The sequence below is a fragment of the Melanerpes formicivorus genome, unplaced genomic scaffold (genome assembly GCF_026170545.1).
Source record: "Melanerpes formicivorus ecotype bairdi unplaced genomic scaffold, bMelFor1.0.p_v2 SCAF_116, whole genome shotgun sequence".
NCBI lineage: Eukaryota > Metazoa > Chordata > Aves > Piciformes > Picidae > Melanerpes > Melanerpes formicivorus.
Window position 1 is genome coordinate 463418 of NW_027142468.1, and position 135498 is coordinate 598915.

Consider the following 135498-nt stretch of genomic DNA (forward strand, 5'->3'; position numbering starts at 1 on the left):
GCTCTCTCCAACTCCCTGAAGGGAGGTTGTAGCCAGGTGGGGGTTGGTCTCTTTTCCCAGGCACCCAGCAGCAGAACAAGAGGACACAGTCTCAAGCTGTGCCAGGGGAGGTTTAGGCTGGAGGTTAGGAAGAAGTTCTTCATAGAGAGAGAGATTGGCCCTTGGGATGTGCTGCCCAGGGAGGTGGTGGAGTCCCCATCCCTGGAGGTGTTCAGGAGGGGATTGGATGTGGCACTTGGTGCCATGGTCTAGTCATGAGGTCTGTGGTGCCAGGTTGGACTTGATGATCCTTGAGGTCTCTTCCAACCTTGGTGATACTGTGAGCCTGTGATACTCTGATGCTGTGATACTGTGAAGTTTCTCAATGTCCTTCTTAAACTGAGGGGCCCAGAACTGGACACAGGACTCAAGGTGTGGCCTAAGCAGTGCTGAGCACAGGGCACAATGACCTCCCTGCTCCTGCTGGCCACACTGTTCCTGATGCAGGCCAGGATGCCATTGGCCCTCTTGGCCACTTGGGCACACAGCAGACTCAGGTTCAGCTCCTGTCCACCAGTACCCCCAGGTCCCTCTCTGCCTGTCTGCACTCCAGCCACTCTGTCCCCAGCCTGTAGCTCATTAGAGAACATTTCTGGTCCCTGACAAAGCAGTAAAAGCTCTTATTACCAAAACTGCCCAGGGATTCTTTCTTTTCTCACATAGCTCTGCTTTCATTTGGGGAAACTGGAGGACAAGGTTAGTAGATTGACTTTTGTTCAGCTAAGTGCCATAAATTGGACCTGAGTGCTCCTGTATGGCTGGTTTCCATCACTGCAGACACTGAAGGCTTTTGAGGAGGCATGGGGGTGCACTAGAAGAGCATCAAGCACTCAGGTCCTAATAAATCTGGGGAAAAAGTTTTGTTTCCACCTCAGCTTCTCTGTTCTGTGGTCTGACAGTGCCTCCATCCAGGGCAACATGAAGACTTTGAAGCAGGCAGAATGTTTTAGGCTAGCTTGGGTCATTAAGCATGCATTCCAGACACCAGTGGCACGTTAGCACTTGGGGTCAACACCTGCTGATGGCATCAGGATGTTTGCATCTCCTCTGAGCCCTCCATAGTCATGGCTTAGAGACAGTGTGTTGGATTGGACGGGCTTCTTCTGGTGTTCATAGAAACACAGAATCAGCCAGGCTGGAAAAGACTTCAGAGATCATCAAGTCCAACCTGTCACCACAGGCCTCATGACTAGACCATGGCACCAAGTGCCACATCCAATCCCCTCTTGAACACCTCCAGGGATGGGGACTCCACCACCTCCCTGGGCAGCACATCCCAATGGTGAATGACTCTCTTAGTGAAGAACTTTCTCCTCACCTCCAGCCTAAACCTCCCCTGGCACAGCTTGAGACTGTGTCCTCTTGTTCTGCTGCTGGGTGCCTGGGAAAAGAGACCAACCCCCACCTGGCTACAACCTCCCTTCAGGGAGTTAGAGAGAGCAAGGAGGTCTCCCCTGAGCCTCCTCTTCTCCAGGCTAAACTACATTCTTGTAGTAAGATCCCCATTGCCCATCTATGGTGTAGGCTAGATGATGTATGCCTTCAAGGACCACAGATGAAGGTAAACCCCAGGAAAATGCTCCCTTCCCTCCTTCCTATGAACCCCCAAATGCACAAAGCCTCTTCTTAATTCTTGCTGCATTTCCTTTTCACTTGTCAGCACTTGCCAGAGGGTTTCAGACTTTCACATGAATTTACCAAACTATAGAGCAGCCACCTGCTGTCCTCCTGGGTCACACTTTGGTTGGTGACTGTATGCTGGGGGTTTGCTTCCTGTGGCTTGAGGCTTGCTTCTTTGGGGCTTGGGGTTTCCTTCCTTTCGACTGGGGGTTTACAGAACCAAGGGCAAGGTCCTGCAGCTGGCTCAGGGCAATCCCAGGCACTGCTAGAGGCTGGGCAGGGACTGGCTGGAGAGCAGCCCTGAAGAAAAGGCCTTGGGGGTGCTGGGGGAGGAGAAGCTCAAGAGGAGCCAGCAGGGAGCACTTGCAGCCCAGAGAGCCAAGCAGAGCCTGGGCTGCAGCAAGAGAAGTGTGGCCAGCAGGGCCAGGCAGGGGATTCTGCCCCTCTGCTCCACTCTGCTGAGACCACAGCTGCAGCTCTGGGGCCAGTGCTGGAGCCTCTGTGCCAGGAAGGCTCTGGAGGTGCTGGAAGGTGTCCAGAGAAGGGCCACGAGGAGGAGCAGAGGGCTGGAGCTGCTCTGCTGTGAGGACAGACTGAGGGAGTTGGGGTTGTGCAGGCTGGAGAGAAGGCTCTGAGGAGACCTCATTGTGGCCTTGCAGGATCTGCAGGGGGCTGCAAGAAAGCTGGGGAGGGACTTTTGAGGGTGTCAGGGAGGGATAGGACTGGGGGGGATGGAGCAGAACTAGAAGTGGGGAGATTGAGACTGGCTGTGAGGAAGAAGTTGTTGGCCATGAGGGTGGTGAGAGCCTGGCCCAGGTTGCCCAGGGAGGTGGTGGAAGCCTCCTGCCTGGAGGTGTTTGCAGCCAGGCTGGAGGTGGCTGTGAGCAACCTGCTGTAGTGTGAGGTGTCCCTGCCCATGGCAGGGGGGTTGGAACTGGCTGAGCCTTGAGGTCCCTTCCAGCCCTGACACTTCTGTGATTCCTTCCTTTGGGCTGGGTTATTTTTGTTTGTGGTTTTCTCTCAGGTGGTCCTGCTCTGAGCCTCTCTAGAGGCCTATGCAGTCTTTATTGAGGCTGATGGAGCCTCTCTATTGACAGTGGCTGCCTCTTTAGAGGCCTATGGACCCTTTGGTGAGCCCTTGGTAGTCTCTGTGGAGGCCCAGGGAACCTCTCTATTGACCATTGGAGCCTCTCTACAGGCCTATGCAGCCTCTACAGAAGCCTATGGTGCCTCTGTAGAGCCCCTGGGAGCCTCTCCTGTGGCCTGAGGAGCCCATATGGAGCCAAAGGGAGCCTCTGTAGAGCCCCTGGGAGCCTCTCTAGAAGCCTATGGAGCCTCTCTAGACTCTCATGCAGACACTCTATCCCCCTGGGAGCCTCTCTCTAGACCTTGGGAGCCTCTCTTGTGGCCTAAGGAGCCCACAGTGAGCCCATGGGAGCGTCTCTAGAGCCCGTGGGAGCCTCTCTAGAGCCCTAGGAAAGAGCGGTTCAGGAGAAGGTTGGAGCCTGGAGCGGGGCCCAGCTGGGCACTCCTGCCCCCGAGCAGGCACTGCTTGGAGCTTGCCCTGCATCAAGCTGGGAAGGTAAAGAAAGGAAGATGAAAAATGGAAGACTGAAAAGCTTGGGGTCTAGGATCTGCCTTGAGAAGCTGGGGACCACCTCTCAAGCCTTGCTTGTCACACAAGCCCACAGCCTGGTTCCTGCTCAGTGCTGCAGCAGCAATCCTCAGCAGATGCTCCAAGGACTCTGTTCACAGCCTGCCCTCAGGCTCCAGGCTCAAGAAGGTCTAAGAATTGCCTGGAGGCTTTGTGTGCCAGAGTTCAGTTGAGTGACTCTCACTCCTGCTCCTGAAGAGCTTCTGCCCTTGCCAGAACATAAGGACAGCTCTGAGTCAAGAAGCAAAGAGCAGCCCAGAGCAGAACACCTTGTGAGGCCCAGCTGGCACCAAGCAGGATGGCTGAGCTGCAGAGCCAACCACCTGTGCCTTTGTGCCAGGGGTACCTGAGCACTGCCTGCAGCTGCTGGCACTGCCCCTGCTGAACTGCCAGAGCAGGCCAGGAGGGAAAGAGAGCTCCTAAGAAAATGGCAGCTGCAAAGAATGTCCTGCTTGACAGACAAGCAGCTAGGGGAAAAGCTGGCCAGGAGCTCAGAGAATCACAGACTGCTAGGGGCTGGCAGGGACCTCTGGAGAGCAGCCAGTGCAGCAGCAGCCAGAGCAGCAGCAGCCAGAGCAGGTCCCACAGGAATGCAGCCAGCTGGCTTTGGAAAGGCTCCAGAGAAAGAGACTCCACCACCTCTCTGGGCAGCCTGCTCCAGGCCTCCAGCACCCTCACCCCAAACAAGTGTCTCCTCCTGTGGAGGTGGCAGCTCCTGTGCTCCAATTGGTGCCTCCTCTTCCCTGGCCTAGCCCTGGGCACCACTGAGAAGAGCCTGGCACCTCCAGCTGACTCCCAGCCCTCAGATATGGATAGACAGTGAGCAGGTCCCCTCTCAGCCTTCTCCTTGCCAGACTAAAGAGCTCTCAGTCTTTCTTCAGCACAGAGATGGTCCAGTCCCCTCCTCATCCTCCTAGCTCTCTGCTGGGCTCTGTGGCAGTTTGAGGCTGCTTGCCTTGAAGAACTGCAAAGCTCCAGCAGCTAGAAAGGTCCAGGAGGTGTCCCACAAAGTGTCACCTCTGGATTCCATGCCCAGGAGTCCTGCCCCCCTGGAACACTGCCTGCAAAGCTCCTTTCTTCCCTTTTCCCTTCCTCTCTCCTCCTGGGAAGATGTGCAGGTTCTTAGCTGAGGCCTGCTCAGCATTGGTGCTTCTGCCAAGCAGGCCTGGAGCAGCTGAACTGGGGCCTGGAGCTGCCAGGCTGAATCTTGTGCTGCGGCACAAGCGGTGGGGGAAGGGAGGGGAGAGAGGCAGTGGCAGGGAGGGGGCCGTGGAAGCCTGGGGGTGGGTGGCCTGGTAGAGAGAGAGGTCTGTGTGAAGCTTTGGCTTCAGGAGCTTCTGTGTGGAGCCCAGAGCAGGGATTTCTGTCTATTTGCTCTGCACTACAGCCCTGGAGCAGTGGAGTTTGTGAGCAGCCTCTCCAGTGCAACTTCCCCATCCTATCCCCTCCTCTCTGGCAGCCCAAGCCCTTCTCTTGCCCCTTGTGCAGCAACAGAGCAAGCTGCCTGCTCCTGAAAGCACCCCAGGCTCTCTCCAGCAGATCCCTGTCCCTCCTGACCTGGGCAGAGGCAAACCCACACCTGGGAACAAAACTCCCTGAGCAGTGCTGCTGGCTTGGCTCAGGCCCCGAGGCCTGGCAGCACAGGAACAAGGGCACTCCTGAGCCACACAGGAGGAGGTTGCTAAGAGGATGTCTGGGGGGGCTGCACAGCTGCCTCCAGAGGAAGTCAGCCTTGGCTCAGAGCAGTTGAAGTGCAACCCAGTTGTAAAAACACCAGAGGGGGAAAAGCAGCCAGGCAGAAACTGCTGGGAAAGTCTGCCCTGGAGTCAGCTCTCCTGCTCCAGGCACCAGGGCATGGCAGTGATCACCGCTCCCTTGGCAGCTGAGAGCTGGCCCAGCAGCAGCCTTTAGCAGGCCAGGCTTACCTAGCTTGTGTCCAAGGGAAAACTAAGCCCATGGCTGCTCCCCCTTAAGCCCAGGAGGGGCAGGAAGAAGCCAAAGGAACCCTGCCTGCTGTGGGCACTTGGGAAACAAAGCCAGAGAGCCAAAGAGAAACCCCTGTGGAAAGAGAGCAGGAGAAAGCTGGAAGGCAGCTGAAGGCAGAGCTGAGAGAACACAGCCCAGGCAGTGCCAGCTGAATACCTCTTGGCAGGATGTCCTGGGTGGACAGGACTAGGCCCAAAACAGGTTTCAGTCAGAGCCCCAAGAAGCTGGGGGAGACAGACCAAAGGAAAGATGTCCCAGCACAAAGCTAGCCAAAGCTGTTTGGCAGGGATCCTGACCACTCAGCGCTGTGCTGATGCCCAGCAGGGGATGGGCTAAGTTTCCAATCGCTTCTCTGCCAGGGCTCAGTTGTGTTTCACAGCAGCAGTTCAACAGAGAGGTTCTTCAGTCACCCGGCCCCTGTTTGCCTTTGCCTCTGGCTCCTCTTCAGCCAGCCAGGTGTGTGCCACTCGCCCATCCCCCTGCACCAGCATCCCCCACCTGTACTCCAGTTTCACTTTCAGTGTCAGGCACCGTGCTTGGGTCCTATTTGTACTGTTCCTTGGCTTTACAGCATTATACCCAGCACAGAGTTCTGGGTGATAAACTTTCCTGCCCGCTGCTCCCAACCCCAGGTCTGGGCCTGACTCACAATCTCCGGCCTGAATATTGCTTCACAGTGTCACAGGATCACCAAGGTTGGAAGAGACCTCAAGGATCATCCAGTCCAGCCTGTCACCACAGACCCCATGACTAGACCATGGCACCAAGTGCCACATCCAATCCCCTCTTACTATGGTAGAGCCAAACACTCCATGGTTGGAAACTCATCCTGTACCTCCTGCTACTGCACCTAACACCATTCTTGGTCTGGAGAGACAAATCCTGTGCAGACATGGAACTCCAGAGAGGATTGAGTCAGACAACAGAACTCACTTCAAAAACAATCTTGTGAAGAACTGGGCCACAGAGCAGGCATGGAGTGGATATTCCACATCCCCTACTCTGCACCAGCTGCAGGGAAGATTGAGCACTACAATAGTTTGCTGAAGACCACTCTGGGAGAAACATCTAGCAGCAGCAACCTGGCTGGTAAATAGCAGAGGCTCAGTGAATGGAGCTGGACCTGCACACTCAGGTTTGTCCCGAAAGGTAGAAGGTGATAGAGTTCCTGTTGTTAGAGAAAAGGATCTGTTAGGCAAAACTCTTTGGATATTTTCTCCTTCAGGAGAGGCCAAACCTGTCTAAGGGGTGGTTTCTGCTGAAGGTCCTGGTCACACTTACTGGGTAATGCAAGAGAATGGAGAAATTCAGTGCATTCCCCAAAGAAATCCAACTTTAGCTGAGAGAGTTTCAATTCAGAGTGCTGTACAGATACAACCTTGTGCCCAAAGGAGTAATCCATGAGGCATCTACGGAGCACGAACCCTAAGAGCCCTGAGAGCCCTGAGTCACCTGAGAGTCCCTGCTCCTTTTCTTTGCTGCAATGCAGAGAGACAAACTGTTTTCTGTTTTCTTGGTGCCTGGTTTCTGGACTCCTGAATCATCTCCATCGGAAAGTATCCAGAATGGACTGTGAACTTTATTTACTCATTGTAGCTGTTGTTTTAGATGAGATGGATAGTATTAGCAGCCACTGGAATTGTTTAGAAGGGGTGGAGCTCAGTGTGGTGAAGGCACATTATGCCCAGAATTATGCCCAGATACTGAAACCTGTCCCAGCATGCGGACAAGTTCCCTCTCCTTTCATGAGGGGAACAAAGGCCGAGGCAGCACAGCCCACCGCACACACCCATGGCAGGGGATGCTGGTGCTAATACCAAGTATGGCATCATTCTAGCTTCATGCTTCCTGTAGGCTGCAGCCGATTGTTTACGGCATGCCCATTGGCCAAGTCTAGCCGCAAGAAACCTGTAAGTATTACCCCAACTTGTAAATACGTTGCCCTCTTTCACTTTGCTCTCTCTCCTTGCTCCAGCCTAACCTCATGCCATAGCCTTGCTCTTAAGCCTGCATCCAGGCAGGCCTGTTGAGCCTTGGCCCTGAGAGTATCTCCAGAGGAGTGACATACGCTGAGCGCCTGAGAAGCTACAGCCTTGTATTACCAGTCTCACAGGCCGGAAGACCCTGCCATGTCTTCAAGAGGACTGGACCCCTGAGGGTAAGATCTGCCCAGTTGCCAGGGAAGAGACTAGCCGAGTCCAGCAGTCCAAACATCTGCCTCAGCCTTAAGCAGCAGACTAACAAGCTGCACAACCCTGGGTGTCAGCTCAGCAAGCAGGACCAGTGCTTCATCGCATGCCTGCATGATGCCACTGTTGTGGGAGAGAAGAGGAGTCCATGCCCTGTGCTCCAAAGCTGGGACCACTCCGATAGGGTCCCGTCCACACCTTCGAGCCAAGCAAAGGGGAAGTCGCTGCTTCATGCAGCCGCACTTCCTCCCCAGGGCTGTCCACGCCGGCCCCGAAGGTCGTTGCCACAGGGCCGACCCCATCCTGGGACCAGCCCTGCCGGCCCTGCCAGGCCGATCCCACAGGACCGCTCCCTGCCATCTGAAGGGAGCCGCCACAGTCCTGCCAAGGGAACCTGCCTGCCAGCTAGCCTCCATTCCATCTCTTCTCTGCTGCCGTGGGAGGGAGAAGGCTGCCCCCCACTGTCACCATCTGGACCAGTCAGGAGCCAGCCCGGTGACAGCAGACTGCTACAACAAAGGACACAGTGAATCTTCCCCCGTGCTTTCCACTTACTCATTAACATTTGGTTCAAAGCACCCGCGTCTAGCAAAGTCACCTCTGATGCATTGTAATGTCTCTCTATATAGTTAAGCAGCTGCCAATGTCCCATCAACCCGCCATCTGGTGGACAAGCAGTGGAATTGCACCCTTCTTTAGATTCATAGAAATTAACTCTGTAAATATTCCAATGGAGTCCAAATGATAAATACTAAACCACTTCTGGGATGTATTGCACAGCTGTGCACTAGAATATGTACATCAAATAGTGGTTATTAATTATTTTAATAATCAATACAATTAATATTTCTGTGTTTCATATTAATTAATAACCTCTTCATCACACTCTGAGCCAGTGACAACAGCGCTGAGGAAAATGTGCACCTCACGGCTGCTGCTCTCCAAGACAGTGTGAGCTGGTTCTGCCTCTGGCTCCAGCACCTGCAAAGAGAAGAGAAGAGTCACTGAGCAGGGCCCTGAGTGCCAGGCTGAGCAGGGAGCCTCCAACAGCAGCCACACAGAGGGGCTAGGAAGGACATTCCCATGGCTCATCCCATGAAGACGGCAGCAGGAGACCCTTCTGCTGTAGGCTGTGTGTCACCTGCTGACCAGAGCCAGCAGCGCCAGCACTGCAAGCACACACGTGGGAACTGCCACTGGGTACCAGTGCCTGACCTTGCTTTTCCTGGCCCCTATAAACCTAGCGGCCTGCAGTTTCCCTCCTGGAGGCTGTGGGTGGAGAACCCCAAGAATGAACAGCTCCGGAAACTCTTTTTAGGACAAAGGACTTTCCGGAGAGATGTCTGGTGTGGGGCAGCCACCACACTGCTGGGGGCTGGGAAGGGGCATTCGGGGCTGGGAGTGAACTCATTTGGAAAGTCTCTGACTGCTCTGCCTCTGCTAGGCAAAACGATTTGGGTTCCAGGTCTTGCAGTGGTTCAGCAGCTGGGGCAGAGCCATCACCCAAGAGAAGTGTGTTGGGCAAGGAAAGTCAAAGCAGAAGCTGCTGCTGAGATCCCCACAGCCAACAGCAGAGGGTGTTGGAGTTGGAAAAGACCTGGATGATTGTCGAGTCCAACCATCAGCCCTGCTCTCCAGACCCTTGGCCAGCTTTGCTGCCTTGCTCAGTGCAGAGAACGCTCAAAGCTCAGCCCCAGGGTGCTGGGGGGCTCTGCAGCACACACAGCAGAGTGCTGCTACTGCTGCTCTGCAGCCAAAACAAGAAGCAGGGGATTCAACTCCTTGGGAGTTCAAAGGCACTGAATCTAAACCAGATCTGAACTCCAGGGAATGGAGATCTGCTCAGTGCTGACCAACAGCTCAAGTGGGGGGCAGGAGGTTGGGGGGCAAGAGGATGAGGCCAGACTCTTTTCTCAGTCATGCCCAGTGACAGGACAAGAAGCAAGGGGCACAAACTGGAGCCCAGGAGGTTCCATCTGACCAGGAGGAGAAGATTCTTTGCTGTGAGGGTGCTGGAGGCCTGGAGCAGGCTGCCCAGAGAGGCTGTGGAGTCTCCTTCTCTGCAGAGATCTCAACCCCCCCTGGTTATTGTGATCCTGGGCAAGCTGCTGGGGGTGTCCCTGCTTTAGCAGGGCGTTGAGACTGGATGACCTCCAGAGGTCCCTTCCAACCCCCACCATGCTGTGCAAGTGGGTTCAAAACTGTGAGCTCCCATCCAACACAGACTGCAACACTTCAGCTCTTGGTTTAGGGTTGGCCTCTCTTGTCCAAGAGACTTCCCCATCTTGTCTGAGCCCTCAGATCCCTCAGCAGCATCCTTTCCTCTAACACATCCTGCTGGTTCCCATTCAGGGACGGATTCACTGTCAGGAGGAGCAGCTCAGCCAGCAGAGATGGAGATCTGCTGCCATCAGCAGACCTTCCTGTGGCAGCTCAGGGAGCTTTTGCTGCTGTGCTTCTCACCTTCTTCTTGACAGGCCAGGTGGCACCTGGGGCCCTTGTGGTATCCACCCACTTGATGGCCTGCAGGCTGTCATCCCAGTCAGGGACCTCCTCTGGTGGCAGCTGGAAGGAGATCCTGGACACCTGACACTTCACTGGGTGCTTTTTAAAGGTGACCTCAACTTCTGATTGCAAGGTCACTGTGATGTCCTTCACACAGCCAGCATGGAGGTGTCCCACCTAGGGAGAAGCAGAGAGCCAAGACCAACCTGGGATCACTGGCAAGGGATCACAGGCTGTGGGCGTGGGGAGCAGCTGTGCCAGCAACACCTCTGTGAGGAGAGGCTGAGAGCCTGGGGAAGAGCAGCCTGAGAGACAATCTCTCAAAGCTTATCAAGAGCTAGAAGGTGGGGCACAAGAGGATGGGGCCAGACTCCTCTCAGTGGTGCCCAGGGACAGGGCAAGGGGCACAAACTGGAACCAAGGAGGTTCCATCTGAGCCAGAGGAGAAAATTCCTTGCTGTGAGGGTGCTGGAGCCCTGGAGCAGGCTGCCCAAAGAGGTTGTGGAGTCTCCTTCTCTGCAGAGATTCAAACACACCCCCCCGGCCATTGTGATCCTGGGCAAGCTGCTGTGGGTGCCCTGCTTTGGCAGGGGGGTTGCACTAGATGACTCCCAGAGGTCCCTTCCAACTCCCACCATGCTGGGATTGTGTCAAACTGCATCTTACTGAGGATTTATCTGGGTTTTGATGGAGAAGAACACCACCAAAAGATGCCATGTCCCACAACACGGAGCTCTTCTGGCCCCAGCAAAGCCAGGGATGGCATCTCCTAGGTGGCACTGAAAGGGGTTCTCACTGCTCCATGGTGGCTCCCAGACAGCTGCCAGGCAGGGTCTGAGCAGCAGGGAAAAGCAGAGACAACCAAGCTCACCTGGGGGCAGAAGTGGAAGGGAGGCTCAGGCAGCCACTGGAAGCGCAGGGCCTGCCCCCTGCTGCGGTTGGCGATGGTGAAGGTCACGGTGCAGGGGGTGCCAACGGGACAGAACCCAAACTGGATGTGATCCCCTGGGTCAGCTGTTGGCAATGAGAGAGAGAGCTCTCAGCATGAGGGGAGAGCCCTCTGCCCCCCACAGACACACAGGACTCCAGCTCTACCTTCTCCAAGCCTTCCTTCCCCTGGGACATGCAGCCCAGGACATGTCTGGGCCTGGGCTGAGATCACAGCGCCAGCTCACCTCCAGATCTGCACCCTCCAGCACCCCCAAGTCCTTCTCTGCAGGGCTGCTCTGGGCCCAGCATGGACCCCTGAGGGACACCAGTCTCCATCTGGACATTGAGCTGTTGATCACTATCCTCTGGCTGTGACTATCCAACCAATTCCTTAGCCACCAAGCAGTCCACCCAGAGAGGACACAAATGATCAGATGTGCTCTTCACAGCACCCCATGGGCTGGCAGACCTCCTTTTAGAGCTCCTCAATCAAAAGCTGCTTCCTTTGAGCCCTCCCTGCTGGCCTGCAAACTTCTCCCTTGACAGGGCACCTGCCCTGGGGCTCCCAAGCAAGGCTGCTCTGCAGGCTACAAAAGGTGACAGCAGCTGGCTGCTAAATCTGGGCCAGCCCTGTGCTGCCACAAGGTGTGCCCAGCCCTGGAGGTTCCTTGCTACACCCTGGCAGCCTCTCCTCTTACCCTCCAGGCTGTCCTCCTCCAGGCTGCTCTCAGGGAGCTTCTGCTCCTCCCTGTCTGCCACTAGTCCCTGCATGTTGTCCAGGGTGAAGTCATCTTCATAGCCTTCCCCCAGCAGCCTGATGGTGGTCTCAGAGGGGTTGTCCAGCACGGACAGGTGGAGCTTCCCTTCCAGGCGTTGGGCCAGGGTGGGCTTGAAAACCACCTCAAACTCTGCTGTCTGCCCACGCTGCAGGAGCAGGGAAGCAGTGTGGGGCTTCCTCTCTGCACAGAGATGGACACCAGGGACAGGTGAGGCACTGCAAACATTTCCATGCTCCAGAAAAGGAACAGGAGCTTGAAAACCAGCTGTCTCTAAGCACAGCCTGGCTCACCAGTGCTTCCAGACCCTCCTCCCATGGTCACAAAGCTGTGACACTACCAGGGCCATCCCTGTTAGTTGTCTTAAGCTCAGCTCAGTGCTCAGCCCTGGCTCAAACTGCAGCCAGATAGCTCCTGCCTTAAGCAGAGCTGAGTCAGAGTGCTTTGGGCTTTTGCTGCCTGGCTGTGAGCTCAGGGGCAGCCTCCCTTCAGGCTGGGGACTCCCCATATGCAGCACAGACCTCAGATGCTCCACTGAAGTGGTGTTACCCCCCCCAGGACTCAACCCACCACCTCCATAAGAATGGAAAAGCTTCCTAGAGCTTGCCAGGTAGAAATCAACCCTGCAAAGAGTCCATGTGCAAAAGCCCCAGAGAGCCCCAGGACACAAGCTCTGGCCAACAGCTGCTTGCTGCTTGGCCAAGCCAGCAGCAGGACACAAGTTTTCCCTCTGTGAGTGACCACATTTCATGGGGGATGAATTCACCTTCCCCAGCAGAGTCCTTCATGCCCACAGCTTGGTAGAGGCATTTGGTGCTGGGCCTGGCTTTCAAGAAGAAAACTCCCTCTTCATCCAGCAGGTCCAGCAGCACCTGGGAAAAGAGCAGGACCAGACTGGGGTGGGCACAGCATGGCCCAGGGCCTGAGCCCACACTGCTGCTGTTCCACCACGGGCAGCCCAGCACGCTGCCCCCCTTCCAACACAGCTCTGAGCACAAGGCTGGAGCGAAACCAGCCCAAAGCCAGGCATCCAGAGACACTGGGAGGGGATGGAAACAGAAGCAGGCAGGACAGGAAGGCTCCAGCCTGACTCTCTGAGTTGTGTTTCCCTGAGAAGGTCCCAAAATCCCCTTTCCCAGAGGAACTCCCTTCCTGGCAAGCAGAAGTCAGCCAGGGGCTTCCAGCAGACTTTCTGAGGCCCCTTCCCAGGCTGTTCCCTGAGGCAGGGAAAACACAAAGCCCAGGGCTGGCTCAAGGCTGGCAAGGACAGCAGCAGAGCTTGCAAAGGAGGTGGAGGCAAAAGTGAAGGGCTGCTGAGGCACGAGCCTCTGCCCACTGCTTTGCCACAGCAGAAGCTCAGGAGGTCGTCCTCCTGCCACAGAGGGGCTCTGAGCACAAGCCAAGGCTTTCCTTTGGGCTCCAAGGGCACCTGCAGAGCAGTGGGGCCCCTGCCCACCCTCACCGGCTGCGCTGGGCCCTCTCCTGCCCAGCAGCAGCCTTGTTCCCAGAGCAGAGCTCCCTCAGCAGCTGCTCACCTGGGCAGGGACAGGGCCAGAGTTCTGCAGGACCAGGGGCAGCTTCTCCCAGGCCCCCAGCAGGAGCCTCCTGAAGAGCAGCAGGGGGTTCCCTCTCCTGTCCTTCAGCGCCGGGCGCAGGACCCTCACCTCCGGCAGCTTCCCCTCGCCGCTGATCTCAAAGCTCAGGCTCTGTGCTCTCACTGCTGCAGGGCTGCAGGAGAGGGGCAGCAGAGCCACTGCTCACTTGGCAAGCAGTGGAGCCAGGGCCACCTGCTGCATTTCCCCTGCCTGGGGCTCCTGGCCCCCAGGACACAGCTCCCCCTTGCCCCTCTCCACCCAGTCCCATCCAAGAGGAATCTGCTCTGCAGAGCCAGAGCCTCCCAGAGCACCAGTTCAAACCATTCCACTCAGAGGAGCCCTGCAGGGCAGCAGAGACATGAGGAGGTGACAGAGGCCATGGGGCAGGTTCCCTGGCTGTGCTGAGGTGAGACAGAAGCAAGGAGCATGAGCAGAGCATGGAAAAGTCTCCAAGGCAGAAGGGGCAAATCAGTGACCCCAGCAGGGAAGGTGATCTCCACAGAGGCTCACAGCAGGAATTGCTCCTTAGGGCAGCAGACTGATGGATCCAGTCCCAGCTCAGCTACTAAAGGGCTGGGCAAGGGCAAGGCAGGCCCAGGACACACACAGGGCCTAGGGCAGAAGAGCTGGGGTCTTTTAGAGGGGATCCAATGGCTCCTTTAGCATCAAAGATCTTCATGCACCCCAGGAGATCCACCAGATCACCTCCTGAGCACAGGAACAAGGAGGCAACAAGGGCAGCTGGCTCAGGGCATGGAAACAATCCTCTGTCCTTGGCATTCTCCAGCTCAGCTGAAGCTGCACACAGCTCCATTGCTTCCTGATTCATCCACTCCCTGTTGGCTCCTTGGCATCAGAGAATCCTGGAATGCTTTGGCTTGGAAGGGACCTTGAAAGCTCATCCAGTCCAAGCCCCCTGCAGGCAGCAGGGCCCTTGGCAACTCCAGCAGTTTGCTCAGAGCCCCAGCCAACTTGACCTGGCATGGTTCCAAGCATGGGGCATTCCCCACCTCTCTGGGCACCCTGGGCCAGTGTCAGTGTCCCACTGCCCTCACAGGCACTGCTGCAGGCTACAGCAGGGCACTGACTCCCCGGCTCTGCTGGATCTCGCAGCTACAGCTTCTGAGTTCTCTGCAGCATCTCTGTCAGCAGGAGAGGCTGAGAGCCCTGGGGCTGCTGAGCCTGGAGAAGAGCAGCCCCAGAGGGGATCCTGGAGGTGAGGGTGCTGGAGCCCTGGAGCAGGCTGCCCAGAGAGCTTGGGGAGTCTTCTCTGCAGAGATTCCACAGTCCCCTGGCCATGGGGATCCTGGGCAAGCTGCTGTGGGTGCCCTGCTCAGGCAGGGGGTGGGGCTGGATGATCCCTAGAGCTCCCTTCCAAGCCCCTCCCTGCTGGGATGCTGTAACGCTGAGTACTCTACCCCAGGCTACTCAAAGAGCTAGAAGCTCTCAGGAAGGTCCCCTCTCAAGCTCTCCTGAGGTGAGTTACCTTGTGTGGACATCGAGGGAGGCCTCAAAAGTGCAATGGTAGCTCTTCACCTTCCGTGGAGTGAAGGTGACCGTGGCAAAGGCCTGGGAGCAGCTGGGCACGGACAGCCGGACAGGATCCACCTCAAACACCTGGCCAGAGTGGCTCCTCAGCTTGGGGAAGCCCAGAGAAGGCTGTTAGGAGGAAACTTTTCTCCATGTGCTGCTGTCTCACCCATACAAGGATCATGAGGAACAGCCCCAGACAGTGTGGCCCCCTTCTGGCTTCCCTAGACAGGCTCCATCTGTCTCGGGGGGGAATCCAAAGCAGTGCTGCCCCAGGGGGCTGCCATCAAGCCCAGGAGTGCAAAGCTTGCTTTCAGCGCTGCTCAGACCTCCAGCACACATGGGAAGTGGGGACTGCATGGAGAACCCTGCAAAGAACCTGCCCCTGGCCTTTAAAGAGAAGGGGCAAAGAGCAGGGAGCCTAAGGAAAGCAGAGAATGGCTTTGGTTGGAAGAGACCTTTAGGATCATCAAGTCCAACTCTAAGCCCAGCACTGCCAGGTCACCACCAAACCATGGCCCTCAGCACCACAGCTCCACAGCTCTGAAATCCCTCTAGAGATGGGGCTCCACCTCTGCCCTGGGCAGCCTGGGCCAGGCCTTGACAACCCTCAAGGGAAAGAAATTGCTCCTCATGTCCAACCTAACCCTCCCCTGGCACAACCTGAGGCCATGTCCTCTTGTCCTAGCACTTATTCCTTTTGAGAGGAGACCAAGCCCACCCCAAAAGGGTCTGCTTGGAGCCCTGGCTCAAAGCTGAGGAAAAGCTCCTCCTCTGCCTGTGCTTCCAAGAGATGTTCAGAAGGGCTCAGGTCTCACTCCAAAGCCCCAGGGGCCTGGAGCTAAAACCTTGCCTGAGACACACTGAATGCAGCCCAGCTCTCACCTGCCCTGAGCTGCACTAGGCTGGGCAAAAGGAAGCAAGGAAGCTGGAGAACAAGGCAGATGCCACACAGCCTTCAGAGACTCCCCAAGGCCTCCTGTTCTTACCTTGCTGGGGCTGGGTTTGATGGAGAGGAGCACATGGCAGGGGATTCTGTTCACATTGCAGATCTTGAAGCGTGCCGTGGCCTGCTGCCCAACCAGGACGTTGGTGAAGATGAACTTGTTCTCATCTGTGAGGAACACCCCCTGCTGCTCCTGCACTGTCTGGAGGACCTGGCAGAGGTTGCTGCTGCTGCAGATCTGATGCCCCTCAAAGATGGCCTCAAGGTCATCAGCCACGAATGCTGTGAGCAGAGCAGAGGGAGGGCTGAGGATGGAGAATCCTTCCTGCTGACCTGCCCTGCCCCTGCTGGCCTCTGAGAAGCTCTTTCTGCCCAGGGAGCTGCAAACCCCAGCCTTGGGTGGGGGAGCTGCCTGTGAGGATGGAGCTCAGGCACCCTCAGTCTGAAAGGGTTTCTTTTGATCCTTCCATGCATCCCTCCCAGCCTCTCCCACTGGTGGGCTTGGCAAGAACCTCTGAGGATTGGCAGAGAGATGCAACGTCAGGCTCAGGCTGTCTGCTCTGTCCCAGGACTGAGGCTGGGTGCCGAGCAGCAGCAGCCTGGCCACAGGAACCCGTGGGCAGCACTCACCTGGAAGGCAGGACTCGGCCAGCAGGGTGTAGGGGATGCCAAGAGGGTTGTCCCTGGGGTCTCTGTTGCTGATGTCGATGAGCAGCTGCTCCTGGCACGGCCCTGGCAGCTCCGCAGCACAATCTACTGTCACCAGCTGCTGCTCCCCAGGAAGGATGGAGCCAAAGGCAGGGGACACTGTGAACATGCCCAGGGTGAGGCGAGCCTGCAGAAAGAGTCCCAGCAGAGGCTGATGGCAAACAGCCTCACTCTGAGCATCCCAGCAAGGAGGACCCTGGGCCTTGGCCTCCAGCTGGGCCCAGGGCAGGCAGGGATGACACCATGGCCCAGAGCACAACCCAGGATGAGAGGAACAAGCTAAGGAGATGTGCAGGCCTAGCCTGAGTGGCTTAGAGAAAGGAGTTGGGCTGTAAAGGGTGAAGGTGGGAGCTGGGGTCCTTCAGCCTCCAATGTGAAACAAGAGAGCAGAGAGAACTGTGAGAAACCATCAGAGAGGAGAGCAGACTGGGCAGAGGGCAAGGCAAGGTCATCTCCTGTCCCTGGACTGGGAGTTCAGCAGGGACACTCCACAGCTGTGGCACTCACAGCCTTATTTTGGCCAGCAGCTCCCAGGTACAGATCCCTTCCCCTTGGCCCCACAGCTCCAGGGCTGAGCAAGAGCACAGCATTGAGCAGCTCCTTCCTCTGCTCATGGCTGGCAGAGGATGGGTCTCCCCCATGCAGCCCCTGTCCCATGCCGTGGGCACAAGCCCCCAGCCTGGGCACAGCAGGGGAAGAGCCTGTCCTGGGGAGCAGGAGCCACCCACCTTCACGGAGGGCTTGGTTTCCTTTGGCAGCAAGGGCTTGCTCTGCTTGGCTGCAGCAGACCTTCCACTGGAGCTCCCCTGCTTGTGGGAGTCGGAGAACTTCCTTTGATGTGCACCCAGAGGAGAGAGCAGAGAACATCCCTCAGGCTGAGCTCCTCCTGCCCTTCTCCACAGCCAAACCTTCCTCCCCAGGGAAGAAAGTCCTCCTGCTCTTCACAGCCCCCTGCACCACCTGTGGCTGTAGCTGATGGGCAGATGGGCTCCAGCAGCAGCTGCATGAGGATGAGCAGGAGGATTCTCTGGCATCTCTCTCCTCCCTGCTCACAAGCCAACTGCACAGGCAGACAATAACCCAGGGCTCACAGAACATGGACTTGTTTAGTTGGGAGAGACCTTTAAGGTCAGCAAGGCCAAGACTGACCCCAGCACTACAGGTCACCACTAAGCCATGGCCCTCAGCACCACACCTCACAGAGTCACAGAGGTGTTGGGGCTGGAACAGACCAAGCACCACATCTAAACGACCTTCAAACACACCCAGGCTTGGTGACTCCACCACCTCCCTGGGCAGCACATTCCTGTCCTGACCACTCTTGCTGGGACACAGTTTTTCCTAATGCCCAGTCTGAACCTACCCAGTCACAGCTTGAGGCTATTCCCTCTTTCCCTGTCACTAATTACCTGTGAGAGGAGACCAGCACCAACCTCTCCACAGCTCTGAAACCCCTCCAGGAGCAGGCACTCCACCACTGCCCTGGGCAGTCTGGGCCAGGCCCTGACAAGCCTCAAGGGGAAGAAATTGTTCTTCATGTGCAGCCTAACCCTCCCCTGGCACAACTTGAGGCTGTGTCCTCTTGTCCTAGCAGTTGTTCCTTGGGAGAAAAGACTAACCTCACCTGGCTCCAGCCTCCCTTCAGGGAGTTGTAGAGAGCCAGAAGGGCTTCCCTCAGCCTCCTCTTCTCCAGGCTAAACAATGCTAGGTGCCTCAGCTGCTCCTCACAGCCCATGTGCTCCAGACCCTTCCCCAGCTTTGTTGTCCTTCCCTGGCCACCTTCCTGCACCTCAATGCTCTTGGAGTAAGGGGCCCAAACCTGGCCCCAGGACTCACAGTGCAGCCTGCTTGTGTGTCCTGGCTGCCTGCCACACGCCAGCCCTGCTGTGGGGCCTCCTCCAGCAGGAAGGTTGCTGCAGGCCTTCTCACCTTTTCTTTGTGGGCTCAGCTGCAGCCTGCTCTGCTCTGCAGATGAGGAACTGGAAGGGCAGGAGGCCTCTGTTCTGCAGCAGGAAGCTGCAGGCCCTCCTGGTGCCGCTGGCCATGGCCCCGCAGTCGAGCAGCGCCGCAGGGCTGATGCTGTACTGGCTGAAGACAGCTCTGGCTGAGAGCCTCACTGGGATGCTGGCAATGGGCTCCCCTCCTGCCCTCAGCTTGGGCTCCAGCACCTGCAACCAGGGCAGGCCTTGGTAAATCCAGCAGAGCCCAACCTCTGGCTCTGACCTGTGGCCACAGCCCAGGTGCCCATCAGCTCATCCCCCTGCTCTGAAGTCCTTCTCCAGAACTGCATTTTCAGCCCCTCTTAGAATCATGGAATGGGTTGGCTTGGAGGAGTCATTGCTTCCATTTTCCTGCAGTCAGCAGGAACACCTGAGGGCAGAGCAGGTGCTTCAGAGCTCCAAACAACCTGACCTGCAGTGCTTCCAGTGATGGGGCAATGACCACCTCCCTGGCCAAGCTGGGCCAGGCTGGCACCACCCTCAGTGTCAGACATTTCTTCCTCCTATCCAGGCTGAATCTTCCTCTTTTAGTTTCAAACCATCACCCCTTGTCCTGTCCCAGCAGGCCCTGATCCAAAGTCTGTCCCCAGCTTTTGGATTGGCCCCCTCCAGCACTGGAAGGGCCAGAGCTGGCTTCTGAAAGCCTTTGCTGTGTGCAAATAACAGAAGGTTCCCCAGCTAAAGCTTGCTTTCCAGCACAGCCATGTCCTCCTGACCCCCTCAGCCCAGCTGTGCTCACCCTGCCTGCCCCAGGCAGCTCACCTGGCACAGCAGGATGGCTTTGTCCTCAATGCTGATCTCCCTCTGGGGGTGGAAGAGCAGCTGGACACGGACAGGACGCTCAGAGGCAGGCAGCAGGCCCTGCTGGGGCTGCACAGTGAGGTGGGAGGCCAGGTCACGGCTTCCGGGGTCTGTGGGGCGCAGCCTGAACCTGGGGAGGGAAGGAGAAGAAGATCTCTGCAGTGAACAGCCCAGGGGCCAGCAGCACAGCCAGGACCTGGCATGGGACCAGTAAAAACCAACCAAAGAATTCTGCTGTGCTTAGGAGCCCCAGGCCCTGGCAGAGCCAGGCAGTGCTGAGTGCTGGCAGCTCCCCTCCACCCCCAGCGTTTTCATTCCTCCTCTAAAGAGTCTCCTGAAGAGAAAGGACTTAGCCCTGGAAGGACAGCAACAGAGCTCAGCAGGGACTGGCCTCAACTTCAGGGGCACAAAATCCCAGACCCCCAGCATGGGAGGGTTTGGAAAGGACCTCTGGGGATCATCTGGTGCAAGGCCCCTGCTAAAGTAGGGCACCCCCAGCAGCTTGCCCAGGAGCACAAGGGCCAGGGGGGGTTGGAATCTCTGCAGAGAAGGAGACTCCACAACCTCTCTGGGCAGCCTGCTCCAGGCCTCCAGCACCCTCACAGCAAAGTTTCTCCTCCTGCTCAGATGGAACTTCCTGGGTTCCAGTTTGTGCCCACTGCCCCTTGGCCTGTCCCTGGACACCACTGTCAGGAGTCTGGCTCCAACCTCTTGCCTGCCACAGGTCCTTTATCTGCTGCTGAGCATTGCTCAGCTCCCCTCTGGGGCTGCTCTTCTCTAGGCTCAGCAGCCCCAGGGCTCTCAGCCTTTGCTCCTCACAGAGCTGCTCCAGGCCCCTCAGCACCTTTCTAGTTTCTGCTGGACTCTCTCCAGTGGTTCCCTCTTGCACTGAGGAGCCCAGAGCTGGAGCCAGGACTCCAGAGGTGGTCTCCCTAGGGCAGAGGACAGGCAGAGGAGAATGTCCCCTGACCTGCTGGCCACACTCTTCTTACTGCACCCCAGAGCCCAGGGGCTCTCCTTGTGGTGCCTGCTGAGCTGTGCAGAACTGCTGGGCTTGGGCTGGATTCTCCATGGCAATGGAGCCTGGAGCTCAGGACAGTCCCAGTGGTCACACACACCATGAGGCAGCCAGCATGGGAACAGCTTCTAGCCACAGGAGCAGACTGCAGGCCTGGGCAGGTGCTGGCCCCAGGCACTCCCAGAGCAGGCAGCTGGACCAACCTGTATGCAAGCTTGCACTGCCCTTGGTTCCTCAGGGTCAGCACTTGCTTGGCACTCCCCAGGACCTCCAGGACTCCAAAGTTCACACAGCCATCTGCACCTGCAGGACACCCCCAGAGCGAGGGAAGGGATGGGGAGGATGCTGGAGCTGCTGCAGGCTGCACCCAGTCAGGAGACAGAGACTGGGAGAGCTCAGGTGGGACAAAGCTCTGCTCAGCAAGTCTCCAGCCTTGCAAGGTTTCTCTGCCTGCTTTGCTGCCCTTTGCTCTTCTTACTCAGAGAGGATCTGTAGGGCTTAGCAGCCAAGGAGCTCAGCCTCTACCTCCTTGCTTCCAAGCACAGATCAACCACTTGATGTGCTGTACTGAGCCTTCAGGAACTGCCAGCTGCTTGTTCCCACCCCTGGTGTTTCAAAGGGGCACACTTCAAGGTGTGAGAGAGGCAAGGCACTGTGTGACCTGACAGTGCTTTACTCCACACAGCTGGCAAGAGACCTGTGCCATGGATCCATGCCAGGCCTGCATTGCTGTCCCACCCCATCCCATCCCACCCAATCCCATCCCATCCCATCCCACCCCATCCCATCCCACCCCATCCCACCCCATCCCACCCCATCCCCCACTTGCCCCAGCAGTGCAATGCAGCTGAACTCCTTTGCTCTGGGGCCAGCCACTGACCTTCAGGCAGGGTGATGTTCAGAGCAACTTCGTAGGCCTCAGCCACAACTTCAATGTTCTCCACCTGAACAACACCCTGGACATTCTCTGCATCTGAAACCTGAGGCAGCAAGAAGCAAACCCTAAAGTCATTCTCCTCAGTGTTCCTGCTAAACAAGAGGAGTCCTTGTCTCTAGCAGCTGTCTTTACCCAGCCTGGGAGGCAGTGTGATGTACAAACACCCACAAGAGTCCTGAGGTGTCCCAGAGCAGGTGGCAATGACAGCCAACTCTCTCTTAGCAGGCAGCAGCCTCACTGCAATGCAGCCTCTAAACCCCAGGGAACAAAGCCTTAATAGCCAGAGGAGGAGACTCCACAACCTCTCTGGGCAACCTGCTCCAGGGCTCCAGCACCCTCACACCAAAGATGTTGGAGCCTCCTGGCTTCCAGTTCCTGCCTCTTCCCCCTTGTTCTGTGCTGGCACCACTGCCTGGCTCCATCTCCTTGCCCCCCACCCTCAGCTCTTGCTCAGCACTGAGGTATTCCTAAGCAGCATCCTTCAGTGAGGGTCCCTTGGTGCTAAGGGCCCAGACAATGTGGGCTCAAAGGAATCTCCTCAGGGCTCATCCTTTGGCCCTCTTTGCCTTCAGACACAGCCTCCATCCCCCAGGGCCCACAGCACTCTGCCCAGCTCTGCCAGGCAGGGCCCTGTCCCCTCACCTCCAAGCGGAGCTTCTTCTCCACGCCGAGAGCCTTGGTGCTCCTGAAGCACAGCTGCACGGCCAGCTCCGAGCGGGGCCCGACCGTGCCCTGCCTCTGCGACACCGAGAAGCCCTCGCCGAGGCTCTCCAGCCCGCTGAGCCTCCAGGCCACCGGCAGGGGGCAGCTGTTCCGCAGCAGCAGGCTCCTGCTGTGCTCGCTGCGGAGACACCAAGGCTCAGTGCCAGCTGCTGAGGGGCACAGCGGCAGCCCTGCCGCTGGCAGCAGCCCTCCCCATGGGGCTGAAACCACCCTGCAGGTTTTGCTCTTTGCCACAAGCCTGAGAGGGGAGGCCCCTAGGGAGAGCTTGGTGGCAGAAGGGGATCCAACAGCAGGCAGAGCCAGAGCCAGAGCCACTCTCTCTGCACCAGCAGAGGAGAAGCAAATGCATCAGGGCACCCACTGCTGGGGGGCTAGAGCTGGGGACTGTCATGGGACATCCCAGCCAGCAAGGAACGGTGAGCAAGAGGCTGGCAAGTGCTGGGAGCAAGAGGGCTGCTGGCCCAGCCTCCAAGCTGAGGAAAGGGAAGCTGCAGCAGAGCCACCCCCAGCAGAGTGCCCCTGGCCTGACTGACCTGTGCAGAAGCACCCTGTTGAAATGCAGCTGCTTGGGGCTGACCCCCAGCTTCACCTGCACCCCTTGGCAGCACAGGTGGAAGACCACTGGCTCTGGGTTGCCCTTGATGCAGCAGATGAGGCTGTCTTCCACCAGGCCAGGTGAAGTGGGGTATGCCCAGATGCTCAGCTCCTGGCCCCAGCCCCACAAAGAGAAGCACAGAAGAACATTCAGTGATCAGGAGGGGCAGCTCCTGGGCTCTGCTGCTGCTCCCTGTCCCACCTGCCTGTCTCCTACCTGCTTCTCCTTAGGTCCCAGCTGCATGCTGGCAGGCTCCAAGAGGAAGGTGCCCCCACTGCCACCCCGCTCAAAGGAGAAGTGCACCTCTGCCTCCCAGGGGCTGACATTGCAGATGGAGAGCTGCTCGCAGTTGTCATCCTGCAGCACAGCCTTGGACCTGGCCACAGAAAGGGCAAAGGCTGCAGGGGAGCTCTGTCAAGCAGCCTGAGAGAAAGGCTCATGTGGGACACCTTGCATGCTGCCTGTGTTCATTCCCTGCTTCCTTGGATGCCCAGCCCACACTTGGTGTCTCCATCCCAGAGGTGTGCACAGGCCACTTCAAGAGGCCTTCGACAAACCAGGACCTCAAAGGTGCCTGGCAAAACAGAAGCACAGCAGGCACCTGGATTCCTCCCCTCCTCTGCTGGCTTTCCCTCCCTGCAGGCTTCCCAGGAAAGTGTGGCAAGAGCTCAGCTTCTCTCTTCCAAAGCAGCCAGGAGACTGCCTGGGCCCAGCTCCTGGGTGAGCCTGAGGCTGAGGGCGGGAAAGCAAAAGGATTCCTTCCCAAGAGGAATCCCAGAGTTAACAAACACCTCCTGGTTCAGGTGTGGGACAGAGGTTGGTGGGAAAAGGTCAAAAAAAGGCAATGCCTCAGCCTGGCCAAATCCTCTTTTGGTTTTTAAACTCTACTGATTTAACCTCCCTGGGGTGTCAGAATGCCACCAGCTCTCCAGAGCTCCCCTGCAGATAAACCTCCATTCCTAATGCTGAAAGAAGAGGGAAGTGAAAAACAGAAAGATGCCAGCAGCTACAGGGACATTATTTTAAGGCCAGACTCTATCCAGCAGTGAGGATCAGGAAAATGGAAATCCCATTTGCCCTGCCCTGCAGGTGCTTGTCCCCCAACAGCAGCTCCAACCATCAAGTCTTGCTGACACTGCAGATTTCACGGAGGGTTTCCAGTCCCTCAGCAGAAAAACTTCCTTTGCTCCTTCAGGCTGACCCACAGAGCTCCCAGCACTTGAAACAAACAGCACAAAGCTGCTGAAGCTGAGATGGGGGCTGACAAGTGACCCCAAGCTGCTTTCAGGCCGCAAGCAGCACCTGGCTCTGGCCACCAAAGCCCCCAGGGGGCAGGAAGATCAGCTCCATCCCCCCCAGCACTCCTGTGCCTGCTAGGTGCTCAAGTTGCCACAGCTGTGCTCCTTCCAAGCCACCAAACTCCCAGCTCTCTGCCCGGGCCTGCCCTGAATCGTGCCCCTGGGTGCATGTTCCTGGAAGCACAAGGTCCTGCAAGCAGCACAGCTGGGGGCTGGGCAGCACCTACCTGTCTCTTGCCTTGGCACACAGCAGCGGCCCGAAGTGGAACATCCCCGTGCTCAGGACATACTGCTTGGAGATGATGGCATCAGCTGCCTTGCTCTGCCTGCAGCGAGGAAACACCTCCCTGGCACAGAGAGAAGGAAGAGTTGGGAGATTCTCTGAGCACAAAACCTGCTCCCAAAGGCTGAACTCTTAGTGCTGGCCGAGGCACAGCACCGCTGCCCAGCTCCAAGCACGGCAAGAGATGCTGGGGGGCTCAGGCAGGTCCCAGGGGCACAAGGGGCAGAGTCTCAGCTCTGAGCTCAGGGGCAGCAGAGCGGGACGGCCCCAGGGGCCAGCCTTACCGTGGCTCCTGGCTGATGCTGGGGTACAGGCAGGTGCCCCTGCAGTGCAGCTGGTAGGGGCGCTTGGTGCCCAGCAGCTCGAAGTGCAGCCTCTGCTCAAAGCTGCCCAGCAGCGCGGAGCTGAAGTGGACCTGCAGCACCACCTGGCCCTGGGCAGGCACTACCCAGCGGTAGCTGCTGAGCCTGGCAGGGAAAGAGGAACCTTCAGGCACTGCTGAGGAGCAAAGGAGAGCAGGAGGAGCCATGGTGGAGCTGGGGTGGGAAACCTCCTTGGCAAGCTGGCCCTGAAGCAGAGGGATCCCTCCTCCCTCACAGCTCACCTGGCACAGCTCTCTGGGGGGGGCAGGGTGTCCACGTGCCTTTGGTCCCCCTCAGAGGAACGGCTGGGGGGTCCTGTGGCTGGTCCCTGGAGATCTCTCCTGCCACAGCCAGAGCTCTGCTTTCCCCTCACAGCCTCCTGGCTGCTGCTGCCTTTCTCCCTTCTCCAATGGCCTCTGGCTGGGGTGCCCTGCTCCTCTGAGGTCTTCACCCCAAAGGGAGAGAGCAAAGGGAAAGACAGCTGAGACCTGCCCTGAGAGCCAGCACTGCAGGGGAGCTCTCAGCAGAGCAGAGCACAGCACAGGGGCAAAAGCCTCTCCTTTGACCTGCTGCCCACATTGCTGGGGATCAGCCCAGGATAGGGCTTTCAGCACTCAGTGCCAGCTCCTCTCCATCTTTGCACCTCCCAGCTGAAGGTTTGAGGGGCAGAGCAGGCTTTGCTGCTGAGGCTTTGCCTCTCCTCTCAGACTGGCCCTGTGTTTCAAGCAGAGCTCTTTCTTCTGGACAGCCAGAAGGGATCTCTGCAGGCTTGGGCCCTGTCACATCTTCACTGCCCTGCCACTCTCACCCTTTTCCATCCCACCTGCCCCTTTGCCCCCATCCAGCCTGGTCCCTGTCCTGGCACCTTCACTGTGGGCACAGTGGGGACATCCACAACACTTTCAGGAGCCTCCTCCTCTTCTGGCCCTGTGGCAGCTGCTGGCAGGAGCACAAAGTGCTGGAGGACTTCTGCAGGCACCTCCCGCTTGGCTGGGCAGTGAACCACAGAGTAGACAGCAGGGGGAGGAATGGGGGGCCCTGAGGGACCCAGGCCCAGCTCATCCAGCACCTAAAGCAGAAGAGCAAACCTTGGTCATGCTCCTGTGGCCTCTATCCTCACACCTCCTGAAAGACACTGAGCTGTTAGGGAGCTCTGATTGACTGAGGTGGAGCACAGCCCTTGCTCTGCCCAGGGTGGGGAGCAGGCTCCAGAGCAGGGCCAGGACTACAGGTGGCACCTGCAGAGGAATCTCTGCCCCAAGTGACTCAGCTGAAGGGAGCAAAGCCCAGGGGCTGCCCTGGCACCCCCTTTCTCCCCAGACTGGCAGAGCAGCTGACAGGCAGGAGGCCTGCACAGAGAGCACTCCCTCTGCCCCCAGCCAAAGCACAAGGCTGCTGAGGGACAGCAGCAGCAGCCTGGAGAAGGCTCTGTGCCCTTGGCACCCGCTGGGACACAAGGCCCCAGGGCCCCCACGGGGCAGGCTCAGCACCTGAGCATTGTGGGGCCCTACCTGCTCTGCCCCTGGCAGCTTCCTGCTCTCCAGGATGGTGCTCAGCACATCTGCAGAGCTCAGCACCTCGATGTCCAAGCAGGGCACGCCGACTTCTTGGCCACTGGCTGACCCTGCTGCACCTCCCCCTTCCAGCTGAGACAACTTGGGGGCCTCAGGAGGCTTCAGTTTCTCCAGGAGCTCTTTCTCCTGCCTCTCCTGACGCTCCTTCTTTTTAGCCTTCTGCCTTCTGGGCCTGGATAAATGCTGCTGATGATCTTCTGCTTGCTGCTGAGCTTCCTGCTTTGAAGGGGACAGCAGGACACCCTGCACCCTGTCCCAGCATGACAAAACACGTGCCACATCTTTCTGTGATGCCTCATAGGCCTTAAAGCTCAGGGCCAAGTTCTTGCTGTCAGCCTGGCCTTGCTCTTGGGCTTCTAGCTCTGAGCAGGTGTCTGCCGGGGCAAGCTTGCTCTGCTTCTTCTCATCTTCCTTGCCAGCTGCAGCAGAGTCTGGGCCCTCCTTGGCAGAGCCCTTCTTGCCTGCCTGCTCACTGACACTCAGCTGCTTGGTGCTGCTGCTGGATGTGTTGATGCTCTGGGCAGGAGGAGCAGGAGAAAGCCATCAGCATTTCAAAGCAGGACTCAAATGCTGCAGGACACTGATGATCTTTACAACAGCAGCCCAGGCATCATCTGTGCCAGGTGCTCTACAAGTCCCAGGCCAGAACACAGCTGGTACCCAGGTGAGCTCAACTGAAACCAAAGCCCTCAGTGCCAGACCCACAAGCAGTCAGCAACATAGGAGCTGCCCCAAGCCCAGCAGGAAACTCCAGAGCCCTCCTTCCTCCTGAGCACTCCTTGGGGCTCGTTTCTGGGGATGCTGAGTACCCCTGACTCTTTAGGAAGCCTGGCTGCTCACAAACACCTGGGTCCTGCTGCTCTCTCCTGCCAGGCAGGCAGGAGCAGACCCCACTTCCCAGGCAGGCCCTGGCTCAGAGCTGCAGGGCACAAGCAGGGTGGGGAGGAATGCTGGACCAAAGCCACCCAGGACTTCCCAGGGCATGTCTGGAGTTGTGTGGAGCCAGGACTCCAAGGCAGCCTGATCCCAAAAGAGCAGCTCACCCCCAGAGCTGTGGCAAAGCCCCTGGTGAAGCAGCAGCACCATCAGGCACCAGCTGTTGTTTCCCAGCACAGCCCCAGCCAGGAGCAGGCTGCCCAGCACGGCCTGGGGCTGCTGCATTCTCAACAGGGCTGCAGCTCAGCGGGAAGATCCCCAGGGCTCTTGCTCACACAGCCACCCACCTCCCTGACCAGAGGCTGCCTTTTCTGCTCTTTCTTGCTCTGCTTCCACTTCCTCAGCTCCTCTGCCTCCTTCCAGTGCTGCAGCTCCTGCTGCTGCTCCTCAAGCTCTTCAGCCAGCCGCTGCAGCGCCCTGCAGCAAGGCAAAAGGAAAACAGCTCTGAGAGTCCCCACCAGAGCCCTGGGCTCCTGCACTTCAGCCACTGACCCTGAGCCCATGCAGAGCCCTTACAACCTCTCCAGGGATCTCCCTCAAGCTGGGGAGGCTGGGAACATTCCAAGGGAGGAAAGGGGGGAGGGGGTCTGCAAGGCCAGCCCCAGTGAGGCTTTGCTGTTGGAAGGGCTAAATCCTGCTGCTGCTCCAGTAAGGTCCCCCCAGGCACTGGCCAAAGGCTGCTCCACCATCACTCCACACTGATGCCTGAAGCTCTCTCTTGATTTCCCCGAGTAAAGCAGCTGACCAAGCACTTACACCTAGTTCTCCCTGCACCAGTGCTCAGAATCAGAGACTCACAGAATCCCTTTGGATGGAAGACATCTTTCAGATCATCAAGTCCAACCAGGAGCCCAGCACTGCCAGCTGCCCACTAACCCATGCTCCTCAGCACCACCCCCACAGGGGTTTGGCAGTCTCTCCAGGGGACTCCACTACTGCCCTGAGCAGCCTGGCCAGGCCTTGATAACCCTTTTGTGGTGAAGAAACTCTTCCTCATGTCCAACCTAAACCTCCCCAATGCAGCTTGAGGCCATTTCCTCTTGTCCTATCGCTTGGTCCTTGGGAGAAGAGACCAAACCCTGCCCCTGGCTCCAACCTCTTTTCAGGGAGCTGTAGAGAGCCAGCAGGTCTCCCCTCAGCCTCCTCTTCTCCAGGCTAAGCAATGCCAGCTCCCTAAGCTGCTCCTCACCAGCCCTGTTCTCCAGAGCCTTCCCCACCTTCATTGCCCTTCTCTGGACACACTCCAGCCCTTCAGTGTCCTTCCAAAACTGAATCTAGGCTTGGAGCTATGGCCTCCCCAGTGCCCAGGACAGGGGGACAATCCCTTCCCTGCTCCTGCTGACCACACTATTGCTGATCCCACCCAAGATGCTCACTGATGCCAACTCTGCTCAGCTTGTCCAGCCCTTCTCCATGGGCATGGCCTGCTCCTTATGGAGGACAGCCACAGCAGCCAGAAAACAAAGGCTGCAGCAGCTCCCCTCCTGCAAAACAGGCTCTGAACAAACAGGATTCCTGCTGGAAGCCAGCTGGGACTGTGGGAAACCTGTGCTGTCTGTCCTGGGAGATGTGCCTCACACAGACCCACACCACAGCCCCTCTGCTGAGGTGAGGAAGGGCTGAAGGGGATGGGAATTAACATCATGAAATTAGAGACCCTCAGAAGCATAAGGGCAAGGCCAGCACAGAGCCCAGCTGCCTGCAGCAGGCTCTGAGCCCGAGGCCTCAGCACTAGCAGCAGGAGGAGATGTTCTCAGCTCCCTGCAGGAAGGTCTCTCCTCTGCTGGCAGCCAGGCAGGGGGAAGGCAGCATCCCTGTGCCGCTCGGCAGGGACACTTTTGGCCTCTTCTCTGGAACCTCCCCAAGCCCAACCAAGGGCCCCAGAGCAGGGACACCTTGCAGGGACACTGTGCTGGGCAGCTCCCCACAGAAGGCTTACAGACCTCTGCCTCCTCTCCCTCTGGAGCTGTCGGATCCTGCTCTCCAGCTGAGCTTTCTGCTCTTCCGTGAGGGCATCAAACTCCTCCTCCCCCAGCTCCCAGAGCTCTGCTTCCTCCCTCCTGGCCGCTTCTTCCCGCTGCCGGCCTTCAGCAGGCACCAGAGGAGAGACAGAGCAGAGCTGTGCTGGGGGAGCTGCGAGGAGCCACAGCTCTGGCCCAGCCCTGCCAGGAGCCAGCAGGGAGCTCACAGCCCTGCTCCCAGCTCCAAAGAACCCCCAAACCAGCACCAGTCTGGCACAGAGGCATGGTGCATAGCCGGCTGCTGCTCAGACATTGAGCCCCAGCAGCTTGCACCTGGGCCCAAGCTTCAGTGCTGGAGACTGAGAGAAGTCTCCCAGCCTCAGCTCTGCTGTGTTCTAAGCAACAGTGAGCTGCACCAAGGCAGGAAGTCGAAGGCTTCCTGAAACTACCTCTCACCAGCTCTGCTGGTGAACCAGACACATGTGGACAGGGCTGAGGGCTCTGGAGAGAAGCCTTGGGAGGCAGGGAGATGAGGATTCTCACCTTCCTGCTCCTCTGCAGCTGCCTGCCTGGCTTGCCAAGAGGCAAAATCCTGCAGCAGGTTGACAAAATAGATGCGAGGTTGGTTTCCAACAGCTTTGAGCAGGCAGAGGAGAGCAGACACTGTGCTGCCTGCAAAGAGGCTCTGCAGGCCATCAAACACCACTCCCTGGGAGCAGTCCCTCAGCTGTGAAGAAAGGCCAAGAGAAAATCAGCTGTGCCATGCTGCAGCTCTGGGCCACTCAGTGACAAAGGTCACCAAGCAGCTGTGCCAAGCTCTGAGCTGTCCCCACGGCCCTGCCAGCTGCTGGCATCTGCAGCTTCCCCCAAGGAGCCCAGGACCCCTCCAACAGCAGGACTCCTCCTGCTCTCCCAGTTGTGCCTCTCCAGCAGGAAGGTGTCCTTTGCCCCCTGGCCACGCACCTGCAGCCTTTCAGAGAGGATGGCCACCAGCAGCTCTTCGGGCAGCACGCAGCTCACCGGGCCCAGCTCTGCCACCGTGCTGCCGCTGGGGCTCAGCCAGGGCTGCGCAGGAGGGGCAGAGATGAGAGGAGAGCCGGAGGAGCCCTGCAGTGTTGAACAGCACCACACTGAACATCACCACAACATAAACCCCCTTGGCACCCCCTGGGCAATCCCAGCTGCTGGCCTTGGAGCTGAGCTCTCTCCCTAGCAAGGGACTGAAAGGAAAGCGCAGGCCAGCGGCTCCGGGGGACAACCCTGCAGAGCACAGCCCTGGAGCAGCAGCCCCCAGCGCTGGCACCAGCACACAGCACAGGAAGGACAAGCAGCTGACCAGGCCTCCTGGACTAGCCTGATCTTCAGCTGCCCAGGGCAGGGGGGGTGTCCCCATCCCCGAGGGACTGAAAAGCCAGAAAGATGTGGTGCTGAGGGACACGGTGTAGTGGTGACCTGGCAGTGCTGGGTCAGTAGCTGGATTTGATCATCTTGGAGTCCTATCCCGACCAAAACAGCTCAAAGCTCACAGAAAGTTCCCTGGCATCAGCCAGGGCAGGCCATGCCTCACCTGGGAGCCTGAGGACTCCGTCGGAAGCTGTCTCTCAGCAGAAGCCTGCCCCTTGCCGGCCGCAGCTCTGGGCTGGCCTCGGGAGCTGAGGGGCTGCTGCCTGCCGTTGTCCACAGAGCTCCGGGGCCTGGCCTTGGTGCTGCGCCGCCGCCAGAGGGCAGCAGCTGCCCTCACACCTGCGGAGGGCCCAGAAGGCTCAGGGGGCTGCTGGGAGGAGCACACCAGCACCTTCCACCCCAGTGGGCACCCTGGCAGGGACACTGCACTCGCTGTTCTCCAGAAGCAGCTCCTTCCCTGCTCTCCTCTTCCTGTGGCAGGACAGACCAACCTGGCACTGCAGTTACGAGCCAGAGAGGTTTGGATGCCTTGCCCCACCTCCACTGTCCATCTCCACGGGAGACAACCCTGCCAGGGACCCAGACCCTTCTTCCTTCCACCAGCTTTCAACCCAGGCAGGTTCAAAGCTGAGCAATGCCAAGGTAGCCCAAGCAGAGGCAAGCTGTGGCCTCAGCCAGCAGAGCCTGGGCTACCCACTGCCCCATAAAGGCTCTGCCAAGAGCTTGGACTCAGGTGGAAAACAACTCAGTGTGCAGGAGCTGCAGGAGCTGACAGCACCCCCAGGGAAACCGCGGGAGAAAAGAGCTCAGCTACAGCATGGCTCTCATCTCAGACTCCTCTGGGAGCTCCTGCCCTTCCTCTTGGCCTTGTGAAGCCACAAAGTCAGTCACCTCATGCCTAAGGAGCCACTTCAGAGGGCTGTGCCTGCTGAAAGCAGGCAGAAGTTCTGCCTGATGGCCAGGAGGGACAGGGTGGAGATTGCACGCAGGCAAGGGAAAAGCTCTGAGAAAGATGCTGGGGGCTTCCCCACCCCTAGCAAAGGAAGCTGTGCAGAGAAGGGCAGGGCAGGGCAGGCAGAGTGCCCTTGCATGAGTCCTTCGGCTGGCGTCTGAGTCCCCAGGACTGCTCTCTGCAAGGGCTCTGCCCTGCTCTGTGCTGCACCCCTGCTCCTCAAGAGCCCCCGGGGCTGTGCCACTGCTCTGGAGCCAGCAGAAGCAGGAAGCCCCGGGGGCTGCAGCAGCGCTGCTCCGGGCCCAGCCTGTCTCCTTACGGCCATCCTGTGCCTGCTGGAGGCTCTGCTGGCTGCCGGCGCTGCACAGCTCCCGGGCTCGCCGCCCTGCCGCGCTGCTCCCGGCCGCCACGGCCTCGCTCACCACAGCGTCCAGGGACAGGCAGGCGGCGCCGTAGTGCTTGGCCAGGGCGGCCGCTGCCGACGTCTTGCCTGCAGAGAGAGGGAGGCTGCTTGGGGACCCCTGCGGCCGCAGGGCTTGCCGGGGACAGGCTCTGCGAGCTCCCCAAACAGAGGAGGACTTCATCCCTCCCTTAGGGAGCCACTTCAAGCCTGGGCCTGGGGCGCTGCTCTGAGCCCTGTGCCACCACCACTCAGACCATCCCCTGGCCTGTGCCGCTTGGCGTTGCCTCAGGCAGCAGCTGGGCACAGTTTAGGGCTCGGGCCGGGCTCGGCACTGCTCCACAGGCAACAGGGACACCAGGCACCGTGCTGCCATGCAGCAAGGGGCACATGGTCACCCTCCTGGGGGGAACCAGAGCCCAGCTGCATGGACACCAGATGAGCCACACCACTGGCACCAGCTGCTGAGGGCCTGGGACCACCCCAGCAGAGCTGTGCCTCCCCCTGCATCGCTTCAACTGCTCAACCCAGCACCGTGCTCCACCAGGACATGCCTCTCCTGCTTCCCCCCTCCTCACAGCCAAGAGCTCCAGCTCAGGTACCTGCCAGGGGTGCCCCATGGATGATGAGCACGATCCCTTTGCGCTGTGGGGCTCCTTCAGCGACGCTGAGGTACCGGGCGAGGGCCCTACGGACTGGGCTGGCCTCCAGTTCTTCTGTGGCCTCCTTGATGCTGGTGGAGCTTGGCTGATGCTCAGCTGTGCAGAAATGGGTAGAGGAGTCAGCCTCCTGCCTACCTGTGATCCTCACCATCCCCTCCAGCCCCTCAGATCCTGGCAGAGGAGACTCTGCTCAAACCAATGTCACATCCATGGACTTCCTTTCAGCTTGTGCAGATCAGGCTCTGCCCTTGATGCTGCTGAACATGCCCATAAGTAAATGGGGTGGCAGAAAGAGGAAAGCAGAGCATGCAGCAACACCTAAAAGGACTGAGAGAAATCTCCTTCCATCAACTGTCTACATGGTCCTCATGGGAGCTTGGTCCCAGGTCCTGCTGAGTAAGGAGGGCACAGGCAGAAAGGGGCATCTGACAGAGCCCCAAGGGAGAGGCTCCACCTGGGTGCTTTAGAAATGTCACTGCAGTAGATGTGGCTTGGCTCTGAATTCACCAGAACAGCCCTTAGGAGGTCACCCAGAGCACCTCAGCTTGCAGTGCCAGGGAGGAGAGCAAAGGCGCTGAGCTGCCCAGGACAGCTTCACCATCAGCCTGACCCCAGCAGCTCCCGGGGCAAAGATGTTCCTTTGGGGAAGCTGAGGAAAACTCCCAGACCTCTGCCTTGGCCCTGGCCCTCCTGCAAGGGGACATTTTGAGTTCTTCCCCAGACAGGGCAGACAGAAGCTTGCTTTGCTTGCTCTCATGGCTGTCACAAGTGTCACCCTGGACCTGCTCCACCAAGCTAGGGAGTGAGGAGAGCTCAGGGGAAGGGGGCTGGGCTCCCTGCTGAGCCTCCACTCGAGACAACCAACGTCAAACCTTCAGCCTTGTCCTGGGCTGTTGGGTCTTGAGGATTGGACCTGGCCTGCTCATCCTGCAGCCTCTTCTGGCCCTGACAGCCCTCTAGCAGCTCTGGAGGCAGCTGCTCCCCTGGGGCACGTGGAGGCAGCAGCAAGGTCCTGCGGCAGTCGTAGTCTTGCAGCTGCCGCAGGATCTGTGCATGGGAAAGGGAAACCACTCGTGGGAGGCACTGCTGGAGCTCCAGCACAGGAGCTCCAGCACAGGAGCAGCTCCCCAGCCAAGCCATCTTCTCCCTCGGGCCTCCCTCCCAACACCAGGGACTAGCCAAGCCCCTCCACAGCCTGCCAGCAGAGGAGCTAACCCTGCAACACCACCAGGCTTTGCCCTGGCTTCTGTCTCCAGCTCCCTGGCACGAGGCTGGGAATGCTGCAGTGCCCTGAAGCTCCAGGAACGTGGCCTTGGGGACCAGACTTTGTCTCTTACCTGCTCCTCAGCAAGGTACTGCTGGTCAAACTCCAAGGAGTAAAACTCGATGGGGAACTCACAAGGGTTCTTCACCACCACTGTGCCCTGTGCCCCGGGGCTGGATGGCAGCACTGGCCCCAGCTCCAGCACTTCAGGCTGGAACTCCAGGCGTGGCTCCAACCCACTGCCCGAGACCAGCAGCTGGAGGTGCTGGCTGCTCTGGCAAATGTTGATCTTCAGCTGGCTCAGGTAGGGCTTCTGAAAAGAGAAAAGTGCAGAAGCTCCTCCATGAAGTGCCAGGTGGCAGGGCCTCAAATTCACCCCATGCCCCAAGGCCAGGGATGGTAGCAGCACCTCTGAGGGGAATGGAGAACAGAAAAGAGGACAAGGAGGGATGGTTTGGAACTGAAAAAGGGAGATGCAGACCCCAAGGAAAGGAGATGTTTTGGAAGCTGAATGCTGAGCCTCTGGCCCAGGCTGCCCAAAGAGGTGGGAGATGCCCATCCCTGGAGCCCTCCCTGGGACAGTGCAGTGCTTAGCAGAAAGATCCACAGGGTTATCCTGCCCAGTGCCCTGGCACTGCTGTGTTGGGCAAAGAGCAGCCGAAGAAGAGGGGCAGAGGAGCCAGACAGGAGGGAGGGGAGTGTCCTCTGCTCAGTGTTTGGCTCTCCAAGCCCCCTCTGCAGAGGCTCCAGCAGGGGAAGCTGAGCTTGCAGAAAGCTGCATGTCGAGGAAGAGCTCAGTTCCTGCTCCCTGCCTGGGCTCTCCTTCCCACACTGCCCTGCCAGACCTCCTGGGGCTGACATCCACCCAGCTCACCTCTTCCACGGGGGAAAATCTAACTTGCAGGTTGCACCACTGCCCAGGGTCCAGGACTCCAGCTGAGGGAAGCACCTCAAAGACAGAGGCCTTGGGCTTCAGCTCCTGCAGCAGCTTCTGACGCCTGCTGGCTGGCAAAGCTTTGTCCACCTGAGCACAAAACCAGGGGGGTGAGGTCTCCTTGCTCTGGCAGGACACAGCTGGCTGCCTGCAGTGCTGGCACTCGTGGGGTAGGAGCACACATCCAAACCAGATGTGGCCAGCACTGGCCTAGAACTGGTGGCAAAATGTGGAGGCAGGAGAGGCAGCTGGGGAGGGTGCTCCTCAGAAGAGGAGCAAGGGGTGAAGATGGCAGAAAGTGAAGCACCAGCTGGTGAACAGGCCCAGGGGCTGCAGCTTTGCTCTGCACCCTCCAAAGCCTCCTCAGCCCAGCTGGAGCCCAAGCGTTCGAGCAGCCAGAGGAGCAGAGAGGACAAGAGAGGAGAAAGAAAGGCAGCCAAGAGGCTCCAAGTCACACCCTGTCTGTGCTTTACCTTCTGAGCAGGCTCCTCCCTGCTGAGGAACCACTGACAGGGCAGTGGGAGCTGATTGTAGAGCCGGATGGTCTCTTCCTGGCACTGCCCACACTGGACAGCAGAGAACTCCAGCCTGGCCCTGGAGAGGCTGAGGGAGGGCACAGCCACCTTGGCACGGAGGAGGACACGACATGTGGGTCCTCCTGCAACCTAGTGAGGGACAGAGCATCCAGGTGAGATCCCAGCCTGCCAGCTGCCCCAAAAGGCAGTGTGGGCACAGGGAGGGGGGGAAGCAGAGGGCACCTTGATGGGCAGCAGTGCCTCCACCTCGCCCTGCGGCAGGGTGGCACTTTGGGGCTCCAAGCACACAGTGAAGGTTCTGCTCTGGGAGCAGGGCAGCTGCTTCACGAGCCCCAGGTCCACGCTGAAGCCTTCAACAGATGGAAAGGAAGCAGCTGAGGCACAGGGGACATGAGATGGCTCACAAGCACCTTAAGTGTCCTGGCTAGCAGCTCTGGGAAGGATCTTTTGCACCTCCAGAAAAGCTGCTGCTCCTTCTCCCTTGGCAAAAGCTTTGCACAGCCAGAGCCCAGGAGCCACAGGGGAAAGGAAAACATTGCAGCTGAGGAGCTCCAGCAAGTGCAGGGAAGGACACTCAGAGCTCTTCAAAGAACTCCCATGCCATGGTGCTCCCTACAAGCAGCTGGGAGGAGACCTCTGAGCACCCTTTCTGCACAGCAAGGCAGCGATTGGTGGTGCTGCAGCCTTGCCTCAGGGCTGATGCCAGAAGCTGTTGGGATACCCCCAGGGGAGGCTGAACACAAGCCCCAGGACCTCGTGAGCCTCACACCAAGCAGCTCAGCACCACCAAGGCTCCAGCTCCTTGCAACACAAGGCCAGAGAGTGCACAGAGAAGCTCAGCTGCTGCTGCTGGCAGCCAAGTGCAGAAGGTGCTGAGAGGTGCCCAAGGTGCTCACCCACCCAGCCCCTGCAGGGCAGACTTAGGGCAGCCACAGGCAGGCCAGGCCCCTGGGCACTGCTGGCCAGGAGAGCTCAGGCTCTAAAGCAGCAGGTCCCAAGGAGGACAAAGCTTTACAAACAAGTGCTCCAAGAGAACTCCCCATGGCCAGGGGCTCAGGCTGAGCTGTCCCAGGCAGGCCACAGGAAGGGTCCCCAGCACTGCCTACCTGTGCCACGCAGGAGCTGCCCACAGACTTGGAAGGACACAGGGAAGTGCCCCGGGTTGGTGACCTTCACGCTGCGCCTGTGGATGCCACCCAGAGCCACGCAGCCAAAGTCCAGGATGTGCTCAGGCAGCTCAGCTCTGCAGGGAGGAGGGAGGGCACTCCTGAACCCACAGCCTGGCCACGTTGCCACAGGATGGGAGGTGCAAATCCACTGGGAAAACTCAGCTCAAGCTGCTGACACCCAACACCTGAGCAGCCGGGGACAAGACTCTGGCCGGTGCCAGGGGAGGCAGGGCCCAGGTTCTAGCAGCTCCCAGGGGCACCTTCAAACACAGCTGGTTCCCAAGGGACACTGCCCACAGCTCCTGTGCCACTGCAGAGAAGCCCCCTGCAGCTCCACTGCTCTCAGTGCAACTGCTGAGCCTGGCCTGCAGCCCAAGCCTGGAACTGCTTCAGGGCCTTGTCAGATTTGAGCCCCAGGAAACCTTCACCCAGCTCTGTCCCCAGAGCCCCAGGGACCACAGCCACCAGCACCTGCAAGACCCATGGGCAGGTCCTGTCCAGAGCCATCCCACTGTTCTGCAGAGCATCTTCTGCCTGGGCTGGAGCCTGCTGCAGCTGCTCCTCAGCATGAAGCAGCAGAAGGAAGGACCAAGCGACCTAGGAGAGCCCTGCAGTCCCCCCAGCCCCCAAGCCCCCAGCTGAGACTTTGCCAAGCTGCTCTGGGGCCAAGTGTGGTCTGGTGGGAAAAAAAGGAGGCCAGTTCTGAGCTGCTTCTTTCAGAGCTGCTCAGCAGGAATGCTGTCTGTGCTGTCTGGAAGGGCCTGATGCTCTGCACTGGCTCCATGAAGAGAGCCCAGCATCTGTGGGCAGCTGAGCACCCCCAAAGCTCAGGGAAGTGAGGACACTCAGCTGCTCCCAGGCAGCACGGCACAGCTCTCAGGAGCAAAGCCTTTGTGCTGCCCACAGCTGTGCCCAGCTCTGCAGAGCCCAGCAGCTCTCAGCAGCAGGGCTGCACTGCTGGCTGTCACCCCCAGAGCACCTGCAGGTGGCTGTGGAGGTCTCTACTCACTTGAGAAGCCTGCGGCGAGCCTGCAGCCTAAAGGCAGCTTCCTCTGGGGCACTGCAGGCCACAGCTTCCTGCTGCTCCAGGATGTGCTCCTTGAGCAGGATGTCCTCCAGCTGCATCTGCAGCCCAGTGTCCAGCTGAGGCAGGGAAAGACAGGGGCTGCTTAGCCAAGGTCCTTCCCAGGGCATGGGCTTGGCTCTGAAAGAGGATCCCATCCTGCTCTTCTCGAGGGGGTGATGGAGTCCTCTTGTCTCACTGCTCAGTGCCTGGGACACCTCCAGCTCTCTTGGGCAGCACCTTCTCTCCAGAGCTACCAGCTCCAGCACCCTCACCTGCCCAGACACTGCCTTCAAAGCTATGCCAGACACAGATGGACAAGCCAGGAACTTCTCAGAGCTCCAGGGATTTGCCTGCCCACAGGGAGTGCCGAAGCAAGCTGGACAAAAGCCCTCTGGAGCAGGAGACCAGGAGAGAGCTGCTGCCTCTTGCAGATGAGAGCTGAGCACAGTCCCAGGGCCAGCCCAGGCTGCTGCTCTCAAGCTCTGCAAACCTGGCAGGGCTTGGCCTGGGAGGAACAAACAGCCCAGGGATGGGGCCCCATCAATTCACCCCCATGAGCATGGCCTGCAGGATCTCAGCCAGCTGCCAGGAAGCTCCTCCAGCTCCAGCAGGGACAACCTCCAGGGCTGGACAGCCCCTGGGGCAGCACTCAGCTGATGAGAGTCATGGCTGAGTGTGGGCAGGGAGGTCCCACCTGCTAGCAGGGCCCCAAGAAGCCTGTTGTGGGGTACAAGGGGATGCAGTGACACAAGGGGGAGAGGCTGGCTCCTGCCACACAGGGCAGCAGCTGTTCTCACCGTGGCAGCCAAGTCATCTGGGGTTGGTTCTGTGGCTGCAGCCTCCCCCAGGACAACTTCTCCATCTCTCTCACTGTCCTTGGCCATCTTTTCTTTCACCTTCCTGAAGGCCTTCTCATATTTCTCATTTCCTGAAGGCAGAAACCCCCCAGAGTGCAGTGTGGGCATCTGAGCTGGGCAGCCCCCTCCCCACACCACCTCTCCCAGAAACACTCCTCCAGCAGCTCAGGGCACAGCATTGGAAGAGACCTCGAGGATCATCCAGCCCAACCTGTCACCACAGAGCTCATGGCCAGACCATGGCACCAAGTGCCACATCCAACCCCCTCCTGAACACCTCCAGGGGTGGGGACTGCACCACCTCCCCAGGCAGCACATCCCAATGACCAATGACTCTCTCAGTGAAGAACCTTCTCCCCACCCCCAGCCTAAACCTCCCCTGGCACAGCTTGAGACTGTGTCCTCTTGTTCTGGTGCTGGGTTCCTGGGAGGAGAGACCAACCCCTTCCTGGCTACAGCCACCCTTTAGGTAGCTGTAGAGGGCAATGAGGTCACCCCTGAGCCTCCTCTTCTCCAGGCTAAACAACCCCAGCTCCCTCAGCCTCTCCTCACAGGGCTGTGCTCAAGGCCTCTCCCCAGCCTTGTTGCCCTTCTCTGGACACCTTTCAAGTCTCTCAATGTCCTTCTTGAACTGAGGGGCCCAGAACTGGACACAGGACTCCAGGTGTGGCCTAAGCAATGCAGAGCACAGGGGCACAATGACCTCCCTGCTCCTGCTGACCACACCACTCCTAATGCAGGCCAGGATGCCCTTGGCCTTCCTGGCCACCTGGGCACACTGCTGGCTCATGTTCAGGCAGCTGTCAGTCAGCACCCCCAGGTCCCTCTCTGCCTGGCTGCTCTCAGCCACTCTGAGCCCAGCCTGGAGCTCTGCCTGGGGCTGCCGTGGCCAAAGTGCAGCACCCGGCAGTGGGAGCTGCTCCTCCTGCCTGCATGCTGAGCTTCAGCCCTGCCCAGCTTCCTCCCCCAGAGGAGCAGCTCAGCCCCAGCCAGCTGGTGCAAACCCAGCTCTGCAGGGTGGCTCCTGGGACAGAGCCCACAGGGACTTGCAGAGCCTGGGGAAGCCACCAGTGCTGCTCTGACAGCCTTGGGGGTAGGCCCTGGGGGAAAGCCCAGGGGAGCATCCTGAGGAGCAGCCAGGCAGTGCTCACCTTGGATGTTCCTGGGCAGGTGCAGGCAGAGCCTGGGAAAGCTTCCCTCTCCTTTCAGGCAGACTTCTTGCGGCTCCAGGTGACCCACTTGGAGCTGGAAAGCCTTGCAGAAGGCCCCAGGCGCTTCTGGCAGGTAAGAGACTTTCAGCACCTGCTGCTGGCCGGCTCCAAGGCTACCCTGCAGGGAGGGAATGCACCAAAGAGGCTTTGATGGAGGGGGTGATGCTCAGCCAGGTTCTCCTCTAGAAGACAGCAGACAGCAGCACCTTCTAGCTGTCTGCTTTCCAAGAGCTTGTCTCCTGCCCCAGGCTGCCAGGTCCCCTCCAGAGTGCCAGCGTGGGGAGAGCTGGAAAGGACCTCTGGAGGTCATCACTCCAACTGCCCTGCTAAAGCAGGGCACCCCCAGCAGCTTGCCCAAGAGCAGCATGGCCAGGGGGAGCTGGAATCCCTCCAGAGCAGGAGGAGGCCTTCCCTCAGCACAGCCTGGCCTTTGCTCAGCACCAGCACAGCTCTGCTGCTCCCAGGCTTTGCCTTCAGCCAGCAGGAGCCAGGCCTGACCAAGCAAAGCTCCAGCAGCAGTGCTGGGCAAGGCAAGGGAAGTGCCCCTGCCCTCTGCAGGGCCAGCAGCTCCTCTCACAGCACCTCAGTGGTGGCCACTAGGCTCCTCAGCTCAAAAGGGACAGGGACCTACTGGAAAGAGTCCAAGGGAGACTACACACATGCTGAGGGCCTGCAGCATCTTTGTGAGGCTCAGAGGCTGAGACTCCTGGGGCTGTTGAGCCTGGAGAAGAGCAGCCCCAGAGAGGGCCTCTGCTCAAAGCTCAGCAAGAGCTAAAGGGCTTGTGGGGGACAAGAGGATGGGGCTGGACTCTTGTCAGTGGTGCCCACTGACAGGACAAGAGGCAAGGGGCATCAGCTGGAACCCAGGGAGTTCCATCTGGCCAGGAGGAGAAAATTCTCTGCTGTGAGGGTGCTGGAGGCCTGGAGCAGGCTGCCCAGAGAAGTTGTGGAGTCTAATGGAGAGATTCCAACCCCCCCTGGGCACGCTGCTGGGGGTGCCCTGCTGGAAGGAGGAGGTTGGGCTGGATGACCCCCAGAGGCCCCTTGCAAACCACCCCCCCTCCTGGGATCCTGGGAGTGCAGGTGGGTGTCCAGGGCTCTGAGCCCCACCTGGGACTCCCACCAAACCTCCTGCCTGTGCAGTTCAACTCAGGGTGCAGGAGCCTGCCCTGGCTCATGCTGAGCTCCAGAGAAAGGCCACAAGGAGGAGCAGAGGGCTGGAGCTGCTCTGCTATGAGGACAGACTGAGAGAGTTGGGCTTGTGCAGGCTGGAGAGGAGAAGGCTCCCAGGAGACCTTCTGGTGGCCTTCAGGTCTCTGCAGGCAGCTCCAAGAAAGCTGGGGAGGGACTTTGGAGGGTGTCAGGGAGGGACAGGACTGGGGGGGTGGAGCAAAACTAGACAGGGGGAGATTCAGGTTGGGTGTTAGGAAGAAGTTCTTCCCCATGAGGGTGGTGAGAGCCTGGCACAGGCTGCCCAGGGAGGTGGTGGCAGCCTCCTGCCTGGAGGTGTTTGCAGCCAGGCTGGAGGTGGCTGTGAGCAACCTGCTGTGGTGTGAGGTGTCCCTGCCCATGGCAGGGGGGTTGGAACTGGCTGAGCCTTGAGCTCCCTCCCAAGCCTGACAATCCTGTGATTCTGTGAGCTGCAAACACATCTCTGGCCACACAGCAGCAGAGCCTAGGACAAGATCTAGAACAGAAAGTGTCACTGGGGCTTCCAGAAGTGTCTCTGGCTTCCAGAAGAGCTGTCCCAGGCCAGAGCAAAAGGAAGCAGATCCAGAGGCACCTGGCTCTGGGTGACAGGACACATCTGCAGCCTTCCTCAGCTGCCCACTGCACACAGGGCTGCACTTGCAGGTCCCTGCTCCCCTTCAGGCTGCAGGGAGGAGCTGAGGAGTGGGCCAGGACCTGCCCCCTGAGCCCCCACTCCAGCACAGGACACAGCCAGAGCCAGCCCAGCCCCACTGCCAGCACCATCCACGCTGCCACAGCAGCACCAAGCAGAGCTGTGCCTTCAGAAGCTGGCAGGAAGAGGGCATGAGCCTGGCACCTCTTGCAGGAGGCAGGCAGGAGGAAAGATGGAAGCCATTTGGCTTCCTTTGCCCATGGCACCAAGGGCCTGAGAGAGGAATGCTGCTCCAGCCCAGAGACATCCACCCAAGGCTCAGGAGCTGAGGTCACAGAATCCTGGAAGGCTTTGGCTGGGAAGGGACCTTTCAAGGTCACAGAATCACAGGGCTTGGAAGGGACCTCTGGAGATCATCCAGTCCAACCCCCCTGTCAGAGCAGGGTCACCTAGAGCAGCTTGCACAGGAGTGCAGCCAGGAGGCTTTGGAATGGCTCCAGAGGAGACTCCACAGCCTCTCTGGGCAGCCTGCCCCAGTGCCCCACTGCCCTCAACACACAGAAGTTCCTCCTGCTGTCAGATGGAACTTGGCTGTTGCAGTGTGTGCCCATTGCCCCTTGTCCTCTCCCTGGGCACCACTGACAAAGCCTTGGCCAGAGCCCCCTGGGTCCCCTTGAAGGCTTCAGAAGCACTGAGGGGATCTGCCCTCTGTCTTGTCTTCTCCAGGCTACAAAGCCCCAAGCCCCTCAGCCTTTCTTCACCAGACAGATGTTCCAGTCCCCTCAGAGCCCTTGGCTGGACCCTCTCAAGCAGCTCCCTCAGGTCCTGACCAGCTCCTGCCCCCTGGGGACCACCACTCACTACAGAAGCTCCAGCCAGCCTCTGTGCCAGCAGCTCCTTCAGGCCTGCAGTGAGCAGGGACAGCTGCAGCTAGGGCAGGCTGCTGGGATGCTGCAAACTCCTCTCTGCACTGCTCCAGCCCTGCTCAGCCCTGGCCCCCTCACTGCCCCCCCCAGCTGCTGCAGAGGAGCAGAGCTGGAGGGGTGAAGGAGCAGGGAAGGGCTGCTCCAGCTCCTGGCACAGGAGCTTCATGGCCAGGCAAGAGCCAGGCAGTCTCCTGGGCAGCCCTGGCAGGGGCAGGCAGGGCAGTTCCTGTCTGCTCCCACAGGAGGTGACCCAGGACAAGAGCAAATGCTCTCAGGCTGTGCCAGGGGAGGGGGAGGTTGGGCATCAGGCACAATTTCTTCCCCACAAGGGCTGTGAAGGCCTGGCCCAGGCTGCCCAGGGCAGCAGGCAGTCCCCAGCCCCGGAGGCACTGAAAAGCTGTGGAGATGTGGTGCCAAGGGCCAGGGTTTGGGGCTGGCCTGGCAGTGCTGAGCTCCCAGCTGGCCTTGAGGATCTGAAAGGGCTCTTCCAAGCCCAAGGATCCTGTGATTGCATCCCCTCAGCAGAGACAGCTCCCAGCCCTGCCTGCTGCTGGGACAGTTCCCTCCTGCTCTTCTCTTTCTCCCCGGTTTTCCCCTCCAAGCCCAGCCAGGGCAGGCTGGCACAGGGCCAGGGTCAGGCCCTTGTGCTGCCCCCATCCTCACCGTGCTGGGCACCACCAGGGGCACAGCGGGCAGGGGGCTGCGGGCAGTGCCCGTGCCAGGGCTCAGCACCACGAAGGGGAAGGGCAGCTTCCCACAGTTCTGCAGGGTCAGCTCCACCTCTGTGACCACGTCCCACAGCTGCAGAGAGGAGAGAGGAGTGGGCAGTTAGAGACAGGCCTGGCACTGGGCATCTCCTGCAGCTGGCACTGGGGAAGGAGCCAAGGGAGGCAGTGCAGCAGAGCAGCAGAGCAGAGCTGGACACTTGGCTCCCAGCTTCACCTGGGCACCCCCAGCCCCAAGGGACCTCTTGGCCCTGCACAGCAGCTGAGCTTTGGGGCACCCTGCAGAGGCACAGCACCAAGCACCCAGAGATCAGGCATGGAAGCAGAGAGGAGCTGAGCTCTCTGCACCTGGAGGGGGCCTCAAAGCCTTGGCTGCAGCAAAGCAGCTGGCATCAACACATGGCAGAGGCAAAGGCACCTGCAGAGCTGGCAGGGACACAGGGCAGACAGAGCACCAAGCACAGGGCCAACAGCTGGAAACAGCTGGGGGGGAACTGAAAAGGGCAGTGGGGCTGACTCTGGGACATTCCCCCCAGGATGGGGACTGGCAAGCCCAAGAGGGCTTCCTCTTGGCTTTCTGTTGCTGATGAGCCAAGAGCATTACAGCAGCCTCTTCCTGCAGCTCAGGCTTGAGCAGCAGCTCAGCAGCTGCTGTCTGGAGAACACAGCCCTCTGGAGGGCAGCGCTGGCCTCCTGCCCACCCCAGGAGGCACCTCCAGGTGCCTTGGAGAGGAGGACTTCCCAGCTGAGGTGGGGGTGGAGCTTAGCAGCAGGAGGCAGCACTCCAAGGTGGTGCTGCCAAGCCCTGGAGCCAGCACAGCAGCTGGCCCTAGCCCCAGGCAGGCAGCCCCCAGCAGCCAGGGCTGCAGGCAAGGAGAAGCCTGCGCTACCTGCAGCCCCACATCCAGCTCCGTGGTGTCCAGGAGGTAGCTGATGAGTGAGGCCTCCCCACGCAGCCTGAGCTCGTAGCTGGGGCCTCCCTGCACCCTGCAGAGAGCCCTGGCACAGGCCACAGTGTTAGGGTGGCCAAAGAAGCTGAAGGTGACCTGCTGGCTCTGGCCCGGCTGCAGCAGCCCATGCAGCGGCAGCACATCGAACACCTGGGGAGGGAGGAGAGGTGGAGAGGCTGAGCAGGGAGAGGGAGGCAGGAGAGCAGCCCTGGCCTGGGGCAAAGGGAGAGCTTCCACAGCACCTCCCAGCTCCACAGCACTGGACAGCAGCAGCAGCTGCAAAGCAAGCCCCAAGGGCTGCAGTGAGCAAGTGGCTGCTCTGGGGGAGAGCACTCTGCTGCAGGCTCCAGCACCTCATCAAGCCAGGGGCAGCTGAGATGGGAGCTGGGAGCAAATCAAGTCTGGCTGTGCCCATGGCATCTGCTGAGTGTGGCTCCAAGCCCAGCCACAGATGAGGCCTGGGCTCCAGCTTCACTTCCTACACCCAAGCCTGCAGGAGCAAGCTGAGAGGCCTGGCAGAAACTTTGAGGGGGCATTTTGCACCCTTCTGCCAGTCCAGCTCTGCTCCCTCCTGCCCAAAGAACATGTTGAGAGCCTCCTGCCTGGACAGCTTAGGGTCTCCAGGAGCAAACCAGGAACAGAGCTGCCAGTCAGACTCCCAAACAGGCAAAGGACAACTGAGGAAGTGCTTGGCCCAGCTCTCCAGTGGTGCTTTGGTTTCATCCTGTGCACTCATGGCTGCTGGAGAGCTGAGGATCTCCCCCAGGCCATTATTCCCAGGACACCTTCCTGAAGAAGGCAGCTGAGATGCTTTCCTGCCTGGCAGCAGTTGGGAGCTCATCTGTAACCTCAGAGGTGCCACCTTGCCAGAGGAGCCTTGGCTCTGGCCTTCTGAGGCCTGTTTCTGAGAGAGGCTTCTGGGATTGCTCCTCCAGCTCCAGAGGCTCTGCTGCTTCAGGCAGCTGCAGTGCTTGGTGCTGGGGCCTGGCCACCAGCAGGCTCTGCAGGAATGGTGCTGGGACATCCTTGGGCCTAAGCAGAGCTCCATCTCCCTGAGAGATGAAGCACCAGGCAGGGCTGAGTCTTCTGTGTCAGTGCCCCTCCTGCCCCCTGCCAGCTCCCTGGCTGGCTCTGCAATCCCAGCCCTTGGCTGAGGCTGGGAGGGGCAAAGGAGTGGGGCTGAGCAGCTGGCCCATGGGGCTGAGGGCTTGGCTTGGCACAGAAGGAAGCTCAAAGCCTTCCCAGCAGCAAGCCTCATTCCACCCTGCAGAGCAGCCCAAAGGCAGGAGCCCTGTGTCCAGCTGCCAGCTGCTGCCCCTCCTGCTCTCAGGGCAGTGGCTGCAGGGCTGTGAGAAGGGAGGGTGGCAGCAGCAGGGCTCTGCTGGCAAACTGGGAGGCAGGAGGAGCAGCAGGTGTCCCAGAAAATCTACCTCTGCCTCCAGGGAGTCCTTGGCATCTGCTGGCTCCTGGGCAGGATCCCCAGCTGCTCCCAGGGCCTGGGCTGGCTCCTCCACACCCCCAGCCCTGGAGCTGCTCCCTGCAGAGGCCCAAGGCTGCCAGCAGGCTCCCTCCTCCTGCACTGCCTGGGCTGGGAGGCTGCACCTGGAACAGAACAGCCCTGTGAGCAGGGACTGCAGGGGCAGGCAGGGGAGACTGCCCCAGCAGCTCCCCCCTGGGCTCTGCTGCTCTGAGCTCAGCAAGGGCTCTGCCCCAGCAGCTCCACACCAGCAGGGAGCAGGGCAAGGCTCAGGGCTGCCCAGGGAGGAGGTTGGCACAGCAGAGCTGTGGGCACCTGGCTGCTGGCAGACAGAGAAGAGGCCAGGGCTGGGTGCCCTGTGGGGAGGCAGGAAGGGCACCACAAGGGAAACCAGACACACACTGTAGGAGTGGGAGGGAGACTGAAGAAGCAAAGGGGCAGAGCCCAGCAGAGACCTTCCAGTGGCCTACAAGGAAGCTGGGGACAGCCTTTGGAGCAGGGCTTGTTGTGACAGGCCAAGGGGGGGTGGGGGTGAACTCAAAGAGAGAGAGTCAGAGCAGATGGAAGGAAGACATTTGTGGTGCTGAGAACAGTGAGCCACTGGCCCAGGCTGCCTGAGGAGGGGGCAGATGCCCCATCCCTGGCACCACTCCAGGGCAGGTGAAGGTGGAACAAAAAGAAGCTACCAGGCAGCTTGCAATCAGCAACTGCCTGAGCCCTCAACCTGTCCCTGCAGCAGCCCTGGGAGCTGGGGCTTTGTCTCTAAAGAGGCAAGGTGAGAGCAGGGGCTGAGAGCCCTGGGGCTGTGGAGCCTGGGGCAGGGCAGCCCCAGAGGGGATCTGCTCAACACTCAGCCAGAGCTAAAGGCTGGGGGGCAAGAGGACACCTGTGCTTTGGCAGCAGCAGAGCAGCTGTGCTTGGGGGGACAGAGGAGTGGCCTCTGCTTGCCTGAAGGGGGAGGCTCTTGGAGCAGGGGCTGGCTGCCAGGCAGGCTTCACCTCTGAGGTGCCAATCCAGCACCTTCCCATCAAGGAAGTTTCTCCTCCAGCTCAGATGGAAGCTCCAGGCTTCAGCAGGCCCTTGTCCTGTCACTGGACACCACTACTAAGAGCCCAGCACCATCCTCTTGCCCCATCCTCTTGCCCCCAACCTTGTATCTCTTGCTGAGCATTGATCAGATCCTCTGGGGCTGCTCTTCTCCAGGCTCTCAGCCTTTCCTCCTCAGAGAGCTGCTCCAGGCCCCCTCCAGCATCTTTGGAGCCTCCCTGGGACTCTCTGCAGTAGCTCCCTGGCTCTCCTGAGCTGGGGAGCCAGCACTGGACACACTGTTGTGGGGGCAGTGGAGGTTCTTAGTACTGAACTGACAACAGCTGGGGCTGGCAGGGAAGGCAGAGAGCTCCCAACTTGTATCTGCTTGTCCCAGGGCCCAAGCAGGGCTTTGGAGCTCCAGGGACAAAGCAGGACTCCGAGGTCATGGGCTGCAGGAAAAGTGTTGGCAATGTCTTCTAGTCTTGGCTGGGCTGCAGAACAGTCCCCTGCCCATCCCCAGAGTGCTGGAGGACACCTGAGCACCCAGCCTGGCCACAGCTGGAGGGCTTGTTCCTGCCAGGCCAAGGGGAAAGCAGTTGGCCAGAGCCCAGGGAAACCACCTTGGTCTCTGCAAAGCACAAGCAGGACAGCAGGAAGCAGAAGAGCTGCAAGGAGAGGGCAGAGGTGGCCATACCTCAGCTGGCTGCCCTGGCTGGCTGGCAGCAGCTGCCAGCAGTAGGAGACAGGCAGCTGGCTGCAGTTGGTCATCTCCAGGCTCTGCACAGCTCCAGTGTCATTCAGGATGCAGCCAAAGTCCACAGCCATGCTCTGGAAGTGCAGGCTGGGGCAGCAGACTTCTCCCCGCAGCAGGACCTGCTCCTCATGAGGGTGCTCCAGGAACTGGATCCTCAGAGCCTGCTCCACTTGCCAGGAGTGCAAACCCTCTTCATGAGCAGGGTTAAAGCTGATGCAGAGGGGAAGTTCCTGCCCTGCCTCCAGCTTCATGGGCTGCAAGGAGAGGAAGAGCATCCAGCACCCGTGGGAGGCCATCCCCAGGGCTCACAACCATGGCAGTGCCCCAAGTGTGGCTCCAGCAGGGCCTGCCTGTGCCAGCCCCACCCCACTGCTGGCCCAGCCCAGCTCAGGCTTCTGCAGAGGCACCAAAGCCCCCCCCAGAGCAGCACCCTGGCAGGCCAAGGCCGTTTGCACTCTCTGCTCCTCCCAGCACTGCAGCCTGGGCCTGGCAGGGCTGAGCACCGGCACAGAAGCACAGAAGGTTAGGACTTGGAAGGGGCCTCCAAAGGTCATCAGTCCAACCCCCCTGCCAGGGCTGCACAGGAGTGGTGCCCATGCCCACATCACCACGTGCCTGGCAGAGCCTGTGCCCAGCACCTGCCGCTGGCACAGGGGGCAGGCAGTGGCTGGAGGAGCACCCTCAGCCTTCTCAAAGGCAGGGCTGCCCTTGAAGGCAGCAAGCTGCTCCTGAGGAGCAGACAGACAGCTGAGGAGGGCTGCTGGGATGGCTTCCAGCAGACAGCTTCACTAGATGGCTTGCCCACAAGTTGTTTGATCCCTTCTCTTCATCTCCTAGAGCCAGGACTCTGAAGGAGGTTGGAGCAAGGAGCAAGCAAGGAACAAGCCACAGGGCAAGAGGAAAGGGCCTCAAGCCGCCCCAGGGGAGGTTTAGGTTGGACAGGAGGAACAATTTCTTCCTCACAAGGGCTGTCAAGGCCTAGCCCAGGCCTGCCCAGGGCAGTGGTGAGTCCCCATCCCTGGAGGGAGTGCAAAGGCATGGAGATCTGCTGCTGAGGGCCATGATCTAGCAGTGAGCTGGCAGTGAGAAGCTCACAGTTGGCCTTGATGATCTGAAAGGTCTCTTCCAGCCCAAACCATCCCATGGCTCTCTTCCCAAGCCAGATGATGCCTTGTTTCCTCCAGCAACTCATTTCCACCCTGGTTCAGCTCAGGCTCACTGCTGGCTCTGCAGAAGCTTCTCTCCTGGAGGCCCTCCCAGCAGGAGCACACCACCACACTGCTCCCTCTTCACACTCCAGCAGCAGCAAGGCCCAGGGCTGCTCACCTGAGCATCTGCAGGCAGGGGCTGCTGCTCCACATCACAGAGAGAGAAGGGCTGCCCTAAGGCCAGGACCATGCTGAGGGGCAGGGGGCAGATGTTCTTCAAAGCCAGAGGCTGGGCCAGAGGAGTTAGGACATCCCCTGCTTGCTGCAAGCACAGGAGAGAAGCATCACTCACCCCCAAGTGCCCAGGGCCCTCCTTCCCCACCCGCTGCCTTTCCAAACCCTTCAGCCCCCAGAGCTCCCAACAGCTCCTCTGGACTCTTTGGATAGGTTTCTCCCCTTCTGGAAGGGCTTTCTCCAAGCACAGCAGATGCTGCTGCTGGCTGCAAACCACAGCATTGCCCAGGGGGAACAGCCTCAGGAATGTGCAGGGAACAGGCCCCTGAGAGGAGGCAGCTGCTGCTAAGAGATCCAGCCCATCTGATTGCAGTGGCCTGTCCTCTCCTGGGGACAGCAGCACAAGAGGAGTTCCAGTCACCTACACTCATGCCTCTAGGAGCCTCCTAAGGCCAGGGGTGCTGGGCAGAGGAGACAAGCAAGCAGGATGCAGCAGAGAGCCTGCAGGAGCCTAAGGCTGGCTTTGAGTATGCACAGCCAGCCAGCAACCTCCAGGCTCCTGCTGCCCCTGCTACAGTGCCAAGATGCTCCGGGGCCTGGAGCAGCTCTGGGAGGAGCTGAGAGCCCTGGGGCTCTTGATCCTGGAGAAGAGCAGCCCCAGAGGGGATCTGCTCAGTGCTCAGCAAGAGCTAAAGGGTGGGGGACAAGAGCTTGGGGCCACTCTCCTCAGTGGTGCCACACCAACAAGAGCAAAGCAGTGCTGCTGAGGCTGTTGCCAGCCCCAGGGCAGCAAAGAATGAGCTCAGTGCTAACAGCAAAAGCTTGGTCCTGCTGCAGTCCACAGCCAAAGCCCTGGGGACTCAGAGCAGCTCTCTTCCCTCCTCCTTTGAAGCCAAGCACAGCCACAGCTTCCAGCCAGCAGGTCCAGGGCCAGGATGCCAGCCAGACACTCACCTTCTCCACCTGGAAAGTGATTGCTGTGGAGGACATCTGCAGGGCAGGAGCAATGAATTGGCAGCTGAGCTCCACCTGCAGGATCTGGGTGCTCCTGGCCTCGCTGCCCACCGCGGCCTGGCACAGCAGCTGCTCCCTCACCGCCTGCAGGAGAAGCCACAGGGCACATGGGGGCTGCCAGCAGGGTGGCCAGAGGACAGCCTGCATCTGCCAGCCACCAGCCACGGCCCTGCCACTGCCCCCCTCACTGCTGGTTTCCCCTTGCCCTCCACAGCTTGTGCTGCATCCCCTTTCTCCTGCACTCCAGTGGCCATCAGGCTGCAGCCAACAGCCACAAACAGCTCTGGGGAGGCTTGTGCTGCCAGGGACAATCCCTGCCCCAAAGGGTTCTTCCTTTGATGTGCCCCAGTGCTGAGCACAGTGCTACAGAAAGCTGGAGGAGCTGATGGAATGAAGATGGAGATGGAACTGGGCAGAAAAACAGGAGACAGAAAGGCCAAGGGCAGTCAGCTCTGCCTTGGAAGCTCAGTGGAAATGATTCCTGAGGAGGAACAACCCCTGCCCCAGCACAGCTGAGGCCTTGGCCTGCTGGGAGCTTGCAGCTCTGCAGACAGGGACCTGGGAGTGCTGCTGGAGAGCAAGTTGCCCACGAGCCAGCAAGCTGCCCTTGTGTCCAAGAAGGCCAAGAGGATTCCTGAAGGAGACTGTGGCCAGCAGGCTCTCCTCCCCCTCCATCCTGCCCTGCTGAGGCCACAGCTGGGTCCAGTTTGGGGCTGCCCAGTTCAAAGTAGTCAGGGAACTACTGAAGAGAGCCCAGTGAAGACTACAAAGATGCTGAGGAGCCTGGAGCACCTCTCTGAGGAGGAAAGGCTGAGACCTGGAGCTGCTGAGCCTGGAGCATCACAGAATCACACAGAAGCACAGAAGGCTCTGAGCTGGAAGGGACCTCCAAAGGTCTTCTAGTCCAACCCCCTCAAAAAGAAGAGCAGCCCCAGAGCAGATCTTCTTCATGCTCAGCAAGAGCTAAAGGGTGAGGGGCAAGAGGATGGAGCCTGTGACAGGACAAGGGGCACAAACTGGAAGCCAGGAAGCTCCATCTGAGCAGGAAGAGAAAATTCTTCTCAGCGAGGGTGCTGAGGCCTGGAGCAGCCTGCCCAGAGAGGTTGTGGAGTCTCCTTCTCTGCAGAGACTCCAAACACCCCCTGGACACTGGCAACCTGGCCAACCTGCTGTGGGTGCCCCTGCTGTAGCAGGGGGATTGGGCTGGATGATCCCCAGAGGTCCCTTCCAACCTCCCCCATGCTGGGATTCTGTGACCCACAGGAACCCCCCCACAGGCAGATGCCTTCAGGTCAAGGAGGGATCACTCCCCACTAGGATGCCTCCTGCCCTCCTTCCCAGAGCTGCTTTGAAAAGAGACCTCCCCAGGACAGAGCTGCCTTGCATGTCCCAGCAAAGTCCTCTCTCAAGCTGGATGGGCTCACAGCCAAGCCTTGCTCTGGACAGCTCCTGGGATCACTTCTCCACTGCTGGCTCTTTCCTCTGCTACAGCACCACAACCCAACTCCTCCCAGAGCTCTTGGCTCTGACTGCAGGGCCAGGCAGGCACAGCTGGCTGCACAGAGCCCCTGCCAGCTTTCCAGGGAGACATTCTCACCACTGCACTCAACAGCTTGGTGCCTTTTGCTCCTCCTCAGCAAAACCTTTGGGCTCAGAACTGCATGGGGACAGCCCCAATACAGCCACCCAGGTGAGCAACGAAGTCTTCTTCAAGCCACTCTTGAGGCAAGCCTTTAGAACCCCCTTCAAAACATGAACATCAGCAGGAGCTTCCTCTAGAGCTGTTCCACAGAGAATCATCTCATGGCTTGCCTTGGCTTGGCAGGGACCATTCAAGGTCATCCAGTCCAAGCCCTCTCCACTTCAACCTCTGTTCTGCTGGAGCTCAGCAGTGCACATCAGGGTGCAGCTCCTCTGCAGAGCTGCATTCCCCTGGCAGAAGGCTCCAGGCAGGAGGAGGCCCAGCGACCCATCCAAGGGTGCTGGCAAGACCTGGCTGCCCTTGGCACAGCAGGGCTGGCTGGGAGCCTGGGGCAAGTGTCACTGTTCCCAGGAAAGCAAGTTAAGCTGCCAGTTGCAGTGGTGCCATGGGGATGAACATCCCTGATCAGCAGAGCTGGCACTGGGCTCCTTCCTCTCCTCCAGCACTTGGTGCCAGACAAGGCCTCTGCCCATCTTTGTCTGCAGAGGAGAAATGCTGCAGCTCCAGCCACTGCCTGCCCTGCTGGCTTCCCCCAGACACAGGAAACCTGCCCTCCTGCCTTCCTTTCTGCCTCTGCTCCCAGGCTGTGAGTCACTTCTTCTCTCTGCCCTTCCCTCCTGCCTCAGCACCTGGCACCTTGGCACCTGCCACAGCAGCAGCTGCCTTCAGCCCCTGCTTTGGTAGCAGCAAGTGCTGCAGGATGGAACACAGAGCAGCCCCAGCCACTGATGGTGGCCAGCAAGGAAAGCAGAGGACTCTGCCAGGGGGAACCTGTGGCCTTCAAACACTCTCTTGCTCACATTCTCAGGCCAGTGCCAGGGGGCTGCAGGACAAGTCCCAGGGGAGGTGATCTGATGGGGAAGGCTCAGCCCTTGTGAGGGACCTCACCTGGGGAGTGCTGGAGAAGCCTTCCAGCATCACCTCCATCGTTTGGCCTGGCCTCAGCTCCATCCTCTTGGGCCGAAGCTGAAACACAGGGCAGGCAGCAGGGGGGCCCTGGGAGGAAGCTTTGCCCTTGGTGCTGCTGAGGGAAGGCAGCCAACGGCGCTGGCCAGGCGGGGAGCAACCTCCCACGGTCCAGCGGAGCCGCTGGGTGCGGCGGCCTCGGTTGGTGACCCTGAAGCTGTAACAGCAGGGAGCCAGGCTGCAAGAGGAGCAGAGATGGAAAAGATCAGGAGAGCTGCTACTGCCCAGCACTCACCCAGCTGCTGCTGCTGCTGTCTGACCACACAGCTGGCAATGGAACCACCTCTGAACTGCTGACCTAGCTCAAACCTTCAGCGGGAGCCAGCCCTTGCCTACCCCTGAGCTTCTCCCCACCCAGCAGCAGCTCTGGTTGTGCCCAGCCAGGGAAAGCTTCCTGAAGCACATCCTCTCAGCTGCTGTGGGCAGAGCAGCACCAGCCCCTGCTGCTTCACATTCAGCAGAGTTTTAGCAAAGGGCTGCCTGAGGGTCAGGCTGGATCAGACCCTGAGCTGGCCTGACCTGGCTGCAAGCCCCTATGACAAGAGGGATCTGGAGGTGCTGGAAGGTGTCCAGGGAAGGGCCACGAGGATGAGCAGAGGGCTGGAGCACCTCTCCTATGGGGACAGACTGAAGGAGTTGGGGCTGTTCAGTCTGCAGAAGAGAAGGCTCCCAGGTGACCTCATTGTGGCCTTCCAGGATCTGAAAGGGGCTACAGGAAGGCTGGGGAGGGACTGCTCAGGATCTCAGGCAGTGATAGGACTAGGGGGAATGGAATGAAGCTGGAGGTGGGGAGATTCAGGCTGGAGGGGAGGAGGAAGTTCTTCCCCATGAGAGTGGTGAAGCCCTGGAATGGGTTGTCCAGGGAGGTGGTTGGGGCCCTGTCCCTGGAGGTGTTTAAGGCCAGGCTGGATGAGGCTCTGGCCAGGCTGATCTAGTGTGGGGTGTCCCTGCCCATGGCAGGGGGGTTGGAACTGGCTGATCCCTGTGGTCCTTTCCAACCCTGACTGATCCTGTGATACTAAGCAGATGGAGGAACAGCTTCAGGCCACTGCAGCTTCCCCTGGGCAGCTGCTGCCTCAGTTGGCTTCCTCTGCAGATGCCAGCAGGGAGCTGCAGGGTGTGGACTCCTCAGGGCCCGCCCGTGGCAGGAGGGTTGGAACCAGATGATCCCTTCCAAACCAAACCATTCTAGGATCCTATCTGGTGGTCAGGGCACCACTGGCTTCGCTGGTGGGGGGCCCTGGCATCCCTTTCATGCCTCCATCCTTTAGGAAGCATCCAACCCTCATCAGCCTCTGCTGACCAGAGCAGCTGGGCTTGTGTTTGAGACAGAGCACTGAGCCTAAGAACATGGATCAGCAGGAGTGTGGCTGAGAGGAGCAGGGCAGCCAGCCCAGCTCTGGCTGCTGAGGAAACAGAGCCACAGCCAGAGATGAACAACCAGAGCCAGACAGAAACCCAAGGGAATGTCCCATGGGAATGGAAGTTCCTTCCTGGAAAGAAAGCCCAAGTGCAGCTGGGCAGACATGGCCACCCTTTGCTCCAGGAAACCCCTCCAGGGATGGGGACTCCAGCACTGCCCTGGGCAGCCTGGGCCAGGCCTTGTCCCTTAGGGGAAGAATTTGTTCCTCATGTCCAACCTAAACCTCCCCTGGAGCAACCTGAGGCCATCTTCTCTCCTCCTATCCCTTGTTCCTTGGGAGAAGAGCCCAACCCCCACCTGGCTCCAGCCTCCTTCCAGGCTCTTGTAGACAGCACTGAGGTCTCCCCTCAGCCTCCTCTTCACCCCCAGCTCCCTCAGCTGCTCCTCCCCAGCCCTGTTCTCCAGAGCCTTCCCCAGCTTTCTTGCCCTTCCCTGGACACGCTCCAGCCCCTCACTGCCCTTCCTGGAGCGAGGAGCCCAAACCTGAGCCCAGGGCTCCGACTGTATCCTCAGCGGTGCCCAGCACAGGGCACAAGCCCTGCCCTGCTCCTGCTGGGCTTCAGCCTGAAGAAGCCCTGGGGCTGCCCTGGAAGAGCCAGGAGCTTCTCCTGGCTGAGCCCCCGGCAGCAGCAGGAGCTGAGGGACACCTACCTGAAGCGAGTGCCCAGGCTGAGCTGCGGAGCCAAGGGCCTGTCGAGGACGATGGTGCTGCCGACGCCGAGCGCCCGCACGGGGATGCCGTAGCCACGGCTGTGCTCCACCAGCAGCTGCACCTCGGCCTGGAACTGCCCCGTGTCGTCCAGCTGGGCTGTGACAGACACAGACACCTGGCCCTCGGCGGGGATCACTCCTCGGCTGGGCTCAACCCTCCAGCACCAGCCTCTGCCAGACTGCAAGGCAAGGCAGAGCCCAGCTGAGGCCAGGAGCCACAGCCCTCGGTCTCTTGTGGGCTGGAGGAGCAAGGATGTGAGGGCAACAAACCAGAAGGGCTTCCTTTGCCTGCAGCTGAGCTAGGGGGGCTGCAAGCAGCACCTCTGCAGGAGCTGACACCCCCCCTGTGCCACCCTCCTCTCACAGACTCCCCTCATTAGCCACCACCTCACCAGCCCCAGAGACACTCGGCCTCAAGAGAAGGTTGTTTCCTCCTCCAGCCTCCTTGCAGGGAGTGCTCCCTGGCCAGCAGGACATGCACTGGCATGCAGATCTGCAGCTCCCAAGGCTCCAGCGTGGGGGCAGTGGGACATGCTCCACATTTCAGGGCTGTGCTTGGGACAACAGGCCCTGCTCAGCCCAAACCCTGCAGCATCCCTGGAGAGGTTTTGCCCTTTGGAACAGGAGGCAGCAATGTGCTGGCAGGCTGGGCACGAGCCAAGCACATTGCATTGGGCAGGAGCCAGGGGAAGGCAGCTGGAGTTTCCAGCCTGGCAGCACTGAGCTCTCACAGGACAGCTGCTAGAAATCTCCCTCTTGGAGTTTCCAACTAGCCCTCTTGGCCTCTCACTACAAGTCCTAGTCAACAGTCTGTCCCCAGCTTTCTTAGAGGCCTCTTGAAGTACTGACAAGCTGCAAGAAGTTGACTTTCCTCCAGCAAATCCCAGGGAGAAGATCAGAGAGTCACAGAATGCTTTGGCATGGAAGGGACCTTCAACTAGTTCCAAGCCCCTGACCTGGGCAGGGACAGCTTCAACTAAAGCAGCTTGCTCAAAGCCCTGTCCTCAGTTCAAAGCTGAAGGACCTGGCATTGCTCAGCCTGGAGAAAAGGAGGCTGAGGGGAAACCTTCTGGCTCTCTACACCTCCCTGAAAGGAGGCTGGAGCCAGGTGGGGTTCAGTCTCTCCTCCCAGGTACAAGCCATAGGACAAGAGGCAATGGCCTCCAGTTGCACCAGGGCAGGTTGAGGGTGGCCATGAGCAACAATTCCTTCCCTTGAGGGCTGCCAAGGCCTGGCCCAGGCTGCCCTAGGCAGGGGTAGAGTCCCCATCCCTGGAGGGATTTCAAAGCCTTGGAGCTGTGGTGCTGAGGGCCACGGTTCAGTGCTGAGCTGGCAGTGCTGGGCTGAGGCTTGGCCTGGAGGATCTGAAAGGTCTTTTCCAACCCAAGGCATTCTGTGATCCCAGAGCTCCAAAGCCATGACTCTCACAGCCAGAGACCTTCCACAAAGGAAAGGGAGAGCTTGGCAACAGGCTCCAGGCTCACTGCTGCTCAAACATCTCCTCAAGCTCTGGGCTCCTGAGGGCTGCCCCAGCTGAACCTGCCCCCACAGCCAGGCTCCTCTGGCCACCTGGGGGTGGAAGATCTTGCTTGCTCTCTCAGGCAGCCAGCTGGAAAGGCTCCAGAGGAGAACTGAGCCCCGGGTGGCCACAGAGCAGCCATTGCCACTGGAAGCCTCTCCAGATACTCACCACCTCTGCCTGGAAGGCTGCAGGGATGGGGCTCTGATTGCAGAGCTGCAGACACCGGGAGGCCTCCTGCAGAACTTGGATGCTGCCAAAATCGAGCTGGCTGGGCTGCACAGAGACAACTGGGCCCTCTCCAGTGCTCACCAAAGAGACCTTCTGCTCCAGGGAGGAGAGAGGAAAAACACCATGGGGAAAGCTGGCAAGGGTCAGACAGCTCTGAGGCTGCTCCTGGATGGGGGAGAGCTCTGCCTGCTGGAAGTTGGCAGTGTTGGAAGCCTGAAGCAGGAGGCCTGCAGCAAGGGTGGGCTCTGGAGGGACCCCAGCTGAAAGCCACAAGCTGCTGTTGTCAGGGGGAAAGAAAGCAGCCTGCCCAGGCTGCAGTCTCTCCAGCAGCTCTCCTTCCTCTGCCCTGTGCCTGCTCCCAGCCCTGCTGCTGCTCAGCCTTGCCCCAAACCACTCTCCCTGGCTTCTGCTGCTGCACAGCCAGGCTTGGGCAGCAGCTTTTGGAACACTCCCAAAGCTCCCCCTTGACCAGCAGCCCTAGCTGGCACCAAGCTGGCTCTGCAGAGGAGAGATCATGGAAGCTGCTGCTCTGCTTTGTGCTCTGGGGTAATCCTGGCACCACCTGAGGAACAGAGCTGATGGCAGCACTCCAGCAGCCTTTTGGTCTCTTGAGCCAAAGCAGTGTTCTTGCAGAAGCAGCAAAGAGCACTGGAGGTGGCACCTGGATGCCTTTGCTGCAGCACCTTCTCACTCATTCCAGAGCCAGCCTTTGCTTCAGCAGCACTCTGGGCTGTCCCTGGCTGCTCCTCCCCAAGACCCCCAAGGAAGCAGCAGTTGCTGCTCCTCTCCTAAGAGCAGAGGAGGAGAGCCAGGGACAGTGCTGGCTCCTTCCCCCATCTGCCCTGTCCCCAGTGCACTGCTGTGGCACACACTCTGATCACCCTCCCAGAGGGCACCACGCTGCCTCTCCTCTCCCCCTCACCCAGTGCCAGGGATCCCTGTGGTACAAGCCCCCTTTGCCCTGCAAGAAGCCTTGTACACCTCAGGCTCCAGCAAGCCCTGTGGCACGGAGCAGGCCCCTCCAGCACTCACCAGGGGGTGTCCTGCACGCCCAAAGACGGCCACACGGGCAGGAGTGTGCTGCTCTCCTGGCACCTGGGCCTCCAGGCTCAGTGGCACCTCCACGGAGCTGTGAGGCTGAATGATCCCACAGGGCACGGGGCTGGAGTACAGCACAGCAGCATCCTCCTGGTGCTTCTGGAAGGGGCAGGGGCACAGAAGGGGCTGGGCTGAAAGGGATCTTTCAAGCTCCTCCAGTCCAAGCCCCCTGCACTGAGCAGGGACAGCTGCAACTGGAGCAGACTGCTCAGCACCCCTGACAGCCTGGCCTGGAAAGGTTCCAGGGAGGGGCATCTCTCACCTCCCTGGGCACCCTGGGCAGGCTCTCACCCCCTTCAGAGTGAAAAAATGTCTTCCTCTTATCCAGTCTACATCTCCCTCTCTTAGTTCAAGCCATCCCCTCTCCCAACAGGCTCTGAAAAGCCACCAGAAGCTCTCCCTGGAGCCTTCTCCTCTCCAGGCTCAACAGCCCCAACTCTCCCAGCCTGGCCTCACAGCAGAGGGCTTCCAGGCCTCCCAGCATTGCTGTGGCCTCCTCCAGCCGGTCCCTGAATGTGCTGAGGACTCCAGAGCTGCCCCAGCACTGCAGGGGGGGGTCTCAGCAGAGGGGCAGAACCTCCTCCCTGCCCCTGCTGCCCACTGCTGGGGACCAGCCCAGGGCACAGCTGGCTCTGGGCTGGTACTGCACAATGCCAGCTCAGGAGCAGCTTGGCAGCCCTCAGTATCCTCAGGGGCTTCTCCACAGGGCTGCTCTCCAGCCTGGGTTGATCCTGGCAATCAAAGGTTACTGCAGAGGGAACTTGTAGAAAAATGTCAACCCTTAAGGTGTCCACAGCAGCAACTCACAAAGAGTTTGAAATCCCTGGCAGGAAGGCACAGAATGAAAGGCAAGACTTGGATGGCCTCAGCATCCTCAGGGGGTCCCAAAGCTGCTGCACTCACAACTCTCCCTGCTTGGGCTGGCAGAGCAGCTTCTCACCACCCTCTGAGTTCTCCTGCATGACAGCACCCCAGAGCCAGAGCGCAAACTGCTTCCCAAAGAGCTGCCTACATTTGTCTCAATTGCTGCCTAAAGTTGATCCTCAGGAAGGTTCCCATTTCCCTGCTTCCTGAGCTTACATTTGGGCAGCTGAGAGAGACTGAATCTTGGCTCTCTTGATGGGACTCAACAAAGGTAAAATCACCTTTGCTGCTTGCCCAGGCAATAGCTGATGTGTATTGGGAGCAGCCACTGGGATGCCTCTCAGGAAGGTGCAGAGATAAGCAGACTGCAGCTGTCCTGGAAAGGGGCAGAGGCCACTGCTATCCCTGCTCTCTGGAACACACACCTCTGAAAAGCTGTTCCACAGATCTGAGCAACTACTGGCTCAGGAGAAGGCCAAGGCAGGAGGAGGGAAGGACAGGAGGAGGCCAAGGCAGGAGGAGGGAAAGACAGGAGAAGGGAAAGACAGGAGGAGGCCAAGGCAGGAGGAGGGAAAGACAGGAGGAGGGAAAGACAGGAGGAGGGAAAGACAGGAGGAGGGAAAGACAGGAGGAGGGAAAGACAGGAGGAGGGAAAGACAGGAGGAGGGAAAGACAGGAGGAGGGAAAGACAGGAGGAGGGAAAGACAGGAGGAGGGAAAGACAGGAGGAGGGAAAGACAGGAGGAGGGAAAGACAGGAGGAGGGAAAGACAGGAGGAGGGAAAGACAGGAGGAGGGAAAGACAGGAGGAGGGAAAGACAGGAGGAGGGAAAGACAGGAGGAGGGAAAGACAGGAGGAGGGAAAGACAGGAGGAGGGAAAGACAGGAGGAGGGAAAGACAGGAGGAGGGAAAGACAGGAGGAGGGAAAGACAGGAGGAGGGAAAGACAGGAGGAGGGAAAGACAGGAGGAGGGAAAGACAGGAGGAGGGAAAGACAGGAGGAGGGAAAGACAGGAGGAGGGAAAGACAGGAGGAGGGAAAGACAGGAGGAGGGAAAGACAGGAGGAGGGAAAGACAGGAGGAGGGAAAGACAGGAGGAGGGAAAGACAGGAGGAGGGAAAGACAGGAGGAGGGAAAGACAGGAGGAGGGAAAGACAGGAGGAGGGAAAGACAGGAGGAGGGAAAGACAGGAGGAGGGAAAGACAGGAGGAGGGAAAGACAGGAGGAGGGAAAGACAGGAGGAGGGAAAGACAGGAGGAGGGAAAGACAGGAGGAGGGAAAGACAGGAGGAGGCCAAGGCAGGAGGAGGCCAAGGCAGCAGGCAGGACAATGCTGCTCTGAAGGAAAACGGAGAGCATACCAGGAGAGGGAAAATGACAGAGACCCTGGAAGAAGCAGACCAAAAGGAACCCTCTCTCCATGTCCTAAGTTGTGCCTGCTACAACTCATGGAGCTGAAGAGGCTGCTCAGAGGACAGCAATGACCTCTCCTCTACAGCCAAAGCTGCAGCACCCTTCCTCCACAGACCCAAACTGTCTTGGGGGGTGAGGGGGGTGCCAATAGAATTCCTCTTCTCTCTCTCCCTATTTTCTCTCTCTCTCCCCTTCTGATCCATCCACTTTATTTGTGTACTACATAGCCTAGCTGTTGCTATTTTGGCCTCCTCTGTGCCTCTAATTTCCTAACACAGGAATATGCACAAGAACTGAGGCTCTTTCCCTCTCCAGACCAAGACAGTGGGTTCCTGTTCCCAGCAAACCTGTAGGATGGACTGGAAAGCATCAAGGTCTCTCTCTCCCAAAGGCCTTTTCTCCCCAGCACAGCCTGGCTGAGCCCTGGGGGCAGGAGGTGGGTGGGGGTGATGCCAACCTGAGGCAGCAGTGCATAGCAGCCTGGCAGGTCGCTGTCGTTCACCAGGGGCAGCAGCTGCTGGGCAGGGAGCTGCAGGTAGCAGCGGCCGAAGGTCACCACGGGCTTGGGCACTCGCAGAGCAGGAACCACACACCTGGGCAGAGAGAGGGCCAGAGGCAATGGAGACACTGGCAGAGGAGAGGCTGCTTGACCCCTCATGTGGCATGGAAGGGAGCAGAACACAGCTGCCTAGAGCAGAGTGGCTGCAAATTGCCACCAGCAGCCTGGCCTGGATCAGCAACCCCGTGGCCAGCAGGAGCAGGGCAGGGATCGGCCCCCTGGGCTCAGCACTGCTGAGGCCACCCCTCACATCCTGGCAGCAGTTTAGGGCCCCTCCAAGAAGGGCCTTGAGGGGCTGGAGCGGGTCCAGAGAAGGGCAACACAGCTGGGGAAGGGTCTGGAGAACAGGGCTGGGCAGGAGCAGAGCTGCTGGGAGCAACTGGCGGCGTTTAGCCTGCAGCAAAGGAGGCAGAGCAGAGCCCTCCTGGCTCTCCACATGTCCCTGAAAGGAGGCTGGAGCCAGCTGGGGCTTGGGCTCTGCTCCCCAGGAACGAGTGACAGCACAAGAGAAATGGCCCCAGGCTGTGCCAGGGGAGGGGCAGTGCCAAGCAGCCATAGAATTGCTGTGTCCTTTAGGAAAAGGCTCAGGGCCAGGCCTGGCCATTCTGGGATGATGCTCCTCCAGGGGGCTGCCTGCAAGCCCTGCTGCTCCCAGCTCTGCCTGGGCAGAACCAGCTCATGATGCAAGGCTCCTCCTGTGGAGCTGGAGCCAGCAAACCACATGCAAGGGGCTGGATGCACCAAGAGACCCTGCAAGGAAAGTGCTGGTACCTGGCTGTGAGGGGCAGTGCCAGCAGCTCCTGGCCCACACCATCCACATCCACCACCAGAGCCAGCTCATACAAGCCCTGGGTGTTGGAGCACAGGGTGACCTGGGGGGAGAGCAAAGCCCCAAACACTTCAGCACCCCCACAGCTGCTGCCTTTCCATTCCCAGGCCATGGGAAGCAAGGGAGGCCTTGGCCCTGGTGCTGCTCCATCTGCAGAGCACAGGCCCTGGCAGCACCACAAGGCTGCTGGCAAGAGCTGCTTGCAGAAGTGCCTGTGGCAGCTCCCAGGCCATGGGTGAGAGGAATGCAGGCCCCAGCAGGGCCAGCTGCCACTCAGCACTGCATGGCCAGGGAACAGCAGCAGTGCAGGGCAGAGCTGCTGCCTCCAGCAGAACCACTGCAGCTGTGCAGGGGGAAGCTGCTGCAGAAGCTTGGCCCAGCAGAACCTGCTCAGCTCACAGCCACCACAGCTTCTGCAGTCCCCCTGCAGAGCACTGCAGGGAATCCAACTCATCCTGCCCACAGCACAGGAGGAAGAAGAGCAGGCAGAGAAGCTAACTGCTTCCTCCAGCCACATCTCTCCCTGCAACAGCCTCCTGCTGCCCTCAGCCTTCCTCTGCCCAGCTGCAGGCCAAGGAATCAGCCTAAGCAGCTCTGAAAGCCTCAGCAGTGGCTTCTGGCCTGGAGCCTGGGGGGCAGGAGCTGCAGCTTCTGCCTGCAGGCTCCAAAGGCTGCTCCAAAGGCAAGCCCCAGAGCAGCACAGCTCCCAACAGCCCAGCCCTGCTGCAGGGCTCTGCCTGGCCTCCCCCTCCCAGCCAGCAGCACTGAAGCCCTCTCCCAGAGCAGGGCAGCCTCAGCCCCAGCTGCTGAAGCCCCTCTGGCCCCACTGCTCCCTACCTGGATGTCCTGGAAGCTCAGGGCAGGGATGGTGCCTCTGCCAGGGCTGATGGTGAACTCACAGGGCCTGAGGCACCTCCTGGCTCTCTTCTTCCAGGAGGGCAGAGAGTTGTCCAGCACCTGGGCAGTGCTGGGCACGCTGGGCTCTGCCACACCGTCCCCGGGCACACGGAGGGTGAAGGCCACAGGCACCAGGGAGGTGTTGGTCAGGCGACAGAACAGGCTGTGAGGGAAGCCTAGGAGAAAGGACACAGCTCTGCACCTCTGCACACAGCTCCTCTGCCTCCTGCAGGCAATCTCCTGACATGCTCAGGCTGCCCTTGGCCTCTGGCTCTCTTCCCTCTGAGCTGCAGCTGCCGCGGAAGCCAAGCAGCTCTGTGCTGGCACTGCTGGGGGACAACAAGTTCCCCATCGGGCAGCCAGGGGCCCTCCTGGCCAAGAAGGCCAAGGCTGCTCTCAGCAGAGGGTGGCCAGCAGGGCACAGCAAGCACCAGGAGCCTGCAGCTGCAAAGGCCTTCTCCAGGCCAGCAGCTGGAGAGGACTCTTCTCCTCTTGGATCCCAGGCTGCTGCCTGCTGGCAGCCCTCTGGCTTTGTCTGCTCACAAGGAAGCCAAGAGACAGGGCAGGGATGGAGGGAGGGGAGGCTGCAGCTCAGCAAGGGCCAGCACTTCTCTTAGCCAAGTCCCTCAGCAGGAGGAAAACAGAGAGGCATCCTGGCCAGGCTGAGCACAGCTCTTCAGTCAGCCCAGAACTGGCTTCCCAGGCAGAGCTGAGAGCCCCTCAGGGAAAAGCCTTCTGGGAGCCTGAGCTGAAGCAGCAGAACCTGCAGCTCAGTGCTCAGGCAGCAGAGCTGGGCCTCTGCTGGGCAAGGAGAAGGAGCCCAGGGCTCTGAGCACACCAGGGCCTGAGGCAGAGCTGTTTCTTGGCCACATTCCCTGGCACTGACAACCAGTGGCCCTCCCAGCACCAAGCAACATCTCACCCTGCAGCTCAGGGGGGAAATGGTCTCCAGGCCTGGCAACATTGACCCCCAGCAGCTATGGGCTGGGCCAGAGCTTCAACTCCCTCCTCCTGCAGTCCCAGCCCCTGGGCCCTGCTGGGGCTCTCACAGCCATCCTGCTGCCAAGGACTGGCAGCCTGGGGCTGATCAGAGCATCAGGGACCCCACAAGACCCTGCTCTGCCAGTCCTTTGGGCCTCTGTGCCCTCAGGATGGCAAAGCCCTGCCCAGGCAGCCTGCAGCCCTGCTTGAACCTCCTGCAGGCTGCTCTGGAGGGCCACCAGTGCTGGAGGCTCTGAGGCTGCACTCTGGGGCTGCAGAGCCCTCGGGCTGTGCTCCAAGGCCAGGCCACACTCACCATAGGAGACGTCCCCGAAGCGCAGGCAAGGGACATCGAAGCGCAGAGGGGGTGCAGAGACACAGCCCCTGGGGGGACACAGCAGAGGAGGCCTTGGCTTGGCTGCAGAGCACTGCAGAGCCTGCAGCTTGCACTGCTGCTGGCAGGCTGCAAAGCTGCTCTCACAGCACAGGGGGCTGCACTCAGCCTCTCACCTGACAGTCAAGGTCACAGGCTCAGGGGATCCTTCCACACTGAACCTGAATTCCTCTGTGAAGTGCCCCAGGACAGGGGGACAGAAGCAGACCTGGATGACTTGGAACTCATCTGGCAAGAGAAGGCCCTGACAGGGGGAGAAGCTGAAGCAGGGGCCCAGAGCTGTAGTTGGAGGGACCAAGCTGAAGGAGGCATGGATGGCTCCTTTGTTGTGCAGGATCACCTGCAAGACAGCCAATGGAAACCCCTAAGGAACTTTCTTTCCTTCCAGGAGGCTGATTTGTGTCCTGCCCAAGCACCTCCCTGCAGGGTTACACCCCCCTTGATGGGGGCTGAAAAGAGCCCAGCCCCAGCTGCTCTGGCTGGGCAGAGAGAGACTTGGCTTTCCCCCTCCCAGGAGGAGGGGTCCCCTGGCTCCAAGGGGCTCTATGCCACTGCCCCTCCCTGCCCAGCAAGCCTTGCTAGGCAGGGCAGAGCTCTGCTCCTGCTCTCTCTTTCCCCTGCACAGCCACTGCTGCACAGAAGGCTCCCCAGGGCTGCTGCATCCCCCCACTGCTGCTCCCTGCTGCATCCACACCTCCTGAAGAGCTGCAGCCACTGGCACCAAAGGAATCCAGTGCCAGCTGGGGCTGCCTTTGGATGCTTTGCCCCCTGCCCTTCACCCTATCCCTTTGGAACCTGCCCTGTTACTGATACATAGAGATAGATAAAATTACCTTTTTTCACTCCCAAACAGATTCCAGACCATTTTTTCCCTGATCTTACCTCTCCTTTCTCCTGCCTGATTTGCTTTACCTTACCAGGAAAGGGAAAGGGGGAGGGAATCTCAATCGGTTTCCATTTGGGCTTTTGGCCTGCAGGTCCAGCCCAGAGCAGCACAAGCTGACAGCTGGCAAAGGCAGAGGATGCTGCCTGCTGCTGCTTGGCAGAAGCCAAAGGGGAGTTCAGCCTTTGGGGGTTTGATGCCAAGCAGCCAGGACTTCATAGAATGGATCCTGGAATGGCTTGGTTGGAAGGGACCTTCCAGCTCATCCAGTTCCAACCCCCACCATAGGCAGAGACCCCTCCCACCAGCCCAGGCTGCTCCAGGCCTCATCCAGCCTGCTCCTGAACACTTCCAGGGAGGGGGCAGCCACAGCCTCCCTGGGCAGCCTGTGCCAGGCTCTCCCTCCTCTCACTCTAAAGAATCTTCCTAGTTTCCAGTCTCAAGCTGCCCTCCCCAAGCTTCACCCCATTCCCTCTCCTCCTCTCCCCCAGCCCTTGGCCAAAGTCCCTCCCCAGCTCTCCTGGAGCTACTTCAGCTCCTGGAAGGCTGCTCTGAGCTCTCCCTGGAGCCTTCTCTTCCCCAGCCTGAACAGCCCCAGCTCCCACAGCCTGTCTCCATAGTAGGACTTCCCCCCCAAGCCCTGCCAGCCCCTGCTGCTCACCTCAGACTTGCTGCTGGAGCCAACCAACACCTGCCCAAGGTCCAGCTGCTCAAGGCTGAAGCAGAGCCAGGGCCCTCGGCCTTCCCCTTGGATGTGCAGAGGCAGCCTGGCCTCACGGCCTGGGGAGAGAGTTCCATTGGATGACTCCTTGAGGCGGGAAGGGACCTTCCAAGGGCAGCCAGCCCAAGCAGCAGCACTCAGCAGAACAGCTGCAGGCACAGCAGCTGGCTCTGAGCCCCAAGCAACCTGACCTGAAGGGGTTCCAGGAGTGGGGCACCTACCCCTCCCTGGGCAACTGGGGCCAGGCTCTCACCACCCTCAGTGTCAAACATGCTTTGGAATGCTCATCTGCCACAGAATGGCTGCAAGAAGTGAAGCTCTCCTGAAGGCCCAGCAGGGTCTGTCAAGAGCAGGCTTCTCTCTCCCAATACAGAGCATTTGCTCAGCTCTGCCTCCTGGAGCCCCAGAGCAGCTCAAGGGCTGTGTGCAAGTAGCTCTCTTATTGCTCTGCAATGCAAAACCTCTCCTGGCACAAGCCCTGGAGATCCACCCCTGCTGTAGAGGGATGGACATCTCCCTCAGCAGAGCAGAAAGCCCAGAGCCAGCAGCTCAGCACTGGCAACTTTGTGAAGCAAGAATTGCCTTGCCCAGCTCTGACAAGTGCAGCTGGGGCAGGAAGACATTTTGGGAACACAAGCCCTGGGCTCACACTGGAGGTGGCACTGGCCAAGGGAACCAGGCCCAATTCCTGGGCAAGTCAAAAGCTGTCCCCTGGCATCTGTGTCCCTTGGCTTGGGGCAGGAAGGAAATCAACAAAGCAGCAGAGCAGGGTTGGTGCTTTCAGCACCCTCCAAGAGTGGGAGCTGGGCTGCTGGACCTCCATGAGCTCTGGAGGTGAGGACACCCATCAGATTCCGTGGAGAAAGCCTGGCAGCGAGCTCCCACCCTTGAGACACAGCCTGAGCAGCACCCTGCAGAGATGGAGAGGAAGGACAAGGAAGCCTGAACCTGGCTACAAGCACTCCCTGCCCTGGGCTAGCACAGCACAGCCACCACCTCTGGAAGGGCAGAGCTGGTGTCACTCAGGGGGCAGTGCTGGCTGCTGCCACCAACAGCCTGAGCACCCTGCAGGGAGACAGCAGCGGCACAGAGCTCATCCAGCAGGCTGCTGGGGCTCAGCTTGCCAGGGAGAGACCTCCTGCTGAGCAGAGCAAGCCCTGAGCAACGCCACCCAGGGGAAGCACAGCCTCAGAGCTGCCAGGAGACACTTCCCAGGCAGGGAGAAGCACCTGCTGGCCAGAGATGCTCCTTTGGAGGGCACCCTGCATTCAGCAGGGTTCCCCACCTAAGCGCTGGCAGTAGCTGACCAGTGGGAGGAGATCCAGGGGCTGGCAGCACTCTGGAACTCAGCTCCTACCACCTCAGGAGCCCCAGGATGCCTCCAGGCTATGAGGACTCCTCTTGGAGGGAAACAGGCTAGAGGGGCTTAGGGGCTGCTGTGTTCTGTAGCTCCTTGGCCTTCACAGACACCTCCCAGCAGAGCAAAGGCTGGCAAACCCATGGCAGGAAACCTCAGCCCTTCCCTGCCTCACATGTTCTGGACTCAGTGGTCCAGAGGCAGTGTCCTGAGCCCTGGCCTTGGACAGCAGAGCAGCTGGGAGCCACAGGGACAGCAGGCACGGGTCCTGTTGGCCACTGACCCTTCCTAGCAACTCGAGCAGGAGCCAGGGGGCTGGAAGGTTGCTTGTGCCTGGCCTGCAGCCTGGGGCAGAGAGCAGCAGAATGGAGCTGTACCTGAGATGTCACAGTAGAACTTGGCTTCATAGACTCTGGCTGCCTGGGGCTTAAAGGTCACCTGGATCTCAGCTGAGGAGTTTGGCCACACCTCTCCCTCCTAGAAGAGAGGATGGCAGCAAACCATTGATCACCAAAGCTTCCAGCTCATGTTTGCAGCCACAGCCCTGCAGCCCTTCTTCAGAGCACCAAGGGAGAGCGAGGAGCAAGCACCACATGTGCTGGGCTGGGGGAGGAGAGACAGGCACAGGCAGAGCTCTGCAAGGGAACCTGCTCCAGAGGGGAGGGAAGCCTGGGAAACCAAGAGACTGAGAAGGCTGGACAGGGCAGAAGGGCAGAGAGCCATGGAGCAGCCCACTTCTAAGTCAGTCCTAGAGCACAGTGTGGCACATCCCCAGAGCCAGTGAGGAAAGGTTTCCACTCCCAAGGCTTGAGGCCAGGCTGCACTTGGTGTCCCTCCATCATTACCAGGAGCACCAGGACTCAGTGCTGTGGGCAGCCAGACTGCTGCCCCTCACAAGCTGGAGAGCAGGTTCAGCTGCTTGTGGAGACACAGTGCAGCTGTCACCAAGCAGGAGCCCCCAACACACTCCCAAAGCAGCTCTGACACATCACAGGATGCTGCTCACCTCCCACTGCCTCCAACATCCCTACTGCTCTGCCACAACCTCCTGCTCCCATCCTGCTGCTGCCAGCTGCTGTGCTGGGACAGCGCAGTGGTGCTGCTGCTGCTGGCTCTCAGCCTTCCATGGGCTCCAGGAGGAAGCAGCAAGAGCAGCTGAGCCCTTCCTTCACACTCATTTCACCTCTCTGCATAGAAAGAAGAGGTTGGGATTCCTGCAGGCTTTACTCCCAGATGAGATGCTGCTCAGACAGCAGCATTCTCCAGCTCAGACCATGCTCTCCCTCCGAGTCAGGGCTCTGGTTGGTGGCAGGATGTGGCCTTGGGCTCCCAGAACCAGCAGCAAGCCCTTCTCTGTACCTAGGGGCACCACAACTCCCAGAGCCCCTTTCAACCTGCCAGCCTGGGGCCCAGGCTCACAGGTGACACTGGCAGGGAGACTCAGAGCTGGTGGAAGCCCGGCTTCCAGGAGGGGATTGCTATTGCCATAACTCAGCTGCCCTTTGCCTCCTCTCCTTCCCTTCTTCAGGTGGTTTGGGACCTGCAGTGCTCTAACAGCCTCTGGGCAGCCCCCGAGCCACACGGAGGGGATGTCCTTGCAGCTAACACCGCAGAGCCCTCTGAGGGCTGGAAGGACACCGAGGCAGTGCCCTTCTTTTGCTCAGCTGCCAGCAGGCTCTCGCTGCCTGCCAGGGCCCTGCAGCTCACCAAGGCTTTGTGCACCAAGCCCTGCCAGCTCCACTCCCTCTGCGGGAGCTGGGGGCAGGATCTGCCAAGGGACCTCCCCAGGGAGGAGGAGGAGGAGGAGGAGGAGGAGGAGGAAGGAGGGCTCTCAGCTGCGGCTCACCAGCGGCTCGATGGTGAAGATCTCCTCAGAGCGGCACAGCAGGGACTCTCCTTGCGCCTTCGCCCTCTGCTGCTGGAAGATGCGGGGGAGCCGGGAACGGCGTCCCTGGGGCGCAGGCTGCTTCCTGGGCTCCAGGGGGGGACGCGGCTTGAACTGCCCCCACAGCCTGCAGCCCAGAGACAAAGCCCAGCAGACAAGGGCATCACCAGCAGCTCTGCAGAGGCTCTGGCAGAAGCGCTCGGGGAGGCACAGCAGCGGCACAGCAAGGGGCTGCCCCCGAGCCCCCGGCTCCCAGCCCACGATCCCTGCCTCTTCCCTGGCCACTCGCACTCCCTGCTTGCAAGCTCGGAAGAGCTTTGTGAAAGGCAGCAGCCCCCCGGGAGCCTTCCTGCTTCACAGCCACTGCCACAGCTGATGGAGGCTCCAACAACAGCCTCGAGTGGCTCTTCCTCCCCTGGAGCTGCTCAGGGCTGCTCTTTGCACAGCCTCAGCTTGCACAGCAGCCACACACTGGGCAAGGAAAAGCACTGAGCGAGGGGAACCTGGGGCTGGCCTCTAGGGCCTGCCTGGCCCAACCACACTGAACTTGACTTGCTCAGAAGCCCCTGAAGAGCACTCCAGCTGAAGGCACTTTCCTCCCCAGCTGTGGCTTCAGACTAACTCCAGATCCCTCCATGCACCTGGGGCTGGAAAGTCACCCAAGGCTTCCCGGGATCCCCCAGGCTTTGCAGTGTGCTTTCCAGCTCAGCCCCTGGGCTCCAGCTCTTCCTCTGCTGCCTGAGGTGGCAATTTCCAAGCTTCACCACAGGCAGCCTTTGGAGAGCCTGCCCCATCTCCCACCACCACAAAGACACAGGTGCTGAAACTCAACTGGACTTCTAAGTCCTGCCTTGCTCCACCCTCCCTGCAGAACCCTCCACCTCCCAGCTCTGCTCAGCCTCCAAGGCAGGGTGGAAATAGCTCCTGGTGCTGGAAACTGGGACACCAGCAGGCAGTTAACAGCCTGCAGCAGGATAGCCTCAACCTTCTGGGCCCCTGAAGCACTCTGCCCTGCACAGGGCTGGGAAAGGAGCCTGCCAGCTTGTGCCAGCTGCAGCAGGAGAAGCTGCAGCGAGTAGCAGCAGAGTTGTGCTGCATGCAGCTGTGCTCAGTGCTGCTACTCAGTGCAGCCCAGCACTGAGCCTTGCCTCAGCCTCATGGTCCCTCTGGAGCCCAGAGATCTCTGGGCCTCAGTGCTTTGTGGCCCCCACAAGTCAGTTTGCTCTCTGAGGAAATCCAGGCCCTGCAGTTCCTCCCCAAGACACCATCCTCAGCTGGAGTGTGGATGCAGCTGGGAAGGGAAGTGCTGAGCTCCAGTACCCCAAAGCCCAGGGATCCAGGCCTTGGTGCTGTGGGGGCTTTCCTGGCCTCAACCACTGCAAAGCACCCAGAGCCCTGGAGGCCACACTTGAGTGTCACCCTTGGAGAGGGATCTGCCTGCAGTGCAGCTTTCCAACCCACCTCTGCTGCTGCTCCTCCTCCTCCTGACTAGCAGCAGCCTTCCACTGGAAGTGAGCTCTCACACTGCTGCTGTTGTGGATGAGCAGGGTGCTGCGGCTGCTCAGCGACAGGTAGGTCTGCTCCATGCTCAAGGAGCTCCTGTCCAGCCTGATGTTCACATCCACAGCTGTGCCACTGAGGCTGCTGTGAATATCTTCTCCTGCAGGAAAGCAGAGGGGAGTCTTGCTCATCTCACTTGCAAGCTACAGCAGCATTTGGATCCTTTCTGCCAGCCCCAGAGAGCTCCAGTGCTCACTGCAGGGCTGCAGCACCACAGCAGCACCCAGGGAGCACATCAGGCTGCCCAGGAGCCAGGGGCAGCAACAGGGACAAAGCAAAGCTCTGCTGCAGGCAGAGACAACACAGCCCCAGGGCACCTGTGAGCAAGGCTCTGCTTCAGCATCAGCTCTGCTGAGCCAAGCCTGTGGGCAGCATTTGGAGGTCCCAGCTCCGCTCCCCACTTCCTCCTCAAGGGCCTGCTGAGGCTGACACTTCTCCTGGGGCCTGCTCTTGGCTTCTCCCACCCCAGGAGGAGTTTGACACCTCTCCAAGGAGGCAGTGAGCACTTCCTGCCCAAGCCCAAGAGCCTTTTAGTCCTGAAGCTGGGAGCTGTGGGATGGAGATGGATGGAGAAGAGTGCAGCAAAAGGCTCTGAGGCAAGGCAAGGGAGAAGCAGAGCAGGGGACAGAGGAGTGCCAGAGGCCCTGGGCACCACAGCGTCTGACAGAGCCCTGCCCTCCTCCTGTCAGCCCTCAGGCCCAGCACTGGCTGGGAACCAAAGCTCAGGCTCTGCAGTGGGCAGCCAGGGACACAGAGTGCAGGCAGGCAGTGCCCAGCACTGACCTGAGTCCCAGTGCAGGCTCAGGACCCCGCGGTGCTCCCCGGTCCGCAGCGGCAGGAACTCCACAGCCACCTGCACAGCAGCACCGACCCCCAGAGCTCCCACACAGGGCTCAGCAGAGAATGGGCTGCAAGAGAGAGACACAGCAGGGCTGCTGCAGAGACCTGGGCACCACAGCCCTGCTGCAGGCCACTGCTCTGCAGCTGCCTTCTGCAAGCAAGGAGCAAAGCAGCCCCAAGCAGCAGAAGCAGAGAACCTTTTTGGCTGGAAGAGATCTTTCAGCTCCAGTCCAACCATGCTCCCATTGCTAGGGCACCCCCAAACCATGGCCCTCAGCACCACACCAACCCCCCAGGGATGGGGACTCCACCACTGCCCCAGGCCACCTGGACCAGGCCTTGACAACCCTCAAGGGCAAGAAATTGTTCCTCATGTCCCAGGCCACACACAACTGAGGGCATTTCCTCGTGGCCTAGCACTTGTTCCTTGGGAGCAGAGACCAAGCCCTGCCTGGCTCCAGCCTCCTGTCAGGGAGCTGAAGAGAGACAGAAGATCTGCCCTCAGCCTCCTCCAGGCTAAACATCCCCAGTGCCCTCAGCCTCTCCTCACAAGACTTTTGCTCTAGACCCTTCACCAGCTTTGTAGTCCCTCCTGGAGCCACCCCAGCACCTCAGTGTGCTCCCTGCAGTGAGGGGGCCAAAAGTCAATGCAGTACTCAGGCTGTGCATCCAGTGCCCAGTGCAGGCTACACTGCCCTGCTCCTGTTGGCCACACCATGGCTGACCCAGGCCAGGATGCTGTTGGCCTGCTCAGCCACCTGGCCACCGGCTGGCTCATCTGCAGCCTCTGTTGAGCAGCACCCCAGGTCTTTGCTGGGCATCTTTCCAGCCACTCTTCCCCCAGCCTGCAGTGCTGCAGGGGGCTGCTGTGACCCAGGTACTGGCCCTGCCACTTGGCCTTGATGAACCTCATGCCATTGGCTTGGCCTTTGATCCAGCCTGGCCAGGTGCCTCTGTAGGTTAACAAGCAGCTCAGCACTGCTGCCCAGTTGGGCCTGTCTGCAAACTGACTGAGGGAGCCTCAATGTCCTCACCCAGGGCATTGAGCAAGTGTTCAGGAGAGCTGGCCCCAGCACTGAGCCCTGGGGACCACCACTGGGGACCAGACACCAAGTGGAGTTAGCTCCCTTCACTGCAGACAGCAGAAGGAAAACCAACCCCCCAGGGGATCAGAAAGAGAGCTCCTGGCTCAGTGCTGAGGAGATTCAGCCCTCAGAAGGGCCTAGAGTAGAGAAGGACAGCAGGTGCCCCATACACTGCATCCAGCTCCCTGCAGTGAGGCTGCAGAGCCCAGCTGCTGGCAATGCCACCAGAGCAGGGCTGCTGGAGAGCCCAGGGCTGGAAGGGCTGCTGGAGAGCCCAGGGCTGGAAGGGCTGCTGGAGAGCCCAGGGCTGGAAGGGCTGCTGGAGAGCCCAGGGCTGGAAGGGCTGCTGGAGAGCCCAGGGCTGGAAGGGCTGCTGGAGAGCCCAGGGCTGGAAGGGCTGCTGGAGAGCCCAGGGCTGGAAGGGCTGCTGGAGAGCCCAGGGCTGGAAGGGCTGCTGGAGAGCCCAGGGCTGGAAGGGCTGCTGGAGAGCCCAGGGCTGGAAGGGCTGCTGGAGAGCCCAGGGCTGGAAGGGCTGCTGGAGAGCCCAGGGCTGGAAGGGCTGCTGGAGAGCCCAGGGCTGGAAGGGCTGCTGGAGAGCACAGGGCTGGAAGGGCTGCTGGAGAGCACAGGGCTGGAAGGGCTGCTGGCACTCAGAGCTTCCCCCTGGCTCCCTGCCACCCAGAAACCTCACCTCAAGAGCTGCAAATGGCAAGGCAACTCCTGGCCCAGGAGATCCCAGCCTAGAAAGCAGAGGCAGGGACAAGCAAAGCCTGGCCTGAAGAGCAGAGCAGGATGCTGAGCTCCTCACCTCTGAGTGCTGAGGCTGTAGTGAGCCTCCCGCTCGCCCACGTTGCGGAGCAGCAGAGTCCTCTGGGTGCTGTACTTGACTGGGCAGATGGAGAAGTTTAGCTGCTGGGGGAAGTCCAGCACAGCCTGGGCACCTACAGCCCGGATGGGCACAGTGAACTCCTCCCTCTGGGTGACACAGAGCAGCTGGTGACAGTAATCCTGCAGGGAAAGGAACAGCCTCAGCAGGCTGCAGGCAGTGGCAGCCCCAGGGCAGAAGGGAAGCTGCTGGGCTTTGTCTCACTGCCAGCTGCAGGCAGAGATGCAGCAGCCCCTGGGCACCCTTCTCTCCTGCAGCACAACTGGCACAGGGCTGGGAAGGATCAGAGCTGAGCCAGCCCCTCTGCCCCACCTGCTCTCTCAGCAGGCCAGCAGCACCAAAGCAGATTCTCTGACGCTTGGATGCTGAGGCAGCCCAGAGTGACTCCACCTCAGGGGTGCCAGCCCCCCAGAGCCACTGAAGCCTGGGAAAGGCACCCAGCTGTGCCACGGTGCCAAGTGCAGTCCCAGCAATGCAGGCACCTCCTGGAAGCTTGGCAGGGATGCTCAGGCACATTGCCCAAAGGCCTTTGCCACATCACCATCAGCAGTGGCTCCCAGCTCCCCACAGCCACCAGGCAGTCACCTGGGCATGGAAGGAGATCAGGTTGGTCAGGCAGGACCTGCCCTTCCTAAATCCATGCTGGCTGGGCCTGAGCCCTTGGCCATCCTGTAAGGGCTGTGTGATTGCACTCAAGATGACCTCTTCCATAACCTTGCCTGGCACTCAGGTCAGGCTGACAGGCCTGGAATTCCCTGGCTCCTCCTACCACTGCAGGCAGCAACCTCTTGAGACCTGCAGCCTCACCTTGTTCTCCTCAGGGGTGAAGAGGATGCAGTAAGTAGAAGCCATGCCAGGTGCTACCTTCTGGCACACATCCTTGGGGCCAACCAACTTGAAGTAAGGAGAGGTCTCCAGGATGACCTTCACCCACTGAGGAACCTGCAGGGAAGACACAACTGGGATTTTGCCACCTGTGGCACTGTGAGAAGAAACCTGGCCATGGCCAGCTGCCATCCTTCCTTCCCAAGGCACTTCCAGCACAGAGGACAAGGCTGGAGCCAAGTTCCTGCTGCCTGGGCCAAGGAGCTCTGGGACATGGGCTGCAGGCCCAAGCCCTGCTGTGAAGCAGAGCCAGAGGAAAGGAGAAACTGAGGCCCATTTTAATGAGGAAAGGGGAAAGAGCAGCACAGTGTCTGGGGTCAGTGTGGAGCACACCAATGTCCCAGGGGCTTCTTGCCAACACTCCCAAGCCAGGCACCAGAGCAGGAATGGCTCTGTTCTCCCCAGCAGGAACTGAGAGGGACCACACTTTGCAGCCTTCCTTGCCAAAGGGGCTTCTCTTTCCAGCCACAGCCCTGGCAAAGCCTCTTCTCTCAGGACACACTTGGACTGCTCTTGCTCTTCCCCCACAGCTTTTGTTGTCCCCTTGTTTCCCCCAGGAGGGAGGTGTGTGGGGGGGAGCTCCTTCCCCTGCTCTCATGCAGGCTGCTTCTGCCTTCCCAGCTGCTCTCCTCTCCCCTTCACATCTTGCTCCCCACTGCAGAGCAGCAGCTTCCAGGACACTTCCTTTGCTGACCCTTCTCTGCCTCCAGCACACTGCCTGCTGCCTGGCAAGAGAAGCCCCTGTGTGCACAGGGTTCTCTCCTGGAGCACCTTTGAACCCAGCCCCACTCCTCCCTCCTGTCTCTTCTCACCAGCTTGCTCTGGGCACCTGCCTCACTCCAGCAAATGTTTCCCCAGCTCAAATTCAAAGGGTCTCAAATCTTCCTCTTTCCACAGGAACAAAACTGCTGGCATTTGGCAGCATTTCCCTGCTCCACTTCTTTGGGGAATCTCCTCAGCACCACCAATTCTTTCCAAGCACAGGTGGAGACCTTCAGGAGGAGATGGCTCTGGATGTGCTGTGGTGTTCCAAAGGGAAAGCAGAGCTCCAGGAAAGCCCCAGCAGGGCTGAATGAAGCGTAGCAGGACCCCCAGGTCGTGCCTAAAGGCCTCCCCTTGCTGCTGCTCCATCAGTCTGTTCCACTGCTCTTTCCAAACACCTCTCCTGGAGTTTCAGTGCCACTCCCTAGGACTTATTCCAGCCTCAAGCAGAGAAGACAGCCCCTGAGCTTTGTCAGGGGATTGAAGCAGCTAAGCAGGCTGTGAGAGGCAGAGAGGCCCTCCCCAAAGGCAAGAGTAACCAAGGAGCCATCAGGATGCGCTGCACACCTGAGGCAGAGCGTGAGACGAGAGAACAGCTGCAGAGCCCTCAACATTCTCAGCAAGCCAGGGCTTTCAGAGGCAAGGCTGCTCTCTAGGCAAGCTCCTCTGGGCTAGCTCCCAGCAGCACATGGCAGTGTCAGAGACAGCATGCCCAGAGAGGGCAGGTTCCTCCCACCCCCCAGCACTTACCCTGCCCTTGTTGCGCAGAACCAGCGTCGCTTCGTAGACCTGGTGGGGGAGGTAGTTCTGGAAGACCACCTCTGCTGGGAGAGGCTCAAAGCAGCTCTGCTGCAGGGCAGCTGGCAGCTGGGGGTGCACAGAGAGCAGGGAGAGGTTCAGCTGCTGGCAGCAGGACTCATGAGTGACAACCCTACACTGCTCTCCAGTCCAGCCCAGTCTCCTGGCGAGTCCCTCTGCCCAGCTCAGCCTGGGCAAGCAGAAGCTCTCCCACCTGGCTCCTGGGTGGCTCAAGAGGAGCTGGGCTGTGCTGAGCAGGCTCAGGCTAAGCAGCTCTTGGGCTGTCTCTCCAGGTTCCCTCTCCCAAACACAGGGCAAAGCCCTGTGCTGCTGTGGTCACACAGCACCAGAGCACTCCCTGACAGTGCTGGCAGCACTCATGGAGCAGCTGAGGGCCAGCAATGGACAGGAGGCTCCAGGGGAAACACTCTGGGGATGATCTTTGCTCTGAGGCAGGGAGGCCGAGGCCCACACAGCCCCAAAGAGCTTTGCCAGTGTAAAGCCTGGGAGCTGCTAAGGAGAGAACAGCAGCAGAGGAGGGAAGGCAGGACAAGGAGAGCTGAGTGCTGGCGAGGTTCAGCTCCTTTCTCTGCAGCACTGGGCAGCTGGAGGAGGACTGGACTTGGCAGCTCCTTCTGCCAGGAGCTTTCAGTGGCTCTTTGGTCCTGCTCTGGTGCTGCTGCTTTTGTTCCACTCCACTGCAGCAGCAGCCTGGCAATGCACACAAGCAGCAAATGCTGGCAGAGCAGAGGCACTGCTAGGAGAAAGTTCCTCCCTGCTTTGCCTCCCCTCTCCCAGCTGTGCTGCTCCCACTCACCAGACCCAGGCAGCTCTCCTGCTGCTCCACACAAGCCATGGCCAGGCTGAAGCCAGCAGCTGCAGCATGCTGCCAGTTCTCTGTGTGCCCAGCTGAGGGCTTCCCAACCTCCTGGGCTGGCCAGGGCAACCCACAACCAGTATGTCACAGGTCTGCTGCTGGCAATTGCTGCTCAGCAGCCTCCCTCCCTGCTCTGCCCTCGGGGCTGTGTGCTCTGGCCAGCAGCTCTGCAGCAAAGCAGCTTGAGGCACAGCTGCAGCAAACACTCAGCCAGACAAGGCACAGCCAGGGGCTGAGGCCCCTCTGCAGCTGGCAGGAGCCTGCAGCCTGCAAACCCAGCCCCCTGGGAGGGCCCCAACCTGCTGCTCCACCCCAAAGCACCACTGCAGCTGAGTGTGCTCAGTGCTGAGCAACTCCTGCAGGCCTTCAGCCCCCCAAGGCCAAGGCTGCCAGCAGCGAAGGAGTCCCAGCCCCAGGCACTTGGCAGCGACCACCCCAAGCAGCAGCTGCCTGTGGCAGCAGGAGGATGGCAAATGGCAAGCTCCTGCCCTTGTGTCCTGCCCCAGCCTGCCCCCTGCATGGGGCTTGAGTGCCAGGGGCTCAGCTCCAGGAACCTCCCCCAGCTGCAGCAGAGCTTCTGCAGCACAGCTCAGGACTTGAACAGCTCAGCAGGGAGCAAGGTCTGAGCTTTCTCCTGGCAGGAGGAACTCAGCACTGCCAGCAGCTGCACAGCACAACAGGACCTGGCCAGCCAGTTAGAGCTAAGCTGGAGGCAGGCCTGCCACGAGCAGGCTCCTCTCCAAATGCCTCCCCAAACAGCAAGGAAAGGGCAGGAAAAGCTTACCTTGGGGCAGGAGGCCTCACTGGAGTCTGCAAGCTGGGCAATCAGGGGCAGGGTCCTGGCCTCAGGCTTGCCCCTCCTGGTAACAGGGGGCAGCTTCCCCTCCAGGCTGCTGCCCCTCTGGGTGGGGATTGGGGGCAGCTTCCCCTCCAGGCTGCTGCCCCTCTGGGTGGGGACTGGGGGCAGCTTCCCCTCCAGGCTGCTGCCCCTCTGGGTGGAGACTGGGGGCAGCTTCCCCTCCAGGCTGCTGCCCCTCTGGGTGGAGACTGGGGGCAGCTTCCCCTCCAGGCTGCTGCCCCTCTGGGTGGGGATGGGGGGCAGCTTCCCCTCCAGGCTGCTGCCCCTCTGGGTGGAGATTGGGGGCAGCTTCCCCTCCAGGCTGCTGCCCCTCTGGGTGCAGATTGGGGGCAGCTTCCCCTCCAGGCTGCTGCCCCTCTGGGTGGAGACTGGGGGCAGCCACATCTCCTGAATGCTGCCCAGCCTCTGCTTGAGCCGGGGCAGCCTCCTCTCCTCAGCCTTGCCACCCCTCTGGATGATCTGGGGCAGGCTCCTCTCCTGAGTGCCACCCAGGCTCTGCTCCATGAGCTCAGGCATCTCCTGCAGGAAGGAGGAGGGAGTCAGCTGAAACACACACCACCAGCACAAGCCACAGCAACCCCTCTGCTCCTCTTGTCCGAGTGCCACTGAGGAGTAATTTGTGGTCAGAGCTACCAGGCCAGTCCTGGAAGCCTCCTGAGGGACCTGCTGCAGTGTTTCAGATCAGAGCATTCCTGAGCCAGAGCAGAAGGGACAAGCTCTAACCAAGGGGCTCTGTCCCATGAGCTGCTGCCTGCTTTGCTGGGGCACTCCTGGGGATTGCTGCTCTCTGGGCATTTGTTCCCTCTGTAGTGCTGCTGGATAGAGCCAGGGAGCTCTGAAGAGAGCAGGGCAAGAGTGCTCAGAACTGCCCCAGCTCTGCCCTTGCCCCAGGCTCCCCAGCCTGCCCTGGGGAGATGGCACTGCTGGGGGAGACAGAGGAGGGCAGAAAAGCAGCCCTGTGCCAGGACTGAGGTGCAGAGGAGTGTCTCCAAGTCTGAGTTCTCCTTCATTAGCACTTTTCTCTCTGTCCTGGCCTCACAGAGCCCTCCTCAGAAGCCTACAGAGACATCTCCTTGAGAGACCATCAGCACCAGGGCATCTCCAGTCAGGTGAGCTGCAGTCAGCAAAGGGGACAGTTATGGAGAGGAAGGAAGAATTGCCCTGGCTCCAGAGGGGTGGCTCTGTGCTCCATGTAGGCTATCCCAGCAGGGTGGGGGTTGGAAGGCACCTCTGGGGATCAGCCAGTCCAACCCTCTTGCAGAAACCCAGAGCAGCTTGCCCAGGATCACATCTAGGTGGGTTTGGAATCTCTCCAGAGAAGGAGACTCCACAACCTCTCTGGGCAGCCTGTTCCAAGGCTCCTCCTTGACCACAGCAGCTACTTACAGTTCCAGGCTGCTTTGCCTCTCTGGCTGGCTTCAGGTGACCAGGTGCTGCCACTGTGCCCTGGAGCCCCTCAGGCATTTTGGAGGGCCTCCTGGAGCGCTGGTTCTGCTCAGTGGCCATGGCTCAGCTCACCTGCAAGGAGCAGCAGCAGACCTTTGAAAAGCCAGAAGCCCACTCCCAGCAAAGCCAAAGGCTCCACAGTGTCTCCAGGCTGGGGCATCCTTCCCCAGGGGAGAGCACCTGGGCTGCCCTGCTGCTGTTTCTGCCTCGGGGAGCACAGGGCTCCATTCCCTGGGCAAGAAGCAGAGCTGCTCAGCAGAGTTGCTCAGGGCTGCTCTGCTTGGCTTCAGGGACAGAAATGAGCCAGCAAAGATGACTCCTTCCAGACACACAATTACCACAGTGCCCACCAGCATTTCTCCATGGAGAATGAGGGCCCTGCTCTTCACTCCCTGACACCCAAACTCAAGGCTCCCCACAGGCACTCCAGAGGCTGCAGCAGCAGAAAGAAAAGCAGGAAACCACTCAAGGGAGAAGCTCAGCAAGAAATGCTGCAGGGGTGAGAGCAGGGCCACTTAAGGCTTCATCCTAACAGCAGCAGAGGCTCTCCAGCCTCCTTAGCCTACAAGTAGCATGGCTTAACAGGTCCCCCTGAGTGAAGCAGGTCCAGGTTAACTTCTTCCACTCAGCAGCATGGCCACCACCTCTCTCCATCGACACAAAGCTATCAACAGTGAGCTCCACTCTGCTGAGGGGCACCAGCGATCCACAGCCAAGCTGGCACAAGAGGCACTGCCAGCAGCCCTGGAAAACAGCCTCTCCCCCTTGCTGAACCATCTGCAGGTCCTGCAGCAGCACTTCCCAGTGTCCAGCAGAGGCTGTTGATGGTCACATCCTGAGCAGCTGCCTTCCTGGAGCCTCCCTGAGAGCTCTGAAATGCTCGGTAACCCTCAGTCCCAACCAAGCTGCTTTCATCTCAATCCTCCAAACCTTCTTGGGCAACTAATTCTCAGTGTGCCTGCCCCACCCCCACACTGGGGCCCAGCCTCTGGAAGAACAGAAACACTCAGCTCAGAGACACCCAGCTGCAGAAGGGGAAGTGACCAAAAGCAGCAGCAGGAATGCAGCCTCCAGCCTGACCTTGGCAGGCTCAGCCTGGTGCCGGCTCCCCAGCACACACAGGCACTGCTGGCTGCCAGGACAGGGAACATTACCAGCGGCTGCCCTGCTGCAGCACTGCCTGGGACCCCGTGCTGGTGAAGCTTGGACTTCACGGAGTTGTTTCCCATCCCTCAGTTCAGAGGCAAGGCTGGACAGCCTGTCCTGAGTTACCTGCAGCCTCCTGAAGCAGTCCAGCCTCTGGATTTTCAAGAGAGAGATGCAGGAATTGCTGCTTCTCAGGAAATCCCCTAGGGTTTTAAAATGCAAGGAAAGGAGAGTTGGGCTGGGGGAGCTTTGCAGTCTCTGCTACCTAGGCAGCTGCTGCATCTTTCATCCTCAGCCTGCACAGCGTTTGCTAGGCAGAGGAGAAATCCTCTCCCCCCTCACTTGCAGATGGGGCAGCAGAGGTGAAAACTGAAGGCAAAAACATCCCAAAGCCCAGGTGCAAGGGAAGGAGGATCAGACTGGCAGCAGGGAGACAGGCAGCCTCTCTCCCCTCCACGTTTAGTCCCAGCCTGGAGGCAGACACAGCAGCATCCCATGGCAACAAAGAAGACCCAGAGGGATTTTGTGTTGCAGGGAGCAGTTTGTCCAGCTGTGGGGGCAGGGAGAAGGGGCTCCAGCTCCTCCGGGGGTGCCCAGCATGGCAAGTGCTGCAGCTCCAGGGGCCTGTCCCCCAGCACAAGAACCTCCCCTTGGCTAAGGGGCAGCCTCCTCCCTCAAATCCTGCCCCGAGCAGCAGCTGGGTGCCGGCAATGGCCTCAGCACTGCTGGGTGGGACAGCGGCGCTCAGGCTTCCACCCTCCCTGCTCAGCCCTGCTCCCAGCCCTCCCTCCTGAGGCAGCCAAAGCCCCTCCCGGGGCTTGGCTGGGGAGGGGACACAGCCATCGTCACCTCGGCCCGGGGCCGGCACCAGTCTCCAATGGGATCCACCAGCATCCACCAGCATCCACCAGCATCCACCAGCGATCCCACTGCCACACAGTCGCGGCTGGGCTGTGCCTGGTTGCCACAGCGACAGAGCCTGAGGCCACCCAGCGGCACCCTGGCAACCGCGGGGACAAAGAGGGGAGTGCCCAGCGCTGGGACCAGATGGCAGCCAGCGGGCACAGGGCTGCCCAGAGCCTACAGGGGAGCTGCCTGTGCCCCCCTGCTCCAGCTCCCCCAGGGCAGGCCCAGAAAGCCCCCCAGGAGCCAGGGCTGCCAAGCTGCTCCTGCGGGGAGCCCCCACACAGCTCCTGCTGCCCCAGGAGACTCAAACCAGCTGCCTGCCCCTCTGGCCATGCTGCCCTGGCTGAGCCCAGGCTGCCACTGGCCTCCTGTGCTGCAAGTGCCCCTTGCTGGCTCAGGTCCAGTTCCTCACCCACCGGCACCCTGAGGCTGCAGGCTGCTCCCAGGCTTCCCAGGGAGGCTGTGGCTGCCTCTTCCCTGGGGGTGTCCAAGGCCAGGTCGGATGAGGCCTCCAGCAGCTGAGTCCATTTGAGAGCTGTCCCTGCCCAGGCTGGGAAGGTTGATCTCTGAGGCCCCTTCCAACCTCAGCCCTTCTATGCTGTTTCAAACACAACTCACCCTACAAAGCAGTCTTGCTTTTCACTCACCTCAGAGAGGGAAGAGCACTGCAGGATGCATAGCCCAGAGTGGCTCCCAGAGCCCCTGCTCAGGCAGCATTGCCCCTGGCAGCTAAAGGTCTGCTTTGTTTCAGCAGCAACCTGACTCTGTCAAACTGCTCAAAGGAACTACAGAGCCTGCAGGTCCCCCACACTCCCGAGGGGGTCAGGGTCGCTGAGAGATGTCTGTGTTCCTCTTGGCCCCACACTCCCTTGCTGCCCAGGAGGCCCATGGTGGGCTGCAGGACACTGTCAGCATGCTGTGCAGCACTGCTGCAGGTGCTGGCAGGGACACTGCCAGTGCCCTTCCTTCAGCTGGCCCAGGATGTCACCCAGCTGCTTCAGCACTCCTCCAGGCGTGGCTGGAAACCGGGGAGCACAGTGCTCAGTCAGCTCAGCATCTCCCACAGCCATGCCCAGGACCTGCTTGGCCAAGCAGAGGCCCCAGCCAGGCCCCAGCTGCAGTTCCTTGACCCCCAAACCCACCTCCTCTCAGCCAGGTGTACCTGCTGGCAAAGATTCTGCTCAGCTCCTCCAGGACATGGTTGAGTTTCACCTGCAGGTCCTTGAGGCTATCTCTGGCTTCTGGCTCCAGCTGGAGGAGGGACAGATTGGAGAAGCCATCAGGGTTCCTGGTCCAGCCCCGGGGGACTTTCTGCATGCCAAATGCATCCCTGGGCAGGGTGAAGCCCGTCCATCATCTGACATGGTGGAAGAGCAGGGTGCTATGGAGTGGGATAGCATGGTCCCATGCAGGGGTGAGGAACTGGGGTCTGCACCCAGTGCTGTGGAGCCAGGGAAGGGACTTCCTCTGGGTAGAGGACACTGGTTCAGCTCCCCCACATGGCTCCCTCCTGGACACCTAATATGCACCTCCTTCCCACTCATGGCTTCAAACATCTTCTCGAGCTGGACAGGGAGCTGCTGGATGTTGTTCATCAGAATGCAGGGCTGAGGGGAAAGGATGGAAAGTGGAGTCAGCACCAACAAAAGTAGCTGGAACAGCTCTCTGCTGCCCCAGCTCCCTCCCAGCATGTACTCCTGGACATGAGAACAGTCATGGCAGAGAGCCCTGCCTGCAGCATTTCAGAAACTGCCACGGGGCAGAGATGAGGGCAGAACCTTCATCACAGGAGCCAGCCTTGGAGCTGAGGTGAGGGGCTGGGCCACCATGTGGGAACAATTCTGCCTGGCAGAACCAGACAGGTGGCAAGCAGAAGGAAGACACCATCACCACTTTCTCCTTGGAGAAGGAGAGTAGGCAGGATGCAGACACAGTACGAGGCAAAATCCTTGGAGATGATCTCAGCGTACTGGAGCAGCACATTGCTGGTCTGCAGCCACAGGATGGCAGCAGCAAAGACACCCAGACAGCAGCAAAGCAGAGAGAGAAGACCTTGAGTCCCACAGCAGGGAAACAACCTGGGTAAGAGCTGGGGCTCCTAGACCCTCTGGCCCTATAGATGTGCCAGAAGCACAGCCTCTGGAAGCCAGACCCAGCACGCTTGGTCTCAGTAAGCAGCTCCATCACCCTCACAGCTCCATCACCCTCACAGCTCTGAGCATCAGCCAGCAAGGCTGCACAAATCTCCCACAATGCAACGAGCCACCAGCATGTAACTTATCTAGATTCATTAACCAATTATCTCATTATTGAGCTAATCTCCTCTGCTATCAAAGCTGGGAGAGCCACAGGTGCTGTGGCATGCTTGCTTGAACATGCTAGAGGTGGTGCAGTCTGTGCCCTATGTCATTGCCTGCAGCTGGACAGGAAGTGACAGAGAGTGCAGGAGCCCTGGGCCAGAGCTGAGTCAAGAGTGCCAAGGGTGATGCTGGCCCAATGGCCCCACCCTGGTAGCTGCTCACCTTGGCAAACTTTCTTATGTGATACCCAACAATCAGGGGGGCAGAGCACTCAAGCTTCTTGATGATCTCGAGCTCTGGTTAAGCTGGGAGAAGACATCCACCACCGAGCTGGAACTGGAGGATTTTAGCCCTGTTGGGGACAAGCCCCCTGCCCAGCCCCCAGCAGCAGGTCCTGTACCAGCAGTCCTGTGCATACCCCATTCTCCTTGTCCTGCTCCAGTGCTCCATGCAGGATATCCCAGGACACCTCTTCATTCTCATCCAGCCACTGGAAGACAAAGGGCTTGAACCATCTGGAAGAGAGGCCCAGCCCCAGCCAGCCCCTGGGGCACAAGCACTGCCCCCCACCCCCTGAGGGCTGCACTCCCGCAGGGTGCTCGGGCCCTCGTCTCCTGCAGGCAGGCAGCTCGGTGCCGTACTCGTTGTAGAGTCACTGCACCTTGGAGTGCAGCTGCATGGAGTCTGTGTTCTTGCACAGGCAGTGCTTGTCCTGCTCTGCACGAGGGGAGTGTGCCCAGGCTTTGCCTTGAGCCCCAGCCCTGCAGGGAAGCTGCTTCAAGGGCAGCTCCTGGGATGCCAGGGAAATGGGGTGAAGATTGAAAAGCTTCTTGGGTGGGGTTTATGCCAGGTGTTGTGTTAGTGAGGGGGTGAAATGGGTTTGGCCAGGGAACAGGTGAGGTGAGGGCAGGGCAGAGTAGAGTATGGCTCCTGCCTGGTTCTCCAGCCTGGCTTGGGGTGTCACAGGAGCACTCACCCTCCATTGCATATCCTGAACAAAGAGGTTCCACATTACCTCAGCACTGATGGTCTGCACATTTACTTCCTGGGGAAGCCTAGGGCAAGGGGAAAGTGGAGGGTGGACCAGTCCCACTTGGAGACAGATCCCCCACACCACCCCCCTGCCTCAATTTCCCCATCTGTAGGTTACAGGTCACTTCCAAAGGACAAAAGCCACTACAGCCACTGCATGGGCACTCCCCTGGGTGCAAAGCACCCTACCCAGCACCTGCTCACTGGTTCAGGCAGGGTGTGTAGGAGTTCTTGTCCTCCCAATAAAGGAGACTATCAGGGTGATGAGCTTAGACCAAAGGTGGTCTATTCCCCTCCCCCTTCCTGTCCAGGAAGCCTACAAACAGGAGGACACTGCTGCCATTTTCCCTCTTTGCTCCTGCCTCGCTTGTTCTGAAGGACCAACAGCCACTGCTGGCCTCCTGGTGCCGCCACAGGGCCAGGCCTGGCCTTCTCCCTGCCGCATCCACACTTCTCTAAGGGACTGAAATCCACATACACTGAGGGAGATACAAAGCCATCCAAATTGGGTTCTATATATTTTCCTACTCATCCTTATTCCTCACCCTTGTAAACCCTCCCTGTTAATACTATCCATACATATATTGTTAAAAAGAATTTACTTCTCCTACTTCCAAACCAACTCCAGATTAGTTTTTGGTAGATTTACTTCCTTCTCTTTCCCCCTTGTCTCAGCATGTGTGGACACATCCCCCTCCTTTCCTGAGGGGAACAAAGGCCAAGGCATTAGCCAGGTGGCACAAACAATTGCACACACCCATCTCATGAGATGCTTGTGCTAATAAGAAGTATGGGCACAACTCTAGCTTCATGCTTCCTGTTGCTTACAAGAGTTGTTGCTTCCTGCCAGTTGTTTATGAGAATGCCCACTGGCCAAATCCAGCCTCAAGAAACTTAAAAGGAATGGAATGGAATGGACCAGACCTTCAAGATCATCGAGTCCAACCTATCATCCAACACCACCTAATCAACTAACCCATGGCACCAAGCACCCTATCAAGTCTCCTCCTGAACACCTCCAGGGATGGTGACTCCACCACCTCCCCGGGCAGCCCATTCCAATGGGCAATCACTCTCTGTGTGTAGAACTTCCTCCTAACCTCCAGCCTAAACCTCCCCTGGCACCGCCTGAGACTGTGTCCTCTTGTTCTGGTGCTGGCTGCCTGGGAGAAGAGACCAACCCCTTCCTGGCTACAACTTCCCCTCAGGGAGTTGTAGAGAGCAAGGAGGTCTCCCCTGAGCCTCCTCCTCTCCAGGCTAAGCAACCCCAGCTCCCTCAGCCTCTCCTCACAGGGCTGTGTTCCAGACCCCTCCCCAGCTTTGTTGCCCTTCAGAGCAAGGAAGTGAACAGAGAAGAGATAAGAAGAGCGAAGACTGTTTTAGAATAGAATAGAATAGAATAGAATAGAATAGAATAGAATAGAATAGAATAGAATAGAATAGAATAAGATCAGAATAGAAGTAGAATAGAGGGGAAGGTTTGGGAAGGGAAGGTTTGGGAAGGTTTGGGAAGGGAAGGGAGGAGGGGGAGAGGAGAGGAGAGGTTCAGAGGGAAGGGAAGGGAAGGGAAGGGAAGGGAAGGGAAGGGAAGGGAAGGGAAGGGAAGGGAAGGGAAGGGAAGGGAAGGGAAGGGAAGGGAAGGGAAGGGAAGGGAAGGGAAGGGAAGGGAAGGGAAGGGAAGGGAAGGGAAGGGAAGGGAAGGGAAGGGAAGGGAAGGGAAGGGAAGGGAAGGGAAGGGAAGGGAAGGGAAGGGAAGGGAAGGGAAGGGAAGGGAAGGGAAGGGAAGGGAAGGGAAGGGAAGGGAAGGGAAGGGAAGGGAGGGGAGGGGAGGGGAGGGGAGGGGAGGGGAGGGGAGGGGAGGGGAGGGGAGGGGAGGGGAGGGGAGGGGAGGGGAGGGGAGGGGAGGGGAGGGGAGGGGAGGGGAGGGGAGGGGAGGGGAGGGGAGGAGAAACGTTGCTGTGGGTACCACTCCTGACATATGCCTCTGACAGACTCCTTAGTGCCACCTGGGGCTCAGAGCAGTTTTGCTAACAGCCTGATGATGGCTTTAGCAGAACCGAGATCTGAGAAGTATGCAAATGAGCTATTTAAGTGAGCATCTTTTTGCTTATGGAGAAAACATTGCTAACAAATGGATCCATTTGGTTGCTAAGGGGTAAGCAAGTAGCTCCAAACTTGGGAAAGAGATGAGCTACAGAGGCAGCAAAAGGCAATCCTTCAGCTTGTACCAAAACAGAGGCACAGCTGCAATCCCTCCTGGGGCATGTAGAGAATTAAGCATTCAGGTAATTAATAATTTATGGCAGGAGGATTTGAAAGCCAGCTACCTAGCTGGCCATAAACACCTTACTGCCAAACACCTCACTTTTCCTGATGATCAGAGGGGTTCATTATGTTCTCCTAATCTCTTTTGAGTGCATCTTAGCAGCTCTTTCAAGGAGAATGCTGATTTTTATGTGCAACTTGTGCTTCCTCTTCCTAGAAACAGCAGGCTGGAAGGGAATTGCCCTGGATGGGGACTGACTTAGAATAGGTGAAAGCATCTTAGGTGTGAACAGAGACAGACTATGTGGAATCACGTGGAATGTGTGGCTTAGAGAAGACCTTTAAGGTCGTTGAGTCCAACAATCATCAACAGCAGGGCAAGAGGACACAGTCTCAAGCTGTGCCAGGGGAGGTTTAGGCTGGAGGTGAGGAAGAAGTTCTTCATAGAGAGAGAGATTGGCCATTGGGATGTGCTGCCCAGGGAGGTGGTGGAGTCACCATCCCTGGAGGTGTTTAGGGAGAGCCTGGATGAGGCACTTGGTGCCATGGTTTAGTTGATTATCTGGTGCTGGGTGATAGGTTGGACTGGATGATCTTGAAGTTCTCTTCCAACCTGGTCAGGTCTATCCTATCCTATCCTATCCTATCCTATCCTATCCTATCCTATCCTATCCTATATTTTATCCTATCCTATTCTATACCAAGTCTGGTGCTAAGCCATGGCCCTCAGCACCACATCTCTGAAACATCTCCTGGGATGAGCATTCAAGCACCCTCCTGGGCAGCCTCTTCCAGTGGTCAAAACCCCTTGCAGTGAAGAAGTTTCTTCTGATCTCTAACCTGGTGCAACTTGAGGCTATTGCCTCTTGTCCTATCAGTTGTTACTAGAGAGAAGAGACCAAGCCCCACCTTGATTCAGCCTCCTTTTGGGGAAGTGTAAAGAGCAAGGAGGTCTTCTCCAGGCTGAACACCTCCAGTATCTTCAGCCGTCCCCACCAGCCCTGTTCTCCAGACCCTTCACCAGCTTTGTTGTTCTTCTCTGGACCTGCTCCAGCCCCTCAATGCCTTCTTTGTAGGAGAGACTCCAAAGGAATAAAATTGCACATTAATATTGTACATTAACAGTGCCAATAGTATTTTCTTGTTCCCAGTGGCTCCAAGATACCTAACCCAAGCCAAGCTCCTAGTCCCAACCTAAAAGATAACTTAGGACCACATACAACTCATTTCAGAAGAGCCTGTCCTGGGGATGCACTTTATAGGGTCAAAGGGAACTAGGGATAAACTCAATTTTCATCAGGGGAGTGGGGCAGAGCTTGCTCTAGGCTCAGTTGCCTAGAGCATTGGAAGGGCTCTCTTAAAGTGAATGGCCATTTATGGGATGTACTGCAGCTGCTCAATGGTTTGAGTCACACAGCCATGACCAAAAGGGAAAATAATCAGAAGCCTTAATATTGTTGTGGAAGTGATGGAGAAATATCAAAGACTACTTCAAAAAGCAGGTTGATGGTGAGTGGGGTGAAGGTCCAATGACAATCACAGACTGTTAGGGGTTGGAAGGGACCCTGAAAGATTATCTACTCCAGCGCCCCCCCCCTGCTCAGAGCAGGACCACCTGAGAGAAAACCACAAACAAAAATAACCCAGCCCAAAGGAAGGAATCACAGAAGTGTCAGGGCTGGAAGGGACCTCAAGGCTCAGCCAGTTCCAACCCCCCTGCCATGGCCAGGGACACCTCACACTACAGCAGGTTGCTCACAGCCACATCCAGCCTGGCTGCAAACACCTCCAGGCAGGAGGCTTCCACCACCTCCCTGGGCAACCTGTGCCAGGCTCTCACCACCCTCATGGCCAACAACTTCTTCCTAACAGCCAGTCTCAATCTCCCCACTTCTAGTTCTGCTCCATCCCCCCCAGTCCTGTCCCTCCCTGACACCCTCAAAAGTCCCTCCCCGGCTTTCTTGGAGCCCCCTGCAGATCCTGCAAGGCCACAATGAGGTCTCCTCAGAGCCTTCTCTCCAGCCTGCACAACCCCAACTCCCTCAGTCTGTCCTCACAGCAGAGCAGCTCCAGCCCTCTGCTCCTCCTCGTGGCCCTTCTCTGGACACCTTCCAGCCCCTCCAGAGCCTTCCTGGCACAGAGGCTCCAGCACTGGCCCCAGAGCTGCAGCTGTGGTCTCAGCAGAGTGGAGCAGAGGGGCAGAATCCCCTGCCTGGCCCTGCTGGCCACACTTCTCTTGCTGCAGCCCAGGCTCTGCTTGGCTCTCTGGGCTGCAAGTGCTCCCTGCTGGCTCCTCTTGAGCTTCTCCTCCCCCAGCACCCCCAAGGCCTTTTCTTCAGGGCTGCTCTCCAGCCAGTCCCTGCCCAGCCTCTAGCAGTGCCTGGGATTGCCCTGAGCCAGCTGCAGGACCTTGCCCTTGGTTCTGTAAACCCCCAGTCGAAAGGAAGGAAACCCCAAGCCCCAAAGAAGCAAGCCTCAAGCCACAGGAAGCAAACCCCCAGCATACAGTCACCAACCAAAGTGTGACCCAGGAGGACAGCAGGTGGCTGCTCTATAGTTTGGTAAATTCATGTGAAAGTCTGAAACCCTCTGGCAAGTGCTGACAAGTGAAAAGGAAATGCAGCAAGAATTAAGAAGAGGCTTTGTGCATTTGGGGGTTCATAGGAAGGAGGGAAGGGAGCATTTTCCTGGGGTTTACCTTCATCTGTGGTCCTTGAAGGCATACATCATCTAGCCTACACCATAGATGGGCAATGGGGATCTTACTACAAGAATGTAGTTTAGCCTGGAGAAGAGGAGGCTCAGGGGAGACCTCCTTGCTCTCTCCAACTCCCTGCAGGGAGGTTGTAGCCAGGTGGGGGTTGGTCTCTTTTCCCAGGCACCCAGCAGCAGAACAAGAGGACACAGTCTCAAGCTGTGCCAGGGGAGGTTTAGGCTGGAAGTGAGGAGAAAGTTCTTCACTAAGAGAGTCATTCACCATTGGGATGTGCTGCCCAGGGAGGTGGTGGAGTCCCCATCCCTGGAGGTGTTCAAGAGGGGATTGGATGTGGCACTTGGTGCCATGGTCTAGTCATGAGGCCTGTGGTGACAGCTTGGACTTGATGATCTCTGAAGTCTTTTCCAGCCTGGCTGATTCTGTGTTTCTATGAACACCAGAAGAAGCCCGTCCAATCCAACACACTGTCTCTAAGCCATGACTATGGAGGGCTCAGAGGAGATGCAAACATCCTGATGCCATCAGCAGGTGTTGACCCCAAGTGCTAACGTGCCACTGGTGTCTGGAATGCATGCTTAATGACCCAAGCTAGCCTAAAACATTCTGCCTGCTTCAAAGTCTTCATGTTGCCCTGGATGGAGGCACTGTCAGACCACAGAACAGAGAAGCTGAGGTGGAAACAAAACTTTTTCCCCAGATTTATTAGGACCTGAGTGCTTGATGCTCTTCTAGTGCACCCCCATGCCTCCTCAAAAGCCTTCAGTGTCTGCAGTGATGGAAACCAGCCATACAGGAGCACTCAGGTCCAATTTATGGCACTTAGCTGAACAAAAGTCAATCTACTAACCTTGTCCTCCAGTTTCCCCAAATGAAAGCAGAGCTATGTGAGCAAAGAAAGAATCCCTGGGCAGTTTTGGTAATAAGAGCTTTTACTGCTTTGTCAGGGACCAGAAATGTTCTCTAATGAGCTACAGGCTGGGGACAGAGTGGCTGGAGTGCAGACAGGCAGAGAGGGACCTGGGGGTACTGGTGGACAGGAGCTGAACCTGAGTCTGCTGTGTGCCCAAGTGGCCAAGAGGGCCAATGGCATCCTGGCCTGCATCAGGAACAGTGTGGCCAGCAGGAGCAGGGAGGTCATTGTGCCCTGTGCTCAGCACTGCTTAGGCCACACCTTGAGTCCTGTGTCCAGTTCTGGGCCCCTCAGTTTAAGAAGGACATTGAGAAACTTCACAGTATCACAGCATCAGAGTATCACAGGCTCACAGTATCACCAAGGTTGGAAGAGACCTCAAGGATCATCAAGTCCAACCTGGCACCACAGACCTCATGACTAGACCATGGCACCAAGTGCCACATCCAATCCCCTCCTGAACACCTCCAGGGATGGGGACTCCACCACCTCCCTGGGCAGCACATCCCAATGGCCAATCTCTCTCTCTATGAAGAACTTCTTCCTAACCTCCAGCCTAAACCTCCCCTGGCACAGCTTGAGACTGTGTCCTCTTGTTCTGGTGCTGCTTGCCTGGGAGAAGAGACCAACCCCCACCTGGCTACAACCTCCCTTCAGGGAGTTGGAGAGAGCAAGGAGGTCTCCCCTGAGCCTCCTCTTCTCCAGGCTAAGCAACCCCAGCTCCCTCAGCCTCTCCTCCCAGGGCTGTGCTCCAGACCCCTCCCTGGCTTCATTGCCCTTCTCTGGACACCTTCAAGTCTCTCAATGTCCTTCTGAAACTGAGGGGCCCAGAACTGGACACAGGACTCAAGGTGTGGCCTAAGCAGTGCTGAGCACAGGGCACAATGACCTCCCTGCTCCTCCTGGCCACACTACTCCTGATGCAGGCCAGGATGCCCTTGGCCCTCTTGGCCCTGTGGGCACACTGCAGGCTCATGTTCAGCTGCTGTGCACCAGCACCCCCAGGTCCCTCTCTGCCTGGCTGCTCTCAGCCACTCTGACCCCAGCCTGTAGCACTGCCTGGGGTTGCTGTGGCCAAGGTGCAGCACCTGGCACTTGGATGTGGTCAATCTCCTGCAGGAATCCTCTAGCTACTAAATTCTTCAGGACATAGCTTCCTCCTCCTTGCTGCTGCAAGACTTATTGTTGGAAACCACCAGTAACTAATTACAGACCAGCTCCTTGTGTCAGGAGCTCCAAAAGAAAGGAAATATTCATTAGAGATGTCTGCTTCCCCTCCAAATGAAATAGCACCCACAAGCAACTCCTTATGGGCCATAACTGAGGGAGTGGAGCCTGCAATGAGCAAGGGCAGGTGTCATGCCAGGGCTGTGGTCACTGAAAGTCCTCCTAAGATGTAATCTGGCAGAGAGAGTGCACAGCAAGCCCTTGAATCATAGAATCATAGGGAAGGCTGCCTGGGGAGGTGGTAGAGTCACATCCCTGGAAGTATCTCAGAGAGCTGTGGATGTGAGTCATGGTCCAGAGAGGGGACTGGTGGTGCTTTGTGAGAGTGATCTCAAATGCAACAACTCAGGAGACTACACCAGGGGTTCACTGCCATCAACAGTGAACCTTCACTGTGTCATCACAGAATGCCAGGGGGGGAAGGGACCCCCAGAGCTCATCCAGGCCAACCCCCCTGCCAGAGCAGGAGCACCCAGAGCAGCTCACACAGCAACACAGCCAGGCAGGTCTTGAATAGCTCCACAGAGGGAGACTCCACAACCCCCCTGGGCAGCCTGCTCCAGGCTTCTCTCACCCTCACAGGGGAAAAATTCTTCCTCCTCTTTCCATGGCACTTCCTCTGCCTCAGCTTCCACCACTGCCCCTTGTGCTGCCATTGGGCATCCCCCAGCAGAGCCTGGCTCCAGCCTCTGGGCACTCCCCCTGCACAGCTTTAGCCACAGCAAGGAGCTCACCCTCAGGTTCCTCCTCTGCAAGCTCCAGAGCCCTCAGCTGCCTCAGGCTCTCCTCCTAAGGAAGATCTTCCACTGCCTGCAGCATCTTTGTGGCTCTGTGCTGGACTCTCTCAAGCAGCTCCCTGTCCCTCTTGACCTGAGGGGCCCAGAACTGGACACAAGATTCCAGATGTGGCCTCAGCAGGGCAGAGCAGAGGGGGAGGAGAACCTCTCTTGACCTACTCACCACAGCCCTTCTAACCCACCCCAGGATGCCCTTGGCCTTCTTGGCCACCAGAGCACATTGCTGGCTGATGCTCAACCTCCCATCCAGCAGCACCCCCAGGTCCCTTTCCCCTTCCCTGCTCTCCAGCAGCTCAGTCCCCAGCCTGTACTGCTGCATGGAGTTGTTCCTTCCCAGGTGCAAGACTCTCCCCTGGCCCTTGTTGAACTTCATCAAATTTCTCCCTGCCCAGCTCTCAGCCTGTCCAGGTCTTGCTGCATGGCAGCACAACCTTCTGGTGTGTCAGCCACTCCTCCCAGCTTGGTGCCAGCAGCAGACTTGCTGGCAGTGCCCTCTGGCACTGTTTGCCCATAAGCTGGTGTGCAATAGGTAGGGAAAAGTGAGAGGAGAAAGGTGGAAAGGTCAAGTGAAGAGAGGAAGAAGTTTATGGCTACCACCACTGTGAGGGTCCAAAGCTGTCTCTCTGGTGCAGTCCTGCTGCTCCTTCTGATCTTCTCTGGATCCTGGTGGGGAAAGCTTTCCTCCTGGGTATTCTTTGCCTTCTTGTGGCAGCCTCTTCTTCTTCTTCTTCTTCTTCTTGTAACCTGTCCCATTGAAAAGGAGACCTCTGTTATAACCAGCTTCACACCTGCCTGTGTCCAAACTCCTCCTCTTTCTCCCCCTCCTGCCCCCAAGAGTAAGGCTTCCACTCATGCCCAAGGAGGAGTGCCTGAGGTGGGGTCTGGGCCCAAGGCATGGTCTGCCTTGGAGCTGGGCAGCTGTGGGCCAGGAGCTGTGTTTGTGTATTCTAATGACATCAGAAGGAGCAGAGCTGCTTCCACCCTCAACAGACCTGGGATGCTGTGGTTCCACACTGCCAGTCACAGAGTCACAGAAACACTCAGGTTGCAAAAGAGCCTCAGGGTCACCAAGGCCAACCCAGAACCCTGCTCTGCAAGGGTCACCCCTCAAGCATAGCCCCAAGCACCACAGCCAAACCACAGGAACACATCCAGACAGGGATGGAAAGGCTTCAGAGAAGGAGACTCCACACTTTCTGTGCTTGGATCCTGGCTGGGGAGGAGCTGGGCAAAGAGGAATCCCTGGGGAGCTGCTTGGCAGCTCAGGGGCAGCCCGAAGCCCCCACACTGTCCCCTACCCTGTGAGGGCTGTGCCCCCTGGGGGCCTTCAGGGAGTCTGTGGGGCTGGAGGTGCCCTGAGCCCAGGGGCTGGCACAGCCACTGTCCCTGGGGCTGTCCCTGGGGGGCAGGGTGGGGATGCCAAGTGCCACTTGTGGGGTACCTCGGTGCCCCAGAGCAGCTGTCTGTGTGGGCAGAAGCCCTGCCTGGCACTGCTGCCAGCGGCCCAGGACAGCCCCAAGGGCACAGAGCTGGCTGGGCACGAAAGGCAATCCAGCAGCCTCAGTGCCACCAGCCCTCTGCTCCCCAGAGCCTCTGGCTCCCCAGAGCTGGCACCCAGGGGACATGGGGCTGCAGGGAGGCCTCTGCCCCGGGCCTGGCTGGGTGCCAATGGCCTCTTTGCCTTCCTCAGAGCCCTTTGCCCCCCGGGGGTGGGCAGCAGGCACAGAGCTGATGCAGGCAGCAGGGCAGGCAGAGCAATCTATGCCTCAGGCTGGGAGTGAGGATGGGGACCAGGTGCCTGCAGCAGAGCCAGGGCAGCAGGTCAGGACCTGCAGGGCAGGATTCAAGAGCAGAACCTCTCAGCACTGCCCTGCAGCTCTCTGGTTCCCTACTGCAACTCCTGCCCCACGAGCAGCAGCTGGGCAAGGAGCTCGGGGCCAGCGTGGGGCTGGGTTAAGCAGCTGATTGCCAGCTGCCCTCTGAAGCAAAGCCTCTGCTCGGGACAGGGACTGTGGCAGCCGGCAGGAGCGGAGCTGCGTTTGCTGCTTGTGCCCAGCGCTGCCTCCTGCCCTTCTCTGCTCTCTCGGCAGCCCCGCAGCAGCCTTCAGGCCCTCTGAGCGGCAGCGCAGCGAGAGGAGCCCCAGAGTGCTCCGTGCCCCGGCTCGGAGAGCAGAGCCCTTGGCGATGTGTGGGCAGCGCTGGGGCTGGGGCCGGGGCCGGGGCCGGGGCCGGGGACCCCTTGCAGGCCCTGAGGGGTGCCCGGGGCTGGCTCCTCAGGGCAAAGATGGCGGCCAGGCCCCGGCGGCCTACAGCTCCCATGGTGCACTGCGCGGAGCGGCCGCGGCTCGCGGGCGGAGCGGCCGGCAGCGGGCGGGGCTCGTGGGCGGGAGCGGGCGGGGCTCGCGTTGCTGAAGAGCCAATGGGAGGCTCTGCTCGACGATTGACCAATGAGCGCAGGGGGCGTGGTCGGCGGGACTGTTTGAGCCCTCATCGGTGGAAGCAGCGGTAAGAGGCGCTCCGGTGGCCCAAGGGCTACGGGAGAGGGATGGGGACGGCTGCGGGGGCCGGGGGCAGCCTGGAAGGGCAGGGGAGGACTGCGGGGACTGCGGGGCTGAGGCAGGATTGCGGGTTCCGCGGGGCTGAGGCGGGCTGCGGGGCTGAGGCAGCATTGCGGGATCCGGGACAGCCTGCAAGGTCAGGGGCAGCCTGTGGGGGCTGCGGGGCTGCGGCGGGCTGCGGGAGGCGGCGGTGGAAGCGCCCTGGGCAGTGCTGGGTGCGGGGCCGGGGGAGCGTTGCGGGGCCGGGGCTGTGGAGCGTTGCGGAGCCGGAGCCGGGCCCGGGGGAGCGTTGCATTGCGCGGCCGGGGCCGGGGGAGCGTTGCGGGGCCGGGGGAGCGTTGCGGGGCCGGGACCAAGGCTGTGGAGCGTTGCGGGGCCGGGGCCCGGGGGAGCGTTGCGGGGCCGGGGCCCGGGGGAGCGTTGCGGGGCCGGGGCCGGGGGTGCTTTGCGGGGCCGGGGCTGTGGAGCGTTGCGGAGCCGGAGCCGGGCCCGGGGGAGCGTTGCGGGGCTGGGGGTGCGTCGCGGGGCCGGGCCCGGGGGTGCGTCGCGGGGCCGGGCCCGGGGGAGCGTCGCGGGGCCGGGCCCGGGGGAGCGTCGCGGGGCCGGGCCCGGGGGAGCGTCGCGGGGCCGGGCCCGGGGGAGCGTCGCGGGGCCGGGCCCGGGGGAGCGTCGCGGGGCCGGGCCCGGGGGAGCGTCGCGGGGCCGGGCCCGGGGGAGCGTCGCGGGGCCGGGCCCGGGGGAGCGTCGCGGGGCCGGGCCCGGGGGAGCGTCGCGGGGCCGGGCCCGGGGGAGCGTCGCGGGGCCGGGCCCGGGGCCGGGGGAGCGTCGCGGGACCGAGGCTGTGGAGCGTTGCGGGCCCGGGGGAGTGTGGCGGGGCCGGGGCCGGGGGAGCGTGGCGGGGCCAGGGGTGCGTTGCGGGACCGAGGCCCGGGGAGCGTTGCGGGGCCGGGGCCGGTGGATCGCGGCCGAGGCTGTGGAGGGGCTCTGGGGACCCGCGGTGGGGTCGGAGCGTTGGGGCGGTTGTGAGGACCCGCAGGGGATGCAGGCTCCTTCCGGACGGGGAGAAGGCGCAGGGCTGGGGGGGTGTAACGGCAGCCCCGGCGGCAGCGGCGGCGGTTAGGGCAGGCAGGGCTCGGGAGCAGGCTCCGGGCTCGAGAGGTAAAGGCTTTCTCCAGCCTCAGGCTCCCCCTCCGCCGCTTCCCCTCCCCGCCTGACCCTTGTTGTCTCTTCTCAGAGTGCACTCTCAGGACTTTCGAGCCCAGAGCTGTGTTCTTCGGTGTTCTTCAGCCGGCGCTTTCCTTCGAGCGGTGCTTTTCTTGTGGCGGTGCTGTGCGAACCCTAAGGGGAGTGCCCTGAGCCTTGTGTCACCTTCGTCGCCGCCGCCGCCATGGCGGCGGCCCCTGCCCCCCAGGAGGGCACCGTGACCGTCATGGTGCGAGTGCGACCCCCGGCCCCCGGCGAGGGAGCCGCGCAGCACCCGCTGCTGAGGGTGGTCGACCATCACACCCTCCTGTTCGACCCTGGTGCCTCCGGCGGTGTGCTGCCTGCTGGCCGCGGCAAGAACCCAGGCAAACATCAGAAGTTCCTCTTCGACCGGGTTTTTGCTGAGCAGGCCACCCAGGAGGAGGTGTTCCAGCACACCACCCGCCAGATGGTCGATACTCTCCTCGACGGCTACAACTGCTCTGGTGAGCCCTAGCAGCCTGCTCTGGCCCTTGCAGGAGCTCCTGCCCATCTGCCCCTGCTCTGGGTGGGCTCAGCAGAGCTGGGGGTTGGTTCCAGAAGCCCTGAGCGGCTGTGGCAGCAGTGGGGACGCAGCGGCTCTGCAGAAAGAGAAAGCCTTGACCTTGTTGTTGGCACCAAGCTGGGGCCATGACAAGTGTGGCCGGGACAGGGCCAGTGCTGGCCTGGAGATGTCATCCGAGGGCTCTGGGGGCAGGCAGGGCCCAGGCCAGCAAGAGGAGAGCAGAGACAAGCCCAGATGAGTGTGGAGTCCTGCCTGTGGGGTGGCATCAGCTGGGAGCCCTGTGCAGGCTGGGCAGCAGGCTGGTGCAGAGGGCCCCGGGGGCCCTGCTGGACAGGATGTGAGTGAGAGGCAGCAGTGCCCCACAGCAGGAGCTGGGTTTGGGGCTGTGTCCCCAGCTGAGGCAGAGCTGGCAGCATCCCCCCAGTGCTGCTGTCGATGGAGGCTGCTCTCAGGGCTCCTCCCTTTCTCCTCCCAGTGTTTGCCTATGGAGCAACCGGAGCAGGGAAAACCTACACCATGCTGGGCTCGGAGAACAGCCCTGGCATCATCTACCTCACCATGGAGGAGCTGTTCAGGAGGCTGGAGGCCAGGCAGGAGCAGAAGAGCTGCGAGGTCCTGGTCTCCTACCTGGAGGTAGGCTGTGCCCAGCTGTGCCCCTCCTGCTGCCAGGCCACCACCTCCAAGGTCTGGGCTTGTAGTGCCAGGGCTACCCCTGTGCTGCCAGCTGTGCCCAGGGCAGCCCCAGACTGGAAGCAGGCTGCCCCTGGCCAGGCTGCTGGGCTGGTGCTGCTGGCCTGCCCCCTCTGGAGCTGGGGGCCACAGGGCAATGAGGGCTTCCTGGCTGCAAGGCCTTTGGAGGAGCAGCGGCTCAGTGCCTGGCTGCTGAAGCCTCCTGAGCTGTCCCCTGCCTTAGGGCACCTTCAGCTGCTCCTGCTGGCGGCAGGTGCCAGAGGTGCTGTTGGGTGGGCAGCAGGCCCTGGGGTCCCAAGCTCCTCTGCCTGCTGCCCTCTGGGGCCCCAAGCCTCATCCTGAGCTGGAGCTGCCTGCTGCAGGTCTACAACGAGCAGATCCGTGACCTGCTGGAGCCCAAGGGCCCTCTGCCCATCCGGGAGGATCCTGAGAGAGGAGCTGTGGTTCAGGGCCTCTCCATCCAGCAGGTGGGGGTGGAAGCAGGCACAAGGTGTGGGCAGCGCTGTGCCCGCCCCAGGGGCGCCAGCTGGGACCGGGGGAGCTGGAGGGGGAGGGGAGGGCTGCGGGGCCCCGGGGCAGGGGCTGCGGGGCCCCGGGGGTGCCGGCTGGGTGGGTGCCGGCTGGCAGCAGCGCTGAGCCCGAGGCCAGAGGAGCCCTGCAGGGGCGCAGGAGGCCTCAGCCTGTGGGCGCTCGGTGCCCGTGCCGGGGCTGCGCTGATCCCTGCCCTCTGCCTGCTCCCCGCCAGCCCAGCTCGGCAGAGCAGCTCCTGCAGATGCTGCTCGGGGGCAGCAGGAACCGCACGCAGCATGCCACCGATGCCAACGCCTCCTCCTCCCGCTCCCACGCCGTGCTGCAGGTGAGGGGTGGTGCTTGGGGCAGCCCTTGGCACCGCTGCCCGGAGGGGGTCAGGCGGCGATGCTGTGCCAGGGCCGGCGTGCCAGGGCTGCTGCCGCGGCTGCGAGCGGCGAGCCCGAGCGCCCTGCGGAGCTGCAGCCTGCCCTCTGTGTGCCCTGCCAGGTCTACGTGAAGCAGCAGGACCGCGCCGAGGGCCTCGCTGGGGCCGTGCGGGTGGCCAAGATGAGCTTGGTCGACCTGGCCGGCTCGGAGCGAGCCGCGGTGGCCAAGACCAGCGGCGAGCGGCTGCGGGAGGGAGCCAGCATCAACCGCTCGCTGCTGGCCCTGCTCAGCGTCATCCAGGCGCTGGCTGGGGCCAAGGTGAGGCTGCCGCTGAGGGGCCCTGAGCGCCGTCCCCACGGCAGAGCTGCCGTGGGCTGGGCCTGGCCGGGGCTGGGAGCCGGGGGCTGGGAGCCGAGGGCCAGCCCCTGAGCGGAGCCTCGCTGTGCCGGGCAGGGCAAGCAGAGCCACGTCCCGTACCGGGACAGCAAGCTGACGCGGCTGCTGAAGGACTCCATCGGCGGCAACTGCCGCACCCTGATGCTGGCTGCCCTCAGCCCCTCGCCGCTCTGCTGCCAGGACACCCTCAACACCCTCAAGTATGCCAGCAGGGCCAAGGAGATCCAGGTCTCGGTGAGCACCTCGCCCCGCGGCCGGCAGCTGCTGGGGCTGCCCGGGAAGGAGCCTGGGGCAGGCTGCTGCCTCCCTGCCGCCTCCCTGCCGCCTCCCTGCCGCCTCCCTGCCGCCTCCCTGCCGCAGCCGGGCTGCCTCTGGAGCCCCTCTCAGAGTCAGCTGCAGCCCCTCGGGCCCCACCAGCCCAGGGCAGGCTGAGGAGCTGCCCCGCTGCCGCCTCAGCGGAGGGGAAGGAGCTGTCCCGGTGCTGCTCTCAGCTCCGCTCCTCCCTCTCCCCGCAGCTCAAGAGCAACCTGCCGAGCCCGGACTCCCACGTCTGTCCGTACGTTGTGCTGTGTGCGCAGCTGAGAGCGGAGGTGAGCTGCCGGGGGCAGGGCTGGGCTCTGTCTGCGGCTCTGCTTTGCCTGGCACCCAGCCTGCTGAGCTGCTGGGGCTCAGGGCATGCTCTGAGCCAGGGCTGCCCCTTGCTCACAGGTGGCAGAGCTGCAGGCCAAGCTCCGTGCCTATGAGGATGCTGCCCGCGGGGCACAGAGCCAGGCGCCAGAGCCGCTGCCTGCCCTCGGCTCCAGCCCCTTGGAGCTGCCCAGGTGAGGCTGCTGGGCAGGAGGGAGGGAGCCTGGGCTGGCACCTTGGGGTCCCCCAGGGCCAGGAGCTTGCAGAGTTTGGCTGCTGGCTGCAGCCCAAGTGGCTGCCAGGACGCAGCTGAGCTGCTCTGCTGCTGTGCCACAGCCTCTCCGCTGCCCAGCTGGAGTGAGGAGCCTGGCAGCCCCCAGAGCTGGGGGACAAAGGCCAAAGCTGCCCTTGGCTCCATCCCAAACCTTGGTAGGCCAAGGGATGGCTTCCCCAGAGGCTCTTCCCTGGCTCAGGGGCTGCTGCTGTGACTTGTGTAGGGTGGAGGAGGCTGTGCCCGAGGCGTGCCTGGAGCTCCCTGGTGGGGAGAGTGCTGGAGAGCAGCAGGAGCTGGCAGCTGGGTGTCCTGCTGCCTTGCAGCTGGCCTTGGAGGAGGTGAGAGGAGGGCTTGGCCTGGTGATGGGACCCAGCTCAGGTACCTTGCTGGGCTGCACTGGGCAGGCTGGGAGAGGGCAGGAGCTGAGCTGCTCTGGGAGGTCTGGGCTCAGCAGGTGCTGGGCTGTGGAGTGCTGGAGAAAGCTCTGAGCCTGGCAGGGAAGGGGCAGCTGGGGGCCCAGGCTCAGCTCAGCTCTGGCCTGATGCTGCTCTGGGGGCTTGCTGCAGGCTGCAGAGGAAAGGTCTGCCCCAGCCATCCAGCAGGCAGATGTGCAGCAGGAAGCAAAGGAAGCAGCCCCCCTCCTGCAGGGCTTGACTGCCAGCCAGCCAGAGGGGTGAGTGTCCTTGTGCCCCCTCCCTGTGCCACTTGCTCCTGGCTGCTCAGAGAGTTTCAACCTTCCTGTGGTGTGCAGCCCCCTGAGGGTGCTGGAGGTGGGGGAGGGCCCAGGCCTTGGCTTACAGAGCAGTGCCTGCCCTCTGAGGTGGGATTTGGCTCCTAGAGAGCCAGTCCCAGGGGAGAAGCTCCCCTGGAAGGGTCAGCAGGGAAGGTTTCCAGGCACAGCAGCTGAGAGCCTTCAGTGCCTCTTGCCAGGCCTGGAGCTGCCTCCCCCAGGGCTCTGCTGCTGCCTCTGCTCCCCGAGGTGCTGCCCTGGCACCACCTGCTGCTGTCTGTGCCCCAATGTCCTGGCAGGGGGAAGGTCTCCCGAGGGAGGCTGCCTGTGCTGTGTGCCTGAGGCCCAGCACAGCTCTGGGGCTGCTGTTGGGTGCCCTGCAGCCCACAGGTGATCTCCCAGCTCAGGTCCTGCAGTGCCAGCCTGGGCACCCCTCAGTCTCAAAGCTTGCCTGGCCCAGAGCTCCCCCCAGGCTGTGCCCCAGCTGAGGAGGGGGCTCAGAGGTGCTGCTGGTGGTGCTGAGCCTGTCTTGGGTGCCAGGGGCTGAGGTTCAGCCCCTGACTGCTCCTTGGCTCTGTCTCTCTCTGCCCCAGGGCTGCAGCTGCTGCCAGGAGCTCCTCCCCAGAGCAGCAGTCCCTGCCCCAGGCTGGCAGCTTCCTTGCTGCTGCTGTGGCCTCTGAGGCACTGCAGCCCCTGGCCCCTCAGGAGGCTGCTGCCAGCCAGGAGCAGGCCTCCTCCCCAGGGAGGGCTGCAGAGGCCAGCAGGGCCAGCCCAGCCCAGAGGAGCCAGCAGGGCAGTGCTGCTGAGGATCCAGGTTGGTGCCCTCTCTCTCCTCTGTCCCAGGCTCTGCTGCAGGGCTGGGGGGTGGTGGGGGGCAGCTGCCAGCTGTGGGCACAGGGCAGGGGCAGAAGTTTCTCCTGCCCTGGCACCCAGTGGGGGCTGAGCCTGCCTTTATCTCCTGTGGGTGACTGCTCTGGGCTGCATCTGCCCCGCTCAGCCCAGCTGTGGCCTGGCTGCTGGCAGCCTGTGTCTGGGCAGGGCTGACCTCTTCCTCCTCATCCTCGGTGCCCATGCATGAGGCCAGCAGCAGAGCCTGGCTCTGCAGAGGCTGCTGCTGGGCACAGGCCAGGCCCTGCCACGGGGCACTTGCTCTGGGCCCAGGATGGTTGGTGCTGGCTCTTGGGCTTGGTGTGGTTTGGGGCAGTCCCAGCAAAGAGCTGAGGGGGGTGGGGGGCAGGGGGGGAGGGCCTGGGAGCTGCAGCCAGGGAGCTGACTCGGTCTCTGCTCTGCTCCTCCAGCCGAGAGCTGCGTGGCTGTGCCTGGCGCCCCCGTGACCAGCTCTCCCCTGCCAGGCTGGCAGCACCTGGCTGCGCTCAGCAGTGCCAGGCTGCTGGCCCTCAGCCCCATCGGGAAGAGGAGGAGGTCCCCTGAGATGCCAACTCCTGCCCAGCCGGCCTCTGCCTGCAGCCTCTCCCCGCGGCCCAAACGCCGGCGGCCGAGTGGGCAGCCGGCAGAGGCTGCCAGGGCGGCACAGAGCCCCCCCAGCCCCTGCCCCCCGGCTGCAGCCCCCCCAGCCCCTGTGGCGCTGCCAGCCTGGCCCTGCGGCTCCAGCCTGTGCCCGGAGAGGCTCTCCCGGAGCCGCCTGCCCCTGGCGCCGCTGGCAGCTCCCCAGGGCTGTGCCCTGCCCCCAGGCCCTGACCTGGATGGCACCTACCAGGTGTGCAGGCTGCCAGCCTCAGCCAGCCCTGGGCCCCCGGGCTGCAGGGGCCTGGAGCCCCCCAGCCAGGACCTCCTCCGGCAGCAGGATGCCCTCTCGGTGCCCAAGTGAGTGCCGCCCTGGGGCCCTCCCTGCGGGGTTGGGGACCCCCTGGGTGCCTCCTGGGGGGGTGGCTGCGGCTCTGTGGGGAGGGAGGGTGGGCAGGGGGCACAGGGCTGGGGGGTGGGCAGCAGTGGGCTGAGCTCACCTGGGCAGGGGTTGCTGAAGAGAAAAAGCCAAGCAGAAGGCCCCCCTGTGTGCCACTTGCCCTGGCACAGTGTGTGCCCCCTCCTCCTGCACGTAGCTGCCCCAGGGATGAGCTCTGCCTCAAAGCTTGCCTGGCCCAGAGCTCCCCCCAGGCTGTGCCCCAGCTGAGGAGGGGGCTCAGAGGTGCTGCTGGTGGTGCTGAGCCTGTCTTGGGTGCCAGGGGCTGAGGTTCAGCCCCTGACTGCTCCTTGGCTCTGTCTCTCTCTGCCCCAGGGCTGCAGCTGCTGCCAGGAGCCATGAGCTCAATGTCACCTACCAGGTCTGCAGGCTGCCAGCCTCAGGCAGCAGCCCTGAGCCCTTGGGCTGCAGGGGCCTGGAGCCCCCAGGCTGGCAGCACAAGCAGGATGCCCTCTCGGTGCCCAAGTGAGTGCTGCCCTGGGGCCTTCCCTGTGGCTTTGGGGATCCTGCCCTCCATGGCTGGGTGCCTCCTGTGGGGATGGCTGCAGCTCTGGGGAGGGCAGAGGGTGGGCAGGAGGCACTTGGCCAGCAGGCACAGGCTGAGCTCACCTGGGCACGGCTGCACAGGGCAGAGAGCATTCCAAGGGAAGCTTTTCCTGCTCCTGCTCCTCCCTTTGGCCCTGGAGCATCCTCCAGATTGCTTCAGGAGTGCTGGCTGGGAGCAGGTTGGGCATCTGCTCTCCTGGCACTGGGGGTCAGGGCTGTGCCCTTGGGGGCCTGGGCATCTTTGGGGTGGCTTTTGGCTGGTGCAGCAAAGAGGCTCTGGCTCTCCTGGAGCCCTGTGGCTGTGCAGAGGCTGAGCCCCACCTGGCCCTGGTGGTGCAGGACACCCCCAGGGAGACCTCCTTGCTTCTGGGGCTCTGCAAATAGCTCAGAGTGAGGAGAGCTGGAAATGGGGACAGGGCAGGGCCCAGCCCCGTGCCAGGGGCAGTCAGGATCCCCCCTGGCACTAACCATCTCTGCCCTGCCTGCAGGCCCTGCAAGCTGGCCTGTGCCCCACGGACACCCTCTGTGCCCAGGCTGCCTGTGGGCTGCAGAGCCTCTGCCCTGAAGCAGAAGGCAGCTGAGAGGTGAGAGAGCTGCCAGCAGCTGCCTGTGCTCCCCACTGTGGGCCCTGCCCCATGGCTGCAGCTGCACCTTGCCAGTGCCCTCTGCCCCGAGCCTGCCTGGGTGCCAATGGCCTCTTTGCCTCCCTCAGAGCCCTTTGCCCCCCCGGGGGTGGACAGCGGAGCCGCATCCCCCAGCTGCGCAGCAGGCAGCGAGCTGCCAAGGCCTCTGCAGCCCAGGTGAGGCTGCCCTGGGAGTGAGCCCTGCTGCTGTGCCAGCCCCGTGCCAGCTGGAGGCACAGCCCTGCCATGGGGATGGTTGGTGCTGGGGGGTGGCTGCAGCCTGCTGCTGTGCCAGCCCCGTGCCAGCTGGAGCAGAGCCCTGCCATGGGGATGGTTGGTGCTGGGGGGTGGCTGCAGCCTGCTGCTGTGCCAGCCCCGTGCCAGCTGGAGCAGAGCCCTGCCATGGGGATGGTTGGTGCTGGGGGGTGGCTGCAGCCTGCTGCTGTGCCAGCCCCGTGCCAGCTGGAGGCACAGCCCTGCCATGGGGATGGTTGGTGCTGGGGGGTGGCTGCAGCCTGCTGCTGTGCCAGCCCCGTGCCAGCTGGAGCAGAGCCCTGCCATGGGGATGGTTGGTGCTGGGGGGTGGCTGCAGCCTGCTGCTGTGCCAGCCCCGTGCCAGCTGGAGGCACAGCCCTGCCATGGGGATGGTTGGTGCTGGGGGGTGGCTGCAGCCTGCTGCTGTGCCAGCCCCGTGCCAGCTGGAGGCACAGCCCTGCCATGGGGATGGTTGGTGCTGGGGGTGGCTGCAGCCTGCTGCTGTGCCAGCCCCGTGCCAGCTGGAGCAGAGCCCTGCCATGGGGATGGTTGGTGCTGGGGGTGGCTGCAGCCTGCTGCTGTGCCAGCCCCGTGCCAGCTGGAGGCACAGCCCTGCCATGGGGATGGTTGGTGCTGGGGGGTGGCTGCAGCCTGCTGCTGTGCCAGCCCCGTGCCAGCTGGAGGCACAGCCCTGCCATGGGGATGGTTGGTGCTGGGGGTGGCTGCAGCCTGCTGCTGTGCCAGCCCCGTGCCAGCTGGAGCAGAGCCCTGCCATGGGGATGGTTGGTGCTGGGGGAGGGCAATAGAGCAGGTATCTGCCAGGGCCTGGGTGTGCCCGGCGCTGCCTGCTGCCCTTCTCTCCTCTCTCTGCAGCCCCAGAGCATCCTTCAGGCCCTCTGAGCAGCAGCGCAGCAGGAGCAGCCCCAGAGTGCCTCCAGCCCCGGGTGAGAGAGCAGAGCCCCTGGGGAGGTGTGGACAGCCCTGGGCGTGCCCCGTGCGGGCCCTGGTGGGTGCCCGGTGCTGGCTTCTCAGCGCTGCTGAGGGGCAGGCGGCGCTGGGCTGGCCGCGGGGGCTGGTCGGGGCCGGAGCTGCCGGCAGGGAGCTGGGAGGAGAAGCTGCCAGGGCAGGGCTGGGGCTGAGGGCAAAGATGGCGGCCGGGCCCCGGCGGCCTACGGCTCCCATGGTGCTCTGCGCGGGCGGGAGGGGGCGGGGCTGTCGGCGTTCGAGAGCCAATGGGGGGCTGCGTTCGGGCACCGGCCAGTGAGCGCAGGGGGCGTGTCCGGCGGCAGCGTTTGAAGCCCTGCGGCGCAGGCGGCGGTGAGTAGCGCTGGGGCCCCGGGAGCGGCGAGGCAGAGGGATGGGGACGGCTGCGGGGAGCGGGGGCTGGGGGAGGCAGGGAGTGCTGGAGGCGGCGGTGGCAGCGCCGGGGGGAAGCTGGGGAGGGCGCCGGGGAGGGCTAGAGGCCGGGGGTGTGGGCGTGGGGAGGGGGTTGGGGATCAGGGATCAGGGCTCTGGATGTGGGGGCGTCCCGGGGCGGTTGTAGGAGCGTTAGGGTGGCTGTGGGGACCCCAGGGTGATGTAGGATCCTTGCAGACGCTGGGAACCTGTAGGGCTGGAGGGTATTGGAAGGGCAGCTCTCGGGGTACCGGTGGGAGTTACCACAGGGGGGGTGTGGGAGCAGGGTCCCGGGTGGGGGGCTGGGGGTGTCCAGGCTTTCTCCAGCCTGCGGCTCCCCCTCCGCCGCTTCCCCTCCCTGCCTGACCTTTTTTTCTCCCGAGAGTGCGCCCTCAGGACGTTGGAGCCCGGAGCTGTGTTCTTCAGCCAGTGCTGTCCTTGGAGCGGTGCTGTGCGGACCCCAGGGGCAGTGCCCTCAGCCCTGCGTCGTCGTCGCCGCCATGGTGCTGGTCCCTCCCCCCAGGAGGGCGCCGTGGCCGTCACGGTGCGAGTGCGACCCCTGGCCCCCAGGGAGGGAGCCACGCAGCACCCAGGTGCCTCCCAGCCCCGTGCCAGGGGCAGTCAGGATCCCCCCTGGCACTAACCATCTCTGCCCTGCCTGCAGGCCCTGCAAGCTGGCCTGTGCCCCACGGACACCCTCTGTGCCCAGGCTCCCTGTGGACTGCAGAGCCTCTGCCCTGAAGCAGGAGGCAGCTGAGAGGTGAGAGAGCTGCCAGCAGCTGCTTGTGCTCCCCAGTGTGGGCCCTGCCCCATGGCTGCAGCTGCACCTTGCCTGTGGCCTCTGCCCTGAGCCTGGCTGGGTGCCAATGGCCTCTTTGCCTTTCCCAGAGCCCTTTGCCCCCCGGAGAGTGGGCAGTGGAACTCCAGAGCAGGAACAGAGCTGCCCTGTCCTCTGCAGCCCAGGTGAGGCTGCCCTGGGAACCACTCAGCCAGGAGTGAGCCCTGCCCCGCGGCAGCCTGCTGCTGTGCCAGCCCTGTGCCAGCTGCGAGGCAAAGCCCTGGCAGGGGCATGGTTGGTGCTGGGGGGAGGGCGGGAGAGCAGGGAGGTGCCAGTGCCTGGGTGTGCCTCAGGAGGGGAGCTGCGTTTGCTGCTTGTGCCCCAGAGCTGCCTGATGCCCTTCTCTCCTCTCTCTGCAGCCCCGGAGCATCCTTCAGGCCCTGTGAACGGCAGTGCAGCAAGAGGAGCCCCAGAGTGCTCCCAGGCTTCGGCAGCAACCTCTCTCCTTCCAGCCCCCATCCAGTGAAAACCTCAGCAGCCAGGACCCCAGCCCAAGCTGGAGGTCCCGTCGGCGGCGTCCCTGCCCCCGGTCCCGGTCCCCATCCCGTCCCTGCCCCCGTCCCGTCGCGTCCGCCGTGTCCCTGCCCCGGTCCCTGGTCCCGTCCCGTCCGCGCCGTCCCTGCCCCGGTCCCTGGTCCCGTCGCGTCCGCCGTGTCCCTGCCCCGGTCCCTGGTCCCGTCCCGTCCGCGCCGTCCCTGCCCCGGTCCCCGGTCCCGTCCCGTCCGCGCCGTCCCTGCCCCGCTCCCCGGTCCCGTCCCGTCCGCGCCGTCCCTGCCCCGGTCCCGTCCCGTCCGCGCCGTCCCTGCCCCGGTCCCCGGTCCCGTCGCGTCCGCCGTGTCCCTGCCCCGGTCCCCGGGCCCGTCGCGTCCGCCGTGTCCCTGCCCCGGTCCCCGGGCCCGTCGCGTCCGCCGTGTCCCTGCCCCGGTCCCCGGGCCCGTCGCGTCCGCCGTGTCCCTGCCCCGGTCCCCGGGCCCGTCGCGTCCGCCGTGTCCCTGCCCCGGTCCCCGGGCCCGTCGCGTCCACCGTGTCCCTGCCCCGGTCCCCGGGCCCGTCGCGTCCGCCGTGTCCCTGCCCCGGTCCCCGGGCCCGTCCCGTCCGCGCCGTCCCTGCCCCGGTCCCCGGGCCCGTCCCGTCCGCGCCGTCCCTGCCCCGGTCCCCGGGCCCGTCCCGTCCGCGCCGTCCCTGCCCCGGTCCCCGGGCCCGTCCCGTCCGCGCCGTCCCTGCCCCGGTCCCCGGGCCCGTCCCGTCCGCGCCGTCCCTGCCCCCTGTTCCTGCCCCCGTCTCGTCCGCCGCGCCCCTGCCTCTGGCCCCGTCCCGTCCGCCGCGTCCCTGCCCCCGGTCCCCGTCCGCGCCGTCCCTGCCCCGGTCCCCACCCCGGTCCCCGTCCGCGGCTTCCCTGGCCCCGGCCCCGTCCCGTCCGCAGCGTCCCGGCCCCGTCCCTTTTTGCAGCTCGGTTCCCCCTACCCCACTTCGCGGTTCCCGGCCCTGTCCCCTCCCCTCTGCGGCGCGGTTCCCCCCTCTGTTTGTGTTGTTCACTAAAGGTTTGGTTTTTGGTTCTTCAGACCTTTTCTGGCTGCTTTTTCCCTCCCCTTGGGGGACCCTGGGGCTGGGGCTCCCTCGGGGGTTGCCTGGGCCAGGCCATTCCTCCTGGCCTGGGCTCTAGTCTGCCTTCCCCCTCTCTACCATCATCGCAGGGGCTCTGGGGCTCTTCTTCTTAGCCTCTGTGGATCAGGCAGCCCCACTCATCTTCACAGGGGGAAGTTGAAACCAAAGGGCTCTCTTCTTTCATCCCCAACCTCCTGTGCTGCAGTTTCCATCCATTGCCCCTTGGCCTATCCCAGGGCACAGTGAGCAGAGGCTGTCCCTGTCCCTTCCTTCCTGACCCCCAGCCCTCAGCTCTTGATAGCCATTGATCAGATCCCTCTCAGCCTTCTCCTCTCCAGACTCAACAGCCCCAGGGCTCTCAGCCTCTCCTCCCCAGGCAGTGCTGCAGTCCCTTCCGCAGCCTTGCAGCCCTCCCTTGGACTCTCTCTAGCAGTCCCTGTCCCTCCTGACCTGGGGAGCCCAGAGCTGGATGCAATATTCCAGGTGGGGTCTCAGCAGGGCAGAGTAGAGGGGGAGGAGAACCTCCCTGGCTCTGCTGGACACACTCCCCTGAATGCCCCCCAGGACCCCATTGGCCTTCTTGGCCCCCAGGGCACACTGCTGTGCCATGCAGAGCTTGCTGCCCCCCAGCACTCCCAGGTCCTGTTTCAACCTCTTCAAGGATGTGCTGCCTGTGGGAGCCTGGATGCTGCTCAGGGCTCCTGTGAGGAGCTCCAGACAACGAAATACTCTCTTCACTTCTTTTGATCCCCTGTTCCAAACCATTTCCCCTTGTGCCTCACAGCCAGCAATTTGATAACCTCTCCCACTGCCAGCCACACAAGGTGAGTTTCTCACATCAATCTTCATGCTACCTGTGCTTGCAGACAGGGCAAGATCAGCTAGGAGTCCTCAGGGAAAGGGCAAAACAAACCAAGGTTCTTTTGAGACCTTCAGAATGCCAAATCATTTGTTGCTCAGGTGTCAACCACCTGAGTTTCACCAATCATCTTTAATTCTTGTGAGGTGCTGAAGTCAGAACTGGGGGGTGGGGGTGGCTGACACCCCTCAGGCTGTGCTGTCATCCAGGGAACTCTAGAAGAGCTGAGAGCTGGCTGCAGGCAAACCTCATGGAGGTCAGCCAGGACAAGAGCAGGGTCTTGCATCTGGGGAGGAGTAACAGCAGGCACCAGGACAGGTTAGGAGCTGTCCTGCTGGAGAGCAGCTCCATGGAGTCCTTGTGGACAAGTTCTGCATGGGACAGCAATGTGCCCTGGGGGCCAAGAGAGCCAATGGGGTCCTGGGGTGCAGCAAGGAAAGTGTGGCCAGCAGGGCTGGGGAGGTTCTGCTCCCCCTCTGCTCTGCCCTGCTCAGACCACAGCTGCAATCCTGTGCCCAGCTCTGGGCTCCCCAGGTCAAGAGAGACAGAGACCTGCTGGAGAGAGTCCAAGGGAGAGCCAGGAGGATGCTTAGGGGACTTGAGGATCTCCCATGTGAAGAGAGACTGAGAGCCCTGGGGCTGTTTAGTCTGGAGAAGAGGAGGCTCAGGGGAGACCTTCTTGCTCTCTCCAACTCCCTGCAGGGTGGTTGTAGCCAGGTGGGGGTTGGTTTCTTCTCCCAGGCACCCAGCAGCAGAACAAGAGGCCACAGTCTCAAGCTGTGCCAGGGGAGATTCAGGCTGGAGCTGAGGAGAAATTGGCCATTGGGATGTGCTGCCCAGGGAGGTGGTGGAGTCACCATCCCTGGAGGTGTTCAACCTTGGCATTTGGAGCCATGGTTTAGTTGTCAGGAGCTGTTGGGTGGCAGGTTGGACTTGATGATCTCTGAGGTCTTTTCCACCCTTAGTGATTCAATGATTCTATACCAAGAGGCCCCAAGAAAGGCCACAAAGCTGAGAGCAGCAGCGTGGAGCATCTCTCCTATAAAGACAGTCTGGGAGAGTTGAAGGAGTTCAGCTTGGGGAGCAAAGGCTCCAAGGAGACCTTACAGTAGCCTTCCAGTGGCTGAAGGGGGCTGAGGAGGAGCTGTTTCCAAAGGTATGCAGCCAGAGGACCAGGGGCAGTGGCTTGAAACTGGAGCAGGGTAGGTTTGGATTGGATGAGGAAGAAGTTCTTTACTATGAGCACAACTACTGCAAGAAGGGGGCCGCTTTAACGACCAATTTGATCAGCGGATTCCAACTTTATTGAGCATCAGACACATCTTATATACAGTTTGCTATAATTATGCCCACTTGGCAACATACTATTGGTTGCTCTCTAACAGGTTACATCATTGTTTTCACAACTCTGTGGAATTCTTCTATCCGGCCTAATTGCTCTCTTTCCCAGATCTCGCCTCCTCCTTATCTTGCTTGCCTCCCATCTCTGGGGCAGCTGGACTTCAGCATACCAAGCAATCAGCACTTTCTCACATCTCCTACTCCGCCACTATATTATCAACAGAGAATTCTTCAAGGCCTGAATTGCACAGGTGTTCCTGGGACCCATGTCCCCTCTTGCCCGACAACATTAGGCTGCATGACTATGATTCCACTGCAGTCCCTGAGACATGGTGGCACAGCTGCCACGGCCGGAGTGCTGTCACAGCTGGCTCTGTCCTGCTCAGGACACTCAGAGCAAGCAGGCAAGGCAGTGCTGTTGCTCTCTGGCTGCCAGAGCAACTGCAATGTGCTGAGTTCCACCCAGGGGGGAGGCAGAGCAGGTGGAGAGCTTGTGGGTCAAAATGAAGGGATGTGGAAGGGAGGTGAAACTGTTGTGGGGATCTACTCTAGAGCAGCAAATCAAGCAGAAGATGCTGCTGAGACCTTCTACAGAGGCTCTATTGAGGCTCCAGAGGTCTCTATGGAGGGTCTATAGGGTTCTATAGAGGCTGTATTGGGCTCTGTAGAGGCTCCATAGGATGCTACAGAGGCTCCAGAGGTCTGCATAGGGATTTAGGTAGGCTCCATTAGGCATTAGAGAGGCTTCATGGTGCTCTATAGAGCCTCCATAGAGCCCAATGCAGCCTCTAGAGTGTCCTAAGAAGCCTTCAAAGAGCCTTTATAGAGCCCTTCGTGGCCTCTATAATGCCCTATGGAACCTCTATAGAGCCTGTACAGAGATTCCATAGAGCCCTAAGGCACCTCTGTAGTGTCCTATGGAGCCTTGGGAGAGCCTCTATGGAGCCCTTTGAAGCCTCCAGAGAGCTCTATATAGCCTATATAGAGCCCAGTGAAGCCTCTATAATGCCTAATGGAGCCTCTATAGATCCCTATGGAGCCTCTGTAGCATCCTATGGAGACTCTCTAGAGCCCTATGGAGCTTCTATAGAACCCTATGGAGCCCTGTGGAGCCTCTAGAGTGCCCTAAGGAGCCCTAAGAAGCTTCTCTAGAGCCCAGTGCAGCCTCCATGGATGCCTATGTTGCCAGATAGAGCCTACCCCCACCTAGCATTGCCTACCCCACCCTAGCCTAGCCCTGAGGCGCCTGTGGAGAGCCTCTATAGAGCCCAATGCAGCTGCTATAGAACCCTATGGAGCCTCTCTAGAGCCCTATGGAGCTTCTAGAGAGCCTCTGTAGTGCCCTTTATAGTGTCAATGGAGCCTCTCTAGAGCCCAATGCAGCCTCTATAATACCCAATGGAGCCTCTATGGAGCCCCATGGAGCCTCTAGAGAGCCTCTATAGAGCTGCTGTGTAGCCCTATGGAGTACTATGGAGCCTCTAGAAAGCCACTAGAGAGCCTGAATGAGCCTCTAGAGAGTCCTATGTATCGTCTCTAATGCCCCATGGAGCCCAAAGGAGCCTCTCTAGAGCCCTAAGGATCCTCTATATAGCCCAGTGGAACCCTATGGAGCCTCTACAGAGCCTCTAGAGAGCCACTAGAGAGCCCTAAGGAGCCAATAGAGAGCCCTATGGAGCCTCTACTGTGCCCTAAAGAGCCCTACAGAACCTCTATAGATCCCTATGCAGCCACTTTAGAGCCTCTAGAGAGCCCTATGGAGCTTCTCTAGAGCACTGTGGAGCCCTATGGAGCTTCTCTAGAGCCCTAAGTAGCCCTGTGGAGGCTCTACAGTTCCCTAAGGAGCCTCTGTAGGGCCTGTAGAGAGCCCTAGGGAGCCTCTACACAGATTCTATACACCCCTAGGGACCCCTCTAGAGCCTCCCTAGAGCCTCTCTGGAGGCCTATGGAGCCTCTCTAGAACCCTATGGAGCCTCTCGAGAGCCCTTTGGAGCCTCTCTAGAGCCTCTAAGGAGCCTCTCTAGAGCACTATGGAGCTCTATGGAGCTTCTCTAGAACTCTAAGTAGCCCTGTGGAGCCTCTAGAGTGCCCTAAGGAGCCCTAAGAAGCTTCTCTAGAGCCTGGAGAGAGCCTCTACAGATGCCTCTGTTGCCAGATAGAGACTACCCCACCCTAGCCTAGCCTACCCAACCCTAGCCTCTGTAGCATCCTATGGAGCCTCTATGGAGCCTCTCTAGAGCCCAAATGCAGCCTCTCTAGAGTCCTGGGGAGCCTCTAGAGAGCCTCTCTAGGCCTAAAGGGACCTGGGGGTGCTGACTGCCAGCTGCCTAAACATGAAGCAGCAGTGTGCCCAGGTGGCCAAGAAGGCCAATGGCATCCTGGCCTGCATCAGGAACAGAGTGGCCAGCAGGAGCAGGGAAGTCATTGTGCCCCTGTACACTGCACTGGTTAGGCCACACCTTGAGTCCTGTGTCCAGAGGCAGAGCAGGTGGAGAGCTTGTGGGTCAAAATGAAGGGATGTGGAAGGGAGGTGAAACTGTTGTGGGGATCTACTCTAGAGCAGCAAATCAAGCAGAAGATGCTGCTGAGACCTTCTCCAGTCAACTGCAGGCAGCCTCTAGCACACACTGCTTGGTACTCCTGGGTGACTTCCATCCCCCTGACATTTGCTGGGGGCCCACACAGCCAGGCACAGCCAGGCCAAAAGGCTCCTGCCTTCTGCCTCCTGCTTTCTCTCCCCAAACCCCGCACGATAAAGACCACAACCAACCAACCAACCTCACCGTCCCCAGCAATTCCCCTGGCCAAAGCCAAACATGAAAAACAAATTCTCACAAGAGCAAGGAGAGCTCCCTCAGCCTCCTCTTCTCCACACTCAACACCCCCAGCTCCCTCAGCTGCTCCTCCCCAGCCCTGTTCTCCACACAGAACAAGGGGACACAGTCTCAAGCTGTGCCAGGGGAGGTTTAGACTCGAGGGGAGGAGAAAGTTCTTCACCAAGAGAGTCATTGCTCATTGGGATGTGCTGCCCAGGGAGGTGGTGGAGTCCCCATCCCTGGAGGTGTTCAAGAGGGGATTGGATGTGGCACTTGCTGACATGGACTAGTCATGAGGTCTGTGGTGCCAGGTTGGACTCGAGGATCTTTGAGGTCTCTTCCAACCTTAGTGACACTGTGACACTGTGACACTGTGATACTGTGATCCCCTTCCCCAGCTTCGTTGCCCTTCTCTTGAGCAGCTCTGTCCCTCAATGTCCTTTTAGTGAGAGGCCCAGAACTGAGCCCAGTGCTCCAGGTGTGGCCTCCCCAGGGCTAAGATCACTGCCTGGTCCTTGGGGCCACACTGTAGCTGATCCAAGGCAAGATGTGAATCAGAGAGAGAGAAACTACTCAGCAGCTGAGACTGCCCAGCAGGGATTCTTTCACAGTCTCTGTGCAGTGCTAGACACAGCACTGCCACACAGGGGGCATGGTGTCCAGGCAGGGAAAGGGATGCTGGAGGTAGATGAATGTTCAGAGGGGTCAGTAGAGGTTGATGGAGAGGGAGGGCAGACAATGCAGGTGGACCAGGGCCCCCCACCAAAGCAGGGGAGTGCTCCCCATCCTCGGCCCAGATCTGGCTTGGGTCAGCTGCTGCCAAGCTGGGGACGGTGATCTCCACTGCAGGGACACAGCACCCTGTGCCCTTCCTAAGGTGGCACAAACCCAACCACTCTGCTGCCCTGAGAACCTCTCTGCTCCCCTTCTCCTGCTGGCACAACTGCCACCACCCTGCTGCCCTCAGCACTCCCCCTCTTTGGGCAAGGGGCTCAGCCACCCAAGTGTAACCCTCAGGCCAGGCAGGGCTCAGCACTGGCAGCAGAGTCCTGCTCTGCCCAGCGTGTCCCAGGGCTGTGGCACATCCAGTGCCTGTCAGGACAGAGCCCAAGCCCCAGCTGAGCCCCTCAGGAAGGCCTCAGCTGTGCTGGGCCAGGGGCTGCTCCTTGGGCCAACAGCCACATCCCTGCCTTTGCCTCCAGGTTGATCAGAGCTGTGGGGTCTGGAGCAGAACAAAGGAATTTAGAGAAGATTTGTTCTCTGCTGTTTGCTTGTGGCTTGCTTTATTTTTCTAAAGGCATTTCTGGAAGTCCTTTTGTAACTAGCTTTGGCTTTGTCTTTCTGTCAAGATGTCAGGTTTGAAAGGGACCCCAAGAAGCATCTAGTTTGGGGTGCAAGGCACTGTCAAGATCATCTCATTGCAGCACTTCCTCCAGAGGCAGTGTCACCTCCCACTAGAGCTGGCTGCCCAAGGCCTCATCCAACCCAGCCTTGCACACTGTCAGGCACAGGGCAAGCACAGCCCCCCCGGGCAGCCTGTTCCTGCCTCTCCCCATTGGTGGGAAGAATTTCTTCCTCATCTCCAGTCTCAGGCTCCTGTCCTCAAGCTGCAGTCATTGTGCCTGCTCCTGGCACTGCCAGCCCTTGTCAGAAGTCCCTGCCCAGCTCTCCTGGAGCCCCTGCAGGTTCTGGCAGGCTGCTCTAGGGTCTCCCTGGAACCTTCTGTGGTTCCTGGGCTGGAGGCAGCTGGGGGTGCTGGCACAGCCACCCTGGGGGCAGGGGGAGCTGAGCTGAGTGGTGAGAGGGTCTCCACTGGGGAGGTGGCCTGAGCTGGCACCTTGGCAGCACTGCAGCATTGCAGGGCCCCAGGAGTGAGGCCAGGCCTGGGAGAGAGGCCAAGAGCAAGCAGGGCAGAGCATGGGTGCCCAGGAGAGAGGAAAGGAGCAGGCAAGCAAGGCCTGCCCTGGCCCCACTGCCAAGAGCCTCCGAAAGAGAAGCCAGAGCCTCAGAGCTGCTGTGAGTGCAGCAGGGATTGAAAGGAAGCTAGAGGGACAGCCCTGCTGTGGCCCAGGCTCCTCTGCTTGCCACCCCCTGTGCCCCCATGGTGACAGGATGCAGTCTGGGGCCTTGGTGACAGCCTGGGGTGATTGTGAGGTCACAAAGGCCCTGGGGGGCACAAATGCCCCCAAACAACCCCCCCCAGGGGAGTGGAGCATTTGCCAGGGCCGCTGGAGCATCAGGTTGCTCTTGGCTGCAGCAAGGTGCCCAGGCTCAAGCATTTGCTGTGTGGCAAAGGACTTGTGGAGATGCCACTGAGGTCTGTGAGGAAGAGGAGGCCCCGGGCCAGCCCTGCCCAGCATCCTGCAGCAGGCAGCAGCAGGCAGGAGGAGCAGGCAGGACCTTCGGATGGGCCTCCCCCTAGCAGAAGGAGAAGGCTCCATCAGGTTCCTGAGGAGACAGGTGAGCCCAGAGCACTGCCCCGGGCAGCTGGGGCCAGGGCACAGTTGTCTGAAGCCTCCCTGGCAGAGGGCAAAGTGCCCAAGCCATTCCCAGGCCTTGCCAGGGGAAAAGGGAGGCTCCTGGGGGAGCAGGAGCGTGGCAGCTGGAAGCACCAGACGCTGCTGGCTTCTGCTGCCATCTCTGCCACCCTTGCCAGGGCTAAGAGTTTGCTTTGGCCTTTCAGGGAGTCCAGCTGAGAGGCAGGAGGAGCCACAGCAGCAGCAGCTGCTGGCTGAAGAGCAGCGGCCAAGGAGACGCAGAAGAAGGCGGCGTCCAGCACGGCGCCAGAAGCCGGTGTGAGATCCCAGCCTGGCCTTAGCTCAGCTGCGGGGCTGCGTGCTGGAGCCCTGCAGGGTGCCCTCCATGCCTCTTCTCATGCTCTGCTCCTTTCTTCTCTTCCAGTTCTCCTGCCAGTACCGCTGCTTCTCAGTGTTCAGGGCTGCTGGAGCTAGCCACAGGCCTGCTGTGCAGACAGGCGGGAAGAGTAGGTGCCCTTGGCTTGGGGCTGCAGCCTGGGGGAGGAGGGCTTCTGAATCCTGAGAGTGAGAGAGCTTTAGGCCCAGACTGCAGGAGCAGCTTCAACAGCCTGCAGAGGTGCTGCTGGCTTGGCAGCTGCAGCTACAGGCACCCCCGGGGGCACTTGAAGCAGGAAGGAGGAGGCCTTGAGGGCTTGATCCCCACGAGTGTGTCATGAAAAGTCCCACCCAGTGGGGCCTGCTTTCTCAGCAGCAGCACAGGACATTCTTTTGCTGCTCAAAGCTCAGGGCCATTAGGAGCCCTGGCAGTTCCTGCTTAAGGACTTCTTGCCCCTCCTTGCTGCACCTCACTTCTCCGCTTGACCAATGCCCAGAGATCGGCCGAGGGAGTTTTCAGGCTGCCAGCCTGATGCCAGCTTGCTTTCAGCTGGCCTCCAGTTCAGGGCACCTGTAAGGCCAAAGCCAAGAGAGTGCCTGGAGGAAGCATTGCCTTCAGAAGCAGCTCACAGCAATCTCCTCCCTCTGTCAGGTTACACAGCGTGGCCTGCTGTCTTTCCATCCCTAAGGCCAACAGAGAAGATCCTACTTTCAGAAAGGGACAATAGAATGGGGTGGGATTTGCTCTTTGCTCCTTGCCACTCGTCCTAATCCTGTCTTCTCCTTCTTCTCTGCAGTAATTCTGCCCCCCTCGGCCTTGGCTCAGCTCAGTAAGTGAATATTTGACTGGGGAACAACACACTTGGGCTGCCCAGGGCACGAGCCAAGCTGCTGAGCAGCTCTCAGCAGTGCACAGGGCAATGCTTACAGCTAAGCCAGGAAACTCTTGGTCTCAACCTGCTGCTTGTGGCTGCTGCAAAAGTGACTTTGAGGACAAAAGCAGTGACAGCTTTGCAGCGGGGAGGAGGATCACTGGCTCAGTGCTGCACAGGCTCCTTCCTGGCCTCTGGGGTCTGGAGGAGCTGCAATCCTGGTGTGAGGGCAATGCTCTCCTCTAGGCTCTGCCCTCTTCTCTTGGTAATGTGCAGTCTCCAAAGGCTTCAGCAGTGTGCCACTGGCCTTTAACAGAGGCAATTTGGTCCTGCTTTCTCCCCAGGCCAACTCAACCTCCCTTGCCCAATGTTCTTCAAGCTGACCAATGCCAGGCGCAACCGCAGCACTCACTGTGGGGTGCTGGAATTTGTGGCTGAGGAAGGCATCTGCTACCTCCCACCTTGGGTGAGTTGCCTGAGGCTGAACCAGGCCTGGCAAGGTGAGGAGCAGGAGCAGCCAATGGGCAGTGCCAGAGGAAAGAGGGAGAAGGTTTGCTGAGAGCCCCTGGCTGTCTCTGCTGCTCCTGTTCCTCCCCGAGCTGCCAGGCCCAGCTCAGGCTTCCCTCCAGGAGAGCTGAACGCAGCGAGCAAAGCAGCCTGCTCGTTGCGCTGCAGCAGGCTGTGCTCCCTGGCAGCAGCCCCAGCAAGGCAAGGGGCTGAGAAACATTGGGCACTGTCTTCATTCTTGTAGGTGATGCAGCTCCTGGAGCTGGAAGAGGGAGAGCTGCTGCGGGTGAAGAGCGTCCGGCTGCAAATGTGCACTCAGGTCACATTGCAGCCCCAGAGCCCAGAGTTTTGGGGCATCACTGATGTCAGGGCAATGTATCCTTCCTAGCAGCCAGGGAGCACTTTTCTCCCCGTTGCAAGGCTGAGGCAGAGCTGGGCAGGCTTGCCTCACACTCTCCCTGCTGCTGTTTGTGCAAAGCCAAAGTGTGGAGAGCTCCTCTGCAGAGCTCTTGCCAGCTCCTGGGACACAGGGGAGCTGGCAGGCAAGCAGCCTGAACCTGGGCTGGCTGTGCAAGGAGCCTGAGTGTGCTCTAGAGGAGCTTGCACAGCCTGCTGTTCCACAAGAGGCTCTCTGCAGCCCTGATGACTTCTAGGCCACCTTGGAGAGATGAAGGGTCAGAGTTTTGTGTTGAGGCACACAGATGGTTGACCTTAACCCCCTGCACAGATTGGAACAGCACTTGAGGCACTGGCCTTGCCTCACCACTGGAGACCTTGTGCCCATCACCTACAATGAGAAGGTAGAGTAGAGCTGAGAAGGGAAATCCTGCCCCAGGGAAGAGAGGAAGGTGCTGTGCTTCAGCAGAGCTTTCCCTCTGCACAAGGGGAGCTGTGCCATGGGCAATCTCTCTCTCTCCATCACTCTGCCAGGTCTATGAGCTTCGGGTGATGCAGACAAGACCTGCTGAGGCGGCGTCCATCACCGACTGTGACATCCATGTAAGTCAAGGCTGAGAGAGAATTCTGCTGCTGCTGTGTCCTCCCCAAAGGAGAGGACATCATCTGAGAGTCCCCCAGGTTCCTTTGCAACCCCACCCCTGGCCAGGGGGCTGAGCTGCACGGCAGGTCCCTTCGGGTGTCTCTAGTGGCCAGAACTGGAGGCCTGCAGTCAAGGTGGTTCAGCACCTGGGTCTGATGTAGCAGCCCTGCCTTGATTCAAAGCCCAATGCTACTGTGGGCTGCTGCTTTGCTGCTCTCTTGCCTTGCCATGCTCAGAGTCGTTGCTGGGAGGCTTAGTTTGTCTACTTCCCAGTTCAGCTGGTGTTGAAGAAGCAAAGCTGAGGTCTTTGCTGATCCAAATGGAGGAGTGCTGGTTTGTGGAGTCTTGAGGGAGAGTGAGACAGAGCTGGTGATGAAGAGAAAGAGATCTCAGTCATGCTTCTTTTCATGCTGCTTCTGTCCCCAGGTGGTTATTGTCCCTCCCCCGGGCTGCCAAGAGCCACAGCATCAAGAGAGCACAGTAAGTGAAGCTTCTGCTCTTCCAAATGCCAGTCTCTAAAGAGCAGCCTTGCTTGTGGGGGAGCACTGAGCTCCAACAGACTTGGCTTTGCCAAGACTTTCTGAAGGCTAAGCTTTCCTTGCCCCATGCTTTTGCTGGCCTTCCTTAGGAGGTGCTTGCTTACCACCTGCTGCTTGGGGAAGAGCATTTTGCTCAAGTTTGCTCTGGCTGCAGCTCTGGGAAGCTGTTTCCATGTGCTCTGCATATCCCCACGGGAACAGCATGCAGGACCTGACTCTTCCCTCACAGGATGCTGAAGCAGGCCCCAGTGCCTGTGGCTCTGGACTTTGTGCTGCAGCAGGCCCCAGGCTGCTGGATGGCAAGGAGGAGGAAGATGCTGAGCCTCGTGCAGCTCCAGCAGCCGCTCCAAGGTATGTCCCTTTCACTCACTTCTCAGCAAGGGAAGGAGCCCTGCTAGGCTGCCTGGGACATCCCTGGCTCCTTCAGCTGCAGCTGCTGACTTCATGCTGCCCAACCTCTCTCAGCCACTCTCTTCAGCTGCTCTCAAATTCCTCCTTTCATGGCACTCTGCTGCTTCTTTTCCAGAGGAATCCCAAACTACGACTTCAAGCTGGGCAGAATCACCTTCCAGAGAGACTCTCAGCCAGCAGCTGGGAGAGCCCGAGGAGAGGTAAGGAAAAGTGGATCCAGCCCCAGGCTGCACAGGGCCCTGTGCAAACCTACTGCCCCAGGCTGTGCTCCTCTGGCTTTTGCCAGCACACTGCTGTTCAAAGGGGGGAGGAGTTGCACAGGGCTTGCAGTTAGCAGGGGCTCAGCTTTCCCCACGCACAGGCAGCACACAGAGCTAACAACCTCTTGTCCCTCTTCCCTTTCTCCAGGAGGAAGCTGCAAGGCAGTTCATTCCCTTCTCAGGGCAAGGCCATGTGCTGGGCAGGAAGTAGTGAAAAGCCTGAGCTGTGGAGCCTTCACTCAACTACTGTGTAAATACTGTAGCTATACCAAACCCAACCCAACCCAACCCCAACAACCCCCAAAAAACACCACCCCATACCCCCCAAAAAAAATGAAAAAACCAATAAAAAACCCCCCAAATATATATAATTCCTTGTCCTGGTCTCAGTGCAAATAGAATGATCTGTGTGGGCTGTGCCTGGCAGAAGGAGGTCATCCTTTAATGGCAGCCCAAATGGAGGTGGGTACCCAGACGGAGCTCCCCAGGAGGATGCAGTGGTTCAGGTGCTGGCTGTAGGGAGTGCCTCAGGCTCTCCTTGCTAGCAGGGAGCTGTGCATGCTGAGCAGCTGCAAGTTCTACTCAGGCCTGCAGCACAGCTTCAAAGCAAGGCTGACAGCTTGACAGAGGAAGCTGCTGGCCTTAGAGGAGCATCAGGCAAGCTGAGGGCGACACTGCCTGCTGCAGCCAGGCTCTGACTGCCCTGAAGAAGAGTCAGGAACACCTATGCAATAGCACTGAAGGGCAATAGCCCCTGTAGCCTTGCCCCCCCAGGCTGAAGGCAGTAACCTAAGGCAAAGGAGGGAGTGCAGCAGGGCCATGGGCAAGGCAGCCAAGAGACTCCTGCCTTGCCCAGCTCCCCCCTGCCCCTCAGCGGGGGCAAGTGGCAACAAGTTCCTGCCCGGCGTGGCAGCAGAGTTGCTTCGCTTACTCCCCCAGCCCCCCAGGTGCCCTTGCAGAACAGCTAGGATGCCCTGCAAGTGCAGCCAGCCCAGCAGAGACATCAAGCATCTGCCTTGGAAGGCTTCCCAAGCCTGAGCAAGCCCAAGCCTAGCAGCCAAACATCTGCTCTCAGAAGGAGAGAAGAGGCATTGCTCTGGCTGACTCCCTTCTGAGGGGAACAGAAGGTCCAATCTGCAGACCTGAGCCACTCCAAAGGCAACTCTGCTCTCTGCCCAGGGCCCGGGCCAAGGATGTGCTCAGAAGGCTTCCTCCCCTGCTACAGCCCACAGATTCTTGCCCATTGTTAACCTTCCAGAGAGGTGAGGAGGCCCTTGAAAGAAGGCAGCTGAGGGCTCTCCAAAGAATAGAATAGAATAGAATAGAATAGAATAGAATAGAATAGAATAGAATAGAATAGAATAGACCAGCTTGGAAGAGACCTTCAAGATCATCACGTCCAACCTATCACCCAACACCACCTAATCAACTAACCCATGTAACCAAGCACCCTGTCAAGTCTCCTCCTGAACACCTCCAGTGACGGCGACTCCACCAGGTTGTCCTTTTGCCTTCCCTACAGGCTGCCTGCCTGCTTTTTGCGTGAACCTGTGACTTCCCTGGTCTGAAAGGGGACGTGGGATGTAAGGCTGCACTTGGCATTGGCCTTGCTCTTATTAAAAATGCCTCACAAACCCAGAAAAATCGTTCAGCTAAACCTGTGCATTGAGAAGTAACTCTCCACTGTGCACTGTGTGTTCCTTGTGTGCTCCCTGGGCATAGTTTCCCAGCCCCCCTCACCTCACCTCCTGCCTGCGGGAATGCTGCCAGCAGAGCCTTTCCTTGCAAAGGGACTGAAAAAAAGGGGCTTGAAGAAGAAATTGATATGCTAGAGTTGGGGCAAAAGAGACTGCAGCAGGGCCTTGGGTCAGCTGCTGAAGGCAGTGGGAGCTCAGGCAGTGCTCTCTTCTATCCTCCCAAGGGCAGGCCCCAAGCCAGAAAGACTGAGGAGGACTCAGCAGATCGCTTCTTGGCTTTGAGCCTGGTGCCTCCAAGAGCACTTTGGGGGTTTTGACCATGGCTCACCCCACATGAGGCCAGGCCTGCTGCTGGCAGGTGGGGTGCATCTCTGTCCAAGGGGGAGGAGGTTTACATGGCAGGGCTTGGCTGGGCTCATCAATCCAGCTTGAAACTGGATTCCAAGGGGCAAAGGGGAGAAGGCAGGCTGGCTGGGAACAAGGCTGGGATGCTTGAGAGGTGGTGTGCCAGCTGCACTGCTACTGCAGGGCAGGCAGGGCATGGGGAGCCATGTGCTGGGAGAGATGCAAGAGCCAACAAGGAACCATCAGCACCTGCAGGGCTCACTGGCAGCTTGGTGGCCATGGAGGTGGCCAGGAGCAGCAGGACAGCAGGAGTGAAAACAAAAGGATTAGCTCCCTCTGAAATGCTTCCAGAGCAATGCATGGAGCATGGGGAGTGAGCAGGAGCTGGAGATCTGTCTTAGGCTGCATGACTATGATTCCACTGCAGTCCCTGAGACATGGTGGCACAGCTGCCACGGCCGGAGTGCTGTCACAGCTGGCTCTGTCCTGCTCAGGACACTCAGAGCAAGCAGGCAAGGCAGTGCTGTTGCTCTCTGGCTGCCAGAGCAACTGCAATGTGCTGAGTTCCACCCAGGGGGGAGGCAGAGCAGGTGGAGAGCTTGTGGGTCAAAATGAAGGGATGTGGAAGGGAGGTGAAACTGTTGTGGGGTTCTACTCTAGAGCAGCAAATCAAGCAGAAGATGCTGCTGAGACCTTCTACAGAGGCTCTATTGAGGCTCCAGAGGTCTCTAGGGAGGGTCCATAGGGTTCTATAGAGGCTGTATTGGGCTCTGTAGAGGCTCCATAGGATGCTACAGAGGCTCCAGAGGTCTGCATAGGGATTTAGGTAGGCTCCATTAGGCATTATAGAGGCTTCATGGTGCTCTATAGAGCCTCCATAGAGCCCAATGCAGCCTCTAGAGTGTCCTAAGAAGCCTTCAAAGAGCCTTTATAGAGCCCTTCGTGGCCTCTATAATGCCCTATGGAACCTCTATAGAGCCTGTACAGAGATTCCATAGAGCCCTAAGGCACCTCTGTAGTGTCCTATGGAGCCTCGGGAGAGCCTCTATGGAGCCCTTTGAAGCCTCTAGAGAGCTCTATATAGCCTATATAGAGCCCAGTGAAGCCTCTATAATGCCTAATGGAGCCTCTATAGATCCCTATGGAGCCTCTGTAGCATCCTATGGAGACTCTCTAGAGCCCTATGGAGCTTCTCTAGAACCCTATGGAGCCCTGTGGAGCCTCTAGAGTGCCCTAAGGAGCCCTAAGAAGCTTCTCTAGAGCCCAGTGCAGCCTCCATGGATGCCTGTGTTGCCAGATAGAGCCTACCCCCACCTAGAATTGCCTACCCCACCCTAGCCTAGCCCTGAGGCGCCTGTGGAGAGCCTCTAGAGAGCCCAATGCAGCTGCTATAGAACCCTATGGAGGCTCTCTAGAGCCCTATGGAGCTTCTAGAGAGCCTCTGTAGTGCCCTTTATAGTGTCAATGGAGCCTCTCTAGAGCCCAATGCAGCCTCTATAATACCCAATGGAGCCTCTATGGAGCCCTATGGAGCCCCATGGAGCCTCTAGAGAGCCTCTATAGAGCTGCTGTGTAGCCCTATGGAGTACTATGGAGCCTCTAGAAAGCCACTAGAGAGCCCTAATGAGCCTCTAGAGAGTCCTGTGTATCTTCTATAATGCCCCATGGAGCCCAAAGGAGCCTCTCTAGAGCCCTAAGGATCCTCTATATAGCCCAGTGGAACCCTATGGAGCCTCTACAGAGCCTCTAGAGAGCCACTAGAGAGCCCTAAGGAGCCAATATAGAGCCCTATGGAGCCTCTACTGTGCCCTAAAGAGCCCTACAGAACCTCTATAGATCCCTATGGAGCCACTTTAGAGCCTCTAAGGAGCCTCTCTAGAGCACTATGGAGCTCTATGGAGCTTCTCTAGAACTCTAAGTAGCCCTGTGGAGCCTCTAGAGTGCCCTAAGGAGCCCTAAGAAGCTTCTCTAGAGCCTGGAGAGAGCCTCTACAGATGCCTCTGTTGCCAGATAGAGACTACCCCACCCTAGCCTAGCCTACCCAACCCTAGCCTCTGTAGCATCCTATGGAGCCTCTATGGAGCCTCTCTAGAGCCCAAATGCAGCCTCTCTAGAGTCCTGGGGAGCCTCTAGAGAGCCTCTCTAGGCCTAAAGGGACCTGGGGGTGCTGATTGCCAGCTGCCTAAACATGAAGCAGCAGTGTGCCCAGGTGGCCAAGAAGGCCAATGGCATCCTGGCCTGCATCAGGAACAGAGTGGCCAGCAGGAGCAGGGAAGTCATTGTGCCCCTGTACACTGCACTGGTTAGGCCACACCTTGAGTCCTGTGTCCAGAGGCAGAGCAGGTGGAGAGCTTGTGGGTCAAAATGAAGGGATGTGGAAGGGAGGTGAAACTGTTGTGGGGATCTACTCTAGAGCAGCAAATCAAGCAGAAGATGCTGCTGAGACCTTCTCCAGTCAACTGCAGGCAGCCTCTAGCACACACTGCTTGGTACTCCTGGGTGACTTCCATCCCCCTGACATTTGCTGGGGGCCCACACAGCCAGGCACAGCCAGGCCAAAAGGCTCCTGCACTGCATGGATGATAACTTCTTGATGCAGGTAGTGGAGGAGCCAACAAGGAGAGGCACTGCTGCACCTTGTAGGAACTAATAGAGAAGGACTGGTTGGGGACATCAAGGTTGGAAACAGCCCTGGTGACAGTGGCTATGACTTGGTGAGTTGAGTATTGCACAGGGGAGAAGCAGGGCAGGAAGTACGTTAGTGTGAAACAGAGGAGGCTGAGGGGAGGCCTCGTGGCACAGCTGAAGGCTGGGCTGGAATGGGAGCTGCTCTGCATTGTGCTGCAAGTGACAGTTGGAATTGAACAATGCGGCTGCTTGGCATGAGAGAAAACTCCTGCCAGGCCTGCCTGCAGCTCCAGGATGGCCCTGCCACAGCAGACCCTGCCCCACCAACTGCTCCTACCAGCAGCAGTCCCTGCACAGGCTGCAGTCCTCTCAGCCCTGGACCACTCCTGCAGGGATGTCCTCTCTGAGGGGCTGATTGGCCTGGCCTTGGCCAGAGGCAGCTCCAGCCTGGAGGGGAGGAAGCTTCTGGAAGTTTCTTGCATGAGCTATGCCATAGTAGCAGACTCCCCTGGCCAGCTGCACCTGCCAGCACCTGGCACTGGGCACAACACAGCTCCTCTGCCCTGCTCCCTCTGCAGCCCTTGGCCTCTTCTCCCAGTGCCTCGAAGCCATCCCCAGCCCTTCTCACCTCTCCCAGCACCTTCCCCACTTCTCTCTACTGCTGCTGGCTCCATGGCCTTGTGGCTCTTGCCAGGTGCCAAAAGGGGGCAGAGGTGCCAAGCCCCCTGTCCCACAGCTCTGCTTGGCTGGCCAGGCCAGGACCAGTGCTCTTTCCTGCTTGAGCTTTGCCTTAGGATGTGCCCCCTCAAGCTGAAAGGTGCAGAGGAACTGGAAGTGGATGATGGTGAGGAGATGCAGGTGGATATGGTTGGACAGGAGAAGATGGAAGTGGAAGAATATCCAAGGGAGGAGGTCCAGGGCCCCCATCAAAACAGCTGGGTGCTGCCCATCCTGTGCCCATAGTTGGGTTGGTCAGCTGCTGCCAATCTGCAGCCCTGTCTGAGGAGGGGGATCCCCACTGCTGGAATGCAGCAGGCTGTTCCCTGCTGCTGGCACAGCTGCCCCATCCTGCTGCCCTCAGCACCCACCTGCTTTGGGCAGGGAGCCATTCCTTAGGGCTCAGCAACCCAAGTGTAACCCTAAGGCCAGGCTGGGCTCAGCACTGGCTTTCAACTCCAAGGTGTGGGTACATGGCAGCTCCTCCTGTCCCCACAGGCATTGCCTGCAGCAGGCCCCAGGCTGCTGGATGGCAAGGAGGAGGAAGATGCTGAGCCTCGTGCAGCTCCAGCAGCCGCTCCAAGGTATGTCCCTTTCACTCACTTCTCAGCAAGGGAAGGAGCCCTGCTAGGCTGCCTGGGACATCCCTGGCTCCTTCAGCTGCAGCTGCTGACTTCATGCTGCCCAACCTCTCTCAGCCACTCTCTTCAGCTGCTCTCAAATTCCTCCTTTCATGGCACTCTGCTGCTTCTTTTCCAGAGGAATCCCAAACTACGACTTCAAGCTGGGCAGAATCACCTTCCAGAGAGACTCTCAGCCAGCAGCTGGGAGAGCCCGAGGAGAGGTAAGGAAAAGTGGATCCAGCCCCAGGCTGCACAGGGCCCTGTGCAAACCTACTGCCCCAGGCTGTGCTCCTCTGGCTTTTGCCAGCACACTGCTGTTCAAAGGGGGGAGGAGTTGCACAGGGCTTGGAGCCTGCCATGGCCTCGCTTGCTGCTGTCAGCAGCCTGGCCTGAGAGGAGGTGGAAGAGCCAGCAGCTGTGTGCTGCAGCTGGCTGAAAGGGCCCTGAAAGGCTCCTGCTTTATGGGCAGCAAGAAAGTGTGAGGCTGTAGGTGAAGGATGGGGAACATCCACAGCCCCTTGCTGTGCTGCTGCAGCATTCTTTGTGTCAGTGGCTCAGCTTTCCCCACGCACAGGCAGCACACAGAGCTAACAACCTCTTGTCCCTCTTCCCTTTCTCCAGGAGGAAGCTGCAAGGCAGTTCATTCCCTTCTCAGGGCAAGGCCATGAGCTGGGCAAGAAGCAGTGGAAACCCTGAGCTGTGGAGCCTTCACTCAAATACTGTCCAAGCAGAGGAAGAGTTGTTAGCAGCTGGCTTGCAGTTACCGCAGCTGCCAGGCGAGCTGGCTCTGCAGCACAGCAACACTGCTACCACTTTGGGTCCTGTCTCACCCTGGAGCTGTCAGGCTCTTCCCAGCCCTCCCAAGGCCAAGGGGCTCTGTAGCCCATCCCAGCTCTGTAGGCTCCACAGCCCCATCCCCAGGGACCAGGTGGCTGCAGACACAGGCCTGGCACTGCCACTGGCAGCTGGTGGCAAAGGAGTCACCAACCTCCAGCCAGCTCCTCTTGGGGATGTGCCCAGGGCCCCCCTGCCCCATGGCTCTTGCCAGCAGAGAAAAGGGAGCAGGGGTGGCCAGAGAGCTGTCCTGTGAGGCTGCTTGGCTGCCCAGGGCAGGGCCAATGCACTTTCCTGCTTGACTTTTGGCTTAGGAGCTGCCACCTCAGGCTTGCAAGAGAGGATATGCCTGAGGCAGATGAATATTCAGAGGTACCCATGGAGGTTGGTGAGGAAGGGGAGGAGACAATGCAGGGGGACCTGTGTCTGTCAGGACAGAGCCCAAGCCCCAGCTGAGCCCCTCAGGAAGGCCTCAGCTGTGCTGGGCCAGGGGCTGCTCCTTGGGCCAACAGCCACATCCCTGCCTTTGCCTCCAGCTTCCTCAGAGCTGTGGGGACTGGAGCAGAAGGAAGTCATGCAGAGAAGATTTGCTGTTTGGTGTTTGGTTGTGGCTTGGTTTATTTCTTTTTTCAGTCATTGGTTTAAGTCCTTTTGTAACCTGGTTTGGGTTTGTCTTTCTGTCAAGATGTTCAAGTCCTTCTCTCTGTCTAGAATCACAGAGCTGTCAGCTTTGAAAGGGACCCCAAGCAGCACCTTCTGCAGGGACACAGCAAGCTGAACCCTTCTCCTGCTGGCACAACATCTTGCAAGGTGCTCTGGCACTGCCAGGGAAATCCACTGCTGGCCCCAGTCCAGCGGTGAGGGATCAGAGCTTTCAGGGGGGCTCTGTGAGTTCCTTTTCCCGTGGCTACTGGCAGGGCTGGGGGGTTGCTTGCGAAGCCTTTCTGCGCAGCATCGCTTCCTCTCCCGGCTGGGACGCGGCACGGCGGCAGGCAGGGTCCCTCCCACAAGGACTGCACTGAAGGGAGAGGCACAGCAGCACTGACTGGGCCATGCTGGCTACCTCCCAGGCTGGGGAAAAGCAGCAGGCATCCCCGAGCCTGCAGAAGGCCGTGGGGCCAGCAAGGGCCAAAGCACACAGTCCATGTCCGTGGTGCTGGGCAGCTGGGCAAGGGCAGGCAGCAAGGAGGAGCTGTGGGCAAGGTGCTCCCAGTCCCTGGGCCCAGCTCCTAATGCTGCTCCCGAGAAAGGGAGAGGAGAGTGAGGGAGAGGCAGAGGAGTGCGGAATCTGCCAGCGTGGAGATTCCAAAGCACCTTCACTGTGGAGGTGGTGCAGGGGGATCAGGGCCAGCACTTGGGGATGCTGCAGGGTTGTTCCTTCTGCGGAGGCTCCTGGCTGGGGCTGGGCTGTAGGGAGCAGCTTCCTCTCGACGCTGCAGGCGGGACCTAGCGCGCGCCTGCACAGGCCCAGGGCTGCTGGACTGGCTGGCAGGCTCAAGCCCTGGGCAGCTGCCCTGCTGCCCTCTCTCTGCTGGGCCTTGGGCTGCTGCTCTGCGGGTGCAGGGAGCTGCAGGATGGCTCCAGCTGCCCCTGTCTGGAGCTGCTGCTCTGGCTGGCTGCTCTTGCCCTGCAGGGTCTCCCCCGGCGTCTTCTGGGCCGCCTGCAAGGAGGAGCTTCACCCTCACCCTGCAGCTGGGAGCCACCTCGTTTCCTCCTGCACCGACGGCTGCTGGCCTGGCTGCCAGTCTCCTGCACTGGGGAGCTGCCCTGCTCTGCTGAGGGTGTCTCTGGGGGGCTCCTGGGGCTGCTGGTCTCAGGAACCGTTGAGCTGTGGGATGGCACAAGCAGCATCTGGCTGGAGGGGAGGCCCTCAGGATGAAGAGTTGCTGCAGCCCTGTGATGTCCCTCAAAGCCTCTTCTGGACAGGCTGTGGGGAGCAGCTTCCTCCAGACGCTGCAGGCAGGACTCATCCTGCACCCTCACAGGCCCAGGGGTGCTGCCCCTCTCCACTTCCTCTGAACTGCTGGAGGATGCTGCCCCTGTCTCTTGTCTGGGGGCACCTGGGTCAGGGAGCTGCCAGCTGTCACTGGAGTCTGTAGAGGAAAGCAGAAAGGTCAAGGGCACAGCCTCCAGCTGTGTGGCAGCAGAGGCCTCTGCAGTGCCCCCAGCCCTCCCCGAGCAGAGAGGCTCTGCCAAGCCCAGCCTGGGCACCACTGCCAGCACCCCAGCCCGGGCTGGGGAGCAGCTGAGTGCTTTGCCTCTTACCTCTGCTGGGGCCAGCACAGCTGCTGCACTCCCAGCTGCCGGTGCTGGGCCTCAGATGGGAGCATTGCCTGTGGGTGCCCTCAGCAGCACAGGAGCTGCATAACAGCAGTTGCCAGGGCCTGGGGAAGGAAAGGGGTTCATGGCTGTGGGGACAGACTGAGGGCAGCACTGCACCATCTGGCACAGCTCTTCTTCCTAGAGCTCCTGCTCGGAGCCCTTGGCCAGACAGGGATCCTGTGCAGAGCCCCAGGTTGCAGCTTTGCCAACTTACCCTTCTTGCTCTGCCTGCTCCCTGCCTCCTGGGCACAGGCACTCGCTGGCATCACAGTGCCTGTGCCTCTCACCTGGTTCTTCTACATTTTCCTGGACTAGCCAGGATGGCAGTCTGGTGGAGAAAGGGATATGGATGAGTCCCTGCTGCCACCCTGGCAGAAGGCAGATGCAGGCCATCCTGCTCACCCTGCCCTGCCCTGGCTCCAGCTCCTCCCTGAAGCTGAAGCCAGGACTCCCAGGAGAGCAGGGAGCCAGGACTGCAGGGGCAGGCCCTGGGCTAGCAGAGTGCTTGCACCTTCCTGCCTTGGGAGGTGGATGGAAGGAGACCAACCTGACAGGGACTCGGATGCCCATGTAGAGCATTTCAGGCAGGAATGCATTCTGATCCCTACATGCTGGGCACTGGAATCTCAGCAGCCCAGCCTGCAGAGCTTGTCCCTCCTGCTGGGGATGTGCCCAGGGCCCACCCTTCCCCATGGCTCTTGCCAGCAGACAAAAGGGGGCACGGTGCTGAGACTCCTGCCCTACAGCACAGTCTTGGGCTTGGAATGCCTCCAGAGACTCCACCACCTCTGTGGGCAGCCTGTTGCAGGACTTTACTACCCTCAAGGGAAAGCAGTTCCTCCTCATGTTCAGATGAACTTCTGGTGCTGCAACCTGGGACTGGCAGCCCTCCTGCTGCTGGGCTCCACTGACAGAGCCTGCCCGCAGGCTCCTGACGCCCACCCAGACGTGTGGAGAAGCATTCAGGCTCCCCCTCAGTGCTCTCTCCCCAGGCTAGAAAGCCCCAAGCCCCTCAGGGCCAAGGCAGAGCTGCGCAACTGCTGCCCTCGGGGCTCGCACAGGGCAGCAGCTGCCGCGGCGCCGCTGCGCCCCAGCAGGACCCGGGCGGCGCATGCGCACAGGCAGGGCTAGCGGAGCCCAGGGGCCTGCAGGAAGGGCGGAAGTCACGTCCTGGCCTGGTGCCGCTCAGCGCTGTATTTGGGGTGGGCAGCCATGAGCGCCGTCCTCACCTGGTGCCGCTCAGCGCCATGTTTGGTGTGGGCAGCCATGAGCTCCGTCCTGGCCTGGTGCCGCTCAGCGCTGTATGTGGTGTGGGCAGCCATGAGCTCCGTCCTGGCCTGGTGCCGCGCAGCGCCATGTTTGGTGTGGCCAGCCATGAGCTCTGTCCTGGCCTGGTGCCGCTCAGCGCTGTATGTGGTGTGGGCAGCCATGAGCGCCGTCCTCACCTGGTGCCGCTCAGCGCCATGTTTGGTGTGGGCAGCCATGAGCGCCGTCCTCACCTGGTGCCGCTCAGCGCCATGTTTGGTGTGGGCAGGCATGAGCTCCCTTTCGGCAGCATGGGCAGGAGGGAAGTGCTGGCGCTGCGCCGGGCGATGCCAGGTGCACAAGTGGCAGAGCATGGCCCTGAGCTTCTCTTGCAAAGGTCTTTTAAACCCCTCCAGGGATGGGGACTCCAGCACCTGCTGGGGCAGCCTGTGCCAGTTCCCCATGAGCCTTGCAGTGAAGACTTTTCCTAACATCCAAGCAGAAGCTCCCCTGGCACAATTTCAGGCTTCTTCCTCTCATCCTATCACTTCTTCCCTAAGAGAAGAGGCTGCTCCCCGCCTGGCTCCAACCTCTGTTGTCGGACAAGAGGGGACATGGGTCCCAGGAACACCTGTGCAATTCAGGCCTTGAAGAATTCTCTGTTGATGATATAGTGGCGGAGTGGGAGATGTGAGGAAGTGCTGATTGCTTGGTATGCTGAAACCCAGCTGCCCCTGAGATGGGAGGCAAGCAAGATAAGGAGGAGGCGAGATCTGGGAAAGAGAGCAATTAGGCCGGATGGAAGAATTCCACAGAGTTGTGAAAACAATGATGTAACCATTTAGAGAGCAACCAATAGTATGTTGCCAAGTGGGCATAATTATAGCAAACTGTATATAAGATGTGTCTGATGCTCAATAAAGTGGAATCCGCTGATCAAATTGGTCGTTAAAGCGGCCCCCTTCTTGCAGTAAGTGGCGCTCGAACACGGGACCCTAATGAAGACAAACGTTAGGGTTTAAGAAGTTCTTCGGGACGTTGGGAGATTCGCAGTAAGCCAGGAGGCAAGAAGACGGCCGGCCCGGGATAGCAGTACCGGAGGCTGCAAGAAAAGGGAAGACAGCCTTGAAGCCGAAGACGCTGTAGAGCCGGAAACTGCTTAAACGAGGACTGTGCGCACAGGTATTAACGTTTAAATACGGACATGGATAGGCAGGCAGCGTATGATTTATTTATATGCTTGTTAGAAAAGCGACAGTGTAAGTTAAATTTTACAAAGGAGTTGGTGCCGCTGTTAAGCTATGCAGGAGAGTTAGGATATTTTAAGGACCCAAATGAGGTGTTTGAAAGATTGCAGTGGAAAAAGTCTGGACAAGACTTGTGGCTGCATGGGTTAGATGGTGAAAAACGAGCAAAGGAGTGTGGAAAATGGTGGAAGATGGTTATGACAGCACTGGATCAGCATCGTGCTGAGCTGGTTGCTTTCCATTTCATAGCATTGGTAGGAAATGCTGAAGTGATGATTTCTGAGTTAGCAAACAATAGGCAAGGAAAAACAGGGAGGTGCTTATATGGTGTGCTTTCATCTGAACAAAGTGAAGTTAGCAGCATCACAGTTCTGTAAAGAGAAATTTGCCATCTGTGCAAAGCATGGTCTGGAATGGTGTCTAGTATCAGTTACTTAGACTAGCTATTAGGAAGAAACTCATGATGGTTAGGATGGTGAGACACTGGAATCCCCCTGCCTCCTTGAGGTATTCAAGGGCTGGCTGGCTGAGACAGCCTGGGCTAGTAGAAGGTGTCCCCGCCTGTGGCAGGAGGATTTGAACTAGATGATCTTTAAGGTCCCTTTCAACCTAAGCCCTTCTGTGAATCTGGGAACCTCAATGTCGGTGTGAAAAAGAGGAAATGAAAGGCAGTGAGCTATTTGCCAAGAACCATTTGCACTGTAGGAAGCACATTTTCTTCCAACTGCCATTTGTGCTAAACTCATTTTGGGGGAAAAAAAATCTCAAGTATTGGTGGAAATTATTAATTGTAATGTCAGAAAGTACTGCATACAAGTCTGTGAGGATAGAAGTCTGTGAGGATTCAGGTGTTCAAGAGGAGACTGGATGTGGCACTCGGTGCCATGGTCTAGTCATGAGGTCCGTAGTGACAGGTTGGACTCGATGATCTTTGAGGTCTCTTCCAGCTTTGGTGATTCTGTGTGTGATTCTTTCCAAGTGGCAGCTTATCAAGCCAGGGTGCGATTAGATTATATGGACCCAAATGGAGCAAGTGTTACACATGCTGGGTTGCCTTTGTCAGAAGAGGTTCAGGATTATTTAAGAAAGGAGAAGGCTGCGTGTGTAAAAGGGTTAGGTGGCAGAGTCGAATTACAATCTGTAACACAGGACTCTGCTGAGGAGCCTTCCCCGTCTCTTTTAGCTGAGCAAATTGTACAGGAGAAGAAAGTAGGTGAGGGAGAGGAGACAAACAGGGCGATAGATCCTGGAGGTGGTGTTAAAGATCATGCAAGAAAGCACACAGAGTATTGGCGAAAGGTTGCAGAACACTTAAATGCCGAAGGAGATCAGGAAGGGCTTAGCCGGCTGGCTGTTTCACATCAAGCTTTTCCGGTGATGTATACACAGGTCCCTGGGGAGCAGAATGTTGTCCAGGCTGATGTAACCCAATTGCCATGGAAATTGTTATCTCAATTACGACAGACTGCGAGTCAGTTTGGGATTCAATCTGAACCAGCTAGACAGATGATTGATTTTATTTACATGAACTATAATATGTTACCTAGAGATTCTTATAATGTTGTGAAGCTAATCCTAACAGCATCTCAATTTATGACATTTTTGAATGAGTGGGAACACCTAGCTAGACAATCAGCTGGAGTACAAAGACAGCAAAACGATCCATTATTTGGTGTAACAGTAGATCAGTTGTGTGGAACGGGACAGAATGAGAGACCAGAGTTACAGGCACTTTTACAGCCGCCTGTTTTGCAAGCATCAGCCCAGATAGTAAGGATGGCTTTTGACAAGCAGAAGGATGGAAATGCAAATCCTCACTATATGGGAATTAAGCAAGGTAGACAGGAACCTCTTGGTGAATTTGTAGATAAGTTGCTTGCCGCACTTAGAGCAGCAAGCGTAGGAGAAGGTATCCGAGAGGCAATTTTAAGGCAGTGTTTAATGCAGAATGGGAACCAGCAGACGCAGCAGCTTATTACATCAGCAGATCCTAGATGGACGGTAGCCGAATTGTTGCAGAGGGCTCAGGACTTGCCAAGCAATCCGATGGCCATGTTGATGGAGGTGATTGATAAGGGATTACAAACACAGGCTGAGGTGTTGTCAATGACAATGACAAAACACCTTGAGCATAGTCAACAGGTTATGGCAGCCTTAGTACCTTTGCGCACAGACTCGAAAGGGCAAGGCCGACCCTATAAGCAGTCATCAGACGAAATACAGTGTCATCGAAAAGCGTAAGGCGGAGATATCGTCTAAAGTAATGCCCGGACTTTTGGCCCATAGATCCGCTTTAGGGCATTTCCCTGGCGGAGATAGTTATTTTGATGAAGCTTGTTGGAGAGAATACAGGAACAAGTTGTGGGACTTGGTTATAGATGGTCATAAAACTGCTATAAAGCTGCAAAAGTCGTGGCGAGAATGCATGAACTGTGTTAAAACCTACGAACTGAAACAGCGAATGGCTGCTGCAGTTAGAGCAACTTTGTCAGGACGAGATGCAGCGCCAGGTGTATCTGAGTTGCAGCTGAAAGATGTGTCTGAGAACTGTCGACCGATCGACCGGGGCCGCCCCCGATACATCTTGCGGCGACCACACCGCGTTTACCAGCCGTCACCACTGCCGTTTGCACACAGCGGGGAACCTTCCTCTGACATCGCCAGCGACGGCTCGGATTCGGAAGACAATACCGGCAGCGAGGAATTCAAACAGCGCCGACTTTGCTTTACGGCCCCTCTTAGAAAAAATGGAGCGCTTGGAGGCTCGCGGTTACAGCGTTCCTGCCACCGCACTCCTCCCGCGAGCCCTGCCGGCCCCCGCGGATACCGACGGCTCCGACCAAGGCGGTACCGGCTGACGCACCACCGACACCGACAGCACCGACAGTAGCAGCGGAGCAGCTGCCACGGCAGCAGCCCCCACCCCTTTCCCCCGCAGCGGCTTTAGCCGCGCTACTCTGTTTTGATTTAAAGCAACAGTACTCATTTTGTCATTTCTGATTGTAACGTCTTTCAGAGATTTGTTATTCAGAGTTTTGTTAAGTTTTTCTAATAAGCATAATGAATAAGTAAGCATTTGGTATTTATAAGTACTTAGTACATAGTAATTGCAGTAAGGTGTATGCACTTAGTTAAGAGTTCAAATTGTAAGATTTTCTTTTGGTTCGAACCTTCTTAGTTGTCTGCCTAGGCATTTCAAAGGAGCTCCATGTAATATAGTTAAGGAATGTATAAACAGGTTTTAATTTTGGAAAGTGTTTTTTAGTTAATGTACCAATTTTATTTCTTTTTAGACACTGATTTGATGGATTAATTCTAACATAGTTTTTTAAGGTTTTAAGGATTTTTTGGTATTAGCATAAGTTAAGGTTTGTAGCAAATAGGTATTAATTTTAACAACTATTCCTTCACTAATGTGCAGAAGAACCAAGACTAAGAGGAAACAGCATTTCCCATGAAGTCGAACATCGATCACAATAACTGTTCTGATAATCTGGGGTCAAAAGCATCAATCAAAAAAATATTTTGTCCTGAATGCTGAATTTGAAAATAGGCAGTTTGGGCTGGTAAATACAGAAAACCTATTTTGTGGTGAGGAAAAGGATTTAAATCCCCATGGAAAATTATTGAAAGGGATTGGCATAAGTGGGAAATAAAGACTAGAGAAATTTTAGTTGGGAAATATCAGGAATAATTAAAAGGATTAGTAAAAGGAAAAGTAAGAGACATAAGATTTTGAAGGAAGAAGAATTGAAATAACAAAAGCACAATGGGAAATGGTAAACGAACTAACCAAGGAAGTAGAGAAGAGACTCCAAATGGAATTTTGAAGTGGGTTAAGGAGTTAAAAAAATCTGTAGGGCTCCTGAAGAATGTAACTGCTGCCGAGAAGAAAATACACCCGGCTGCTGGTTGCACCCCAGCAGGCCGAGGAGGCAGAGTTCACATATACTTGGTGGAGCCTAATTTTGATCCTAACCCTATCTGTACATAAGTAGTCCAATCGAAATCAAAAACCATGTTCCCATGTGTGGAATCTTGATCAGACCAGAGAGAAAAGACTTGAACTTGAAAAAGCAATGGTAAATTTTTCTGCTACAGTTGAAATCATAGTAAATGCAAGCACAGATGCAATAAAAGCGCAGCAAATTGAAATCAATAGTCTCTCGAAAATGTCTACTCAGAATAGATTAGCTTTGGATTTTTTATATGTTAAGGAAGGGGGTGTATGTGTAGTCATAAATGTAAGTTGTTGTAGTTATGTTAATCTAGATGAACGAGTGGAAACAGATTTACAGGCGATTGTAAACCACAATCAGATATTACATCAGATTTCTTTGGATGATACTTCTTCTGTATTTAAAGGAATATGGGATAAGTTAACTTCTTGCTTATCGACTATAAGTTGCTTTAAAAAATTGTTTGCAATACCTGTTGGAATAATTGTAATACTGATCTGTGTAATCCATTGTAATTGTTGTTTTAAAATGGTAAGACCTTTAGATGAAATTGTTTATGCCAATAAGTTACAAGCAAATGGTTATGATCAGAATGTGATCAGAACAGATGAACTTAATTATGATCCAATTAAGAAGGCTCTGAAATATCTGGAAATTTTAACACAAATCAATGGTGACAAAAAAAAAAAGGGGGGAATTGTGATGAATATACTGGTGATTTGTGTTAAAATTGTAAGACTTAGAGTGCACTGGGATTAAGGGTCAGGATCTTGTGAGGCCTGTTTAGAGGGTAAAGAGAAAGAAACCTCTCTTGCATACTTGCAAGGACACTGTCTGGTTCATTGGAGACACCACGGCTGAGAAGGAGCTGTCTTAGAGATAAACATTCAGAACTGGGAATTTGTTTTCTTCAGATAAGAAGCCTGCACAATTGAGCATGTGTGAAAGTGGATGCTTTGACCCTTACCACACTGAATGTAGGGAGAAGGGATTTGACCACCTATTCTAAGACTATCATATGCCTCCCTTCTATTTAGCATAAGTTTGCTTATATAGATGATGAAACTATATAAGATGAAGAAAACTATTGTAAGGTTGCTTTTTGGGTGAAGTTGGTACCAATAAGAGATCAGTATTACTAGGATGAGCAAAAACACATTATTATGGGTAATTTTATATTGGGCAAAGCAATGAAGCTCTTTTGCTCTTGCTGATTGCCTGCAAGTTTTCTGTCTGTGAAGCTAGAGCCTGGCCAGATCTACCTTTACAGATTAAAGAAATCTTGCTACCATTAAACAAATTATGATTTTTGACCATCCTAGAGAAAATAAAGATGCAACATAACAGGTAATAATGAATTGATTGAACTTTTTCAGACGTGTCTGATAGGGATACCCAGACTTAATGTTAATATGTTTGTTAATTATAGTAGTAAGTTTTAAGGTTCTTAGGTATTATTGTACTCATTTTGATTATTGTTAAACTTGTTTATAATTGTATTATGCAAAGTGTTCAAAGAATAACTTCCAAGGCCTTACTTGCACAAAAGAAAAACGGGGGAATTGTTGTCGGGCAAGAGGGGACATGGGTCCCAGGAACACCTGTGCAATTCAGGCCTTGAAGGATTCTCTGTTGATAATATAGTGGTGGAGCAGGAGCTGTGAGAAAGTGTTGATTGCTTGGTATGCTGAAGTCCAGCTGCCCCTGAGAAGGGAGGCAAGCAAGATAAGGAGGAGGCGAGATCTGGGAAAGAGAGCAATTAGGCCGGATAGAAGAATTCCACAGAGTTGTGAAAACAATGATGTAACCTTTTAGAGAGCAACCAATAGTATGTTGCCAAGTGGGCATAATTATAGCAAACTGTATATAAGATGTGTCTGATGCTCAATAAAGTTGGAATCTGCTGATCAAATTGGTCGTTAAAGCGGCCCCCTTCTTGCAGTAGTTGTGCTCATAGTAAAGAACTTCTTCCTCATCCAATCCAAACCTACCCTGCTCCAGTTTCAAGCCACTGCCCCTGGTCCTCTGGCTGCAT

At 59.3% G+C, this 135498-nt stretch overlaps 3 protein-coding genes and 1 long non-coding RNA gene across 4 annotated transcripts; 2 read left to right on the forward strand and 2 right to left on the reverse strand.

Annotated features, from left to right (window-relative positions):
• Positions 1 to 8343: 8343 nt before the first annotated feature.
• On the reverse strand, positions 8344 to 75623 carry LOC137456109 (hydrocephalus-inducing protein homolog). The gene is made up of 61 exons (XM_068167414.1): positions 75585 to 75623; positions 74720 to 74836; positions 73130 to 73264; positions 72245 to 72444; positions 70295 to 70419; positions 69413 to 69611; positions 67913 to 68078; positions 66444 to 66543; positions 64650 to 64768; positions 63222 to 63445; positions 63028 to 63095; positions 61671 to 61906; positions 60776 to 60876; positions 59903 to 60038; positions 57106 to 57270; positions 56014 to 56166; positions 54264 to 54502; positions 52112 to 52367; positions 49462 to 49605; positions 48452 to 48595; positions 47066 to 47379; positions 45296 to 45467; positions 42878 to 42991; positions 39362 to 39539; positions 38151 to 38281; positions 37297 to 37430; positions 36225 to 36361; positions 35341 to 35468; positions 35056 to 35247; positions 34523 to 34672; positions 33722 to 33961; positions 33257 to 33431; positions 32325 to 32480; positions 31642 to 31812; positions 30534 to 30709; positions 29930 to 30073; positions 29510 to 29693; positions 28949 to 29090; positions 27293 to 27422; positions 26007 to 26585; positions 25361 to 25564; positions 24738 to 24940; positions 24418 to 24600; positions 24078 to 24197; positions 22769 to 22928; positions 22491 to 22663; positions 21877 to 22075; positions 21178 to 21277; positions 20501 to 20600; positions 19241 to 19409; positions 18408 to 18646; positions 17207 to 17309; positions 16401 to 16605; positions 15814 to 16052; positions 14781 to 14932; positions 13235 to 13427; positions 12466 to 12571; positions 11622 to 11882; positions 10865 to 11007; positions 9952 to 10170; positions 8344 to 8469 (listed from the first exon to the last, which is right to left on the reverse strand). Exons 1-61 carry the CDS (start codon positions 75621 to 75623, stop codon positions 8350 to 8352), a joined length of 10404 nt encoding a protein of 3467 aa, XP_068023515.1. The 3' UTR covers positions 8344 to 8349.
• A 5286-nt stretch (positions 75624 to 80909) lies between these two features.
• LOC137456111 (protein unc-13 homolog A-like) lies at positions 80910 to 92865 on the reverse strand. The gene is made up of 5 exons (XM_068167416.1): positions 91843 to 92865; positions 82720 to 82791; positions 81531 to 81608; positions 81144 to 81252; positions 80910 to 81019 (listed from the first exon to the last, which is right to left on the reverse strand). The coding sequence occupies exons 1-5, from the start codon at positions 91999 to 92001 to the stop codon at positions 80910 to 80912; spliced, it is 528 nt and encodes a 175-aa protein (XP_068023517.1). The 5' UTR covers positions 92002 to 92865.
• A 1928-nt stretch (positions 92866 to 94793) lies between these two features.
• Positions 94794 to 102455, forward strand: LOC137456112 (kinesin-like protein KIF18B). The gene is made up of 15 exons (XM_068167417.1): positions 94794 to 95494; positions 96029 to 96186; positions 96606 to 96710; positions 96989 to 97099; positions 97261 to 97458; positions 97594 to 97770; positions 98052 to 98126; positions 98245 to 98357; positions 98661 to 98775; positions 99004 to 99110; positions 99761 to 99981; positions 100466 to 100991; positions 101404 to 101553; positions 102123 to 102218; positions 102347 to 102455. The coding sequence occupies exons 1-15, from the start codon at positions 95194 to 95196 to the stop codon at positions 102453 to 102455; spliced, it is 2562 nt and encodes an 853-aa protein (XP_068023518.1). The 5' UTR covers positions 94794 to 95193.
• A 1534-nt stretch (positions 102456 to 103989) lies between these two features.
• LOC137456087 (uncharacterized) lies at positions 103990 to 105694 on the forward strand. Its single transcript, XR_010990949.1, has 4 exons — positions 103990 to 104451; positions 104572 to 104667; positions 104796 to 104870; positions 105105 to 105694. It is a non-coding gene; the product is annotated as an uncharacterized lncRNA (long non-coding RNA).
• The last annotated feature ends 29804 nt before the right edge of the window (positions 105695 to 135498 follow it).

What these genes read in the sequence shown, in the direction of transcription:
- LOC137456112 (XM_068167417.1), top strand. Translation starts at nt 95,194, where the DNA reads ATGGCGGCGGCCCCTGCCCCCCAGGAGGGCACCGTGACCGTCATGGTG. An exon ending in CCAAGGAGATCCAGGTCTCG is followed by an intron (nt 97,771 to 98,051) that starts GTGAGCACCTCG and finishes CTCTCCCCGCAG; the next exon opens with CTCAAGAGCAACCTGCCGAG. An exon ending in AAGCAGAAGGCAGCTGAGAG is followed by an intron (nt 102,219 to 102,346) that starts GTGAGAGAGCTG and finishes TGCCTCCCTCAG; the next exon opens with AGCCCTTTGCCCCCCCGGGG.
- LOC137456111 (XM_068167416.1), bottom strand. Translation starts at nt 92,001, where the DNA reads ATGGGACAGGTTACAAGAAGAAGAAGAAGAAGAAGAAGAGGCTGCCAC. An exon ending in TTTGGACCCTCACAGTGGTG is followed by an intron (nt 82,792 to 91,842) that starts GTAGCCATAAAC and finishes TTTGTCTTCCAG; the next exon opens with TGGCTGGATGAGAATGAAGA. An exon ending in GTACACCTGGCTGAGAGGAG is followed by an intron (nt 81,020 to 81,143) that starts GTGGGTTTGGGG and finishes CCCGGTTTCCAG; the next exon opens with CCACGCCTGGAGGAGTGCTG.
- LOC137456109 (XM_068167414.1), bottom strand. Translation starts at nt 75,623, where the DNA reads ATGGCTTGTGTGGAGCAGCAGGAGAGCTGCCTGGGTCTG. An exon ending in TCACCCCTGAGGAGAACAAG is followed by an intron (nt 72,445 to 73,129) that starts GTGAGGCTGCAG and finishes CTTTCCCTGCAG; the next exon opens with GATTACTGTCACCAGCTGCT. An exon ending in GCTCCAGCAGCAAGTCTGAG is followed by an intron (nt 63,446 to 64,649) that starts GTGAGCAGCAGG and finishes GCTGTCTTGCAG; the next exon opens with GTGATCCTGCACAACAAAGG.